Source organism: Dromiciops gliroides, chromosome 5, assembly GCF_019393635.1.
Source record: "Dromiciops gliroides isolate mDroGli1 chromosome 5, mDroGli1.pri, whole genome shotgun sequence".
Classification (NCBI taxonomy): Eukaryota; Metazoa; Chordata; class Mammalia; order Microbiotheria; family Microbiotheriidae; genus Dromiciops; species Dromiciops gliroides.
In genome coordinates, this window is record NC_057865.1 from 29,966,144 (window position 1) to 30,109,522 (window position 143,379).

Sequence of the window (143,379 nt, forward strand, 5' to 3'; positions counted from 1 at the left end):
CAGATTTGAACTCAGGTATTCCTGAATCCAGGGCTGGTGCTTTATCCACTGCGCCATCTAGCTGCCCCTCCTAGATTGACTCTTGACATGACTTCTTCACTCAGAAACCCTGCTCCTCTCTGTATAGCCACATGAGAATTGCTTCACAGACTCATATGCACACATACTGCATGCCATTGGGTATGTGCCATTCGTTCAGTATAACTCCTGGATTATATTAAAGCAGTCAAGAAACTAGATATTATATCTGTGGTATGTGTGTAAGGTGACCACATAGGAAATGGGAGGCACTGACCCTATAAAGCTTCGATATAATTTGCAGCCTAATAATTTGGACAACTGGTCTGAATAAAATCCATCTAGACTTGGTCTACTCATATTCCCCAAAGCCTCCCATCCTTTTTTGACTTGTCCCCCCCCCCCCCCCGCCTTTTTGTCAATTAGTGCATCATGAGACAGTGGTGCCTACATAGTAGCACTCAGTGACAGTGTTCATCCTTGTGTTGCCAGTAAAAATCTTATGCCATATGTTGGTAAGACATCCTTGTTGCAAGCATTATTTCATTAATTCATTCAATATTGAGCTTTTTCTGGTAGCAAGATATTGTTCCTGCAAAGGTGACAGGACACAGCCTCTGCACTCCAGGAGCCTTTCATTCTTCTCCAGGATTGTTGCCAGCCTGTATTTTTGAATCAGCCCTGCAGAGTGGTTCTCAATTAGTCATATTTTGCTTGGCATGTGCATTCAAGTGCAGTCACCCATCTTATCAGTTCCTGGATGACTCTCCCTAGGACATTGATTACGTTCCTAGGCTATTCAATTAGAATTTCCTAGAGAACCCCATTTTAATAACAAGCATCAGCATACTTAATTTTGGCCTCCTAGAACAGGTTGAATAATACTTCTGTTTCAATCCTACTTGATTACATCAATTCAACTCAACAAGCATTGATGATGGAAATGAGTCACAAAGAGCACCCATCGTCCACTGGAACTAGACTGTGATGGAGTAACCTTTGGATATTGATCTTCTCAGGGCCATCCAAACTGGCTTAGGGACATTTTTCTCTCTTCCTTCTCTGGTCAGCATTTCACTGAGAAAGAAAAGAGCGAGAACAGAGGGGGAGGGGAGGTTGTTGAGGGGAAAGCAATGCTGGAGATAAATATCAAGAAAAGGAGAATTACCACCCTGCATAAAGTCCCATTTCCTTCTTCTGCCCGTTTGTTGTTCGTGGTGTCCCCATTTGGGATTTTCTGTGATTTGCCATTTTCCTTTCAGCTCATTTTACAAATGAGGAAACTGAGGCAAACAGGGTTAAGTGCCTTGCCCAAGATCTCATAGCTAGTTGCATCTAAGGCTGGATTTGAACTTAGGAAGATGAGCTTTCCTGACTTCAAGGCCCAACACTATGCACTTCACCACTCAGCTACCCCACTCTATGCAATAGGCAAAAAGATGGTGTTCTCACTGAGCTACCTTCTTAAGGTTTTGCTTTGTTCAATCTGTCACCCTCTTGGGAATTACTTCCTGCTCCAGTCCCAACAGAGGAAGGGAATTTTGTCTTTTACGTCTCACCACCCACTCAAAGATAAATCTTTGAGGGGAAAATGTTAAGTTATATCTAATGAGTATAACCTATATAACATTAAAAGAAACCAAAGACAATCCATAACAAAAACCATCTGGACAAGATGGCCTATTAAGTAGAGTGAAAAAATCTGAGATTCCATCTGGGGGCCCAAGTTGAATTCTTAAACTTGCATGGTTTTAACTACATCGACTGAAAGAAAGCATAAAAAGAGAAAGAAGTGATGACTCAAGCATGCATAGATAGCAATGCTTTGAGAACTACCCAATTGTATCCAATACTCTGATATTTTTTCTAACAAGCTTCACAATTCGAGTAATAACTTCCTAGAAGCAAATCATCATTAAAACATCAAAAAAGATTACACACCATCTTACCAAAAAAACACCAGAAAAAAAATTAATTTCCAGTGAAATTTTTTTAAGTGCTATAATTTGATATGACTTGCAGTCTATGGACTAATTTAATTTTGAAATTCACTTTTTTTTTTTTGATGAGGCAATTGGGGTTAAGTGACCTGCCCAGGGTCACACAGCTAGTAAGTGTTAAGTGTCTGAGGTTGGATTTGAACTCAGGTCCTCCTGACTCCAAGGTCAGTGCTCTATCCACTGTACTACCTCGCTGCCCCTGGAGTAATTTAATTTTAACTGGTCAACTCTGATTTTCTGTTTTGGGCTTCAGATATTAATGTATCAGCTTTGTGACTATTCTAATAAAGGCCAAAGGAAAATTATTTCCTTAAATGCTGAGCAACAACTAGATTTCTTTAACATTACTATCTTTAGGTATGTTAGGTAAAGAAATGTCAGCAAGGGGCAGCTAGGTGACGCAGTGGATAGAGCACCGACCCTGGAGTCAGGAGGACCTGAGTTCAAATCACAGCCTCAGACGCTCAACACTTACTAGCTGTGTGGCCCTGGGCAAGTCACTTAACCCCACTTGCCTTACTAAAAAAAAGAAAGAAAGAAAGAAAAGAAATGTCAGCAGGGTTCAAGATTTTGTGAATGTTTTATGGACTGCTTTCTCTCCAAGTATGCAGAATATTGTTTTTTCTTCTTCAAAGTTAATTTTAAATTAATGTAAAATTAATTTTTATGTAAAAAAGCCAAATGTTTATCAGTTACCTTGCCATAATACAAAGTATTTAATATTCAAAGTACTGCACCCACAAAACCAATAAGAGTTTAGGGAATGGGAGAAGGGAATAGAGTCAGCATAAGAGAGCCTGCAGACATCCTGGTACAATTAGCTGAGAAACTGGTTTTCAGAATCCTTCAGTTCTTTCCACCGACCCTACCACTTAGCTCTTTTTCTTTGTTAGAAGGCAGGGTTCAATTCCAGAGTGGGATTATTATTGTTGTTAACAATAATAATAATAGTTAATGATTATGTAATGCTTTAATGTTTGCTAAATGCTTTACAAATATCTCGTTTGATCCTCCTATTTGAGAAATAAGCATCATTTTACAAATGAGGAAACCAAGACAGAGGTTAAGTGATTTGCCCAGAGTCACACAGCTAGTAAGTGTCTCAGACTGAATTGGAACTCAGGTCTCCCTGGCTCCAGAGCCAGTACTTTATCTATTGTGCCACCCAGCTGTGACAGAAAAACAAAAACATCAATAAAACTTTAAAAAACAAAAATGAATGTGTGAATGTCCCTCTCGGTATGTCCAAGGCTGCCATTAGAGACAGCGAAACTCATCTTCATAAAATTGATCTTGGGTTACATAAAATGAGAGGTATAAAATCACCTTAGAACTATAAAAGAGAAGGATTTGAACTAAATACAAAGTTAAAGAATAAAGTTTTAACCTCAATTTGGCAACTTGTGTTTTGGCAGAGACAATGGAAGGCTCATTTCTCCCTTGAATTTTTGTTCTTTTTTTTCTGGATATTGCCAACCCAAGTGTGATAGATACCGTGAGATTCACCCAGACTCAATGGGATAGTAAGATGGAAATGGCCTTGGAAGATGAGAAGAACCATGAGTTCCTGATCACTGGGGAGGCTTCCAAGAAGCCAGAGGTCAGCTAGAGCTTTTTTTTGGAGGGGGCTCAGTCCAAGCTTAACACAGGGAGGACAAATGTCTCAAGTGACAGGACCTTGAAAATGTGACCCTCGTCTGGTGCGTGTCACTCAAATAAAAGACTCCTATGACAAAAAGGGCCCGGGTAGACTTGAGGGGATTTCTTCCTTCTCTGGCTTTTTGCCCTCATGTCAACAATCTGGAAACCTCTAACCCTCCTTGGGAGCACACAGTTTACAAAACAGAAGGGATGAAAAGGTGTATTTCCTTCCCTAGATGCTCCATTGTTTCTGTGGGATCTCACGTGTGACTCTCACCCATTTCTCCTGTAAATTCTACATTGGGACATTTATAAGGATTTTGTTTTCTTTCCTTGGGGTGGGGAGAGAAGGTGGCTTTTCAGTCATTGAAAAAAGTGAATAAAAAAGCACATGTCAAAAACATAACAAAATTTACCAGCAACTGTAGAAACAAAATGAATTGTCCACGGGCGGTCCACCCAACATGCTAGGGACCTTCTAGTTCTTTTTGAAGCATGTGAGCTGGCAAAGTTGTTTTGGTCCCCTTCCTCTTGTTATATAACCAACCCACCATTTCCCAGCCATCTTATCTCTGATGAAATCCTTCATGCTATTTTCTTCACAATTCTTTTTGAACTGTCAAAAGAAATATGATTCTACTTCTCCAGTGATCTCTCCCCTTCATTGACTGATCTACAAGGAACTTGAATTTAGAATGCCAGCAGCTTAGTTAATGTCTACAGGTGATTTAAATCTTCAGTGATCCTTCAATCTTCTGCCTCTTTTCCCACCGCGGCCATTTCCCCTGTAGAAACAGGAAGGATATACACAAGGTTGTGGTCCATTTTGTATTCTTTGTTTCGTAGGTCGCCATGTCTAAAGCGAGGAATCATCACCAAGCCTCCATCCCACTAGTTGTGTGTTTCTCTGTACTTAACTACACTGGTCCTCAGAAAATGAATATACTATTGTCTGCTTCCAGGACTCTACTCAAAGCCTTTACAGAATTTTTTTTTTATAAAAGGTGAATTAACTTACCCAAGTTCAAGTGAACAAGAAGTAGCAGAGCTGGGCTTTGAACCCAGGCTTCCTGAATCCAAAACCAACACATTTTCCAAGCTACCATACAAAATAACAATGCTGATCTATGAGCAACCTTCCCTCAATGGCCCATATAGTTTCAGTCACTTAAAATCTTGCTCTGGATGGGGCTCCCAGCAGAGGCATTGCCCCTAGGGAGGGTGATTAGTATAGCTTCAGCAGGGAGAACTCATGGGCAAGTCTCATATGGCTTTCCAGTTGTGGTTCCTCCCATAGCCAACCCATTACCATTCTCCCATCCTCTTCTATAGCTCTTGGGGGCAACGAGGTGGTGCAGTGAATAGAGCACTGGCCCTGAAGTTGGGAGGACCTGAATTCAAATCTCCCTTCAGATACTTACTAGCTATGTGACCCTGGGCGAGCCACTTAACCCCAATTGCTTTAAAACATCGAGGGCCAGGGCAGCTAGATGGTGCAGTGGATAGAGCACCGGCTCTGGATTCAGGAGGACATGAGTTCAAATCTGGCCTCAGACACTTAACACTTACTAGCTGTGTGACCCTGGGCAAGTCACTTAACCCCAATTGCCTCACCAAAAACAAAACAAACAAAAGTAAAGGGGAAAAAATCTGTAGTATTTAAGAAGAGGAGTTGGAACAATTTTTTTTAATTGATGTTAAAATTTGTTTTTACATATATTTTGGAAAATAAAATTCTATTAAAAAAACAAAACAAAACAAAAAACATCGAGGGCCATCTCCAGTTGTCCTGATATATATCTTGCCACTGGGCCCAGATGTCTCTGGAGGAGGGAGTGAGATTGGTGACCTTGCACAGCCCTCCCTCCCTTAAATCCAATTCAGTGCAAGTCATGACATCACCCCAAAGTCATGGTCCTCTTTGAGAACAAAGGACAAACAACAACCAGTCATTTCCCAGTAAATAAACCTCCCTCAGAAGTCCAACCCAAAGGTATGGAGGGGATTCTTCAGAGCTTGACCAGAGATACCTAACTTCCCTGTATCCCTGTATCCCACTCTTATCAGAGTGACAAGCAAGGGCCCCCACTCTGAGTTTCTCCTGTGTGCTCCAGTCTCTGCCAACCTCCAGCTTCACAAGTTGCCCAATGATAATAAAAAAAAAAAACCCACACCATTCTTCTCATTTTCCAAACTATTCTCCATTCCCAAGTCAAATTGGGGTAGAGTAAATTACACAATCAGTTATCCTCTCTACTTCCTGTCTACCTCAGCATGTCCCCCCTTATAGGTCTGGAGGCTCAAAAGAGCCCCCGTATGCCCCTAATACTAGCTTTTGAGCTCCACTAAGCTCCTCTCTACTATATAAGGATGACACAGGGGGAGCCAAGAAGGATAAATTTTTACAGCCCCTGCTACATGTATTAGCCATAGTGAACAAGAAACCCTATTCAATCATGTCATTCTTTTGGATTTAAAACCATTTATAATGCCCCTCTCTTAAGCATCCCGTTAGAGACCGTAAATAAAATACTGCAGGGTAATGAGTCTCTTGAGATTCCTGAGACATTTTTAATGCTTCACAGAGCATGAAGGAAGGAAACTAGATGCCTATAGGTCCCCTCCATTTTTAAAACACTGAAGGATTTGTTTTATTCCCCACCCCACCCGAAGAACACAGGCAAGCTGTGAATAATCATCATTGTAGTTATCCTTAATTCTTGCACAGTTGGTCCTTGTAGGTCAACCAGCTCTCTTTCTTATAGTTTATAAATTACACTGAAATAGTTCCTGCTGACCTGCTCTTGCTGGCAGTTTTCCCAGAAGTGCCACCCCTGAAGGCATTGTTGAAATGAGCAAATCCAGAAAGTTGATCTCAGCATAAATAAAATTTCAAGCTGAGATTTAAATTTTTAACACATTTGCAGCACTAAAACAAAATAGCCAGAGGAGCTTCAGCAGAATGACATCATTCAAATAACTGAATAATCATTTAAAGAGCTTAATATCAGAAAAGACATGTAATTGTAGCATAATGTTACTTGCAATTTCCCTCAAAATTGCTTTAAGTAAGGTCACTATGTACTTCATAGATATGCCTTGGATAAAACATATGGATCCAATCAATGGAATGCTTCTTCATCTTTTTTTTTTTTAATGAGTTTTTCCATATGTGGAAATAAAGAGAGGAGGTGATTGAAAACTCCTGGATTTTTTCTTGACTGGTCAAACGTATACAAAGAATATCAAGCTCATTAATTTAATACCATTTTGCATATTTAAAAACTATACACCACAGTAAAAAGCATCTTTAAAATTTTAAATGTGGCGCAGTGGATAGAGCACGGGCCCTGGATTCAGGAGTACCTGAGTTCATATCCAGCCTCAGACACTTAACACTTACTAGCTGTGTGACCCTGGGCAAGTCACTTAACCCCAATTGCCTCACTAAAAAAGAAAATGTGGAACACAAGTGAAGAAGTAAAAAAAAACAAAAAACCACTTCATATAAATATATCAAGGCAGAATGAACTTGTAGATATCACTCCGGTGAGCATGTTCCCCTCTAAACAACTAGGGAGTATAAACAAAGATGACTCACTGATCAGACCTTTGGGATGATGAATTTCCTGGCTATTACCAACCATGGGGTAGTCTAGCAATGAAAGGACTTTTTAGTGCTTAAGAATTATGTGATAGGGGCAGCTAGGTGGCGCAGTGGATAGAGTACCGGCCCTGGAGTCAGGAGGGCCTGAGTTCAAATCTGGCCTCAGACACTTAACAGTTACTAGCTGTGTGACCCTGGGCAAGTCACTTAACCCCAACTGCCTCACTAAAAAAAAAAAAAGAATGATGTGATAAACCCTGAATAGTCCCTTAATCACTGACCACAACCCCATAACAGAAGATGTGGGGTGCTACTCTGGATAAAAGAGGCTCCTGGCTGGTGGGTCTCTCCTTCCCAGACAACAAGATGTAATGCCATTGAGAGATGGATAGAGACATGCCTATTCCAAGGTCATGGAGGTCTCACCAACCTGCTAACATCTAGAACTGAGGGAGGGGCTGAGCCTTTTGCCTTCCTTCTTTTAGTTGGTTTTTTTTTTTCCCCTCTCTCTCTTTTAGCAGGTCTGCAATGGCAGTGGGAACAAGGTAGTACCCAGGACAGAAGCTTCCAAATCAATTGTGATTGCAGTAACAGTGGGAATAGATTGGGTGGAAGGAAAGAGTCAGCATCAGAGAGAGAAAGACCATCAGAAAGAAAAGCTTGATTGGTACTTGACTGGACCCTGCTCAGTAGAGGTAAAATATAAACTGACTCATTAGCAGCCTTGCACAAACTATTTTTGTCCCAGTGAAACCTGAATACTAACCTCCCAACTGATTATACTAGGAGTGACAAATTACTGCTGGACTTTGTTCTAATCATTCTGTAATACTCACCATTGATACTTTATGGTTAACATTCCCTTTTCTGAATGGTAATAAACATGTTTCATATCTAACTCCTATTTGTACACTGAGTGCCTTTTTGTACACACTCAGCCTTTGAGAAAACCCTAGACTAGGGCCAAAGATAACCTTACCATAATTAACAACCTTCCTCAGAAAGCTGAGCTGAAGATGATAACCCAATGAAAGTTAGAACCAAGGGTCTCACTTTCCCTATCAAGAAGTCTTTCCCAGGTATATGGGTAAAGAACAGTATGTACCCTGAGCCCCTTTGAGTCCCAATGCCATGAAAGCCAGCCATCTGTACCTGTGGCTGGTTCACTGTTAGCACCCCCCAAGCACAGAAGGAAAGCAGTGGTCACTAGAAACCAGCATGAGTTCACTGAAAATAAATCATGTCATCAAGTGCAGTCACTGTATGAGACATTTTTGCTTAACAATTTTCAGAAGCTAAACTCAGATTAAATGTAATAAATAATCTTGGTACCAAAGAAAAGGCAAGCCCCCTTTTCCTCCTCTTAGCAGAGAGGAGAAAGACTAGAGATTAAGAATGTTGTATATGGGGGGCAGCTAGATGGCGCAGTGGTTAAGCACCGGCCCTGGATTCAGGAGTACCTGAGTTCAAATCCGGCCTCAGACACTTGACACTTACTAGCTGTGTGACCGTGGGCAAGTCACTTTACCCCCGTTGCCTGCAAAAAAAAAAAAAAAAATTATAAAAAAAAGAATGTTGTATATGCTGGGAGATGAGGTAATTGTTAGCCAGTTTTGCTTAATGGTTGTGTCATGGTTGGGGTTTTGTTTTGTTTTGTTTTTTTGGTGGGGCAATGAGGGTTAAGTGACTTCCCCAGGGTCACACAGCTAGTAAGTGTTGAATGTCTGAGGTCGGACTTGAACTCAGGTCCTCCTGAATCCAGGGCCAGAGCTTTATCCATTGTGCCACCTAGCTGCTCCCATTGTTGTTTTTTAATGCAAATGGCGTGGGGTATAGTAAGATTTAACAGTGTTGTACAAAACAAAAGATATCAACAAAATTTCTAAATAGATAATTTATGTGTATCATTTTCATGTTATTAATCAGCAAGCATTTATTAAGTGCCCATTGTGTGCTAGGCATTATGACCATCATGAGGTTTATAAAGACAGAAAGAAGAAACCTCTTTCCCTCAAGGAGTTTACATTTTAACAAGGGAAACCACATGTGCATGTTCAAAGTATTGACCTCAGTCATTTCATGGATCTGTGATATGGGCATTCCCAGCAAAAGTGCACATAGCAACTCATTCATGCTGGTGCCATGGAATGAACATTTGGTTTAGGTTTGAGGTTCTGCTGCCAGACTACCTGCCTTGCCTTAGGAAAGTCACAAAGGGCCTCTCTGGGCCTCAATTTCCCCGTGTATAAAATGAGGGGTTTGGGCTAGATGACTTCTTCATGCAGAGTAACTCTTGTCCATGTTCTTTCATAAATAATCCTCCACAGGGGGTATACTTAATATGCTAACATGCTACCATAGGGGGAGCGTCTTCCATTCTACCTTTAATGTTATGTAGGTACTGATACAATGTAGAGACTTCCTGTTATCTTTCATTCTTGCTAGATAATAGTATAACATTAATATAGCACTGTGCTAAGCACCTTATAATCATTATCTCATTTGGTCCTTGCAACACCTCAGGGAGGTAGGTGCTATTATTATCCCCATTTCACAGATGAAGAAACTGAGGCAGATGGACGTTAAGTGACTTGCCCAGGGTCACACAGCTAGTAAGTGTCTGAGACTGGATTTGAACTCCAGTCTTCCTCCCTCCCTGCCCAGCACTCTATCCACTGCATCACCAAGGTGCCCTTGCTGCTAGATGAATGGCTTACCCCCCTTTTCCATTGTACGTCTCAGTGATGATACTTTAAATGTTTTCTCTTGTTTCAAAGTTGCTACTGGCAACATTTATAGCACATAGGCATCTTTCTCCATTGTCTTCTAATGGACTTACAATTTTTATTATTCAGAAATTGTTATATTCTATGATTTAAGGTCATTTTGTATGACTAAAAAATTAGTCATGTTAAAAAGTTTGGGGTTTGTTTCAGGGAGAAAGGGGTTATTGAAAGTGTTGGCAAGTTTGTAAGATACAAGCTGGTCTCATTGAAAACCCTGAGCCTCATTGGTGATCTGTGTTCAGAGCTCATTAGCTATAGTACATGATTTAAGCTTTTTGAAGAAGCAGATGGGTGGCACAATAGAGAAGTCACGGTGCCTGGAGTCAGGAAGACCTGAGTTTTGTGAGATTGAAATTGGATATTAGATCATAAATCTCCCCTACTTAACCTTTCCCTTAATTTATCTCCCAGACTAGTAAATGGAAGAAGCTTCTGGTTTTCTAGATAGAACCTTTATTGTATGGTAGTCACAAGGTGATATTGATTAGAAGGATAGGAAAGTAGAAATACAATACAAATTGTCTTAAGTCTAGGCTTAGTCTATATTCTGTATAAAACTCACCAAAACCCAAGGCCACTTTTGGGGAGAGAGACCAAGTCAAGCACGTGCTGTTAACCGAGAACCAGGCCGAGTCAAACTCCAGTCCATGTCTGTCTGTGCAGCGCAGCCAGGAGACCAGTGGAGCAGGAAAAAGCTCCCACTTCCATTCTCTCCTTGCCTTTTAAGCTCACACCCGGGAAGTCAGAAGTCGAGTGCTCAGCAGGCAATGCTGTTGGTCTCCTCCCCAAAAGGGTGGTCCTAAAAAAACCCAAAAACTGGCGTCTCTCCATTATCTAACTGACTGTTAAAACTTTTTACCACAGTTTCAAATTCAGCCAGAGAAACTTGCTAGCTATGTGACTCTGGACAAGTCATTTAACCTCCCTTGTAGCAAGGAGAAACAATTATGCAAAAAAAAAAAATCTACTATGGATACCTTGTCTGACAATGTAGACAGTATTCTGTCCTAGTTGTCCCCAACCTCTATACTATATGGGAGACAGACCAGGGAATTTTATTGAACTACAAGCTTGATATGGCTATCAAAAAAACTAATGTAGTGTTATAGGAATTTTTCATTTTCCTTTTATTCGATTTTTATTATGCTGTTCCTCCGGGAACATATGGCTAATTGAAGCCTGTTTCCTGTTAATATTAACTTTGGCTGGCTAAAACATGACTTTTGAAATAACAGTATTGGGGCATGTGAGAAATGGGTAGTTCTCTCCTCTCAATGTGGATATAACAGTCAGTCACACTCCCCCTGACCTGTTTGTAGGACAAAGGTCTCAGATCCCCTCCTCCTCCCCCTCAGGCTAAAGTCACATGATTCAAAGAGCCCTGTTCTCAACAAGGTCCTCCCAAGTTGTATCCATATAAAGAAAATAAGGTCCATTCCTGAGTCATGCCTATATAAGGAAGAGGGATGGGAATACTGCATTCTGATTAGCTAGTTTTTGCGTGTAGATTGTAACCCTTGAGTAATCGGACCAATGATGAAAAAGGGGAGGGCCCATTTGCGCTAGGGTCTAGGGTATAAAACAGGGCCCGCGAGCCCCTTTTCTTTGCACCCACTAGCTGCATACTAGGGTGCCTCCTTCTCATGAGAATGAAATAAAGAACCTTTGTCACCTTACTGCTGAGTTCCTGAGAATTATTGAGAAGAGGATGGATTTTTCCCTCACAGGGCAGCTAGATGGCGCAGTGGATAGAGCACCGGCCCTGTATTCAGGAGTACCTGAGTTCAACCTCAGACACTTAACACTAGCTGTGTGACGCTGAGCAAATCACTTAACCCCAATTGCTCTCAAAAAAAAAAAAAAGAAAAAAAGAAATAACAGTACTGGTGAAGATTTTTGGCATTCCTGAGATTAGAAACTAAAGGAGAGGAAGAAGGGAATTTAGAATATCCCTGCTCCCAAACCTTTGGTTATTTTTGTGACATACATACATATGTGTATATATGTGTATATGTGTATGCGTATATATGTGTGCATACACACACATATCTTTCCCTCAATTAGCCCATTGTGACTTCTTTAAAATGTAGCTTTGGAGTTTCCTAAGTATAGAATTTTGAAAATTCAGGCTTTAATTCTGTAACTTAGTCTATTTACTAAATGGTACTAACTTAGTTTGTTACTCTTTAATTCAAGGAAGCATAAGATAAGGAATCTGTTTGACTAGGCCTGTATGATTTTTATAACTTGAGGCCATAAAGACAGTTAAATGTTTAAAAATATTATTTCTCTGTGACTGACATAATTTTCTCTAAAAAGCCTTTGTTAGAAACTCCAGTCTTGGTTCAGGGCTATTTTATACTTTTTAAACATGTGTTTAAGCATAATAAAACCTAGGTTTTTACCTCTATAATTTCTATACTGTGATAGAGTTATTCTGCAGCAGAAACCTACTTATCACTTGAAGTCGAAGAGGAGATATTTCCCCATAATATCAGTATTGGGCTGGCTTAAGAGAAGCATAGTTTCCTGTAATCATAATGAGCTCGTCAGTCCCACTGTATCCTGCCCTTGTCAGATCAAATCTGGAGTGGTGTGTTCAGTATCAGGAGCCAGTCACCTTGACCTGTGTCTTGCCACTGGAATCCGATGATTTTGGAGGAGAGAGTGAGGCTGATGACTTGCTTGGCCCTGCCTCACTTAAATCTAATTGACTTGCAAACCAAGAAGTCGCCCTCCTGATGTCATTGCTCCTCTTTGAGAAGGAAGGGCAATCTGTGAGGAGGAGTAGCTGCCCCTTCCCCTCCCCCACCAACTGACCAGGTTCCAGTTAGACAATGCTGCTATTCCTCTTTCCTCCTCCCCCCTTCTCCCCCTCCCCTTCTTCCTCTGCTTACTCTTCTCCATCTGTCCAAGTGGGGAGTCATACCCTTACATGGACACTCTGTCCAAAGTATATAAATTTTTGACTAAATTTTTGTACTTTGCAAGGTATTTTGAGGCTTGGGAGCTAGATTGTTTTTCTTTCTTCCTTATTTATTTATTTTAATCATTATTAAAAAAAAACAAAACAAAATGGGAGGGGGCAGCTAGGTGGTGCAGTGGATAGAGCACCGGCCCTGGAGTCAGGAGTACCTGAGTTCAAATCCGACTTCAGTTACTTAACACTTACTAGCTGTGTGACCCTGGGCAAGTCACTTAACCCCAATTGCCTCACTAAAAAAAAAAACACAAAAAAGAGATAATTAACTCTTTTTCTAATGTAGTTTTCTTCTTCTTTCTTCTGCTTCTTCTTTTGCAGGGCAATGAGGGTTAAGTGACTTGTTCAGGGTCATACAGCTAAGTAAGTGTCATGTGTCTGAGGTCATATTTGAACTCAGGTCCTCCTGAATCCAGGGCAGGTGCTTTATCCACCGCATCACTTAGCTGCCCCTCTCAAGTAATTTTTATTTATGATCTCTAGAAATATAATTCTGAAAAACCAGACTTTGATAAAGCCCATTGTGATTCAAATGGAGCTACTTGACTATGCCTTTAAACCCAAATCACTCTGACTGTCACTGATTGGCCTATTACATGTCCCACCCCAAGCCTTAGTTGCTCATTGTTTGGGTTTTGATGGCTCAGAGTGAGTGGATTTAGTAATTGTTTCTGTGCTGGCCAGAAACTCTGAGGATCTTCCCCTCCCAGACTGACTCTTTGTGAAGGCAAATTAGGCCATTTTATTTAGCATTTAATTATTGAATGGGACCTGGGAAAGACCTTAGCTTAAAAAGGCCATGGTCTCCTACTGCGTCTGAGGCCATCAAAAGTCATCCTGACCTATGTCTTGCTATGGGACTCTGATGACTCTGGAGGAGGGAGGAGGACTGATGACGGCACAGCTCTGCCCCACTTAAATCCAATTGACTTGCAAACTAAGACATCACCCTCTTGATATCATTGGTCTTCTCTGAGAACCAAGGATGAACAACAAGCATCAGTTAAAAATAATAATGGCATTTCTATAGCTCTTTAAAGTTTGTAAAGCCTTATGTTTGTAAAGTATATGTGTTATCTCATTTAATCCTCACAACAACCCTGGGAGGAAGGGACTATTATTATTCCCATTTTGCAGATGAGCAAACTGAGGCTGCTCAGGGTCACATAGCTATTAAGTTTGTGAGGGCAGATTTGAACTCAAGTCTACATGACTCCAAGCCACTCTTATCCAATGAGTCCCTTTGGTGCCCATTCCAGGTTTAGGGAATGTTTAACCTAGAGAAGAATGGGGGGTGGGGGTGGGACACAATGACTGTCTTTAAGGATCTGAAGGGCTGGCCTCTGACATGTCCTTAAAAGGCAGAATTGGGAGCAATAATAGAATCTCTAAGGAGAACAATGTCAGTAAATAGCTCTTAACCCTAAGAGTGCTTCCAAACTGAAATGGGTTCCCTGTGCTATGGGGATTCTTTTTCATGTATGGACTGGGCTAGATAGGGGATGAGGTCCCTTTCAACTCTGAAATTCTTAGATTCCAAAAGAGAGTATGTGCACGATAACCACAGATTGGACTTTCAATGTGCTGGCCAACAACGGCACTAACACTAACTATGGAGTACCAGACACCAGACTGAGCAGCTGTTCATATAAATAGCCTCCATTTTCAGTTTCTTTTCCCCCTATTAAAAACATGTTGTGATGGAGTCTTTGAAATAAAAGACTTTTAGTAACACAGGGCATTTCAACTTAAATATCCAATCTGTTTTAAAGTGTATTGATGTGAATAGAAAACAAATTACAAGAATGTAATCCTAGCACCACAAACTCAACATGTCCAAACTCTATCTGTCCCACTTTCCAAATTCTCTATTTCTATTGAGGATGTGAAAATTACTACAGTTACTTTGACTTAAAAGCTTAACATCATCTTGGACTCTTCCCTCTCTGTCAGTTGCTATATCTTAATGTTTTACACACACACACACACACACACACACACACACACACACACACACACACATTCCTGCGCCTGTGTGTGTGTGTGTGTGTGTATGAGATATATGATATATCCACACCCCTGCATCCCATTCCTTCATTCCACTAACACTGCCACTCCCCAACTTCTGGCTGTCATCTTTTCTTGCCTATACTATTTTAATAATCTAATTGGGTTTCCTCTGCTTCCAGTCATGGTCCTCTTCAATCTATTTTTCAGATCTCTGCCTCAAGAATCTTTTTCTCCTATTTTTAAAATTATTTTTTTATTTCATTAAATGTTTTACAATTACATGTAAAAAATTTTTTTTAAATGTTGAGTTTCAAATTCTCTCCCTCCCTCTTATCCCTGCCCTCTTCTTGAGAAGGCAAGAAATTTGATTTCAATCATATATCTGAAGTCATGCAAAACTTATTTCCATATTAATCATGTTGCAAAATAAAACAATAAAGATGAAGAAAATTTTAAAGTGTGCTTCAATCTGCAGTCAGAGTTCATCAGTACTCTATCTGGAGCAGATAGCTTGCATCTTTGGGTTTATCAAACACTAGATTGCTATGGTCATTTACTACTGTGTATTGTGATATATAATTGTTTATATTTGTCTTAATTTGTGTGAAAAGTGTTTTGTAAATGTGTTCCTATAGTCCCTAAGTTTGTTTCGTCAGGTAAACATCCAAATATTTTATACTGTCTGTAGTTATTTTAAATGGAATTTCTCTTTCTGTTCCTTCCTGCTGGGTTTTATTGGTAGTATATAGAAAGGTTAATGATTCATGTGGGTTTATTTCATATTTTGCAACTTTGCTGAAATTGTTACTAATATGCAACTAGTTTTTTAGTTGATTCTCTAGGATTTTCTAAGCATACTGTGGTAAAATTAGAATTTGGCTGATTCATTTGGGAGGGGCCGCACCTGGCCCACTGAACATATGCTACTGTGGTCAGAAGTAGAAGCCTCTCTCCATAGGCAGTTTTTGAAGGACCTCCCCTTTTGGGGGAGGAAAATTAGACACTAGCTGAGGGGAGTCTGAGTCTCTTCTGGAGCTCTCTCTCTTTTTCTCTTCTTCTCTCTTCCTTCCTGGCAGTGGTGCGAGCAGAAGCAGGAGTCATTCAAGCCTGGTTGTAAGTAGTGCTTTCCATAGAAGCTACAAGCTCCAGGTGGGAAGGTACTCTGCTCTTTTGAATAGACTTAGGTTAGAGCTAGGAGGATTATCTGTATTTCTTTTCCCCTATTTCCTTGTCTTTGATTTTATTAATTTCACCTTTGCTGTTTACTTTATTCTCCCTAATAAAACATCTGTGGAACAGAAGCTGTAAAGCTCCTTTCTTATTGGCCTGGGAGAAATATCTAAAAAGGCAGTTTCTGAGGGGAGGGAGCTTTAAACCTAGAGGTCCCTCATTACCTCTGGGATCACAATATTTAGGCGAGCCACCCAATTAACTCTTCATATATTAAATTTGGCCCCCACAATACCTTTATATCAACCAAAGACAGTTTTGTTTCTTCATTGCCTGTTTTTATTCCTTCGATGTCTTTCACTTGTCTTATTGCTATTGCTAACATTTCTAGAATAATTCTGAATGATAGCAGTGATAATGGACATCCTTGATTCACTCCTGATCTTATTGAGAAGGCTTCAAGTTCATTTCATTACAGATACTGCTTGGGGCGGCTAGGTGGCACAGTGGATAGAGTACAGGCCCTAGAGTCAGGAGTACCTGAGTTCAAATCTGGCCTCAGACACTTAACACTTACTAGCTGTGTCACCCTAGGCAAGTCACTTAACCCCAATTGCTTCACCAAAAAAGAAAATAAGAAGAAAGGCCCCATTCATTTTTATGTTTTCTAGTGTTTTTAATAGGAATTGATATAGTATTTTGTCAATGACTGTTTCTGCATCTATTGATAGGGGTTACATTATTATTGATGTGGTCAGTTATGTCAAGAATTTTCCTAATATTAAACCAGTTCTGCATTCCTGGCATAAATTCCTGGTTGCAGTATATGATCTTTGTGACTTACCGTTATAATCTACTTATTAGTATTTTATTTAATATTTTTATATTAATATTCATTAATGAAATTGGACTAAAGATTTCTTTAGTCCAATTTTTCTCTTCCTGGTTTAGATATCAAAATTATATTTTTGTCATAAAAGGATTGGATAGGATTCCTTGTTTAGTTATTTATTCAAATAGTTATTATGGCATCAAGATTAATTGTTCCTTAAATATGTTAGAATTCACTTGTGAATCCATCTGATCTTGGAGATTTCTTCTTATGGAGCTCACTGATTGCTTGTTCAATTTTTTATTCCAAAATTGGATTATTTAAGTATTCTATTTTCTGGGTGGTATATATTTTTGTTAATATTCATCCATTTCACTCAGATTATCAGTTTTACTTCCATATAATTGGGTAACACAACTCCTTAAAATTGCTTTAATTTTCTCTTCATTGGTGGTGCATTTATCCTTGAAAATTTTTTATACTAGTAATTTGGTTTTCTTCTTTCCTTTAATTAAATTGACTAATGATCTATCTATTGTATTGCTTTTTTCATAAAACCAGTTCCTAATTTTATTTATTTCATTTTAAAAAAGTTTTCAATTTTATTAATCTTTCCTTTAATTTTTAGGATTTTCATTTTAGTGTTTAATTGGGGATTTTTAATTTGTTCTTTTAAAAGTTTTTTTTTTTTACTTGCATGCCCAATTCATTGATCTGCTCTTTCTCTCTTTTACTTATGTATGTATTGAGAGATATAAATTTTCTCCCAAGTACTGCTTTGGCTGAATTCCACAAATTTTGGAACGTTGTCTCATTGTTGTCATTGTCTTTAATGAAATTATTGATGGTTTCTCTGATTTACTTTTTGATCCACTCATTCTTTAGTAGATTATTTGGTTTCCAATTAACTTTTAATCTCTGCTTTCATGGACCTTTATTAAATGTAATTTTTATTGAATTACAGTCAGAAAAGGATGAACTTAACATTTCTGCTTTTCTGCATTTGATTGTGAGGTTTTATGTATTAATACATGATCAGTTTTTGTGAAGGTGCCATGTACAGCTGAAAAAAGGTACACTCCTTTCTATTTCCCTTCATTTTTCTCCAGAGGTCTACTATATCAAACTTTTCTATGATTTTGTTATTCTCTTTGAATTCTTTCTTACTTATGTTATAGATTTATTTAGCTCTGAGAGGGTAAAGTTGAGGCTCCCCCACTGGTATAATTTTACTATTTCCTCCTTAATTCATTTAACTTTTCCTTTAAGAACCTGGATGCTATGCCATTTGGTGCATACATATTTAGTATTGATATTACTTCACAGATTATGGTTCCTTTTTTGAGGCATTTGGGATTAAGTGACTTGCCCAGGGTCACACAGCTAGTCAAGTGTCTGAGGCTGGATTTTGAACTCAGGTCCTCCTGAATCCAGGGCCACTGCTCTATCCACTGCGCCACCCAGCTACCCCTCTGCTTATCTCTTTTACTTAGGATTATTTTTGCTTTTACTTTGTTTGAGATCATGATTGTTACCTGGGATCTTTTTTTTTTTTTTTACTTCAGTTGAAGGAAAATAGATTCTGCTCCAGCCCCCTTTAAAAACTCTGTGTATCTCTCTGTTTCTAGGGTGTTTATTTTAAATAACATTGTTGGATTTGGCTTCTAATTCATTCTGCTAATAATTTCTGTTTTGTAGATGAGTTCATCCCATTCCCATTCCCAGTTATGATGACTAACTGTGCAATTTCCTTCATCCTATTGTCTTGTTTATCCTTTTCTCTTTTTATTCTGTTCCTCTTCTAAAGTCTGTTTTGCTTCTGACCATTGCCTTCTTTTATCTGCTTTACCTTTTATCACTCCCTCCTTCTCCCCTTTCTCTTATCCCCTTCCCCTCCTACTTCACTGCTGGGTAAGATAGATTTCAATTACCAATTGAATATGCATCCCAACATAACTATACTCATTCCTGCACCCTTTTTCTATGTAAACTCTTTCCAACTGTCCTAATAATGATAAAGTTTTTAGAAGATACATGTATCATCTTCCTGTGTAGAAAGGTATACAGTTTAACCTTACTGAGTTCCTTATGATTTCTCTTTCCTGTTTACCTTTTTATGTTTCTCTTGAGTCTGGTATTTGAAAGTGAGATTTTCTATTCAGCTCCAGTCTTTTCATCAGGGATGCATGAAAGCCCTCTATGTCATTAATTATTCAATTTTTCCCTTGAAGGATTAATTTTACTGGGTAGGTTATTCTTGGTAGTAATCTCAATTCTTTTGCCTTACAGAATATAATATTCTAAGCCCTCTACTCCTGTAAGGTGGTAGCTGCTAGATCTTGAATGATGATCCTGATTGTTACTCCATAATATTTGAATGGCTGCTTTCAGGTTACTTGAAACATTTTCTCTTTTATCTGCAAGCTCTGGAATTTGGTTATAATATTCGTGGGAGTTTTCATTTTGGCCTCTCTTTTAGATGGTGGTGCGTGGATTCTTTCAATTTCTATTTTACCCTCTGTTTTTAGGATATTGGGGCAGTTTTCCTTGATGATTTCTTGAAATATGATGTCTAGGCTCTTTCTTTGATCATGGCTTTCAAATAATCTAGTAATTCTTAAATTATCTCTCCTTGATCTATTTTCCAGGTCAATTGTTTTTTCCAATGAATTATTTAAAATTTGAAAATTTTTCTTCACTTTGTTTTATTGTTTCTTGATGTCTCATGGAGTCATTAGCTTCTACTTGTCCAATTCTAATTTCTAAGGAATTATTTTCTTCAGTGAGCTTTGTACCTCTTTTCTCATTTGTCCAATTCTGCTTTTTAAGGAGTTATTTTCATCAGTGAATAATTGTACCTCTTTTTCCATTTGGCCAATTTTGTTTTTTAAGGTGTTCTTTTTTCCAGTATTTTGTGTGCCTCATTCACCAAGTTGTTAATTTTCTTTTTATAATTTTCTTTCTTTGTTTTAATTTTTTACCTAATTTTTCCTCTACCACTCTTTTTTTAAATTTTGAAAACAATTTTTAAACTCTTCCAGGAATTCTCTTTGGGCTTGTATCCAATTCACATTTTTTCCCCCCCCGAAGCCTTCCTTGTAGCTGTTTTGACTTCATTGTCTTCTGATTTTGTGTCTTGATCTTCCTTATCAGCATACTAACTTTTTATGGTCGTTCCTCTTTTTTTTTCGGTTGCTGTTTGCTCATTTTCCCATCCTATTTCTCGATTTAGAACTTTATGTCAATGTTGGCCTCTGTTCTCAGAATGGGGGAAGGAAGGTACACTGTCTCAAACTTCAGTCTTTTGAACACAGTTGTTTTCAGAGCTAGTTCTGGAGGTTTGGCAGTTTTCAATTTTTTCAAGGTGGTGTGATTTGGGGAGAAGTGTGGTCACTTCTTTCCTGGTGTGCAATCTGGTCCTTACCAAGGAAGAGCCCCTGATCCCTTGGAATTGCAATCAATACAGCTCCTCAGGGCCCCTCCTCCCTTGGAACTGAAAATGATACTGTTCCTTAGGGTCCCTGATCCCTTGGAGCAGGAAGTGATATTGCCCCTTAGGACTCAACTCCTACTAACCAAAAGTGTTCTCTCTGCCTTGAACTGAGAAGTGGGCATAGGCAGTGGAGCTGCCAAACAGTGACTGGTCCTGTATACATTGCTAGCACAGAGTCCCCTGTAATTTCTGACTGGTTCCCAAGTCCCCTGACTATCTCTGGCTTGTGAGCTCCCAAAGCTCTGGCTGCTTCTGTCACCACCACCTATTCCCGCCACTAGTGTTTCATCCATGTGAGCTCCGGCTCACTCCTCCAGTGTCGTCATCTTTTTCTGACCTCCTATACTGTCTTGAACTGGAAGAATGTGTCACTCTGACATTTTGTTGGTGTTGCTACTCCAGAATTGGATTTAAGGTGCCATTTTAAAGTTATTTGTAAGGGACTGTTGGGAGAGCTCAACTTTGTCTACTCTGCCACCTCAACTCCCCCCTCCCCCCCCCCAGGAATCCCTAGAGAATATTTTTTTGTTTGTTTGTTTGTATTTGGGTTTTTTTTGTGGGGCAACGGGGGTTAAGTGACTTGCCCAGGGTCACACAGCTAGTAAGTGTCAAGTGTCTGAGGCTGGATTTGAACTCAGGTCCTCCTGAATCCAGGGCTGGTGCTTTATCCACTGCACCATCTAGCTACCCCCTGAGAATATTTTTAATGCACAGGATTAAACATATCATGAATATAGGGTGTCCCTAAGTCTTAGTACAGGTAATAGTTACCAAGTTATCAAAGCTTACTAGTGTCCTAGCACTTGGAGACACCCTGTACTAATGAGTACATGTGGCACCCAGAACATTTACTAGTCCATATATGGCAGGGGCTTACTTAATAAATGATAATGGAAGCTTTCAGACAAAGACATCAAAGCTATCTATAATCATATAATCATTCTTCAAAGAAATGAAAATTAAAACAATTCTGAGGTATCACCTCATACCTATCAGAGTGACAAATGCAACAAAAAAAGGAAAATAGTGGATGTTGGAGGGGATGTGGGAAATCTTGGACGTTAATATGCTGTTGGTGGAGTTGTGAACAGATCCACCCATTCTGGAGAGCAATTTGGAACTATGCCCAAAGGGCTATAGAACTGTGTATACTCTTTGATCCAGCAATACTATTGCTAGGTTTATATCCCAAAGACATCCCCAAAAAGAGAAAAAGACCTATTTGTACAAAAATATTTATAGCAGCTCTTTTTGTAGTGGCTAAAAGTTGGAAATCAAAGCAATGCCCATCAATTGAGGAATGGCTAAACAAGCTGTGGTATATGGTGGTGATGCTATAAGAAATGACAAGCAGAAAAAAAAATAAATTATTCACTTCACAATGTTAAAAAGAAAGGAAGAAAGAAAGAAAGAAAGAAAGAAAGAAAGAAAGAAAGAAAGAAAGAAAGAAAGAAAGAAAGAAAGAAAGAAAGAAAGAAAGAAAGAAAGAAAGAAGTGACAAGCAGGATGATTTCAGAAAGGCCTAGAAAGACTTGTATGAGTTGATGTATAGTGTAGTGAGCAGAACCAAGAGAACATTGTGCACAGAGACAGCAATATTATTTGATGAAGAACTGTGAATAACTTTTCTCAGCAATACAATGATCCAAGACAATCCCAAAGGACTAATGATGAAGTATACTATCCACCTCCAAAGAAAGAACTGATATTGATGGAACACAGACTGAAGCATGCGATTTTTCACTTTTATTTTTTCTTTTATTCAAGTTTTCTTATACAAAATGACTAATATGGTAATGTTTTACATAATTGCACATGTATAACCCATATCTGATTGCTTACCACCTCAGGGAGGGGAAAGGGGAAGGAGGGATAAAATTTGGAACTCAAAACTTTAAATGTTTAATATTTTAAAAAAATGCTAATGGATTGAATGAATGCCATTTCCTTGCTCCAAAAACCTTCAGGGGCTCTTATTGCCTTGAGAATAAAATGCAAACTCCTTAGCCTGGCCATAAAGGACTTCCAGAATTAACTTCTGCCTTAGTTTTATAGTCTGATTTGCCATTTGTTAACCTTCCTAGACTCTGCTCCAGATGAAAAGTGTCAAACATTGTAGCCCACAACACTCCTGAGTTTGTTCAGGGCTAGATTAAAATGCAATTGGCCTTTGCTTGTGTGAGGCCCCAGGTTCCATCCCTGGCATCTCCACCAAAAAAAACAAAAAAAAACAAAAACAAACAAACAAAATGCAACTGGCAAAATGAATGAATGAATGAATGAACAAATAAATAGAGACAAATAGATAACAAAATTTAAAAAATAAAATGTAATTGGCAAATATTATAATAAAATAAATGAAAATACAATAAAACATAGGTAATATTACATTTTAAAACTGCCAATATATATATAGCCAGCAGAGAACCTTGTGGCCAATTTTGTGGTCCCCTATTTCAATTTGAGTTTGATACCACTGTGCTAGAAGGTATCAACCTTTTTGGTCTTGGGACCCTTTTACACTTTTAAAAATCATTAAGAACCCCCTTCTCCAAAGTTCTTCTATTTACCAATATTTACACATTAGAAATGAAAACATCTTAGTATTATTATGAAAATAATTTTTATCTCACAGTTCCCTAGAGAGAGTGTTGGGGACCACACTTTTTTTTTTTGTGGTTTTTTTTTTGCAGGACAATGAGGGTTAAGTGATTTGCACAGGGTCAAGTCTCTTAAATTAAATTTGAACTCAGGTCCTCCTGAATCCAGGGCCGGTGCTTTATCCACTGCGCCACCTAGCTGCCCCCAACCACACTTTTCAAACCATTGTGCTAGGCACAATGAATGGATGACACTATTAGCTGAATTCGAGGTGTTCCTCCTTGCCTGGAATGCATGAACTTCCTGGACTCAGCATTGGAGAGAGTTCCCATCTCTCTTCAATATCCAGTTCATAATTAGAAAAATAGTTGTCACGCATATAAGACACTTAAAGGTCTGCAAAACACTGTTTACATCAGCTTGTTTGGTCCTCATGAGCCTGTGAAGTGGACACTACTGTAGGCATTTTCATTCCCACTTTAGGGAGGAGGAAATGGAAGCTCAGGGAAGTTGTGTTTTCCTTTGCTATGATTTCACAGCCAGTGAGAGCTGGAGCCACAATTTCTTCCTCACTCCAAATCTGGGGTTCTCCTGGTTCCATTTCATGGCCTCTCCACCGGATACTTTTCCTGATTGACAATTTTAGGTATTCTTGAATTTTCTTTTTAAATTTTTTTTCTTTTTAAATTTTTATTCTCAAATTTTCTTAGGACATTTTGTCTGTCTCATTCTGCCATATATATATATATATATATATATATATATATATATATATTTTGTCTGTCTCATTCTGCCATATATATATATATATATATATATATTAAAAGCTGCTAAATATAGAGCACTGAGTTTGGAGTTAGAAGCCTGGGTTCAAATTCAGCCTCAGATGCTTACTAGCTATGTGAGCCCTTTCCCTCATGACTAATAGCATCTGCTTCACAGGGCTGGTGTGAGGATGAGCTAAATATACATAAAGTAAGTCCTTGTGCCAGTCAAGAGCAGAAGCTGTCATTGTCTATCTTTGTATTATTCCCAGAACCTAGCTATACTGCACACATATTAGGTACTTAATGGTTTTTTGCATGGATTTGAAGGTCCATTTGTTTCTTTAATTGCTTTTTCATTTGTCTCCTTTATTGAGTCATTTAAATATAAAATTAAGATCAGAGGACCCATTAAGAAAAGAGTCTGGGGTGGTAGAGCAGGAGATGCTTATCAAATTTAATTTGTAAACTGGTAAATGAGATATTTGCTAAAACTAATTGACCCATTGCTTAATTACAAAGAATCTCAAGTTGAGGGAAGTAGCTAGTCACAAAAATGAAAACGGACCCATTTGGCATATCCTTGTTGGTGTCAGCTGACTTCTGGCAAATCCTTTTTTTTAGTTTCAGTCAAGAGGTGTTTGTGGACTCTAGAGGACACCTTGTGAATAGATTATGAACAGGGCTGGCTGTATCAGAATTCTGAAATCTGCCATCTCTGCACCCCTTAAGGCATCGGCCAAGTGCGGCTAATCAATACCCAAGCAGTAAAGGATGCCAGCCCAAAGGCCTGCAGCAGCGTGAAGGTCACCCTGTCATTAACAAGCTCAGGGACTGCAGCATGAACAACCCCACAAGATCCTTGGAAAAGCCAATTGCTACACAAATTTAATGTTTGTATATGTTCTAAGAACGATGTGATTGTTAGCACATTTTCCTTCTGTCATAGCCAGAAGGGTTAGGTGGAAATAGGGCACACGGGATGGGTAGTTTTGTATTTTGTCTTTTTCATGACCAGCTCAGATACCTGTTCCCGTTCCTCATGCCTGGACAAAACAACTAACAATCTGATGGCTAAGTGACACATTTGCTTGGGCAAGTCCTTAGCCTGTTAAGAGCTCGTACTTGAAACCTTTCTGACTTGGTTCTTTACCTTAGTTCTGCTGGATAGGATCCTCTCTATGACATACTGGAATGGGCCTTTCATAGAGCCCTCAAAGACCCTTAAAAGGAATAATCTAAATGTCTTCTCAACAAATATCTATGGCTTCCCATTGTTAGGTGGAATTTAATTTTTGCTCCTGGCTAATTTGTCAAGGGCTTTCTTTAATAGCTTAAAAAATATCAGTGAAGCAACTACATTTTGGAGTAGGTTGAACCCCTGAACCAATCAATTGACCAAAAAGACAAACCTTGGACAGAATGTGGGAAAAGAGGTACATTACTCTTCTGTTGGTGTGAATGTGTCCAGCTAGTCAAGAAAATGGAACTATGTCCAGTCACTAAATTGTGCAGACTCCTGTACAAAGATATTTCTGTAAATTTTGTGGTAGCAAAGTAGAAAATAGGGTATCCACAAACTGGGGAATTGTGAACAAATTCTATGTGTAAGTAAATAGAATACTACTGTGCCACAGGATGGGGAGGATGGTTTAAATGAAACCTAGAGGAAGAGGCATATGATCTGATGCCAAGTTTAGTGAGCAGGACTGAAATAACTATTATGAAAATGAACTCAGAAAACTGAACACCGATCAACTGAGGGACCAACTACCATTCCAAAGTACTGAGAATGAAGAATGCTATGCCCTTCTGAGGTAATGCTCAAAAGGCAGAATGACAAGCAATGCAGGAATGTTTTACTCGATTATGCATGTTACAGGCCCATTCTTCTCATTTTTCAGTGGACAATGTGGCAGTGAAAATAAAAGCTTAATTTTAGAAACATTTCAGCATTATGAACCTTAAATTTTTTCATCTTGTCTCTTCAGGTTTCACCATTATCAAATAACCAAGGTATTAAGGCCTTTGGCTTATCCTTTCAACCATCTAGGACAATAATTTATAGGCAGAAAACGAATTTTCAGGGACCTATTCCCAACAAACTAAACTCAAATACATAAAGCATTGCATATTCAGTACCTATCATCTTTTTTTTTTTCTTTTAAGCGGGACAATGGGGGTTAAGTGACTTGCCCAGGGTCACACTGCTAGTGTCAAGTGTCTGAGGCTGGATTTGAACTCAGGTACTCCTGAATCCAGGGCTGGTGCTCTATCCACTGTGCCACCTAGCCGCCCCCCAGTACCTATTATTTCTAAGCAATTGATGAATTCCAGAAGTTATCAATCCCTTCATTCTTTGCAGCTCCCATTCCTCAAGATATATAAGAAAATGCTGTAAGGGTTTTGTAAACTGTTTACCCAAGAAGCTTTTCTATGGAAGCCCCAAAGTATGTTCTCATTCCAGAGCACTTTGCAATACTAGGGAACATCTGAGGAACTACCATTTAGCAAATGCACATTTCACACAGAATACCCTTGAATGCAGCTATTTAAAATAAACCACTGGGGGCAGCTAGGTGGTACAGTGGATAAAGCACTGGCCCTGGAGTCAGGAGTACCTGAGTTCAAATCCGGCCTCGGACACTTGACACTTACTAAGCTGTGTGACCCTGGGCAAGGCACTTAACCCCCATTGCCTCGCAAAAAACAACAAAAAAACCTATAATAAATTACTACAGGGCAGATAGGTGGTGCAATGGATAAAGCACTGGCCTTGGATCCAGAAGGATCTGAGTTCAAAGCCAGCCTCAGACACTTGACACTTACTAGCTGTGTGACCCTGGGCAAGTCACTTAACCCCCATTGCCCTGACAAAATTACTAGAAGCTACAAATTTAGACATCACTGTAACAACTTGATCCTAAGTATCTTAGTTACATTTAATCATGTGATTTCAATGTAAGCTTCTCCCAGTGAGGAGCTCTTACCATTGCTGATCATCACCTGCTCTGCAGCTTCTCTAAGACTTGATTGAACCCAGGTCTTTAATTCCAAAGGCCAACTCTCTACACTCTTCTATAATTGCAAAAATGTAACTTCTGGTGCCAATTCTGGGAAAACTTTCTGCTGGGAAAAAACCCCATTCAAATAAAGTCGATGGGAATCCATTTTATCATTATTATTCCCTCCAATATCACACTTGTGATGTTTCTCTTTTACCCTCTGCTGGGATCCCATGTTACAAACTCCTTTTCAAGTCAGGGTTATAAATTAAATCAGCACAGCAATGTTGCCATAATTAGTTTGCACATGTACCAATGACAAATCCATATAAAGAGGACCATCAGTGTTCTTCAAAGGTTTCTTTGGCCCCAAGGTTTTAAGCTATCCAAGCACTGCACTGTTAACTCTTTACAATACCTACATTTTAGACACACTGCAGACAACAAGGTCCCAAATTCCATTTATTAAACATTAAGTTTACAAATGAATGGACACCAATTAGCGGTATCGATGAAGTTGGAGAGTATTGCGCCTTCTCCAAGCTGCACGACGAGACCCTCCAATGGTATGGTGGAACTTGTGACCCTTTCCAAGACCCCGGCTCTTCCGGCCAGCTGAGGTAAGCCCCCGCATCTCTCTGTGTTTGTGCACTGGCCTGGTGATCCATTGGGTGTCGGGGTTTCGTCTGATGGCTTTATGGAACGGATCGATGAGAATAACCTCAAAGAATTTGTAGGTTGAGTCTTCACCCACCCAGTAGGAGTTCAAGACTCTCAGGGCCCCACAGTGGCGGCCAGCACGCTCCTAGAATGGAAGAGAAGTGGGTGTTAAAATCGAATCCCTGTGTGTTTACTGGATATGTTTACAAACAAGGCACAGTGCATTCTAATGCCTGTAAAAATAACCAACCAACCAACCAACCAACCAGAACAAATTCTTCAGGGTCCATTTGCATACTAAGGAGGCATAACCAGTAAAACAGAAGGTCCTCGAGAAGAGCCGCTGTTTGTTCTATCACAGTACTTGTGGGCAACAACTGCTTAACCAGCATCTACTGAAGTCACTTAGAACAGTTAGAATTGTGCTCAGGGAGGCAGAACATATAAAAGTACTATACTGTTTCTGCAAGCTTTCTTCCATATATGTGCTGCTTCTTGGAACAGGGATATAAGTGGAGAGATGAAAAAGATCTGAAAGAACTTTTTATTCCTATTATTATATCAGAAAAAAAAAAAAAGGTGTCAGAGGATCCTAGCTAGAGTGGGAAATAGCTTCAGGGAGCAGTCTAATCCAAATCCTGGGAAACTGCAGCTGCTCCAAGAGCCACCCATCTCCCTGCTCTCCTTGTCTCCTAAGTGCAAACCCAAACTTCTACAGGGACCTTTCCCAGAGTGCCCTCTGAAACCATTTCCCACCGCACATCTAAGTCACATTCATGCTGTCTCCTCAATTAGGTGAGGTCATCCCAGAGAAGGGACCTCTGCACCATGATTACCAGCCCCCACCCCCCCCCACCAGCATACAGCACTCAAATACTAGTTGCTGGCTTAACCCCAGGCTCGTGCTCTTCTTCCACTTAAACATGATGCTTCTGCACTACACAAAGCACCAAGGGAGAACAGGAGAATTGATCACTGTGCCTACTGTTTACACCAAAGCTTCTCTGATCTTTACAGTAACCTTGGGAAGTGGGTGCAATTAGGATTCCCATTTACAGCTGAGGAAACGCTAAATGACTTGCCCAGGGTCAGACATAGGAAGTGTCTGAGGCCAGACTTCCCGGACTCTGGGCCCAGAGCTCCACCCCCCAGCTGTTTCTAGGTCCCTAGAAGGCAAGAAAATCTGGCTTCATGTAACAAAATGCCTGAGATTTTAGAGTGTCAATGAAATTGCCCAAAGAAGCCTCAGTTGGCCTAGTGCTGCGCTCACTTTATTGATAACCTGGTTCCAACTTGGCTCCCACTGCTAGGCGTGTGACCCTGGTCACCCACATCTGATCTTCTGGTGAGGAAAATTAAATCAACCCTACCAACACTTGGGGAAAGGGTGTGTTATTTGACTCCCATCACAATCCAATCCCCACAAAACTCATTTTGACTGAGCTCCTTGAAGGCAGGGTCGAATTATCCCCAGGGCTTAGCATAAAGGGCTTAGCTGCTCATGCCTTAGGGGTTTGCTGAGTGGAGTTCAGACAGACAAAACCAGATCCTACAGGAAAATGCGAAGCTTAAGCGTGTTCAGAGATGGTAGGTTTTATAGTGACCACAGAACATGACCAATGGCCTTCCACCTTTACACAACCTAAGTAAAACAAAACTAATATAGACCTAAAACAAATGCCTGCTGTTAATACACCCAACTCTTTGCTATCTAAAACAAGAATTTGCTTTTAAGTCTAAGCAGTCGATCAACATTTACTAAGTGCCCACAAGGTGGAAGGCACTGTGCTAAGTGGTAGGGATGTGAAGAAAGCCAGTACCTGCCCTCAAGGAGTGACCATCTAATGGCATGGTCATAAGAATTAAGTTCTCTTGGCCACTACAGCTTTTCAAAGTACTATCAAAATGATTTCCAAATTATATTAGGAGATTTCTGCAGTTGGATTAGTTATTTTTGCCAAGTTCTGTTCAAATCTCAAATTCAGAGCACATTATATTGAATGAGTTCCATCACTCCTGGGCTTATAAATCAGAGAGGTGCTTTTAACTCTCCAATCTGCCCCATCATGCATTAGCAATCTTTCCATAGCAACATTTATGCCGATTAGACTTTTATACGAATACTTCATCTCTTCTCAACAGTCAACAAGCACTATTCAGCATCTCCTAACTTGCTAGCCAAGCAAAGCAAGGCAAAAAAAGGGGCCCTGCTCTCAAGCTATGGAGGACACACCATGCTGCACAAGATAGAGAGGATAACCTGATAGCCAAAGGAAGACACCAGGCACACACTTTTTACTTGGCATTGTGGCGAAGCCAATGGATCCCTTCTCAGAATGTTTTCTTGCCCATATTTCTATTTAAGCCAGGGGTTTAATTTTCCTCCTCACGCACGTTTATCGGCCCAAAGTTAAGCACCCTTGGCCTAACCAGAGACACCCACATACTATCCTTCCAGCACCCAAAGTCCGTGGCTTTAATGGAAACTTTAGTTTTGCGCTTATTGAAAATGCCTGTAAAAAGCAAGTCACAACTCGGAGCTGAAGCAGCCCGGAAGGCCGGTTAGTGGCCCAGCTGACCCCGGTCACTGCATGCCACCACGCCTCGAGCCCCCCGATCTTACTTCGGCCACGGACTGCAGGCTGCGGGCAAACTTCAGCTGGTTGACGCCGTGATGCACGGGCTTTCCGTAGGTCGCTCCCTTGGGCACCGGGCGCTTGCGGCCGCCGCGGCGGACGCGAATGCGGTAGATGACGTAACCTGAAGCGAACAAGTTTGCCGGTGTACAAACAAAAGGGACCACGTCCAACCGCCTGTGACCCCCCCCAGTCACTGACGTCAGACGCCCCCAAGCCCTCCTCTGGGGGCGCGGACCCCTTAGCCGGAGCGAGGCTGAGCGCGTGTCCAGAGACCAGACGACGCCGGCGCCCATTGTGACCCGGCAGGGGTTCCGGTGGCTCCAGCGCCGGGCGCCCCAACAGCAGACGCCCGGAGTTGTCATGAGCCGAGGCCCGCCTCCCCAAAGCCCCGCATGGACTCGCTGGGCTCCAGGCTCAAAAGCTCCATGCTCCCGGCCTACGCGCTCTCCACCTTCGTGCAAAGGCAGGGCCAGGTGAAGCCCCCCCCGCCGCCGGCCGCCCCTCTCCCTCTCTCCCCCGCCCGGGGCCCTCACCTTGCTTGGCCTTGTAGCCCAGCCGGCGGGCCTTGTCCGGCCGGGTGGGCCGGGGCGCCCGGTGCAGGGCGGACAGCTGGCGGTACTGCCAGCAGCGCACGCGCAGCAGGAACCGCATGACGTCCGACTGCTTCTTCCTCCATAGCTCCTGGATGTACTTGTAGGCCCCCATGCTGGAGCGCGCTTACCCTGCAAGAAAGCACGCCCGCTCGAGGTCCGCGTTCTCGTTAGGCCGGAGGGCCGGGTCCGCCCGGCCGGCGGCGGCGGCGGCTTTGGACGAGGGCTGGGACCCCCGGAGCCCGGCGGTGGCACCTCCCCTGCCCCGGCCCGGCCTCCCCCTTCCCGCTCCCGGGGCTTCCTCTCCCCGCTCCCGCTGTCCCGGGCCCAGCTAAGGTCCCCGTCGCACGGCGCCCAGGCCGAGGCTCTTAGACGCGTGGGGCCCGGGCTCGGATGGCCAAAGCAAAGGGCCGATTACGGGCGGATGGTCTGAATGAGACAGACGCTGCCTACCTGCCAGATGGCTGCCTCAAACCGGAAAGGAAGAGTCCGCCTTCCCACAATCCTTTATGGGCTTTTCCTCTCCACAAAACCTCTTTCCGGCTCAGGCGCTCGGCGGCAGCACAGCCTCATGGGAATTGTAGTCCTTTCGACCGGTATCCCTGCGGCCAAGGAGGGGGCGGGACGGAGGTGCGGCCTCCACGAAGAGGAGGAGCCGGGGATAGCCGTGCGGCTCAGGGACCCTTCTCTTCCAGTCCCCGTACCGCCCATGTTCTCCTGTTTCCCCTCTGGTCGAAGGAGGCTCGGCATCGCTCCCGCGGGGCAGCCGGGAGCCTAAACTACGGATCCCGCCGGGGCAAGGGAGGGGCCGTAGGGCACGGACTGCGCTCGCGAGAGGGCGCGTGCGCGGCTTCCCCGGCAGCTCGGCCCCTCTCTCGGCAGGTAACGCAGGGAGCTGCGTGGCGCCGAGCCTCCTCCCCTTGAGCTGTTGACCGGGAGGGAAGAGGAAGCTTCTCCCTTGTCGGGGCCGGCGGCGAGCCCCGCTTCCTCCGCTCCCTCCCGTAGTTAGGCGCCCCCCCCCCCCACTTTCCCCCCTCGGGAGGACGGAGTGGGGGCGGGGAAGAGGGCTGACCTTGCCGGGCCACCGTCTCGTATCTTCCCGGCCCCTGGGCCGAGGTTGTGCATGCGGAGTCCGAATGCCCCCACCCCCGGAGGGGCCCTCCTCGCTGGGAAACCCGACCCCTTTATGGACCGGATAGGCAGGTCGGGGGGTTCCCCGGGCAACCCCCTTCCCCCGCCGAGGAGCCCGAACAGCGCGGGCCCGGGTTCAAGTCTTAGCTTTGCCTATGACCTTAGGAGAGTGGAGTCCTTTGGACCTCGTCCTCTCTCTCCCCCTCCACAGGGTGGCTCAGTGGCTAGAGCAGCAAAACCCGAGGTCCGGTCCGGCCTCGGACACTGAGCGGGGCGACCCTAGGCGGGTTGCTTCATTCCCGTCTGCCTCAATGTCCCCATCGGTGAAATGGGGCTAATAAGAGCCCCTACCTCTCCGGGGTGTTGTGAGGATCACGTGGGATAAGAACTCTAAAGACGACTGTAAATTGTAATTGACAAGGGGTCCGGGACCTCGTGGCCGCTGCCAAAAGGCGGCTGCTGTTATTATTACTGTTGTTGTTAATGATCAGCCTGGGCCCCCGACTCCCGTGAACGGGACCCCAGAGGGTGCGACCTTGGGCCGCACTGCAGGTGGTCAGTCCGCCGCGAGTTAGCAGCCCTGAGGCTCTGCCTTCGGACATGAGGCTCATTAACGCGGGCTGCCTTGGAGAAGGCGAGCTGGTTAACGCGGACGCAGGCTAGGTGACCAGGGGCCTGTCACTTGTTGTAGAGAGGGAGTGGGGAGGTGCAAAAGGGTTACAACTTCTTTTCAAAGGATTTGTACACGTACACACCATAAAATTTCCCCCCTAAAATAACGGTTTTTAGTTCGTGGTTGGTTCGTTTTTTCATCCCTAATTCATTTTACTTTTGAGTCGTTAGTAGTTTCAGGGGAGGGCTCTATGCCGCATGGAAACAAGAACATTGGTATGAAAATAGAGGTTTCTGCTGGAGAGCTGATAAATGATTACTTACTTAGCAATTTTGTCATTTAATGGAAAGCAAAATGTGCTTTATAATATATCTGCCCATTACGTTGTTTGTATTTGTCTGCCCCAGATCGTGTTGCTGGCCATCAGTTCTTGAAGCACTGCAGCAATTCCTTGTTCGTGGTACTATAAATTAGTGTCACCTTGTCCCCTACCATCAGAGCCAATTTTTACTGGCATAAGATGGGAAGAACCAGTGGAAAGTACTGCCTGTGCTACTAGGTGTCATAACCCCAGGCAATTCGATCTTCCCCTTGGGCTCTCATATTCCTCATCTCTAAAATAACTGGGTTGTCTTATGATTCTATGAATACAATGTCCATTCCATGCATTTTAGAGTTAAAAGATTTTTCAAGATTTAGTGTTAGATGAGTATTTTAAATGGTGCCTAAGTCTGTAAGAATGATGCTAACTTTGGTCTTGCACAGTGAGCTCTGGTTCCTTAACCAGCCTTTATGGAGGAAATTTATTAAGCTCCAGCTTCACATGTAAATTTGTTTGTTCTCAGGAACATTGTCCAGTCATTCATCAACAATTTTCAGGCTTTTTTCCCTTTCTTTTTCTTAAACTATGAAAAAAATTCATGTAGGGAAATGTGTACCATTTTAAAACCCAGAAAATGGGAATATTAACATGCTATGGTTTAGATTTCAGGATAAAAATAATACCCTTAAAATGGAATAGAAGAAAGAATGCAGTAAATATTTTTGAGACAGTTTTATGAGGAAAGTAATTGCTTTTTTTGTATATTTCTTCTCAAACCTCTAAATTGCCTAAGTAAGACTCTGTATTGATTTAATAAATGCAATTTTATGTGCTAAAAAGATGATCACTGTTCAGGAATTTGGAGTTGAATGAAGCCACCACCACTTTATGCACTAATTTTGTTGGTTGGTTGGTTTGCAGGGCAATGAGGGTTAAGTGACTTGCCCAGGGTCACACAGCTAGTAAGTGTTAAGTGTCTGAGGCTGGATTTGAACTCAGGTACTCCTGACTCCAGGGCCGGTGCTTTATCCACTGCGCCACATAGCTGCCCCCCCCCCTTTTTTTAAAGGAGATGTGTTATTTTATTTTATTATTTTGGTGAGGCAATTGGGGTTAAGTGACTTGCCCAGGGTCACACAGCTAGTTTTAAGTGTCTGAGGCTGGATTTGAACTCAGGTACTCCTGACTCCAGGGCTGGTGCTCTATCCACTGTGCCACCTAGCTGCCCCCCTATGCACTAATTTTTATGAGATTGAGTTAAACTTTTTCAAGCTAATGTGTTAAAAGTGACATTTTAGAGGGTAATCTTCATATTGTTTGGGAAAACTATATCAACAAATAAATATTGAGTCCTAGGACTCATGGCTTCCTGTAATCAGAGTATTGAAGTCATTAGACATAATTATTTTACATGAGTATTTTGTAACCCACAGTAGCAGGATTTAGTTCCTTAGCTCAGACTGGACTTTGGCTTTTTTCAGATCTATTTTTATGTGGCAGATTGTAGTCATTGTGTAGTAATGCAGTACTTTAAACTGTTTATTATCCAAGAAACATGAATATTCCTATATGCAACAAATAGAGACTTGTATATGAAACAGGGCCTCTCACATATCACTTCTTTCTAAAGTCTGTATTAAATTTAACCTGCCATCCTTGTCTGAATTCCCTTCTGAATGTGCTTGTTTTAAAAATATTTCATTGACACTTTGTTTCTGCATTCCAAGCACGATCCCCGTATTTCCCCCCAACAACCCTCTCCCAGGATGCTTTACTTTTACGGAGCCCTGGTTCGATGTACTTAATCATTCCTCCCAGATGTTATAGTGGGAGATAAATAGATTTGAAGCCAGTGGCCCTGGGATCCAGGCCTGGCTGTACCACTTCGGAGAGAGGATGAGATTTAAAGTTGGGAGAGATCTTTAAGATCTTCTCATTGTGGGGCAGTTAGGTGGTGCAGTGGATAGAGCACCAGCCCTGGAGTCAGGAGGACCTGAGTTCAGATTTGGCCTCAAACATTTAACACCTACTAGCTGTGTGACCCTGGGCAAGTCACTTAACCCTATTGCCTCACTAAAAAAAAAGAAAAAGATCTTCTCATTGTACAGATGAGGAAACTGAGGCCCGACAAGGGAGGGATGTGTGACTTAGCCAAAGTTGGGAAATAAGTAGCAGGGCCAGAAATTCCCAGATCTTCTTCCTGCCCAGCCAGGAAGTTACTAAATTAAGTATGTAAAGCTCTCTGCAAACCTTAAAGCATAGGAATGTTAACTACAGTAGTGGTAGGATTGGAGGTGAGAGGGTGGGCATGGAGGGAGCAGAGAATGGGATCCTGCAATCAAACGAAAAAACAGATCCCTGTAGGCTGTATATTGACTTAGAAAATGTCAAATTAACATTAGGGTATATTGCATTTTTATACATAGTTTATTAAAAACATTTCCCAGTGACTTTTTAATCCAGTTCACCTAAGTCTGACACCTCTGTAGGGAACCCCTGATGAGGAAATTGCCTTTGCTGCTTTTTAAAATTTAATTTTTCAATTAATAAGCATTTATTTTCTCTCCTTCACACCTCTAATTAAAAAGAAAAAAAAAGAGAGCCATTGCTATATCCATATCTATATCTTTTCACAGTGAGGCAAACCCTTCCATAGTTCATATCCAAAAATGTGCATCTCATTTTGCACCTTGAATCCATAACCACTTCTGTCAGGAGGTGATCTGATGGAATCGTGGCATGAACTTTGCATGAATCAGTGTTCTTAAGTCTTTGAAAGTTGACTTTGCAGTGTTGTCACTATATCCTTGTTCCCTTGGGTTTGCTTACTTTGCTCTTTTTTGCTTACTTTTCTCATTTACATTTCTTATGTCATAGTATCCCCTAGACATTCATATATCTTAATTTTATGATATAAAATTTTAAAGTATTTGCATATATAAACCCAGTATAGATACAATTAAAACTGGGGAAAGATCTATGCTGGTAATTTCCCTAAGGATCTCAATTCTAAGATATATAAGGAATTGAGGGAAATGTATAATAGAGTCATCCCCCCACCCCCCAGTGGTCAAATAATATGAAAAGGAAGTCAACAGCTATAGGAAAAAGTATTATAAATCACTAATATTTCGAGAAGTGCAAATTAAAGCAACTCTGAGGTTCTACCTTATACCCATTGTATTGACACAAAGATGACACAAAAGGAAAATGACACAGAGGGGATGTTGTTGTCTATCCTTCATTCTCAAAGAGGACCATGACATCAGGGTGATGTTATGACTTGCACTGAATTGGATTTAAATAAGGGAGGGCTGTGCAAGGTCATCGACCTCCCTCTCTCCTCCAGAGCCATCTGGGTCCAGTGGCAAGGTATACATCAGGACGATTGGAGATGGCCCCGGATGAGGTCAAATTTGAACTCAGGTCCTCCCAAATTCAGGGCCAGCACTCTATCCAATGAGTCATATAACTAACTGCTCCAGAGGGGATGTAGAAAAATAGGCATATTGGTGCTGTTATTAGCACTTTGAATTGGTACAGCCAGTCTTGGAAGCAATTTGTCATTATGCCCCAAAGTTAGTAAACTTTATTATACTTTGACCTAGCCACAGTCCACTAGGCATATGGTCCAAAACCATCCAGGAAAGAGAAAAGGACCCATATACACAAAAGTATTTCTAAGAACCAATTTTGGGGGGCGGGTGCCTTCAATTGGGGTGAAATTTTCACTGCAGATCTATATCCATTCTGCAATTAAAGTCTTGGAGACTAAATAAAGGCGCTGCAGGTGGAACCTAAGGCCTTGCTAACTTCAAAAGCAGCTGTAACTGCTAGGCTAAGTTGCCTCTTATCTATAGTCATTAACAATCGTAGCATCACCTTTCCTTTTGAGCAACTCAATCGATTTCAAATACCCAAATTTAAAACAACTGAAATACATTTGGATGGAAATTGGGTTTTTATAGGCTTTGTAGTTTTCATACTTTGTAAGTTCTCATTTCTTGCCTCTGTCCTGGTTCTTACAGTCATACTCTCCTTTGTTGTCTTTAATGTGCTGTGGTCTGGGAATCCAGATAACCCAACTAATTGGAATTGGATATGAAGTGAGAATCAATAAATCCTGGGTATCTCTGCTATGAAGTAAGAGTACATGGGGAGGGGCAGCTAGGTGGTGTAGTGCAAACACCGGCCCTGGAGTCAGGAAGACCTGAGTTAAAACCTGGCCTCAGACACTTAACACTTACTAGGTGTTTGACCTTGGACAAGTCACTTAACCCCAATTGCCTCACCAAAAAAAGCACATGGAGTTTATGATATGGCTTTGGCATTTTGTTTCTAAATTCAAACTCAATTCTAGATAATTGAGATTGCCTAATTGGATGTGTCTTTCAAACAAATGAGGTGTTACTCCAAAAAAAATGTAAACTTGTGTCCTCTAGGTCATATTTAGTATTTTTAAAGCCTTCCTTTTACAGAGGAAATCAAGGAGGGTATTCTTTTAATAGTAAGCTAACTATATTTTAAATTATTCCATTGACAAAAATCTTAATTTCTAAAATAACTTCAGAACTCAAAAGAATTTCTAGATGAATGTTAAAAATTGTCTTTATGTGTAACTGGGGAAAAATAAAGTATTATTTTAAAAAGAGAGGGAACTCAAATTACCAATATCAAAAATAAAAAGGGTGAATTCACCAAATAAAATGGAATCAATGGGGGGCAGCTAGGTGGTGCAGTAGATAAAGCACCGGCCCTAGATTCAGGAGGACCAGAGTTCAAATCCGGTCTCAGACACTTGACTTACTAGCTGTGTGACCCTGGGCAAGTCACTTAACCCTCATTGCCCTGCAAAAAAAAAAAATCATTGGCTAATAAAATTTTTCTTTAAATCTTTTGTGGAAAGTAAGATTCATTAACTGCTTCCCCCTCCCCCATCCTCCTCTTTGATCATATTATATCTGGATCATTTTAGCTAGGGGAGGTGTGGGTGGGATCAGTAGTTGTGATTTTTTTATTAGCATTAATAATTTTCAGTGGATTTTAATTCTAGCAGTGATAATAGCCTTTGGGCCTTTTCTCATTTTTTTTTTTGTCACTGGCAAGCTTATTAAAGCTGTTTAGAAATGGGAATGTTTAAAACTTTGGTCCTGTGTACAAAAAGCATTTTCTACAAACTGAATATTTTCCTTGTTAAGAATTGAACTGTTTAAACTGACCTTGTTTTGGTTTCATGGAGAAACAACCTTCTATATATATTTCCGACTGGTCATTTCCCAACTTCTAAGAGACTGTAGTGTTTGGCAATCAGGCATTATTTTTTTTTTCAATTCTAAGTATTTTGAGAAAGAAGGGTTAGTACTTATAGATGCTTCTTGGGATGAAACTGTCAGAGGATGTACAAACTAAAGAGAGAGAGGTAAAATAGCAATAGGGAGTTAATTTTAGATTGTAAAATCTAATAAATATAGGACTACTCTGTCTTTTTGGTGGCAACATTCTTCCTTTCCCTTTGAGTTTCTTTTTTTGTTTTGTGAGGCAATTGGGGGTAAGTGACTTGCCTAGGGTCACACAGCTAGTAAGTGTTAAGTGTCTGAGGGCGGATTTGAACTCAGATCCTCCTGAATCCAGGACCAGTGCTCTATCCACCGCACCACCTAACTGCCCCAATGCTGGGCACTTTAGAGAGCCGGCTTTTTTAGGTGTACGTATAGATAGAAACAAGCAGAGATGGCCCGAGCTTTCCCCTTCCTTGCAATATTGATTTGGACAGCTGTGCCCTTCTGATGTTTTTATTAGCAATGGAGTTGTCTTTGGTTTAGCCAGGAGTCAGTGAAGCATCTCCTAGGTGTCAGGCCCTGTGCTAAGTGCTGGGGATGCAAAGACAGGCCAAAGACCATCCCATGGGGGAGATGAACAGCAAACAAGTGAACAAAGAATGTATACAGATAAAGTGTTGATGATGGACAGAGTTGTGGCACTCGCTTTAAAGGGGATCAGGAAAGGCTTCCTGCAGAAGGTGGGATTTTAGCTGAGCTAAGGAAGGGGCAGTAGGCATTGGCTTTGTTCTCCATCGCCTCCCACACGTCCCTAAGTAAGAGAATTTTGAGTGGGCAGTGGCAGAAATGTGGAGACCTGCTCCACTTCCCCATTCTTGTATGAAGAAATCTTATGCCTCCACCCCACCCCCCCTTGGCTGTGTAACCAGTGAGAAGCAGAACTTCTTGTAGAGAAGGAACTCCCCCTCCCCATTCCCGCCCCTTCCCCTTCCTGAGGTAGCTGCTGAGAAGATAGAGTTGGAGGTAAGCTTAACAACCCCCTCCACTTACTTCCCTTGTAGTTCAATCCACCCTAGCAGTTTTCTGGGCCCACGTTTTGTGGCCCAGCTGAACCAATAGGAGGGTTAACTAGTACCAGTTAGTTAACTGAGTCTTTGCTAGAATGCTCTCCAAGTTTTTCACTGTAATTTTTATTCTCTTTGGAAAATTTTCCCAAGCATTTGTGGTGAGTTGGCACGTTGTCTTTTCTGTTTTCAGCTTGATCTGTGGGTGTCATGGGACTTCTTCGATTAAGTGTGGTGATTGTTCTTATATCCTTTTTTCCCCGTATAAATATTTGATTTGTTCTTATATACTCTTAAGTAAAACTATGACATTTAGCTTCCACAAAGTAACATGTTAACTAACTTGATGTTCTCTCTTCACTCATCTCTGCTGTTCTTTAATCAAAGCAAATGTATTTTTGTCAAAGCAGAATTTGTCAGACAAGATGGGAAAAGGCTGCAAGGTTGTCGTTTGTGGAGCCATATCTGTGGGGAAAACTGCGATTTTGGAGCAGCTTCTTTATGGGAATCATGTTATTGGTAAGGTGGGACCTGGAAACCCCTTGCAGTAGTCGGGAGTCCTTCAGGAAACCTGATGTTTGGGATAAAAAATAGAAGTTGTGTCCACAGAGGCTCGAGGCCTGGATCATACCCGAAGTCATCGTAGGGCCTCATGGACGTCTTATTTGGGCACTCTGGTTCTGGTAATCACTGTAGACGGGTGGCAGACGTTTTGTCTAAGGCACATAATTTTTGAGGGAAGGAAAGCTGGTCACTGCCTTGAGATCAACGAAGAAGGCTCCTTAGTAAGAGAATTTAAGCCTGAGTTTGGAGAGACATCCCAGAACAGTACATTTATAAGGACTTATAAGGAAGACCTTGAAAGGGGCACAATGGCAGGGACAACTTCGGTTAGGGACATACTGAGTTTGATCGGAAGAGAGACATCTGTGTAGCAATGGCGAGGAAGCCCTGGAGTGCTGATGAGGCTGCTCAGTGAAGGGGGAGAGAAGAGGACCCAGAGGAGTCGGATGGGCACAGGAAGGCTGGGAGGGGGGATGGGGGGAGGCTGGGGGCTCCTGGCCATCTGAGAGAAAGGCTCAGTGAGGGGTTCTTTAGCCTCCGTCCACTTCTGTTTTCTGTGGCTATGACGACCTTCCTTGTAACTGTAAGTACTTAGTTTTCCTCCAGTTTAGCCCTTTGTATTGTCACCATGAATGATGAAATGAATTCTGCGTGGCTCATAGCGACCCTGATGGGAAGTGCCAGGCTGTATGTCTCTTCTCTCAGCACTGGACTGGGGGCCTTTAGAAGGGATGCTCTGTGCTTGTCAGCATCAGGAAGATTGCCGAGTTCAGCAGTGGGGATGCAGACTCTCCCTTGGCTCGAACAGCAATTTTCCACATCACGGGAGTGGGTTTCAGCAATCACTGTTGTCAAAACATTCATGACCTTGTAGCTCCATTCAAGGGAGCCTGAGACCATTGTCCTTTGGCTGGTGCACACTGAAGGCTTTGCAGCTTGGTGGGATTCACAATCATAGCTTTGAAGCCCTGCCACCCCCCAGCAGGAGTAGGAAATTTTACAAGCAATTATTTGTGAAAACAAAGGAGAAATGGAACGATTTCCAGCTTGTTTTCTGTCAAACAACAGGAAAGGAAGGCAGGGAGACAGTGGAAGATGTGTACGTGGCATCGGTGGAAACTGACCGAGGGGTGAAGGAGCAGCTCCGCCTTTATGACACGCGGGGTCTGCAAGAGGGCGTCGAGCTGCCCAAACACTACTTCTCCTTTGCTGATGGCTTTGTGCTGGTCTACTGTGTGAATGACATGGAATCCTTTCGAAGGGTGGAGACGGTCAAGAGGGACATAGATCGGTTCAGAGACAAAAAAGAGGTGAGCAGCGGCTTTGTCAGAATGAGGAGTGGCTTCAGTCCAGCTGGTAGGTGGGATTTGTAAAACATAATTGTATTAGTGATCTTGTCATCAAAATAAAAATCTGTTTAGACTGTAAACCCCGACACAGGCCCCGGCCTCAGCCCTCACCAGCTGGCTGGATATTTGGTCAAGGGCATCAGAACCTTTACTTTTTTTCTTTTGTCCCATGCAGAAGATAAACAGGAATGACGTGGCATGATAAGCTACTCTGAACTCCTTTGAAGATGTCAGAAGGGCTGGAGCAACTACTTGTATTAGAAAAAATAGGGTTGGGGCGGCTAGGTGGCGCAGTGGATAAAGCACCGGCCCTGGATTCAGGAGTACCTGAGTTCAAATCCAGCCTCAGACACTTGACACTTACTAGCTGTGTGACTCTGGGCAAGTCACTTAACCCCCACTGCCCTGCCAAAAAAAAGGAGAAGAAATAGGGCTTGTCTCAGAGGCTGTCTAGGTCCAGCCCCTCCATGAAAGAATCCCTCCTCTGGTATACCCAGCAAATGGATTGTGCCCATCCAGCTATACCAAGACACGCATGCTGGCTGACTGGAAGCCTGACGTGTTGTTGTCCTTTTAGAACTGTGTTTGGCTGGGCTTGGGCGACAGAGGAGAGAACACAGTCAGAATGGTCTCCCTCCGTTCCTCAGAGAGCAGCAATAGAGGGGAAAAGATCAGTGTTTGGAAGAGAAATGGCCCTTACACACGTCTGGAAAGAGAACTGCAGGCTTCCTGCCCCATCTTTTCTGGAGTTATGTAGATTCTTTGGCAGGTTTTGCCTTTTCTGAAGCAGACTCCAACTCCTGACAGTAACCAAGAGTTTTCAGCCCCTTTTCCTGGTTTGTTTCCACATCGCCTTCAGTTCTTTAAATAATCATGCTGATCAGACTGCACGCTTGTCTTCCTTTTCTTCCAATTTAAAGTATATGAAGTGTTTTAACCCCTTTAGTCAAATATTGCTTAGAGAAGAGGTTTGAAGTTGTGGCCTAAAATGAATGATGTTTGGGGAATGGCAATGAACCCAATTTGAAGGTGCAAGTAACAGCAGCAAATTGTGCTCTCATCTTTTTTTAGTGACTTCACCCCTTTCTCCACTTAAAACTCTTTTCATATGGTCTTCTCTGTTGAGTTTTCTCAGTATTGCTACCTGGATGCCAGGGAAAAGAGAAGGGGCACCCTGGGAGCAGGGGCAGGGGATGTCTCGATGGCCTACTGAGCCGGAGCTTCTCTCTTGTGTTTATTAATTGCCCAAACTTTAGGCATATCTGTCCATACTAAAATGTGCTGTATTTCAGTCAGATTATTCATATTTTGATTCTCTGCATGACAACTCCAACCCCTTAACAGGGATAATCGCTAGTTGACTTTATTCTTCTGGTCTTCCATTGGTACCTATAATTAAGGTACCTCCAGAAGCTAATGGGTCCTGGACAGTGGAAAGCTGGAAGTATGCAGAGCAATGACTAGGGGGCCTCTTCCAGCCTACCTCTGACCCGCCCCCCCCCCTTTGCCTGAAGGCACGCCCATCAGAAAACAGGCATCACTGCAGGTGAGAGCCGTCTTTTTGCATTTCAGGATGAGGGAGTAGGTTTTTGACCCCAGGAAGCAGAAGGAGCCAGGGCCTGTGTCCTTGCTAGGGTCTGGCTTAATAAATGTACGTGGTTGGGGGCAGCTAGGTGGCACAGTGGATGGAGTACTGGCCCTGGAGTCAGGAGTACCTGAGTTCAAATCCAGCCTCAGACACTTAACTAGCTGTGTGACCCTGGGCAAGTCACTTAACCCCAATTGCCTCGCTTAAAAAAAAAAAATGCACGTGGTTCTTCGCCTGACCAGACTCTTCAGTTTTGCACCGGGAGAGGTTGTGGTACAAATAGCAATTATCTTCAACTTTTTTTTCCTTCTTCTTTCAGGTAGTAATTGTGGTCTTGGGAAACAAATCTGATTTATCTGAGCAAAGGCAAGTGGATGCTGACATGGCGCAGCTGTGGGCAAGGAATGAGCGAGTGAGACTGTGGGAAGTGACCGTGACTGACCGCAAGACGCTGATTGAGCCCTTCATCCTCTTAGCCAGTAAGCTCACCCAGCCCCAGAGCAAATCAACGTTCCCCCTGCCTGGAAGGAAGAACAAAGGCAGTGCCACAAATGACAATTAGGTGGTATCACAGTAAAATGGCGTCTGGGCAAACAATGGCCTCGTTCTGGACTCTGGGGAAGTGTGAACAGATCTAAAATCTTAAGCTGTGGCCTAGAGTGTGCGCCTTTCCCCTTGGGAAACAGGGCCAACCAGCTCTCCGAAAGCACTTTATATCCTTAATGTTATAATTTATAAAGCTGGGTGGGAGGGAGGGGAGAGGTCAAATGGGGAAGGAGGAGAGATTGCCTGTCTAATGTGAAATCTTCATGCTGTAAATAGAGTTTATGTATTCATTTCAGAGCAGTTTTTAAAAAATGGTATTGCCCTTGTGTTAGAGACCAAAAATAAAACGTGGGTGGCATAAACACAGCCGTGTAAACTTTGGATTTTCTCCTTTCACCCTCAACCAAGGAGCCTTCAGGGGACGGATATGTCTGTCTGCTTCTCACTGAAGACACTTCATAATACATCATTAACTTGAGGACTACAGGTGGAGCATCTATCATCTAGTGCCTTCATGCCCTCTTCCTTCAGGAAACCTCCCCTTCCCACGCTCCTAATCTTACCCTGGTGTGGTATAAGGAAGGCCGTGCTGGGTCGGGAGGATGGCTCCGCCCCAGGGGAGCTTCATGACCTTCTCAGGGTCTGTTTGGTCACATCTGCCCTCACAGCCAGCTCTTGATCTTGCCATCAGCAACAGGGGGCGTATAGTCACTGTCACAATGGCGGCTTGGGGACCAGGCAGAGCTGAGCTAAGGCACCTCGGTGTGCACACACATGGTCTGGAGATTGTTCCTTTTGGATTACTGTCCATTTGGGGGCCCCCAAGGGCCAGTGTTCTAGTATTAGAGTAATGTGGCCCCCAGAGCCTGGGGGGGCTACCTAACTAGCCATGTTACCGATCTAGGTCCTCATCATGGTTTTAACCTCAGAGGAAGCAACAGTAATTCTCCCTCCCCAGCCATGTGGCCGATAAGCCACAGTACCAGAGAATGGGCAACTTATTTTCTTCTTCTGTCTTCTGAAGATGGCTCATTCCATTTCAACTGTATTGAGAAGTAGAAATAACATATTACAATTTGATATAGCTCTTGAGGGCTACCATTACATGCTATTAGAGAACCAAAGGTTGCTTTTCTCCTGGGGCCACTACCTTCTTGCCCTCTGTTCATCTATGAGCTGCCTCTGAGTCACCTCGCTCATGAAGATGGGTGGTGGGAGACAGTAACTTCTGAAGAAATTAATAATAACTGGGCTGGAAGGGGAGAGAAGGTTCAGTTCTGTGGGTGAGGTAGATTTCATGAGGAAAGAGTAAAATCAAGATTTTTTGGGGGGGCAATGGGGAGTTAAATGACTTTACCAGGGTCACACAGCTAGTAAGTGTCAAGTGTCTGAGGCCAGATTTGAACTCAGGTGCTTCCCGAATTCAGGGCCAGTGCTTTATCCACTGCGCCACCTAGCTGCCCCTAAAATGAAGATTGAAAGAGTATTTTCAACTTTTTCAGCCAACTGTACTTTGGACTTAAATGATGGGGTAGGATGGGGGATCACCAGCAACAAAGAATCCTTTAGGGTCTGAAGGCTGGATTGGCAGGCTCAGAATATTTCTACCTAAGAGTTGTTACCTCCGCAGTTTAGAAGAGCTGACCCAGATGGCTCACTTTCACTGATGAAGCTTCGATTTCAAACCCTGTCCCACCTGCAGTTCAATTGATAGAGTTAACATACCTTCTTTTGGCAACAGAGCTCAGAACATCTGATGTCCCCTTAAATCCTCCACCAAGAAACACAGAGAGTTCCTCAGCACGAGGGCTGCAGCCTTGTTTTTTAATAGCTTTTTATTAGCACAGTAACAAATGCAGACCAAAGTAGCCCACAACATATCACCAATCCACTGAGTGACTCCTATTCCACGCCGTACAGTTAAACAGCTTAAGGTATTTCACTACAGGTTCCTGTAAGTCCTGATTAAAACCTCTAATCTTTTCACACTAAAGTGGATTGGCATATAACATAAAACACATTAACTGCTCATTTCCTATAATGGTGCCGTATATCCACTTGGCCATATTATATATCATGAGATGACAATCTCTAAAAAGCAATTGTTAAATATCAATGTTCGCTCTCATGGGGGGGGAGGGGGAGAAACCAACATCTTTTTACAAAAAAAAAAGAAGAAAAGAAAAAAAACCCGGTAGTCTTGGAAGGACTTTACATAAATGCCATATGTATCTGTACAAAATGAAGCTGTTTTTAAATCTTTTACATATTGCAAGCAACAGAACCCAAATGTCTAACGTGTACATTCTGCTCATATTGCAGAACTAAGGACAGTCTTAAGAGATGCTATTACCAATTCTAACTGTCTACTGTAGCAAGATACCTTAAGTTACAACAACAAAAATCTTAGGAAATAAAAGACTGAATAAAATCTGTTATAGAAATACCCTACTCTTTTATCAGCTCCCCCCTCCCCCCTCCCCGTCAAAATCATAAGCAGCTCTTTCCATCACAGACAATTAATGTGAATTTGGTGAAAACCCAATTTATGTCGCGTATCTCTTGGTCCACTGCCTGGCCATTCTGTCGTGTTCTGCTCTGTTGGTCATGTACTGCGTGGCGATACTTCCCACTAAGGGGTCAGCTAGAAAGGAAGAACAGGAAATGATTACTCATGAAGACCGGGAGAAGGAGCAAATCAAAAGTTAAAATCTCAGCTCCATGAGCAGAAACCTGCATCCAGAGCTCATTATGCTGGCTTTATCGCCTGTTTGCTATGGGGCTTTAAAGCCTAATGACAGTCAGTAACATAGGGCCAGATACTGTGCCATGCACTGAGAATACAAGGAAAGGGCAAAGACAGCTGGGCTCCGGGGGAGTTCTGAGAAAGCTGACCAGACCCGACGGACGAGGGAAGCAGCTGGCACAGCAGGGAGGGAGAGGACTTCAAAAGGCTTCTTGTCCCAAGGTGGGGCTTTGGCTGGGATCTGCAGGAATCGGGGAGGTAGAAGAGAACCGCATCTGAGTTACTGGCCAATCCACCCCACCCTGGAAGTCTCTCTAGGCTACTGCATCTAGATGCCTTCTGGTAGATGAGGTTTCACGAGGTATACACTTTATATTACACAACTGGTAACGTAACATCTGGGAGTAGGCACCACCAGGAACTAAAAGTATTCCATGGAAATGGATTTTCCAAATAACTGAAATGTATTCTGGGGCAGCTAGTTAGCACTGAGCATGGGACTTCAGTTCAGATGCTTACTGGCTGTGTGACCTTGGGCAAGTCACTTAAGCTCTGCCTGCCTCAGTTTCCTCAACTGTAAAATGGGGGTAATAATAGCACCTGCCTCCCTGGGTGGTTGTAGGAACTAAATGACATCAGATTTGTAAAGTGCCCCAAACAAGTGATTAACAAATGCTTGTTCCCTTCTACCTCTACCTTACTCTAATGGCAAAAAAGTTTTATATTAATAATTGACAGAAATTTTTTAATGTATTCTATCCTTCCTTGCCTTTTTTTTGGGGGGGGAAGAGCAATGAAGATTAAGTGACTTGCCCAAGGTCACACAGCTAGTGTCGAGTGTCTGAGGCCGGATTTGAACTCAGGTCCTTCTACATCCAGGGCCAGTGCTTTATCCACTGCACCCTCCTCCCCCTTTCTTTTTTTTTCTTCTTTTTTTTTAGTAAGGCAATTGGGGTTAAGTGACTTGCCCAGGGTCACACAGCTAGTAAGTGTTAAGTGTCTGAGGCCGGATTTGAACTCAGGTCCTTCTATATCCAGGGCCAGTGCTTTATCCACTGCACCCTCCTCCCCCTTTCTTTTTTTTTTCTTCTTTTTTTTTAGTAAGGCAATTGGGGTTAAGTGACTTGCCCAGGGTCACACAGCTAGTAAGTGTTAAGTGTCTGAGGCCGGATTTGAACTCAGGAACTCCTGAATCCAGGGCCAGTACTTTATCCACTGTGCCACCTAGCTGCCCCCGCCCCCGCCCCCTGCTTTCTTAAAACAGTATTCTAAGCAAGGCCTGTAATCCCTGCTATTGGAGGGGACTACGTCTGGTGGAGGTCTGGCACCACTATGGGAGGGGTGGGTAGAGGGTCGATAAGAACAGGCTACTACTGAAGAAGGGGTGAACTGGCCCAGTTTGAAACTCTTCTGCCATTAAGTTGTGACCTGGGCAAACTAGGAAGAACCCAGTCTCAAAGCAAGCAAGCAAGCAAGCAAAAAAAAAAAAAAATGTACCAAGCCATTGGAACAATTGTGAGATAGTCGTAAAATTAAAAAAACTGACTCAGTCATCATTAAAAACATTAATTATACTGTCGTGTAATTTTTAGGCTACCAGTTGTATTCAATGTCTCCAAGGTACCGTTTCTACTGTTAGATATTTATCTTGTCCCCTCTGTTAGGATCCTCTTCTCATATTTGCTCTAGGGGAAAACCAGGTAATTTATGGACATTGTATTAAGTTTGGTTGAATCAGAAGACTATTAAGAAGTGTAGAAGTGGGGCAGCTAGATGACGCAGTGGATAGAGCACCGGCCCTGCAGTCAGGAGGACCTGAGTTCAAAATCCAGCCTCAGACACTTGACACTTACTAGCTGTGTGACCCTGGGCAAGTCACTTAACCCCAAATGCCTCACCAAAAACAACAACAAAAAACAAACAAAAAAAAGAGGTGTAGAGGTTTTGTTTTTCACCCAGCAAAGTGGCAAAGATTTAAAAAAAGGGGGGGGATAGACAATGTGGAAGACAGGCAAAACTAATACACAGTTGGGGGATCTGTGAACCCATTTCACCATTCAGGAACCCAATTTGAAATTAAGTTAAGAAAATGACTTAGAATGTTTATACCCTCTGATTCAGAGATCTGATGAGTTTAGTGCCTCTCTCCACCCCAACTTGTGCCCTCCTATCAGGAGACTTCAATATACATATTGATACTTGCTCAGGCCCGGTTCTGGGCCTTTTCCTAAAATGGTCTCCCTCCTTTCCTCTGGCTCCCCTGCATTCCTACAGGATTCACCTCAAATTTCATCTTCTGCAAAAAGTCTTTCCTTATCCTCACCCCCACGCCTTACCACTGTGTCCATGCACATTCTTGAGCACACCTACCCACCCACACACCCATCATCCATCTCTCTCTATCTCTGCTGTGCACACAGTCTGCACGCTGCCTCCTCCAAAAGCAGGGATGATGCTTTTGCCTTTCTTGTATCCCCGGTGCTTAGCACAATGCGTAACACAGAAAGCCCTTTTTGAGGCAACAAAGAACCAGAACAAAGGAAGTGTCCACAAGTCAGGGGACAGCTCCACAAACCGTGATGGATAAATGCATTGGAACATTACTGGGGGATAAGAAACAATGAATCCGAGAATCCCCAGAAGCACAGTACGTACAATTCATGAACTGACTGATGCAGAACCAGGCCAACACTGGAGACAATAACAGTGCAAGCACAAAGAATTAACTGAACGCTCTCTAACTATGACCATGGGAGAAAGCTGAGGAAAAGACGGTTCCCTCTTCCTCCACAGAGGTGTCACATCCTGCATGTCCACCTGACTGGGCAAAAACAAGTGAGTGAGAGGAACCCGGGAGCCTGGAGTCATCAGAGATGGCTCTCCTAACAACGAGTCCGTTTGCTCTGAGGAATGGCTTACTTCCACCCACTTATACAATCACATTTTACCTCACTCAGGTTGCCAGGAGAGGGATCTCCCTATAAGGGAAGGATTCCTATAGAATTCCAAGTTTATAGAAATGTGAAGCAATGGACCTTGCACACAGTAGGCATTTTGTAAATGCATCCAACTTTTCAGTGGCTGGATTACAATTCAAGCCTGGAGCCCAAACACTTTCAGCTCCATTTCATTACTTCCATTGTGTCGGCTATTTAAAACAGCAGAAAGCCGTGTTACAGCAGTTCTGTAACTCTGCATCTCTCTGGCAAAGACACACTGCGTACACGGGCAATCGGCACCATAGCAAATGTGGCAGTCTTAGGTGACAACTGGGGAAGACCAAGCTGCCAATACAAAGCAGAAGACAATGCTGAGGTTTGTCAGATTAGCAGCTTCTGTATGACTTGCTGGTGACACGGGCCACGAGGGAGAAGGACGCAGATGACCTGATCCTTAACTAACAGCAAAGAAAGGCAGCCAGAGCACCCCAAGCCCCGGCCCAGGCAGTCAGCCGAACCCCCCAGCTCAAGAAGGTCTCAGTTCATCTGACAGAACAGACTTCCATAGACTTATCCTGATTTTCTTGGTCCACGCATTCTTTGGTAAACAGCTATATTTTTTAAAAGTTAACTGGTAAAGTAAAACAAGCATCATATTTAAAAAGAAGAAATCTTGGTTAATGTGTTTAACACATAAGACGTGTTTTGGGCGGTTGGAGGACAGGGCCATTTCACAAGGTCAGCCAAGGCAGCCTCCACCTTACCAGGGTTGCAGTCAGTGAGCAAGGAACAGATGGAAAGAAGCACTTTAGAAATGGTGAGGGCCGGGCTCCAGTTGTCTTTCAGAATATCCAAACAGATCACCCCTTGGCTATTGATGTTACAGTGATAAATTCTTGTCCGGAACGTAACCTAGGGAGAAAAGAGACCAAGAGACCCTGTGACAACAGTCAAGGTGCCATGACATCTTATTACACTGTATTTTTTCCTTTCTGGGGAGGGAAGGAAAGTCCACTTCTTGCTAAGTTGATCCCTCTGCCTTGATCTCAATGTTGGACCCTGTTCCCTTTTATGCCAGCTAACATATGGTAAGCTCTCTCAACAATCCTCTCTCTCCCTTATTAGCTCAGCCAGCTGCTGCCATCCCGTCTCTCCTTCCTCCCATTCAGGGCCAAACCTTTATAAGTGTTTCTACTTCACACCTCTGTTTCCTCACAAACACCATGGTCTATCTGGCTCCCGTGCCCATCCACAAACTGCTCCCCAATGTCGAGAAGAAGCCGTGCTGCCAAATCCAACGGTCCTTTCTAAATTCTCCCATTTCTTTTCATATCCAATCACACCGATTAAATCCGTGTGGTTCTACCTATGTAACTATTTTCTGTTAAGTCCTCTCTTACTCCCATTATTACCTGCCTGATGCAGGCAAGACTCTCATTGCCAGCCCGATCCCCTGACATGCTTCCTGACTCCACTTCCCCATCTTCAATCATCAGGTCATGTCCCTCATCTCTTCAAAAACTTTTTAATAACCTTTAGTGCCTCCACTGCCCACTAAGGCAAGCCCCAGCTAAGCCCACCTCTCCCTGCAACTCTGCCACCACCCCACCTTTCTAGCCTTTTCTTATCTATCACTCCCCTTCATGCAGTACATGCACCCATCAAACCATGCTATTTTTATCCCCTGAATGTACCTGATATGTGCTCTCGTTTTTTGTTTTGTTTTGTTTTTTTCTGCTGAATTCCTAGTTGGCCTTGAAAGCTAGTCTCAAATGACAACTTCCCTGATGTCTTGAATCAACAAAGACTTTCTCTTCTCAGCATAATTTCCACAGCACTGTGTTTTCTACCTCTCTAATGCAATAATTATGTAAGCGACCAATATCTGTTTTCTACTACTAGACTGTAAACTTCCTGAGGGCAGGAATGGTATCATTTTTAAGTGTTGTATTTCCCACAGCACTTGGCTCAGTGATTTGTGTACAGTAGACTTAACATGGTTTTGCTTAATGGGTCTCAATTTTTTCATCTGTGAAATAAGAAATTTGGGCTAGATGATCTGCCAGGTTCTTCTCTCAGACACAGATCTCATGCAAAGTAATTCCCAATATAATAGTGTAGCTACGAGAGCTGTAAGTCCCTCCCTCACAGGCACAGGGACTTCTCATCTCTGAATCTCTCCCAAAGCCCAGCACAGGGCTCAGCCCAGAGCAGAGGCTAATAAAGGTAGAATGCCAACAAATACTTGGTGAGAAGTGGGTGTGAGATCATCCCTGCCATTATTAATTTGCAAGGTTGGCTGGAGTAAATTCCAAGATAAGCAAATGTTAAGTATGATAATGTTAAGGTCAGCAAAAAGTAGAATTATCTTTAAGACGCACCATGTTTTATATCTAAACCACCTTAAAGGATAAAATGATATTTTCCACACTAAATTTTAGGATGGCTGGTTATCTGCTGACCTCTTGTGTTAGCTGGTAATATTACATTACTTCAAAGTTTAATATAAAGATCATTCATTCCAAATGGGTCACTTAGTACACAAAATAATGAGGCACTTTGCAAAATGCTTAATAAAAAGACAAAATGATAACCAAAGAACATTGAATGCATATAGAAAAATCTGTTAACTGGCCCACAGACAAGTCTTTCTCTAAGGACCCTTTTAGCTCTGACATCCCATATCAAAGACTATTCTAACCACATCTCTCATTACCTGGCTCTTCTTTTCTTAGCTGAAGAGCTAATTCATGAAGCAAACAGAGCTAGGACTACCAAGTGAAATGGAGGAAAACTGAAGGGGTTCATGACCTTATGAGTTTTAGGGAAAAGATATTTCATTTAAATAGTGAATATTTTCACTTTAAGAGACTGAATCCCCAAATGACCATTTTCCATAAAGCTAATGGAATTTATCAGGTTGTTTCTGAACTTATAAACACAAATTAATTCAAATGTTTCTTTACAAAGCACCTACTATGTGCTAAGTACTTAGAAGTTGGGCAGCGGTGAGAATAGAGTGTGCCACAGATGAGAAAAGAGCTATGGAAAGTTGTGATGAAGGAAGTGGGCTTAAGGTCAGAAAAGTCTTCGTGGAGGAGCAGGCAACTAGAAATAGGGGTCTGGAACTCTGGGAGACAGATGTCACCCCTAAAGCCCAAGAGGAGGACTATAGAGAGGGCCAGAGGGAGCCAAGGGAGAAGTTGGCCCAGAAGGAGAAAAGGTGAGAAGGCGGCAGTCACTGAAGCTTCAGTCAGGGAGTGGAGGGAGAGAGGGAGGGAGAGGGGAGGGAGGGGGAGAGGGAGAGAGAGAGAGAGAGAGAGAGAGAGAGAGAGAGAGAGAGAGAGAGAGAGAGAGAGAGAGAGAGAGAGAGGGGAGGCAGAAAGGACTGGGCAGTTTCAAGTTTGGATGCCTGACTAGTGGTACCACTAAAACAGGGCAGGCGAGAGGCCTGGGGAAGGGGAAGACGTGCTCTCTTGACCAGGGGCTTCAGTGGACTTTCTGGCCAGCTACCATAAGAAAAAGTATTCTGTTTTGTTCACTGATGCATAAATAATATAAGAACTACAGTTCTCACGTATCCAGAACGGAAAGATAAAAATAGGGCAGAATCTACAAATAATTTATATTTGGTTTCAGAGTAATTTATAATTTATTTTGTTTCGAGTAACACTAAAATTAGTTCATATTCCCTGAGCACCCGTTATTCTGATGTTGGGGAAATAGCACAGATGTGTGTGAGGAGGCAGTGAAAAGACTCTTGTGAGCATTTTACTTGGAAAAACAGAAGTGACATTAATGTGTTTGGGAAGTCCTGCATGACTGATTTTTGTTTGCCATATTAATTAAAAACACAGCTACAATACCCTTTGACCCAGCAATAGCACTACTAGGTCTGTATATATAGAGATCATAAAAAAGGGAAAAGGGCCCACATGCACAAAAATATTTCTATCCGCTTTCTTTGTGGTGGCAAAGAATTGGATATTGAGGGGATGGCCATCAACTGGAGAATGGCTGAACAAGTTGTGGTATGTGAATGTATTGGAATTCTATTGTGCTGTAAGAAATCATGTGCAGACAGATTTCAGAAAAACCTGGAAAGTCTTAAGTGGACTGATGCTGACTGAAGTGAGCAGAATCAGAACATTGTGACATAGTAATAGCAACATTGTATGATGATCAACTGTGATAGACTTGGCTCTTCTCAGCAGTGCAATGATCCAAGACAATTCCAAAGGACTCATGATGGAAAATGTTCTCCACATCCAGAAAAAAGAACTGTGGATTCTGAATGCATATTGAACCATACTGTTTCTACTTTGTCGTTTGTTTTTCTTTTTTGAGGTATTTCCCCTTTGTTCTGATTCTTCTTTCACATAATTAATGTGGAAATGTTTAATGTGATTGTACATATATAACCTATACCAGATTGCTTTCTGTCTTGAGGAGAGGGGAGGAAGGGAGGGAGGGAGAAAAATATGGAACTCAAAATGTTATAAAAACAAATGTTGAAAACTATCTTTACATGTAACTAGAAAAAATAAAGTACCATTAAGACGTTAAAAAAAAGAGAGTAAACTCCTTTGGGAAGGCAAAAAACAACAAAAAAACATAGCTACAGCTCGTCAAAATAACTGGGGAAATCCTAAAAATCAGCCTGGTCAGCAAATCGGTGTTTCTATAGTTTGAGAAGGAGGGGGAGAGGAAATGATGAGACATCGGACTCAGTGTTGTCAAAGCACAGGCTGTGTCATCGGCCCAGCGCGAGGCCTGGAGCCTTCTCCATCAGGATGCTCTGGGAGCCATACAACACGGGTGTTAGGCCATTATGAACAATGAGAGAGGAGCCAGGAGCAAAAGACATGGCCTGTTGTTATGCTGGTGAAAAGACCAGAACAAAATCCACAGCATCTTAAGCCTGAATTAAGTATCGGAATTTTATGCTTCCAGCCCAGGGAGACGAGGTTCACACACTTGGCTCTGCAAACCCAGAAGGAGGGGGTCAGCCAGCAAGAGGAAGAAAGAAACCACCAAGGGCCAGGCTCTGGGGGCGCCGAGGAGGCAGGCGAGCTCCTAGGACCACAGAAGCAGAATACTGACTGGCTGCCCATAAAACACATTTGAGGGCGAAGCATTTGTTTTGTCACCATTTGGCCCCACAAAGTTCTGATTCACTGTGAATAGGAGTGCTACAGATCATGAACAAGACAAAGCCTCTGACTCTCTCAACCAACATTCAGGACAAGCCATATTCTGTGCCCGGCACAAAGAAAGGCAGGAGCTCCTGGCCTAAGGGGAGTCAAGGTGAAAACACCTGACTATAAGGGATGCAGACTGGATAAGCTGGCGACAGACCAGAGGAGGCAAGAGCATGGAGAGGAATCGAGTGGGACTTTAGTGGATGTGGCAAAGGGCTTGGAACACCAAGGAGAGAAGTATCCATTTGGCTCAGGAAGATCCCTCCGGGCTGAGCGAAGGCTATGTTGGAGCAGGCAGGCCCGCCAGGCAGGCATGAAGGGATGAAGGCTTGCACCAGTGGGTGGCAGCGTCAGAGGAGAGAAGAGATAATGCAAAGGTACCATGGATGAGTCTTGGCGAGAGCCTGGCTATGGACGATGAGAAGACGACGCCTAGGATGAAGGCCTGGGAAGGGGACATGTTTGGATATATGTACAGGACCCCCGTCTGAGAAGTCCAGAGGAGCCTGGAGGTCAACAAAGAGGACCATCAGCACAGAGATAAAAGATCCTCGGAGTGCGTGAGATCACCGAGCGAAGGAGAAAAGTAGGAAGAAGAGGGTCCGAGACAGAGCCCTTTGGGACACCCCACGGTCAGCAGTGGAACCTGGACAGGAGGAGGAGAGTCAGGATGGAGCACAGTCACGAAAACCGGGAGGGAGGGAGGGAGGAAAGGCATATTTGTCAAGCACCTACTGTGCGCCACGAGTTTTACACATATTATCTCATTCAATTCTCACAAAAATCCTGGGAGGAAGGTGCTGATAAGATCCCCATTTTACAGAAGAGGGAACTGAGGCAAATGGAAGTTAAGTGATTTGTCCATTCTGTCTGAGACTGGGTTTGAATTCAGGCCTTCCTGACTCTAGGCCCAGCATATTATTTTTTCAGTAAAATAGTGGCTCTGTTCCCTGTCCTTAGCTGTCTGAGGGGTCCAGCTCCACAAGGAAGGAGGAGGATGCACCTCCTTGATGAGCCCTCACGCTCTCCTGCCCCCACCATGATCTGTACAGAACACTGCCTCCATTCCTGGAGCATACCAAGGGCAGCTGAAGTGTCCTGCATCTCTCTAAGTGTCTACCCCATCATAACAGTTCTACCAGGTGGTCGGTCCATTGGTCCGTCCTTTCTTTTTTTTTGGTGGGGCAATGAGGGTTAAGTGACTTGCCCAGGGTCACAGAGCTAGTAAGTGTCAAATGTCTGAGGCTGGATTTGAACTCAGGTCCTCCTGAATCCAGGGCCAGTGCTCTATCCACTGCGCCCCCTAGCTGTCCCCTCCTTCCTTTCTTTTTGGCCAAAGTGTGCTTGCTGCAGGAGCTATGGGGGTGTCCTGGGTTCAATTCCCCAACACCGAGAAGTCCTAGGTGGCTGGGTGCTCTGAGTTTTGTGTATGATTTTTGTAGTTCTTCTCTTCCCCTCTTACTCATTAGAGGATGCTGTCACTTCCAACTGTTATCTCCACACTTGACTGGAACAGCCAAGCCCTCCAAACCACCGGCTTGTTCAAGAGCTCCAGGACATCCCTTATCAGGAAATACGTGAATCCCACTGCAAGGGCTTTCTGACATTTAGTCTAACCATTCAGGGCTGGTTTGCTTGGGGTTCTCAGGTCTTTCCCCAAACACCAGGAATGAGGTGAGTTTAAATGCAGTCACTATGAGGAGCACAAACAAGACCTGTCCTCCCTCCCAAACAAAAGCAGGACGTTAGCCTTTCACTCTGGGTGCTGGTCTCTATGAAAACTAACATGAAATCACATAGGCCTAATTTTCACATCCACTCTGGACAATGAGTCTGCCAGGGGACATTCATCAGATGATGAATCTTATGGAAACTAAGCCAGCCACTTAAGCATCGTATAGATGGAAAAGAAAAAGATACATGCTGACCAATATTTCAGCTACTTGTATACATTAAAAAATCTAAAATTATGCCAAGTTTTTAACATCTCTAATCGAGTAATAAACTTGTAAGTAGCCGAGAAAGATGATTATCTTCTTGTGCTTTCTAAAACCAGACTTCAAGGTCATTAATGTTATTTGAACAGAATATTAAAAATAACCACAATTTCCCACATTTTATTTGGCACTCTTAAGTTCACACAAATTATACAGCCTGGAACAATTTACTCTAAATCACTGTGGAAAATTGGATTTCCACAGGCTACTAGCCAGGAGGTGAGAGATCCTGATTCAGAAAAAGGGTCAGGAAAATGAACCAAGTTCAGCTCTGATATCTGAGAAGAGTGAGGCACGATGAAGCTACAGCTGACATTTATACACGCTGTCATAAAAAGGCCATTAAAAAAGACAGTTCAGCAGTCCAAACGCTATCAGCTGTCTTCTTTGGGACACTGGGGGTAGGGGAAGATGTGAGATCTCAAGGCATAAAACAGGGACCCCACATACAGGGGTGGGCACTTTTTCCTGACAACTCTGTCCACAAAGCCATTATAAGAACTCTCAGGTAGAACCAAAGGCCCAAGGACTTGGGTGTTGGTAAACTTTGCTGTGATGAGCGACCACAAGCTAGCTTAGACTAAATGGGCTTCAAGATTGTAACAAATGAGGCCAATCAAAACCTTTTGTCCCTTGGCATTCTTGGGGGAATGGATAAAATTCAGCATCAAATCAGGAAGCTTCTTACCTTTGGAGGCTTGAAGGGATATTCTGGTGTAAAGGTTATGTCAAGGAAGAAGACCCCCCCTTCATAGACTGATCCTGGAGGCCCCAGAATAGTTGATCTCCATTCATAGATGTTATCGCCTTTGGGACCAGCACTATGGGAAAAAACACACCAGTGGCAAAAAGTTACTACAAGGAAAGAGAAACAACTCTGAGCATGCAAGCGTATTTGCAGAGGGCTTAAGGGAAACCCCCAACAGGAGACAGACTCAGACAGCACAAAGAAATACACATTTCTGGATTTGGCCCCTGAGAATTGGTTTTTCTTCACCAATCATTTGTCACAAGGGATCCCCACCCAAAACAAAATCCATTGAGGAATGTTGGGGAAGAAAGGAGGGATCACCAATAAACAGAAGCCAATAAAGAGGGTCATTTGAACTTTTATTTTTAATGCAAAGATGAGAACAGAAGGAAGTACAATGGGGAAATTTTGAAAGTAATATGTAGCATTTTATCACATTTCTTGTATATGACTCTCAGCTATGAAGGCTTAAAATCAGAGATCCAGTTTTATTTACAACAGTCAGTCTCCACTTATCAATGCAAATATCTCTAAGATAAAGAGGAAAAAAGAGCCTTTTTGTTCTGTCACCCCAAACTCCCCTTCCAATAAAAATATGGATCCCCACCCCAAGCACAAAAACAAACCTCCATGATGGAAGGCCATTAAGTGGTGGATCATGTTAATTCAGAGAAAAAAGATTTCAGTTACACTGCAATAAGTATCCCACACCTGTAAAGTATTATGTTGGGTGATGTGGGCAGGGGTGGATAGAAAGACAGAAAACTTCAAAGTATCTACCCCCAAGAGGCTCACAAGCTAACGGGAAAATGGGAGGCAATGGTGAGGCAGAGCACTCCAGGGAAGACGAGGGTGTACCACAGAAGGTGGCGTTAGACTGAAGATACATGATAGGGAGTATGGTGTAAGAAGGCTGGAAAGGGACAGCTAGGTGGAGGTCACTGTGCTAAAGAATATGTAAGGATGCTACCTCTCAGCCTTGTTAAGTCACAAAATATGTTACTCAAAAAAGATGTCTCAGGCAGCTAGATGGCGCAGTGGATAAAGCACTGGCCTTGGATTCAGAAGGACCCGAGTTCAAATCTAGCCTCAGATACTTGACACTAGCTGTATGACCCTGGGCAAGTCACTTAACCCTCATTGCCCCACCCCAAAAACAAACAAACAAAAAGGCTGGAAAGAGAGGAGGGGACTAGGTGGACTATGAAGGGCTCTGAATGCTAAGGCTCCAGAGATTCTGTACTTGATCCTGGAGGATTGTGTTAGGGAACTGCTGGAGTGTAAGCAGCAGAGGCCTGGGCTTTAGGATAGAGCAGAGTGAGGAGAGACTGAGGTGGGCAGCTATTGCAAAGGTCCAGTTGTGAGGTGATGAGGTCCAGCAGCAGGGTGGGGGCTGGATCAGAGATCAGGGGGCGCATTTGAGAGATGATGCCTAGGTAGAAATGGCAGTCTTGGCCACAGCTTGGATGTGGGGGCTGAGAGAGAGTCCAGGGTGACTAAGGACTGGGTACACAAACAGGTACAGAAGGAGGGTTTTCAGGAGAAAGAGGAGCCATGGCTCTGTTCTGGAAGTGCTGGGATGCCACGCTCCACAAAGGCACAGCTGGGGGGGGGGGGGGGCTAACTCCAGGACAGAAACTGGACCTGGAACGTAGAGCTCTGCTGAGCCTGAAGACAGGAATTGTTCAACCCTTTCCACTTACAGTTGTCATTCAGCTGGTAATTTCCATATTGTTCTTGCAAACAGATTGTGAAGTGTGATCTTTTTTAGATGTTCAAAACCCAGTGAAACTCTTGAAAGATTTCTAGGAGCCAGAACAGTCTGTCTGCCAGTCTTTTAGGCTTGAAGAGATGAGAGGTGCTTCCTGCATCATGGTGGGTAGAGCCCCATCATCTCTCTCAAAACGACGAAGGCTCATGACTGATGGCAAGCAGAGGTCCAGACGTCACCAACAATCTCCCATGGCCAATGAATGTCAGGCTGAAGCTTTTAGGTCTGATGAGTTGTTGTTGGTTTTGCACCAATGATGGAGGAAAGCTTCTCTCAACAACTGGTTCCAGGGCTCCTGTTTTCTTGCTCTTTAATTATGCTTCTTAGTGGGGTTATTTTCTTGCAGTTTCTTCGCGGGGATTTTTCTCAGCTGCATCTCCATTTTGTGAGGCTTTAATTTGGGTAAAACTATGTAATGTAATCTGGAATCCACTTAGCTGGGCCTGTGCGCACTGTAACACGAATACATGGGGTACCATGCTGTGGGGCTCCCCCTCTTCTGGCACCCCAAAGGACACCTTGTGTGCCCCACAGGACATGGGACTGGCTGGTGTTTGGACCAATTACAGACGCCAGGGTTAATCTGTATGTTAAATATGAAAAAAGCTCAAGTCCTTTTTCCTTCGGCAGAAAAAAAGAGTTGTAGACATTTGCTTCATCCCAATGGGCCATCTCGCATGCGCCCCCATTTTGGAGACCATTGGTCTAGGAGACCAATGATGAGGGCAGAAAAGGAGGGAGCAGCAGAATCAATGGGGACTGGCAAACACTCCACGTGGTGGGTGAAGGGCCACGGACAGAAAGGAGGAAAAGAAGCAAGGTGGAAAGGGGGGCAGTTTGGGGCAGGCCGAGGTTGAGGGGGCAGCAAGCACTTGGAAAGGTGGGATCTAGACTAAGAAAAGACAGTAAGAGAGGGAAGTGGGAGATACCCACGGAGGGGAGAGAAGAATAAAGAAGTCCCCAAAGGAGAGAGTATCTCCAAGGACGAGGTGACGATGAAAAGGCTCCGACATGGCAGCCCAAAGGTCACTAACGACCCTTGAGGAGTAAGCAGGAGAACGGGAATCCAGCTCACAGGGAGCCAGGAGTCAGCAATGACTTCGGAGTGTTCACAGGGTGGGGAAGAGGAGAAACGACGGGTGGGGCAAGAGCCCAGAGAAAACTGTCTTTGAGATGAGGAATTGAGGGGCGTAAAGGACAGAAATACCCCCAAGTCTTCTCAGCAATCTCTAAAAATCACCATCACCTGGAGCAAATGAGCTTCCTTCTCAAAGTTCGACTTCAGAAGTCACACAAAAAGATAACTTGATTAAAGAAACACCTTTAGTTCAGAAGGTGAAACCGTTTTAAAAATATGCTCTGGGGCTAAACAAAACTAGCTTCACATGTAGCAGCAGCAAGGACCTCCCCCAGCCCGCTGCCCCTGGGTCGGGACCCCCGCACCTGGCCCGGCCCGGGAGCACAGGCTACAGGTGTGGCCTCAGGTCCTTGGCCACAGTTATTCAGACTTGGTTATGAGCAAGGCTTCACAAGCATCTGCTCCACCATCACTAGGGAGTTCTACTCTCCTTGATTCACATTTGTTAGAAACTACACTTCCAGCACTAACCAGGGCTATTCACAGGCCCAGGGGAAGCTTGGGTATTGTGGGGGGTTTATGTTCAATTTAAAATACATTTTTATAGCCAGAATGAGGAATCCCAAATGGCTCAGCTGGGCTGGAGAGGGCCCCCAGCGGCCCCCACACGCCCCCTACAACTCTCCCACAAAAGCATCATTCACCCCAGCCCTGTCCGGAGACCTCAAACAAGAGAATCACTCACTCACCGGATGGGCTCCGGCTTTTCTTTGTTTTGTTTTGTTTTGTTTTGTTTTGCAGGGCAATGGGGGTTAAGTGACTTGCCCAGGGTCACACAGCTAGTAAGTGTCAAGTGTTTGAGGCTGGATTTGAACTCAGGTACTCCTGAATCCAGGGCTGGTGCTTTATCCACTGTGCCATCTAGCTGCCCAACTCCGGCTTTTCCAATATGCACCGGAGCATCTCCATACAACCTCCGGCCCATATCACAGACCTCTTTTGTCTTCAGTCTACAAGAACCACAAAACCTCAGAGCTGGGGGGTCCTGAGGGGCCCCTTCCTGGCCCCTGGGAGGACAACCAAGGATGGTGGAGAAGGAAAGCAACAGAAGCCAGCCCCGCCCCGCCAGAGGAACCTGGTCACCGCCGGCATTCACCTCTCGGGGTCTATGGGGAGGGTCTGGTCCCTGGGATAGCAGACTGGGCAATGAGCAGGTACTCTGTCCATGGACGGTATTCAAACAAGGGGCCTGGGAGCTGAACAGGCAAATCTGAGGCTGACGAGAGGAACAAGGTGTCCCAAGGCCTTGGGCAGGGGCCACAGACCTGACCAGATGGCTCCTGAGGCTCAGCGTGTGCCCAAGGGTCGTCACCCACTCTGTGCTGTCCCCTCTGTGGGGGTCAAGGCGGGGCCAACGGGCCTGGGGTCTGGCTCTGGTCCTTCCTGTGCTGCTGGAGGGCTCCGTCACCTCTCTGGGCCTCACGCAGCAGGCCTAGAACCCAACGTAGTTTAACTGATACCTTTGGGACGGATGGTGTGGACAGGAGGAAGGGCGAGGCCTTGAAAGCCCTTTACTCACCAGCCCTCCACCCTTGGGGGTGGCCGATTCTGCCTCCCCGAGGGCTCTAATGGGGCCTCATTAGCTACACCCCATGTGCCTCTGCTCCAAGACCTCGAGAGGGGTTACTCCTGAGGCCCCCGGCCCCCAATCCCTCTCTTCCACAGGCGGGTCCTTCAACTAGCCAGACAGAACTATATCATGTCCTGCCGACTCCCCTTTGGGAACACGCCCTCCAGGCTGGCATCCTCTGGACGTCTCCTGCCTGTCAGTGTGGTCCTTCAGAGGAGGCGCCCCAGGTGTGTTCTGACCAGGGCACATGCACAGGGAGGCCGCAGGTCTTCTTCACCCCGGAGGCCGCCTCCAGGTCACAGGGCACAGGCTCCATGCCTCTCCCATCTTGGGCCGGCTGTATCGAAATCTTTCTGGATGCCGATGCTGTCATCGCGTGTGCTACCCACCCCTGCCGGCCGACTGTCATCTGCTTGTCTGATATGCCTTTGTCCACAGCACCCATTATGGTCTTACACCCTGCCCCCCATATCCCCTCCCGGCTGGCCATTACACCATTCCAGAGCCCGACGAAGCCTGGCCTGGTCTGAGGCACTTCACAAGGTCTTTCAGCAGATGCTCCTGTGGCAACCTGGGCCTCTTTGCTGCCCCAGTGACTTTCTCTGGCTCTCCAACCAAGTCTGATTATTGACCAGCAACAGTCTAACTGTGCCAACATCCTAAACTACTCTCCCGGGAGGCCCATGACCCCCCCCTTCAGGAACACAGCACTCCAGGTCACCCTCAGTCACAGGCTCATCTCCGTACAGGTCACCACGTCTTATGCCTCAAAACTGAGGACGTTCAGCTTGGGCTGTGACAAATCAAACACTGATCGATAAAGGATGATTTTTGTTTCAAATGCGTTCATCCTAACAGTTACAAACACAATTTTCTGAACTGTAAGGAATACAACACAAAATCTTTCATCGAAGGCATAAGACTAAGGATTTACCAATAATTGAAATTTTAAAACTACAAAAACAGCATGACAGAAATCTAATTTAATGTGCTTTTGAATTTAGATGTGCCAAAGTATGTAATTCTGTATCTAGTTAATTGATGCAATGACAAGGCTGTGACTTCTGAAAAACGCTGTTCCGGGGAAGCACAAACACACTACTTTCCAGTGACTCAATGGACTTTACATTCCTGCCCTTTCATTTCAAGAAACGATTGGAAACAGCTGTATAATTTCTATTGTCACAGAGCATTCATGATTACTTATAAAGAAATCCCCCAACAGGGAGTCAGCTGGAAATGAGGGTAATGTTCTTCATTTTATTGGAAGGAGAGGGAGGGCACTTCAATGTATCTCAAGAACATGCACACAATCTGGAGAGGCATACAAGATGAAAAAGGAAAGCAGTACCATATCTCCTAAGAAACTCCTAGAACCCTCTCCAAGTGGCGACAGGCTGTTGGGCGGACAACCAGAGCTCGCCCATCAACGTGGACCCTTGGACAGGGGAAGCTAAGATCAAACTTGGGAGCATCAGTGCCTCCAGCAGCCCTTAGAGGAAAGCCCACTGGGTTAGCACCAATATTCCCTGGGACTGGAACACTGAACAACATCTGAAGAATTAAAATGGAGCACCCCTCAGAGGGGTGTGGCTGTGGGCCACAGGACGCTACCAGCCATGCCCCAAAACAGAACCCAAAACCCCAGGGACTCCTTTACACCCGTCCCTATGGTCACTGACATGAAAACAAGAATGACCTCTATCATGCCAAAGGATCATGCCCTCCGAACAAAGAAATTCTGGGGTAACCTTTAGTTGACTTATTAATTGATCATCTGAAAGGCAATCGATGGGTCTGTTCAGCTTCTTGTAATTAGTCAACTACATATATGAGAATTAGCACCCAACAGGGAAATCCTATGGCAGAGAATCTGTGTCACAGCCAGAGTTTAAGGACAGGGTGAAGGAGGAGAGAGTGCCCTGGGTTGCTGGGGATGCAGAGGAGCCAGGCCGTGGTTTTAAGTACCAACCATTGTCCAGGTCTGTAAGAGCCCAAAGGACCACAGTGTTTGCCCCCCGCCCCAGATGCTCTGCACCACCGGGGGGCTTCTGGTTGACCTCACTCACAGGCAGGGCTGGGGTTTTGAGGGGGGTCCCCCATAGAGGTGGCATGTGCCTGTCTCTGGCAGCTGTGGGGTTAGAAGCCAGATCACCAAGGGTCCTAGAACTGGGGGAGGGGCCGCAGGGTGCAGACCACCTCCCTAGGTCTACATCGGGCTGTCTGGAGTGCCGGAAAGACTTCCTTCATCATGGCCTTAATCGCACATCATTTCCAAACAGAAGGGTTAGTGGAGGCCCCAAGCCCGTTTAAGAGAAAGCTGTCCAACCCCAATCTCAGGAGAAAACTCTGCCCTCCTCTGGGCGAGGGGCCAGACTCCTGACTTCTAACAGGAACATCCCTGGCTCCTTCTGTTCATGTTGTGTAAAGCTCTGGCCTCACCAGGCAATCCCAGCTCACGTATCCATCCATCCATTCATCATTTACTGAGCACCTACTCTGTGCCAGAGGGTGGGAAGAGGAGTCCAAAGACACAACAGTCTCTCTTCCCTTACATCCTAACGGAGGAGCCAAGTTCAACACACATGTACACACACAGAGCTCACACACGCACACACACACAGTGGAGAGAACAACTCATCGGGAAGCACCAGAAGCATGAGGCTGGGGCCGCAGACTGGGTGAGAGGGAACCCCAAAGGAGCAGAAGCCGATGAGGGGGCCAGCAGAGGAGAGCAAGGATTCTGTCAGCAATCAGTCAACAAACATTTGTCACACCCCTACTATGTGCCAGGCACTGAACTAAGTGCTGGAAAGGCCAGCTGGCAACACAGCTGCTGTCTGCAGTGTATAGCAGGGCACTGGCCCTGGAGTCAGGAAGACCCGGGTTCAAATCTGCCCTCAGACACCCGGCCGGTCTGTTTCCTCATCTGTAAGGTAGATAACAGCAGAGTTGTTATGGGGCTCATAGAAGACGACATCCCTCGTACAATGCTCGCTGCTCTCATTATCATTTAACTTGCATATTAAACTGTTGGCTATGGCTGTTGCTTGACTCCCTCCATAATCTGGTGCTTCTCTATCCTCCGACCTACCCCTTGCCCAGTGATCTGAGAGCACAATGAAGTTAGTGTTACTTGATTAGCCTCAGAAGGGCCAGATGAAGGAGAGCCCAGGTAAAACAGGGCAGAGGGTGTGTGGGGCTCTTTATAGCCCGAGGGGCTTTCTGCTGCCCCTACAAGCCTGGCCTGGTGACTGGGGCGGCCAGGAACAAGTCTGGGGGTGGGTGCTCCCTAAGGGCCCCATAGAGCAGGCAACAAACAGCTCAGGTTCAATCTCCGAGCCACCACGAGGGGAGGGGAGGAGACAGGGGGTTCTGGGAGGAGCCCACCCCTGGAGAGGAAGAAAGGGCTTTCCCTTGGCTCAGAGGGGCCTTAGACAAAATTTCCAAGGAGGTGCAAGTTTGTCTTTATCCTTCAGGGTGTGATAAGAGCCTGCACACCCCAATCTCCTGGGTCCTCACCTCTAGTGAGTCCTTCTCAAGATAAATTAAGCAGAATAAAATGCTAATGGAATCAGAATTGTGGGAAGTGTAGGGGTGGGAGCGGGGCAACTAAAATCTTTCCCTTCAGCAGGTGAAACCATTATAATTATATATAAAAGCATCTCTTTCCCCCCCTCCCCCCCCACTTCCTGAGGAAGAGGCTTTCACATATGAGTGAAGGAAGCTGTCACTGACCACAAGATCATTCATGGTCAGCTTGAGGGACAGCGGCCATCGCTGTCAGATCAGAAGCCCCAACTAACAGGAAAGTTCCCACAGGACACCAACGTGAAGGGGCTTTCTCTGGGCCCTTGGCAGGAACAGCCACAAGGGGGATGGGGCCCGAGAGAAGGTCTGACCCCTGGAGAGCCACAGTCAAGATGCAGTCCTCCCCAGCAGTCCCACAGGCCCAGCTTTCCCCTTCTCAACTGGCCGGCGACTCCCCTTTGGTCAAAACTGACTTGGGACAGAGCAGCAGGACCCAAGAGCCACGAAGAAGGCCCTTCACACAGTCAGCAGGGAGTTTAATGAAGGAGGCTGGAGGGAGACTGCGCCCCTCCCCAAGAGCACGCTTTGGGCCATTCCTGATTTACATGAGCCACCCCGACTTTACAGGCACTGGCCTGTTTCCTGGTGGAGGTGCATGGTTGAAGAAGATCTGAATGAAGGGCAAGGGGACTGACAGATGGGAGGAGGGGGCTGTCCCAGACCTAAAGACAGCACAGAACAAGGCAGGGCACTTGGAACAGAGGGGAAGGAACAAAGCAAGAGAGGGCTTCGCTTCCCCTGGAATAAGAAGGGAGATGTGATGCAGAGAGCCCAAGCTAAACTAACCATTTAAACAGTCTCAGAAAGTTAAGAAAAGTCAGGCGGTCGGCAGCCATTCTCTCTGGAGTCATTTGCTGCAATGATGGTGATGTGCCAGGCTCATTCTGAGCCCAGGATGCTTGGATGACCGCCCCTCTCTGGAAGCAGAAAAGAGCCCCAAATCCCTTCATCACGGTCCCCACAATCCAGATTATGACCAGGTGTGCTAGGAAAAGGAAGACCAGCCACACGACTGGAAAGGACGGCCAACTGCTGGAGAGACCACAATGGAAAGGCCGACAAGGCCGGCAAAATCGGCCCAGCTCTATGACCACACAGTAACCCCTGGTGGGGCAGCACCACCTCTTTGGGTCCCAAGGTTCAGCAACTCATCACACCTCACACACTGACACGCGATGAAAACAAGCATCACGCACGCTCTTGGTCGATCTGTGTCGGCTGGCGCCGCTCGTCTATCCCACGGAAGGTGCAGGTGGAGATGGGGGGAGATGGGGCAGGAAAGCAAAGCCTTCCACACTTCCAGATGGGGGAACTGCTGACCTAAATAAGGGCCCCCAAAGCACCGTCCAGATCATCTTGATCCCGTCTAACTGAAAAGCTTTTGTACACGATCAATGCTGTGAGCATCAGAAGGCCAACGGCCAGAAACAGACAGATCCTTGGGGCGAATTTCTGACGGAAGCCTGATAGGAAAGATGAAGGAAACCAGTACAAAACAAACCAATGACCAAGGACAAAAAGGGAAGAAATGCAAACCCTCAACAACCAGATGAACAGGCTCCGAATCGTTATGAATGAAAAAAATCCCAAGGTTCCCCCTCATGGAGGACAAAAGGGCACAACGATGATGGTCAGGGGATCGGGGAGGAGCGGGCACATGGATGGACAGCTGGCGAAACCCAACTGGTGCCACCATTTGGGAAAGCAGCCACCCTCAAATGGGCACCTGCCTCCCCGGAGTGCTGGGAGGACCAAAGGCAAGAGCTGTCAAGCGCTTCATGCAGTGCCTGGTACACAGTGGGTGCTAAATAAATGTCAGGGTGTGCTGGGGGTGGCGGGCCGAGAGAACATGAGGAGGGGGACAGAAAGCCTGCTCTGTGTCAGGCCGGTCGGCAGAACTAAGCATGATCAATGGCTTCTGACTGTGCCTGGACAAAACCGAGCTCAGCTCAGCTGCCTAATGATGAACGACGTCTTCCTCTGAGGTCCCCAGATTCCTGGAGCAGACCCGTGTGGGCAGAGCTCACTGCACTCCTGCCCAGCCTCTGACTCCACCCCTACTCTACCTGGGTCAGTGGGCATCTTCCCGCTGGCACCAGACACTCCCTCAGATGTAAAACGTCTGTGTCGTCAGTCTTATTTCACCACAGCTTTTCATTAGAATTTCAGAAACATCTTTGCAAACCATTGAGTCTAACATAGAGTCACATCCTGACACCATCAGGAGTAACAATCTGCCTCTGTAAAAACCTGCATTCCAATTCTCCCATGAAGCCCTGTGCAGAGAGCAGTGCAGTCATCTTCCTCCCTAGAAGCAGGATCACTGTGTGGACCACACAGCATCTTATTCATCCTGATGCCTGCCAAAGATCCTGGATGTGGCGTCGGAAGGGGGCTGGGGCCGGGGTCTCAGAGCCCCTCTACTTTCTGGGTGGCCCCGATGGGGAGTGGGTGGGAGGAAAGGAGAGAAAGCTGGCCAGGCATGCCCAGGGACAACAGGGCCCAGCCCTGCGACAGTAAAGACTGTCCCCTGGCCTTCTCACCCTGGAAGGCCCCTACCCTGCAGTCACAGGTAAGAGAAAGGGGAACAGTGGAAAAAGAAATGCTGCAAAACCCCCACAGGATAGAAAGGGAGGGCCCCTGCCTACACCTGTAAGCACAGTGCGCCCACCCTCTTTTTTTTTTCCAATTTTACAAGCTCCTTCACACCAAATGCGTCCAGCCCGGGTGGCCACACACCAGAGAAGCCTCCTCTGGCAAAGCGACCAGGGCCCTGCTCCTCCCTGGAGGACACACAGGCATGGCTCCTATTCCACATGGGTAAATACAGAGCATCCTCCTTAGTCTTCCCAACTTGCTAGTGCCTCCCCTCACAAAACAACCCAATGTCAAAGGTCACTGCAGACATGCTTATACGTGCGGCTTCTCAGCCAAGGGCAGAGACAACCCTCTGGCCTTCTATCCCCCATCCCTAACACATAACAACCTGGTCAAGCCAAAAGGCAGTTCCTGAAAGTCTCTGCTTCTCTCACACCTGTCCAGCTCCTGGTGATTTGGCCTTATCTGCCCACCCCCTCCCCCATTTGGCCTTGACCAATGCGGAAAATTCAGGGCGGCCAGCTGGAGCAGTGGATAGAGCACCTGCTCCTGGAGTCAGGAAGACTCATTTTCCTGAGTTCACACCCAGTCTCAGATACTCACTAGCTGTGTGAGCTTGGGCGAGTCACTTCACCTCTGGTGGCCTTAATCCACTGGAGGACATGGCAAACCACTCCAGTATCTTTGCCAAGAAAACCCCAAACGGGGTCATACAATGAAGAAAATGAGGCTGCCCCCAAAGCACACAAACCGGGTCTTGTGATGCTCAGGTGGAAGCTGGCAAATCTGCAAGCCTGGACCTGGCATGGCCAAGTGTCGTCACAAAGACGCACAATTGCCAAACTGAGTCCCAGAGGGCGGAGCCATTTCCAAAGCTTGCAGGGTGGCTCAAGGCACGGTCAATGTCCAGCCGAAGTGGCCGCTGGTGAGGAGCAGAGTGTGGCCTCCTTCCTCAAATAGCAGTTTCCTTCAAGGCCTCAAACAAGAGCCCGGCAGGTCTGGGGTTCTTTCCTGGCTGCCCAGGGCTCTTGTCCCAACACTGCGGGGCACAACAGAGAGCGTCCCGCAGTCCGCAGCTCTGTCTTTCTTCTGGCTGACGCCCATCTCGAGCAGACACATTAACTAGGGTTAATGGTGTGGCTCCCGGAAGGCCGACAGAACGGCGGCTGGGTCTGAACACTTCACCTGACAGTCGTACATGTGCACAGCGCAAATATGATTTCTAGCAATGGAGTCAGTCCGAGTCTCACCAAGATGCATTTAGACGTAAATGTCCCCCTAATGGGGCTTGACCTGTATTAGACTTAATAATATATACTCACGCAGACTTCCCAAGTCAACAAAAATACATTTAAAAATCAATACTTTGTTATGTAGATGTAACTGAAAGGACAGAGATGGAAATATTTAAAATTCAAATAGCTGAGTGAAGTTGACATAGACAAGCCTCCAAGCATCAGAAAGAATTTGAAAATAAAATTGGACTGCTAATCGTTTGTTTCAGACTGAAGATGAAAGAAGCCATTTAAAATTAGCTTAAATCTCTCTTTTTTTTTACCCTCTATTGCAATAATCCAACAATCTTCCAAGGTTTTTTATCGGTAAAATACATACTTTGAACATTCAAAATCACACAAAAGTATCAGCGAGCTAAGTGTACAAAACTGCAGAACCCTGTTCAATGACTCATTGTATTCTTTGTCAACTTGCTCATGACATATTTACTGGTCAAAAGATCTTTCCCTGCACTGATTTAAAGGTGTATCAATGTATGACAAACAATGTAGAGAAACGGCTATGGGTAAGAGGACAAGGAAATTCCCAGATATGATAAAATCTCAGATCAATGTCACAGTGTGGCTGGTTGCTCTTGGTACAGGAGCTCCCTTCACTCAGGTGGTAAAAGAACAATGTTCTAGTCAGCACGAGGGGAGAGAGGCCAGGGTCCAACAGCCTCTGACTGTCAGAGAAGGGACTGGCCTTGGGCCTTCCTGGCACCCTCCTCTGACAGAGGAGGCAGGTGAAGCCCAGGGAGAAGAGGACCAGTGTTCCGGGAGCATCCGCCCCCAGGCCCCAGATTCCAAAGCCCACGTTCTTCCACTGTTGGTTCTTACCGACCCCTGCTTCATTAGAGCCTGTTTTCTAACTGAAGTTCATTCTCCTCATGAGATCATTACATCTTTTCCCTTTCATTAAAAAAAAACCACAGTCAAGAGTTTTGAATTGGATACATTAAAAATGCTTATCTAAGGTTTAAAAAACAAACACATCACTTTACAGAGCACTTTAATAGGCAATAAGACAATACACGTTTATCAAATACCCGCTCTGTGTCAAGCACCGGCTGTCTCCAGGATAATGGGAAATGATGGACAGCGGGAAGGCGAGGGAATGAACAAGGGCTGGAAAAAGCTTCCTGGAGATGCTAGGACTTTAGCTGGGACTCAGAGCCAAGCAGGGAAGGCAAAGAGGGGAGCCTTCCAGGCAGGGTGCCCAGGTGGCCCAGGGTCCAGGCTCTCTGCTGCGGACAGCAAAGGTCATGAAGGGCTTGGAATGCCAAGCAGAGCATTCTGGGTTTGCTCCTGGAGGTGAGAAGGAACCACTGGAGTTACCTGAGTGTGTGTGTGTGGGGGTGTCACACGGAGAAGATGGCCTGGAGTGGGGAGAGACCAGAGGCAGACAGAGCCCCCAGCAGGTGACTGCAATGATGCGGGTGGGAGGTGGGAGGGTTGGCCAGTGGGGAGGGCAGGAGGACTCTGAGGCCAAGAGCCTGAGGCCCGGGAGGGTGGGAGTGCCAAGGCTTACTATTAGTAGCTCACAGTGTGACTGACCAATGGCTCTTTCAGACCCTGTATGTTTGATCTGTTCACCTCATATTCAAAATAAGCCCCACCAATGGGGGAAAGTGCACTGAGCGTCTGGGATGCGGGCGAGGCAGGCTGGCCAGCATCCTCAGGACCCTCCAGAAAGGGAAGGGGGGGCGTGTAGGGTGTCAGGGCAGCAACTCTCTTCACCAGCAGCTGCCTGAGAGACGGGCTGACAAGGAGAGCCCCTACAGCCGAAGAAGCCGGGCTGAAACAACGAATGACAAAAAAGACTGCGTCCTCAGCTCTTCCTGATGTCTAGCTTTTTAATATTTTATTTTTTTTTTATTTTTCTGGGCAATGAGGGTTAAGTGACTTGCCCAGGGTCACACAGCTAGTAAGTGTCAAGTGTCTGAGGCTGGATCTGAACTCAAGTCCTCTTGAATACAGGGCCAGTGCTTTATCCACTGTGCCACCTAGCTACCCCAATGTCTAGCTTTTTAAATGAGTTATGGCTGAAATGCTCTGTGACCTCCCTGAGGGCAGACACCAGAGTGATGCAGTCCCTCTGGTCACTCTGCGTAATAGTCCATGCTCTGTTCAGCGGTTACCCTCAGAACGTGCCCCTAAGGGGGCTCAGGCTGGACTGGGCCCCGGAGCAGGTGGCAAAGCGACCTCTCATTTCAAGGGGCATTTCTGTGGATCATCACCAGGCCAAGGCAAGACCACCTTCTGCATTCTCCTTTAGTTGAGTCTTCCAATGGATCCAGTGAGAGGTAGGCTCACTTTTAAAGTTTTCAGAAGGAAGCACGTTTCCAAACATAAAAGATTCACTAACCTTCATTCTCTGCTGACCCCACGTTTCAGTAAAGTATGTCCACAATAGAGTGTATCACATGTGTGTGCAGAAGTGTGTGGGGCCCATGGGTCGTGGTGGGCCTACTCTACAATACAAAGCCCGTCACAGTGGTCCTGTGCTCACCTGGGAGCCTGCCTGCTTAGCCACTCGGGGAACACTACAATGATCTCATCTGTTCTCCCACCAAGAGAGGGTCAGGAGACCTGGGTTCAAATCCTGTCTCTGCCACTTCCTGCCTGGGCGACCTCAGTGGTTGGCCCAGATGCCCCAAGACCCTTTCTCTATCAAACCACAGGCCAAGTCCTGCTGCTGCGTCCACAGTGGCTTGCCCATCTAAGCCCCTAATTGATGCCGCCTTCCCCTACAGCAGTGAAAGGCTCCTGGTCATCTCTCCTCCCTGAGCTGCCTGAGATGGTCCCAAGACCCAGGCTGACAGGCCCCTCAGCAGGGCCAGAAAGCCTCCCCACCTTTTCTAACCATTCCACATCCCTCTCAGGAATACGAAGGCCCTGCCCTCTAGGGGCTCCCATTCCAAAGGAGACCAGCTTGAAAGGAGAGGGGTGACCTCGGGAAGGGGAGCAGGGGAAGCCAGCCAGGAGCCACCCCCAGGGGCCAGTGCATGGAGAAGATCAAGCACAAGGAAGGGAGGGCCGGGGTCCCAGATCTGAACACCAACCAGGATTTCATATGTGATCCTGAAAGGAACAGGGAGGCCCTAGAGTTTACTGAGGAGGGGGTGGCATGACCCCATCTGAGCAAGGAGGGTGTGGGTGTCACAGTCTCTGGATGGTCCCACAACAACTAAAGGAAACAAAACATCTGCAATCTCTTCATCCCCAAGGTTCCAGCCCTGCTGGCCATGGACCCCTGGGTAGCAAAGTGACGTCTCTCCAAGTCTGTCCTCGTCACCCAATCTCTCGATTTCTGTCTTTCACATTAAATCAGACCTTGCTCTTGAAAATACAAGACTCCCTTGATAGATTTTAAGAAGGGGGGAGAGACGACTTTAGTCTGAATTAGAGGAGCTGTTCCTCTCTTTTTAAAAAGAAAATGGAGTTTCATGACTTTCAAAGCGTTACAATAACTGGATCGACTCCAAAAGTGATTCTGAGTAGGGATCTCGGCTGGCTTGTTTTAACAGAGATTTGGAATCAGCAGCAGCCAAACTGCTCCCAGCAATGGGAATTAGGTCATTCCAGATAACTGAAGCTCTGAACTCAGATGTACCTGACCCAGCTGTGCCTCTCTTCCAGTTCTTGTTTTTGTTGCTGATTTGCAAATCAACCCAGAGCAATTTTTTTTTTGGGGGGGGGGGCAATGAAGGTTAAGTGACTTGACTAGGGTCACACAGCTAGTAAGTGTCAAGTGTCTGAAGCTGGATTTGAACTCAGGCCCTCCTGAACCCAGAGTCAGTGCTTTATCCACTGCACCACCTAGCTGCCCCCAGACATCTTTTTAAAAAAGTCACGCCATCACCAAAAAAAAAAAAAAAAAGTGTTACATTGTATTGGTTGGATAGTTGATTCCAACCCAGTGTTCTGCTGGTTACAGACACAAGGGAATGGTGTCCAGTAGGTGAGTCCAGCTGCCCGGACACATCAGCCTCCAAAGATTAGAAGGAGGCCCCACCCAATAACCTCAGCTTTGGGGACAACATTTATAAACGGGATGCGGAGCTGAAGCTGCAAAGGGGCCTCATTTACAGCCAATGACACTGGGCTTCAGGCTTGGGTGGTCTGCCACAATTAGCGGCAGAGAGGACTGGAACCCATTTTTCAGACTCCTGGTACAGACTAAGATGCAGCTGGTGGCTCAGTGGGTAGGATGCTGGGTTACAGTTAGGAAAACCCCAGCTCCAGAGGGACCATAGCTATTTCCTAGCCATGTGACCCTGGGCAAGTCACTTAATGTCTCTCTGCCTCAGTTTCCTCAACTGTAAAATGGGATAACAGCATCTACTTCACACCCAAACAGATTCTGGTCCAGAAGAGCTTACGGAAGGGGTGCTCTAGTGACTATGGCAGGAGGCTCAGTTAGGGCTTCATTCTCACTGGTTGTTGCCACCTTGCTGAGCACGGGCAGCACAGGCGACTGGTCTTGTGCGGCCCCAGCGCTTCCCCTCCCTCACTGGCTTCTCAAACGATCTCCCCCGCATCGGATGTGATTCTGCAGGTCTCTATCAGTCCCCAGCTTTCCAAGAAGATGTGTAAGCAAACAAGGACAGCAAACTTTGGGACAGTCAGCAGTGAAGAGCCAGGACTCTAGAGACAGCAGAGACTGTGCTGGCAGCATCTGAGCAATGAAGGGCTCGGTGACCACTAAGGGTCCGGCTAGGTCTTTGGTGGTGGATCCCTGCACCTCTGACAGAGCAGCCTCCTCTCCTTCAGAAGCCTGGTTTTTAGCCACCAAGTCCTTTAAGAAACACCTGATGTCCTTGCTGAGGCTGAGGTCAGGTGCGGAGCTGATCAGTCGCCCCAAGTGCAAATGTTTCCAGTCCTTTACTCAGGGCTTCTTCAAAGGTTCTGTGGACCTATTTTATGTACCTACATACCCGGGGTCCTGAGTGGGAAAAGTTTAAGAAGCCGGGCTGGAGCTTATAATTCTTTAGGATGGAGCAGCTAGGTGGCAGCATAGTGCACAGAGCATGGGAACTACCATCGGGAAGGCCCGAGTTCAAACCCTGCTTCAGATGCTAGCTGGGTGACTCTGGGCAAGTCACTTCACCCGGTTTGCCTTGGTTCCCTCATCTGTGAAATGAGCTGGAGAAGGAAATGGCAAACCACTCCAGGATCTCTGCCCAAAAAAGCCCAAACAGGGTCACAAAGAATCAGACACAACCAGAGCAAATGAACCGAACAACAACAAATTCTTTAGACGGGAAAGAAAGGGATGACGGCAACGACTGCCTCCGATAAAATGATCTTCCCTGTCATTGGGTTAGGAGGCTGTCACTATCTCAAGTCAACTCCAGAACATTTATCACGTGCCTGATACATCTGGGGGGGGGGGGGCAAAGATCGTAGAGAAAACATATTGAGGTCTACTGCTCTTCAAATAAGCCTATGAGCCTTATGAGAAATGAACACAGCCTGGACCTTAAGTCTTGGAATAATGAGAGTAAATAGGACACCCACTGGAACCCAATGCTGCCCAAGTCCTATTTGCCTGGAGAATCCACAAATAACATAACTTTACTCTCTGACTGTTTTTAATGAGACGGTTTGGGGCCAGGGATTCTACACAAGAAATATCCGATTAAGCATCGACTGTGCCCAAAGAATCACACCAGGAGCCGGAGCAGAGACGACGACGATTAATTCTGAGGCGGCCTCAGTCCTCAAAGGCCTCACAGTCTATAGGGAGAACGTGACACAGATAGCGTTCTGTATATGGTTAAGCATGTGTGTCCAGGCCCCAGGTGGCGGGGTAGGGAATCCTTCCCCTCCCTTATTAACTCTGGCAGGATGGAGAGAAGTCAGAGGAAGCGTGGGAACACCAAGTCCTAAGATTTATAGACAGGTGGGACCTTGGAGGTCCCCAGTCCAACCCTCTCATTTTACAGATAATAAAAACTGAATCCCTAGAGAGGAAGTGACTTGCCCAAGGTCACACATGTAGTGAAGCTGGGATCTGAACCCAGACACAGTGCACAGAGTGCCAGGCCTGAAGTCAGGAAGACTCATCTTCATGAGTTCCAATCTGGTCTCAGACACTGACTGTTGACCCTGTGTGTGACCCTGGGCAAGTCACTTAACATCCATCTGCAAAATGAGGTGGAGAAGGAAATGGCAAACCACTGTGATATCTCTGCCAAGACAACCCAAATGGGGTCATGAAGAGCTGACCACAGCTGAAACAACATCTTCTAACTTCAAACCCAGTGCTTTTATGGAGAATGTGGGCTTTAAGGAGTAGAGAGAAAGCCTGAGAGGGCACACAAAGACAGAGGCAGGACCCTGGGGGGTGTGGTGAAGGGGTGGCAGTGGGGTGGCTTGAATGCCAAGTCAAGCCACTTGTACTTTCCCCTTTCTAGATCTGGCCTTAGGACACTGACCGAGGCTATTTGGAAGAGTTTTATGCTCAGAATGGTCACTTAGGTTTGCTGCTATCCTTTGACTCTATTTAAAAATTTTTTCCCCAATTGCATGTAAAGATATTTTTCAACATTCATTTTTGTAAGATTTTGAGTTCCAAACTTTTCTCCTGCCCTTCCTTCCTCCCCTTCCTGAAGCCAGCAAGCAATCTGATATAGGTTATATATTACAATCATGTTAAACATATTTCTGTATTTAGTCATATTGGAAGAGAACAAAAGGAAAAAGAAACACAAGAAAGAATAAACAGCATCAACAAAAAAGCAACAACAAAAGCAAAACCAGTATGCTTCAATCTGCATTCAGATTCCAGAGTTCTTTTTCTGGATGTGGAGAGCATTTTCCATCATGAGTCTTTTGAAACTGTCTTGTACTGCTGAGAAGAGTTAAGTCTATCACAGCTGATCATCATAAAAGTCCATGGTTCTGCTCATTTCTCTCAGAATCAATTCATTTCTTTTTTTGTTTGTTTGTTTTTGTTTTGTTTTGGTGAGGCAATTGGGGTTAAGTGACTTGCCCAGGGTCACAGAGCCAGTAAGTGTCAAGTGTCTGAGGTCAGATGTGAACTTAGGTCCTCCTGGCTCCAGGGCCGGTGCTCTATCCACTGTACTACCTAGGTGTCCCCCGTTCCCCCCCCCCCCCCCCGCCATTTTAAAACATTTTTATTTAAAGTCTTGAGTTCCATATTCTGTCCCTTCCCTACTCCCCATCCCTCTTGAGATGGCAAGCAATCAGATATAGGTTATATATATGCAATTATGTAAAAAATTACCACAATGATCATTTTGTATAAGAAAACTTGAATAAAAGAGAAAAAAGTAAAAAGTAAAAATTAGCATGCTTCAGTCTGTGTTCAATCAATATCAGTTATTTCTGTAGATGGATAGTGTGCTTATCATGGGTCCTTTGGAACTGTCTTGGATCCTTGTATTGCTGAGAAAAGTTAAGTCATTTACAGATGATCCTTATACAGTATCAATACTGTGTACAATGTTCTCTTGGTTCTACTCACTTCACTATCCATCAGTTCATATAAGTCTTTCCAGGCCTTTCTGAAGTCATTCTGCTTGTCATTTCTTATAGCATAATAACATTCCATTACAATCATATACCAGAGCTTGTTAAGTCATTCCCCAATTGATGAGCTTTCCTTTGATTTCCAATTCTTAGCCACTACAAAAAGAGCTATTATAAATATTTTTGTAAAAATAGGTCTTTTACTCTTTTTTGGGGTATGTCTTTGGGATATAGACCTAGCAATGGTATTGCTGGATCAAAGGGTATGCATAGTTTGATAGCCCTTTGGGCACAGTTCCAAATTGCTCTAATGGTTGGATAAGTTAACAATTCCACCAAGAGTGTATTAGTATCAGTTTTCCCACATTCCCTCTAACATCCAACATTTTCCTTTTTTGTCATATTAGCCATTCTGATAAGTGTGATTTGGTACCTCAGAGTTGTTTTAATTAACAATGTCAAGTTCTAGAGAATGAAACTGCCGAAGAAGAAACAGTAGCCCTAATATTTAAATGTTCCCTTAGTTATCGACATAACTGAGTTTGGGAAATGACTGTCGATGAAAAACCAATCAGAAATAAAGCTTTTTTAAACCATTCAAATGATGATGTAAGCTAGTAGGAACATAGATTTCAACGCGAGCGCACACACACGAACAGAAGAGGGAAGGGCATAGCACTCATTAAGCACCTACTAGGTGACAGGGGCTGTTGTAAATCCTTGACAGAGGATTTGATCACAAATTAAAAGGTGCTATAAACATGCAGAATGATAAACAGAAATCTGAGGAGAAATTTCCAAGGGAAAAAAAAATCTTGGCTTGAAAATGAAATCTATTTTTCAGTTACTTTCCCCCACTACAGTCTTTTATTAAAGGAACAATAATCTTACAGAAGGTCTTGCTTTCAATCAATGTTGAATTAAGGGAGAAAAGAGAGATTTCTTTCTAAACGTGCTTTTTGCATGCCCACACTCACAGAACGGATACAGGAAAAGAGTCACAATCTTCTGCCTGGGTGGCAGGAGAGCACACTCACAGTCCCACTACTCTATCCAAAACACCGCCTGGACACCAAGGAGCCCAGCGAAGATGGGTGGGAAGTCGCCCAAACCACTGGTGTTCTTATCTGCTAATACAAAGAGCATGAAAACGGAATTTTAAAAAGAAACCCCACTGATAACTACAGGAACCGTTAAATGTTTGGGAACTAATGGTGTGGAGCCAGACAAAAGGGTCCCAAAGAGGGAAGGGATGAATCGAGGGAAATACTGCCCCTAGAGGAGGGGGAGGGCCAAGTCCCAGCACTGCCTCCCAGGAGTACCGGCCAGGCTGTCCAGCTAGGTCTCTCAGCGCCCCCTGCAGGCAGCGCGGCCAGTCTGCACCTCGGCAGGAGGACGGATCCCACAATGAGGAAATCCCAGGTTTGGACTCCAGGTCAATGCCCATCAATACCAAGGTGCTCCTGGATATAAGGAGACAGAAACCCTGAGGACACTGAATATCAAAGGGCCGTCAGCTAAACATGGGTGAGACTCGGGGCTTACGCCCCACGCTCGAAACACAGTGGAGAGCAGCTCCATGTGCCCACCACCCACCCTGGATAAAACGGACAGACGGAGCCCATAGGATCAAATGGACATCCCTTCAATCCAACCCAGACACCAGAAACCTTCTGACAGTCCTTTGTGAAGCTTAAAAAACAACTGGGGAAAGGATTCCTGATTCAAAACCAGCGGGCATTTTGGCAAGAAAAGGGATCTGGATGAGAGTCTTCCCATGTACCCCCATGAATTCTAGTAAGATGAGAGACTTCAACATTAGGGAAAAGGGACATGAGAGAAGATGGAGTGATGTGTCGTGGGCTATTTGCAAGGAAGATACATTTGGGGCATTCCAGCGAGACAAAGACAGGCTGGGGACAAGGAACATGAGGAAAAAAGGCAAAGAACAGGCTGTGGAAGCGCCCCTGGGTCAGATCAGAGCCGGACCTGCAGAGCTGGAGCTGCTGCTGCTGGGGCTCAGGACAGGCATGTGTGGTCCCCCCACCTCACAGCAAAGGGGCCTGTCCTCTGTGTGCACTTGCAAATTCCTATCTCTCTATATGCACCGGGATCTCATTTCCTCAGGCCTCTGGGACACAGAGCACCTGGCCTGGAGTCAGGAAGATGTGAGTTCCAATCTGGCCTCAAGACACTTCCTAGCTGTGTGACCCTGGGCAGGTCACTTCACCCTGTTTTCCTGTTTCCTCATCTGTAATATGAGCTGGAGAAGGAAATGGCCGGCCACTCCAGCATCTCTGCCAAGAAAACCCCAAATCGGGTCATGAGGAGTAGGACACCACCAAAAAGGACCCGAGGACAACAACAACAAAGGAAGCCACCAATACTGAAGCAAGCAGCTCTTGCTCCCTAGAGCCCCAGCACTTTTCTGTGGGGAACACTTGGGAATAACCCACGGGGTCCTCCCAGACAGATGCTGAGCTGATGGTCAGACAGGGATCTGCCGGCCACTTCTCTAGGGAAGGTCAGGAGGTCAGCCGAGCCAGGCCAGGGGAGGCCTGATCACCGGGAAGGGTCTGGTGCCCATGTGTGAGGGACAGTGAAGTCCTTCTGATGGGGGGGGAGGCACTGGGCAACACACTGACATCGTGTGACCCCCGCAAAGCCAGCCCTGTACCTGTGGGAAATGAGGTGGCCATGCTGTGGAGGGTGGTGAGTAGAGTCCCTTAAGGGAGACCACCGGAAAGGCCAGTGCTGAGGATCTGGGCCGAGGGAGCACCGGTCGGAGGGCACCACGGAGATGGGGAAGACGCCTGGTGACTGGAAGCACAGCGACCCTCTCGACAGAAACAGGGAAAGGGCCCAAGTGCGGACCTGGGCGCGGTGAGCCTGGGCACACTCTCTGGGAGGTCTCGGAGGCAGCTGGGGATGCAGGACCAGCAGGAGAGAGGCCGGGAGCACCAGCCACAGAGATCTAGGAGCCATCAGCACAGAGGTGGCCATGAAAACCCCAGGAGAAAGAGGAGGTGAGGGTCCGGACCAAGCCCCAGATGTGCCCAGTCAGGGAGCCCAGACCAGGCCGGGTGGAGACGCAGGAGGGGGGAGCAGAGAACCGAGGAAGGAGGCTCCTCAGGAAAGAGGCGTCCAGCAGTGTCAGAAACCCAAGGGGGCTGGGAGCCTGAGGACGGACTGATGGCCCCCAGGGCTGGCAAACACAACTTCTGCAGTAACTGGAAAGAGCCACGTCTCGGCTACATTAGGGACGAGGAGCCGAATGTGTGATCTCTGGATGACCTTCTCTCTTATATCATCAATAACATGGCTTCTCCATTAGCACAAATAATTAAGGGTTGACAATGAAATTCCCTATTCACGAGCTTTCAAAATAGCTACAATCAGCTAGTAAAGAATTCCTGATATTAAGTGGTGATTTAAAAAAATTACTAAGATTATAATACAGCTGTAAATGATCTATGACAATTTTAGAATGTTTATATGAAAACACATCGTAATTACGGTTCCATTTATAGGCCATATCTTCATACAATCAGATCTTGACTTTATCCTGGCATCTTAAACTGTGGGTGGCAACCCTATGTGTGGTCGTGTACCTGAATGTGGGGGTCACGAAAGATTTGGCTACAGTAAAAGGCCACGTCTACCTATTTTATATGCCTGTATCCCTGGGGTTGTGATGACACCAAGAAGGGGCAGAGTCCTTAGCTGGGTATCTCAAGATCTCATTTAGTGCCAACCGGCTCCCCAGAGTTCCCTTCTAGCATCTTCCGCTACAACAGCTGAGTGGAGCTTGGTCATGTCCTGATGTGTGTACACAGATGCCTGCCTCTCCCTGGCTCACCGCTTTCCCTCCAGGACCCCGACCCCAGGAGTCTCCTTGGAGGCTGTGAGCACCACAAAGGCAAGACTGGCACTTTGCCCCGGGGTCTCCGAGGCTTATTAGCATGATGCCAGGTTCAGCTTGCTGGGGGCAATCGTCCTCCTCCTCCTCCCTCGACTTTTCTAATCTCAAAGGCTGGTTTTCTAGGGCTAATTTCTATCAACAGAGAAATAGGTGATGCAGAGTGACAAGGCAAAGCTCTTAACACTTTGGAATTGCAAAATGTCCTCAAAGAAAAGACATTTTGGCTCCTGAATTTGAACAGGTCTAATTTCTTTTACTCGTTGTGCTTTTCACTCATAATGATCAGTCAGTCAAAAAGCCCTGACTAAGTGCTTACGCTATGCCAGTCATCGTGCTAAGCACTGAATAGACTAAAAATGTTCATACATATATACATATATATACACGTATATACGTATATATATGTATACGTATGTCTGTATATGCATAGCAGCTACATGGCTCAGTGGTTAGAGCACTGGGCCTAGAGTCAGGAAGACCTGAGTTCAAGTTTGACCTCAGGCATTTCTTAGCAGCATGCCCCATGGCAAGTTACTTCACCTGTTTGCCTCAATCCACTGGAGAAGGCAATGGCAAACCACTCCAGTATCTTTCCTAAGAAAAACCCATGGACAGTATGGTCCATGGGGTCATGAAGAGCCAGACAGGCCTGAACAACACCAATAAATACAGACAAGTGCATATGTGTATGTGCACACGAGCGTGAGCGCACACACATGTATCTACAAATGAAAACTGCGTAACCGCTCCCACAAAATGTAAGCAGACACAGACCCGTGGAATGCCAACATGACCAGGCAGTCTCAGACGACCGACAGACTCCGTGTAATTCAGGCATCGTGTGGACGGCTGCCCACAGAAGCCAGCTGGACCCAAAGCTTCCCAAAGAAGCCCCTTCATCCCGCTCGGGTTTGACTGGGTGTGTGACACCTGGCCTCGCCCTCCCTCCCACCGCTTGGCTTGGCTGATGCTGGGCTCACAGTCAATGCCTCCTTCCTATTTGGGAACCAAGTTCATCACCCACTTCTGACTCCTTATGGGGAGAAAAGAAGACTTTCTGTCTCACACAAATCAAGGTTCTCTTCTCAATTTCCTCCCCCACAAGAAAAAGGCTCTGTTCCTGAGGTTACTGTAAACTGGGAGCCTGTAAAATCAATCCTGCTTTCACTGGAAATCCCATTAGAGGCTCAAACAAGGGCAGGAGGGACGAAGGCAAAGTTGCGGCAGATGGGGCGGGCCCTTCCCTCCAGTAAGAAGTGCGGAGGTAGGATTCGATCTCTGGTCTTCTGCCACCCTGCACTTCAGGTTTCTCCTCACAGAAGGATGGGCAGGATTTCAGGAGGCAGGGGAGGGTCAGGGCCTGTTTTCCGGGCCTGGCTCTTTCTCCTCCCAATTTTTGCTCCCTAAAATCTAAGCCTCCTCCAATGCCTGGGAAGCTCTTCTTCCCCAAATGCTGTTCCCGTCGTCCCATTTCTGCCTATGTATTTACAGTGTTTCGCAGCATTGAATTCTCACGCGGTCGTCTGCCAAAATGGCCTCCGTGTAGCGCGGGAAGCTCTCCAGAATTCTTTTAGGAACATCGCTTCAGGTTATTTACAATAAATTAATTTCCTGCTGTAACAGTTCTCCAAGTTAGACATTTTCTATGCCAAATTTAATAAGAAACGTATAGTATTTCTCTTCTAAAAACTCACATGTATATAGGAGAGGCCTGAGAGAAGCTCGTCTCGGTGGCTTAAGAATCCGGAGCCCATTTTCCACCACCAGGTTAATTCAATCTCAGCAAGTCGCTGTCTTGGCCAAACCGCCCAAATGGGCGTCCACACTGTTGGCAATACGCGGACGTCAGACCAGACCAGCCCGGTGCATGGGACACAGCTGGAGCAACTCAACAACTGCCCCCTGGGCTTCCTGCTCCCCTCCATCCTGGCCAGGGACCTCTGTCAAACCTTTCATCTGCAGCTACTAAGTCTGGACTCCTCGAGCCTCACTCACCTGCCCAACTAGCACAGACACACACAGATGGACACACCCAGCGGGCCGAGATAAGCTCAGGACAAAGCGGCTTCGGCATCACCAAGTCTCCCTCGGCCGGCAGAGGGTGCCACGGCATGCGGACCAAGTTGGGAAACAGGGCACAGCCCCGGTGACTCAGGAGTCATGGGACGGAGAGAACTTCCCAACAGGAAGCAATGTCTTTTCCTGGGGATGACCCCGCTGGGTGTGAAAGGCCATCAACACCTCTGGGCACACCAGCCGCTCCCCAGAGAGAGGCCACTCACGGCCCACCCGCCCAGCCTTCTGTGTTCCCCACAAAGGAGAAGGAGCATGAGACTCGCAACTCTGGCTAAATGACTTAGTGTCACCGACCCTTCACCTCCTCATGGGTGAACGTGAGAGGGCTGTGTGCACACTGACTCCCAAGGGTTTCCCATCAAACCCGAGGCGCCACATGAACGCTAGTGATTCCAAGCACGCGGCAAGGTGCAGACACACCAGGAGACCCCAACGTTTGCTGGATGGATGCTTCAGACAACTTGTAAAGATCAGGCACGGCACCGTAGCGGGCAGGTGTCTCAAAGCCGTAAGGAAAGCTGGGAGAGACCACCACTCTGCATGCCTTGGATTTGGGCCAGGGTATGGTCCCCAGGAGCTGGGGTTCCCACAGATGCTGACCTAACGCAAGTGTCCTCGGCTAAGATAGTCCTCTGGAAGCGAACCTGTGGTGGCTGTTTCCTTCTCCTCCCTCCTCGAGGCTCGTGCCCAGTGGGACAGAAGCTCCACAAAGCGGCGCCCCATTGTGCCCGCCTTCAGTCCCCTGAGGACACTTTTACCAAGCCAGGAGCCAGCGACTGACGGGGGATGGGGAATAGGTCACAGGGGTCAGCAACAACACAAGGAACCCCCCGGGCCAACTCTAAGATCGGGGACCTTCTCCCACCTCCCCGCTTAGCTCCGCAGTCCAAGGACCACAGACAGAAGTCCTTCTTGCTGCCTCTCCCTGCCCTTCCTTTGGTCTGTGGTTGGAGTCCTGCCCCAAAGCAGGACAAAGTGGTTGTGGTTTGGGGCTCCTGCCCCAAAGTGCCAGACCAGCAGCCAACACAGGAAGATTCTTCCAGCAGATAAGAGGGCCCTGCCCAGATCTGGCCTTAGTTTTCACTCTTCTCTCTGGCACCCAGGACAAGCTCCGGGAAGGCCAGCCAGGCTGAACTGAATGGAGGAGGGCGTTACGGTGGCATCTTCTACCTTTTATTCCAACTTGTTCCTCTCTGACTACAAAGGTAACATCCAAAACTGGCCCCAATGTGGCACTATCCCCTCTCAGCTGAGGTTCTAAACCTTCTAGGTTCTTATTCTCAAAAACAGAAGTTGGATTAAGGAAACAGCCCAAGTACTGCAGCAATCTCTGAAGAATTCTCTCCCTTCCAAAATCCAGTGGAGTGTCCATTTCTCAGTGCGCTGCTGCTGCTAAAACAAACTCCTCAAATCAGTAACAAAAGGGCTGAATCTGGCGGTGAGGTGCGGCCAGTCCTGCTGTCTCTCCAGATACACATTCTACTCCTCAAAACCTGGCTTCTTTCCCCACCGGAGGGTATAACAGGGATACCACTCATGTTCAGGCCAAGGAAAGCTCCAGGCCTTTAACCACCCAGAGTTTACCTTGCCTTTCCTCTGGGAATCCTTTCCATCCAGCAAGTCGTGGCTCTCCTTATTGACACCCTAGCTTTTTTCTGACTGTACAGATGATGTGATGGGCAGACAGAGTCCCAGCTCAATCAGGGCTGCTGGGATGGGGCAGCTCATGGCCCTCAGGTTTATTCCAGAAGCCCAGCGGGGAGAAGCAGTCAGGGAGCCAATGTGCTCCTGTGGCCTGGGCTTGGAGAATGAGCTCTAGCTCGCTACAGGCTGGAGCTCTGCTCCCCCAGAAAGCTTGTGGTTGCACAGTCCAGTCTGGGGTGTCTTGAAACAAGACGACGATTCAGGCGGTAATTGTACACATAGCTGGCTTTGCAGTGTGAACCTTTCTAAGTCGGAACAGCTCCTTTGAGATAAGCGACGCCTGTCTGAATGCTTCTATCTGTTCTCTTACTGTACACATCTGTGCAGGGTCACCCACAGCCGAGCTGTTTGCCTAGAGCACGACGTGACAGCTCAGAAACGCGTCTCTCCTCTTTTCATTTTTACTGTGCGAGCCACTCTCAATCGTGCCTTCCTCGGAGATCTTCACGGATGGCAGGTCCAAAGAATAAGGTTTCCCTCCTGGCCTAGAAACCCCAAGTCATCTGCCCCAAGCACTCAGTCCCTTCTGGGAGCCCCTCAGGTGTTCAGGGCTTACCTGACCACCCTGGGTTTTCTCTTCTGAATGAGCCTGCTTGCCTTGTCGTGGGTGAACTTCAAATTCCATTGGCATCACAATTGCAATAGCAGGGATCCAATGGGGCAATTTTGGGTGACGGGAGCTCAGAGGAAATGCGCCTGGATCTCCATGGCGGGTGCAAGAACCCCTGGAGAAATACGGGTATGCCCTGTGGGAAGGCCATGTGGGGCTTCTGCCCGGACCCCCTGCACCTAAGGAGGGGGTGACTTCCAGCACCTCCGGGCCCTTGGCCCCCAAGGAGTAGCTCCCTTGTTCCAGAAAGCTCTGGAGAGCTCAGGCTCACCTGCTGAGACAGGAAGCTGCATTTTGTTGGCCTTTTCTCTTCTTTACTGCTTCTGGGTTAGGAAGAAAAGCACTGAGAAAGGACGCCTTGTGAGACCTGAGCAGCTCTCCTGGGTCTGGAGACAAGTGTGACTTTGCCGGCACTGAGAGCACCAGGCCCAGGCCACTTGCACTTTGTGGAGACTCTTGAGGACGAAGCACAGGAAGAGACTGCAGAAGGGATGATGATCCAGCCTCCCTGGGGAGCCAGACTCTTTTTGGGAGAATATGGAGGATGAGCTCCAAGCTCGCCCCCTCCTATCTGCTGAGCCGAGCCGAGTTGAACAGCACGATCAATAGGTCCTTCTGCATGGGCTCTACAGAGCACGGCCGCACAGTCCCTGCTTGGTTCTAATCTATCGCGCTGGACACTTGGGGAGCCCACTTTGGGCCCCAGAAGGGCCAGCTACTGCAGGGGGTGGAGTCTTTGGGCTGGCTGGGAGCCAGAAGGAATTCGCTTCGAGGGAATGGGCTGGAGTTGGGGGTGTGCACCCTCTCTGAGTCCTTGCTTTCTCCTCCCTCCTGGTGGCAGGGCAGAACTCTTGGGAGCTGCTGGGTGGGAGGCACGGAGGCCAAGTGCTTGCTCGCTCGCTCCCTCCCTCTCTCTCTGTCCCTCCCCAGCTGGTCACCACATGCTCCCTCCTCTGCTCTTCTTGGTGTTTCTTCTTTCCTGATCTTCGGTAGGGGAGTGTTCTCAGAGCAGAGGACTCAGCAAACTGGGACGGTCGTAAGGGGTCTGACCAGCACCAGGATGGAAGAGGGCTACCCCCGAGGAAGGGGCTGCAGCTGGAGTTGAGAAGACCCTGCCCCTGGGCCCAGAGGCAGCGTCAGGGTCCACAAGTCCCTCGGGACACAGAGAAGTGCTGGCGATGGACTCTGGAAAGGCCCTTGAGGATGACGTCACCAAAGGGAAGAAAGGCCCCCAGGGGGTGAAGTTTGAGCCTGCTCTCCCCAGGGACCATGTCTGGGGGCTAGGGGCTGTTTGTGACCACTCTTCTTGCTCTCCTTTTTAAGTAAATCTTTTTTATAAATGTCAACAGAGTCCCACCGATCCTGACTGACAAAGGGGAACACGATGGATGGGGGCTGGGTTACATCACAAGAAATCCCAGCGACTCTGACCCCCCAGCCAAGGCTCTACTCTATGAACCCAACCTGCCAATGAGTGTGGGCGTTCGGAGAGTAAGCCCATCCTCCTTTCCCAGGGTGTGTATGCTTCCCTAACATTCAAATCTTCAAGGCGTCCCACCAACGAAATACACAAAGAAAGATTCCTCTCAGGGCTAACAGAGGACAAAATGGCCAAAAGCAAGCAGATGACGACTAGCAGACATGCGACACACAATGAATAACCCATCCCTGCCAAGGGTGTGAAAAGCTAGATGCCAGACGTGCCCAGGACTTGACTTAGCAAGGCATGGGGGGAGCCTGATCAGCACGCCCTGGCCACTCACCGCACACCATCATCAGTCTATTTCCTACCTGCAGTAAAGCCCAACAGGACACCCGATTTACTTGAGTACAATTCTGCTACGCGCTGGGACTTCCTTTTGAGTCCTAACGACTTGATCACATCCCAAACACCTCCACGAGATTGGTAATAAATGTTTAACATCTTCAGAGCTTCCTCCCAGGCTGATGCCCAAGTTAACACTATAATAAATAATGTACTTCTGATGAATGCCGGTGACCCTTCCATATTACAATGCCCTCACTGTACTAGGAAGTATATTACTTCAGTTATAAATCCCTAAGACAGATGTACACACAGGTAGGGAGAGCCCAGGGGAAGCCCAGGGCTACGGGTGAGTCCTTGGGCAAGTCCATGAAGCTCTTTGGGTCTCAAGTTATTCAAATACAAAGTGAGGGGTTGGCTTCAGTGAGCCTGGGGTGGGGGGGTCGTCTCTTCTGGCTCTAAATCTGTCAGTCTGAGGTTATGAAACCGTGACAAGCAAAATCCCCAACTAGTCTTAGTTTTCTGTAACTAGTCTTTTAGTTTTCTGTAACTAGTCTTAGTTTTCTGTAACTAGTCTTTTAGTTTTCTGTAACTAGTCTTAGTTTTCTGTAACTAGTCTTTCATCATCGGGGGTTATTTGTCTTACATTTGGGACGTCTGACAAAAGCAAAGTGAGAGCACATTTAATAAGCACCTGAAAGTTCTTTTCCATTCAATGACACCGAATGAACTTGAGCTCTTGGACAACTGAGATGCTTTCATGGGAGACCTTGTGTCAGCAGCAGCTCCCTCGCTAATGCCTGTGTCTGACCTACCTGGCAAAGCTAAGCTGGATTGGCCCACCTGGCTGGGGTGGCTGCGTCTTTTCAGCTTCATGGCGAGGAGACCTTCGGTGAACAGAAGACACAGTGCCCAAGGCAGGCTCAGCCCCTGGGGCTCTGGTGAGCAAGGCCACCGCAGAAAGAGCTTGGAAAGGTGGGAGGCGGCAGGAGGGAGCAAGAGGGGCACAATGAACAGCAATGAGGGGCTAAGACCAGGTGACCTCTCACATCCCCTCCAAGTCTCAATCCAGGAATCCAGGAAAAGCTGGAATGTGAAGCAAGGCCACTGAACCCGGCTGCCTCCAACCACGGAACCTTGGAATCATCAATTCCCAGGACGGCATTTTACCGACAGGAAAACAGACTGAAGATGAGGTCACTGACAGAAATGGCAGCTGGGGCCACAATCCCTATCTTCCTGATTCCTCATTCAGGAACGGACCCTCATCCCAAACCCGACCTGAAGCTATCTTTTAAACCCGTGCTGAGGCGATTTCCCCACTCAGAGGAATGCCTGTGGCTTCCTTTGGGCATCGATTTACTGTTCTTTCTCCAATCCCAAGTCAGGAAGCATTCGCACCGGACACAGCTCCAGTCTGAGAGAACCAGAGAGGACGGGCAATGACATCACGCACTTCAGAGACAAAGACACCCAAGGGTCTGGGGGAAATCTTAGGATGCCCCCCCTCTGAAGCTGGAGGGAGCCCAGAGATCATTGTGCCCCACAGCCACTGGATCTGAGAGAAGGGAAGCAAAGGCTGGCTTGAGGCCACCATCCAGACTCCGCTAAGGGTTTCGGACACCAACACAGGAGACTTCATTGTCCGGGCACAGCTCTGCCATCTACTCACTCTGTGGCCAGCCTTCCCTCTGATGATGAAGGGGTCCTATCAGCACCATCCGGGGGCCCACTCCAACTCCCTCCAGGGTGGCATCTCCACCACTCTCAGGGAACCCAGGCCTGCCTCCTTCCCTGTGGAGCGAGAATGGAGGAAGGGAACAGACCCCCGAGAACCACCCCTCCTACAGAACGCTGAAGGGGCAGGCAAGGTATGTACCTGGTTTGCTCAGTGGAACAGAAACATACCCAATAAAGCACCTCTGCATTTAAGAGGACCCAGCATCTATACGGAAGTTTATAGGACCAACATCTATACAGAACTTTAAAGTCTGCCAAGAGCTGTGTACCATCTCTTGTGTAAGCCTCCCAACAACACACTGAGGGGGCAGCTAGGTGGGTGGCGCAGTGGATAGAGCACTCGCCCTGGATTCAGGAGGACCTGAGTTCAAATCTGGCCTCAAATGCTTGACACTTACTAGCTGTGTGATCCTGGGCAAGTCACTTAACCCTCATTGCCCCGCAAAAACAAACAACAACAACAAAAAAAGAAAGGCAAAAGTATGATCCCTGCCTTCAAGGGTCACACCATCTAATGAGGGCACACAATATGGAAGCTGAGTAAATGGGTCAGGAGACAGGAGGGAGAGAGAAGGCTGGGGAGAGTGGGGGGAAGAACATGGGGCTCAAACTGAGTCTTGAAGGAAGCAGGGAGGAGGCGGTATGGGTAAGAGCCAGGCAGGGCTAGGGGCAAGGAGGTGAGGAGACAGGATGGGCCTGAACCTGACCACTGGGCCACACTGCCTATGGACCTGAAAAATTCTACTGAGTCAGTGGAACCTGAGTTATGAATGACAGCGTAAGTCAGCTGGGACATGGACTCTGGAGACTGGCCCTATTTTCACGGTAGAAGTGTGCTTGGAGCATCTCTTATCCTTGTATGATCCTGACTAACTTGTTAAAAGACACCCAACCCTCGGTGGGAAGGAATGCACGCTAGTGAAACACCCAATCTCGGAGCTGGCACCGTACTTTTCTTCTCAATACAAGAACAGAGGGATTCAGGAAATCTAATGGATGAATTCAGGTTTCACCAAGTCAAGATTAAAAGTAGTGAGTGAATGACAACATTCAGAAAAAAGACTTCAACCTTTTCATTAACCACATCTTATTTAATCCCCTTTTAATGCCCGTGCAATATGAAGAATTAAATACTTTGGACTTCTTTTCTCTAAGGATAGCTCTGGTAATTGTATGTTGACATTCTGCATACACCACCAAAGCCCAGGACTGAGAATCAATGAACAAGCTGCCAGCCCCTTCCCAAGGACCCACAAAGGCCATGAGCTGCACAGAGAACGCGGGAGAAATAAAACAGGTTTTCACACTAACACTGTCAAAAGCAAAATGTTTACAAATAAAAGACATGGCTGAGAAGATCAGTCCGACAATGAGCTAACAGGACAGCCACTAAAACCCAGCTAACACCTGGCCTCCAAATGAACTCTTCGTCTCCCTCTCTAAGGGACCCCAAGAGGCTGGGCCATGTTTACCTTAAGACTACCCCCAAGGTGTGAAGCAGCACCAACAACACTATCACAGAGCACCCAAATCATTCACTCATTTCTCTCAAAACAAAACAAAAACCACATCTGCTCAACTTAAGTTGGAAAAAAAAAAATGTCCGCATCTTCTGCAGAGAAAGCATTGCCCTCACAATTTAAATAAACATTCTGAAGAGCCACCACATCACGCTCCCTTTGACCACGAGGGACATTCCCAGGGTCACCTCCCAGGGAGGTGACACAAAAGGCCTGATGTGGGGCCCACAGTGCAGACCCAGCAGCAGAAGGCAGCAGCCCACTCAGTCCTGGGAGCAAGTTCACAAGTGCTTGTGGAGAGTGTTAAAAGGGGGACGGGGGCCTGGGGGGAGGTGCAGGAGACTCTCAAGCCCTGTCCCTTTTTACAACGCTGGGTGGCCACGGTTATGGCGTTTAACTCTCTGCTAGGAAATCAGCAGGACCTGCCCCAGGCCAAGAAAACTCACGGCATTCGGGTGACACTTTTAGGACCCACTGGTCACCAAGCTTTTCCTCCAGAGCTGCTCCCTCTCTCCTGGCCTGATGGGTAAGGGTCCTCCACAAAAATGATAATGCCAATGCCAATGCCGTGTCCTGACTGGTTCAGGACACAAGTTTTAGGTTACAAACAACTCATCAGTGTAACAGAGGAAAATTTTAAACTAAAGTAATAACCTCATCCCCCAAGGGCAAACGGGGCAGATTTACCCCCATATCTCATGGTGTAAATTGAATCCAATCAGAAAAGTGAGTGTCTTTGATTGTTAAAAAGCGAATCCATTGTTTTAATGGCATTAAGTGCCTCCTCCCATCTTCATTCACCCAAAAGGGGCACAGGTGCCACCTTCATGCCAATACCACCCTTGGCTCCCACCCTCCCTGGCCCTTATTACAGGCACCCCAAGCCCTGTCTAAACAGGGGGAGCGCTCTGGAGTTGCCCTCCACCACCGGTTCTTCTGAAGCTACTTCGGATCAGGGCAAGTTAAGGAGTGCTCCTCCTTGGGACTTAAGAAATCAATCAAACCTCAGGAGCCGGTCCCAAAGTGCTCCCAGAACTGAGGCAGCCAGGGAACCACCCTTGGTGAATCTTTTAAAGCAATCTGAAGACAGGTACTTCCTTAGGTCAGATTGTTTAAACACACACACACACACACACACACACACACACACACACACACACACACACACACACACACTCTATCAGTGATATTAGCAATTCAGAATATTTCTGTCACCTACCAATCTAGAACAGCAATTTTCCCTCACTGACAAAAGTAAAATAGAGATTTGAACTAGTGTACACAAACCCTTTAACTTTAACTGGAAAAAGTAGATAGAAATGCATTTTCCCCCTCTTTGCCAGGGGTCCTCTGACACATCAGCTGCCAGAGCTATTAGTTGCTTCATGCCCCACCAAGACAAGCATTAACCAAGCACATACAAAAACAAAAGCATGCAATCAAAAGAAGAAACAAGGGCAGCTCTTTCCTCTCTGGGAGGGGGAGGGGGGGGACAGAGAAGAGAGGGGTAGGTTTGAGTTTAAAAGGGAAGGAAACTAACCTGCAGTTGGGAGGTGGGTCTAATGTGATGTCGGCCAGTTCCTTCTGAATCCTAAGCCCAGGAAAGTGAGAAAAAAAGAGAAATAAAATGGTTAAGTCTTTGGCAAACACTTCCAACAACACACTTTAGGACAGGCATTATGACGAGGCGGGAAAGCAAAAGGGTCAGACAGGCCGCTCCCCAGGAGCCAGCAAGCCTTTGCTGTGTACCACCTGCCAACAGGCCTCGGCTCACCCTCTCATTCGATGCTGGGGACTTCAAGCTTTTCTCTGGCCTCGTTACTAGAAAGAGCCCACTCTGGAGGAGGGTGAGGCAGCCCCTGGCTCAGCCTCTTCTTACAATTCTGCTGTTTTCCACCTAAGTCTGGACAGAGCTCATCCCCTCCCCTCTTGGGGCCTGCTGGAAAGGACATGATGCCTTCCTGGACACCTGGACACCCATGCCAGAAACAATAAGGACAATGGGCATTTACAGAGCACTTTCCAGTTTACCAAGTGCTCAACAGACCTCCTGAGTAGTCAAAACCCCAAACCAAACCAAACCCCTGTGCCAAGTACTGTTAGCATCAGCCCATCTTACAGCTCAGAGAGGTCAGAGCTAATGAGGGTCCCAAGCAGGATCTGAATCCCAATTTCTCAAACCAAGTCCACTGCTCTTCCTACCATACTAAGCTAGGTTCTTCTTCATCCCACCACGCTGAGCCATAGGAAATAAGCCTCTTCTTCCCTTCCCCATAGTTCACAATTATTACTTCCTAGCAGATGGGGAAGGTATATATTGGACACAGCCTAGCCCCAGCAAGACCAAGTCCCCACCTTCCCAAAAGCAAATAAAAACCTTTACAAAGACTCCACCTCAACACAGACCCCCCCCAATCCCCCAAACTGATTCTAACTTTCTGTCCTTAAAAACAATCTTGACCTCTGGACTCAACAGAACATATCTGCCTCCCCCTAATACAGGTATGGTTCTCCTTGAAAAAGCACACGATGGGGCAGCTAGGTGGCGCAGTGGAGAGAGCACCGGCCCTGGAGTCAGGAGGACCTGAGTTCAAATCCGGCTTCAGACACTTAACACTTACTAGCTATGTGACCCTGGGCAAATCACTTAATCCCAACTGCCTCACTTAAAAAAAAAAAAGGAAAAAGCCCACAAACCCCAAGCTTAAACTTCCCAACGGCCCGATCCCTAAACCCAAACATCCCTCCCAATGGGTCTTTGTTGTACCTGTACAAGGGGGATGGGAAAAGAATGATATTTAAAGTCTCTTCTAGCTCTGAATTCTATAGTCCTTGGATTTTTAACCTCTGACCTCTGATCAAGTCCCACCTAATCCACTTCCACTGCAAGCATCCTAACACTCACTGCCTAATGACCTTATCCCCAACTCACCAGACAAACCACCACCTTCCCCTTCCCTCCTCCCCACCATAACCAGGCCATTCACAATGTTTCCCCCACCCCCAACCCTCCTCTGAACTTTCCTTCATAGCCAGGAACCTAACCCCCCCAACCCACCAAAACAAAACTAAACAAAAGAAGGACAGGACGCCTGGAACACTTCCAAAAGGACACTGCCCTCCACCACCTCTCACCTGTGCCCGGCACCGTGGTGGACCCTCGGGAAGCCAAGCAAGGAATGAGATGCCATTCTGTGGGGCGAGGGGTGGGAAAGAACGTGAGTAAGAGTGAGTAAGGCAGGGCACGAGGAGCTTTGTCATGACAGACAGCAGGAGGGGGGAGAGGCCGGCAGGCCCGGGGCACCTTCAGGACAAGAGCCTGAGATGGGCGTAGGCTACTCAGGGAAGGCGAGGGTGGGCCTTGATCCCAGCAGACACACTTCGGGAGCCTTCCCTCAGGGTCCCCTCCCCGCCGGAGGCAGCACAGTTCTGAGCAGATCCAACCCCTGCCTCCTTGAACTCCATCTCTAAGTCCTGTCATCCTCTCAGCTGTCACCTCCCCACCTCAAGCAGGCCTCTCTCTCCAACAACAGACCCAGAGACTTACCAGAAAACCCCCCACCATCTCCCTCCCTCACACCCGGTCCCAGGTGGGAGACAGTCTCTCTATAGTCACATCCCAAGTCTCCATCTGCAAAATGAGGGGCTTGGACTAACGGGGAAGGTCCTTTCTGGTTCTAAACACTTTGATACTGTCCCCGGTGGCTCTTCTCCAGCCTTATCCACTGCTTGTGCTGCCCAAGTCAGGAGGATCACAGCTGAAAGGCAACTTCAGACACCTACTAGCTGAGTGACCCTGGGTAAGTCATTTCACTGCTTCTGCCTCACTTTCCTCAACGGTAACAATGAGGAAACCTACAGTGTTGTGAGGATCCAATGAGAATCGTTTAGGACAGACCAGCCGTACAGGCAGTGCTATCAAAATGCCTTCTCCCTTCCCCTATTTTAACCTCCCCAAGACCACCCCCTGAGAAGCCATTCCTCGACTCTTCCCCACTCCTCTGACCTGCAGAATCAGCTACCCCCAGTCCAACACACAAGATGCCAACATCCAGGCTGAGCCCCCTCCCCAGGAAAGGTGGGCCACACCCCTCTCCTGACCTTCCCCCTATCCCTAGCAAGAGTCCTCAGCAAAAGGAAAAGTCAGCCAAGCCTCCACTCCAAGAGAACCAATCCCCTGTTTCTTCATCAAAGGTGGAAGTGGCACCTGCTTTTCTCTCCCACCTCTAGATCCTAGAGGTTCTCATCTTAGACAGGCATTCACCGAGACCCTCGTCAGCCTCCGGGCCACCGCCTCTCCTCATCACACCCAAGCTCTCCTTCCCTCTGCTCTGAACCACCAGACACACCAGGTTTCAGGCTTGGCATTGGACAGGATACCCCCACCCTTCCCAACAGGGCCAGCCTCCATGGCCCCAAACACAAAAGGCCATTCTCGCCTCTCTAGTCTAACAGACAAACCCCTCAAAGCCAAAGCACTCCCCTCCTCTGTCCCCTCATCTGTTACAGGAATCACTTTTTAAAGACCAAAGTCCACAGATGCTACAAGTTATCAACTCAGCCTCTCCCCCTTGGGCAGCCCCACATCCCAACCCTCCTCCCTCACCCCACAATGACAAGCCCAATAAACCCACTGCTCCCCAGGGCCAGTTCCTTTGGATGGGTTTCTGTGCTCTCCCTGATCTCCTAGAACCTCCTAACCAGTGGGAGGTAGAGGGGAGGGAGAGGAGAAGGAAGAGGTGGAGGGGGGAGGGAGTAAAAAGGGAGGGGGAAGGGGGGAAAGAGAGATCTCACTGTCCCCCAAAGCTTCCCTTCAGAAGTACTGATAGGCTAATAAAAATGCTCCTCCAACTCAGAGAACCCTATGGTGCCTTTCGACACCGAATTCTATAAGCCACCTTCTGTCTCCACTGCATTTTGGTCTCTAAGTTACTATCCTCCCTCCCAGACATAAACACAGGCACATACACACAGAGCAGCTAGGGGTCACAGCCGATAGAGAGCAGGGAGGACCTGAGTTCAGATTTGGCCTCAGATGATTACTGTGTGACCCTGAGCAAGTCACTTAACCCTGCTTGCCTCAGTTTCCTCATCTGTCAAATGAGCTGGAGAAGGAATTAGCAAACCACTCCACTCCAGTATCTTTAAGAAACCCTAAATGAGGTCATGAAGAGTTTGGCACAGCTCAACAAGGAGCTCCTGAGCGTGTACACACACACACACACACACACACACACACAGAGTCACCCCCACACACTAATACACATAGACAAGCTCACCCCTAGGCTCACATGCCAATTTTTAAGGCACTGAGGTACAAAGCAGCCAGTCTTGGACTGGGAATCAGAGGATGTGGGTTCTAATCCAGGCTCCATCACTCACCAATGCCTCTGGCCCTCAGTTTATTAGGGAACTGAAGGGGGCTTCCTCCCTGAGCAGCCTCTTTTCCTAGCCCCGCTGGGCAGCCGCCCCACTTGTCTCCCCTCACAGCTGACCTGCCCTGCTCCTTCTGCCTGACATACACAACCCTGCACACAGCCAAGACCAGACACAGGCACAACCACCAATGTGACTGTCACTGGCGCACAAAGACACTGATACACACCCAGACCCGTGGGATCACCCACATAGGGACACAGAAACACGGTACCAGGCACACTGGCCTTCGCCGACTATTATCAACCCGGAGCCACAGAAGCGCTGTCACACCCAGACACACTCATGCGGTCAGTCACACTGAAGACGGTCCGGCAGAGCCACCTACAATTCCTGAGACCCAGTTACACTGACTCACCGACCCACCGTCACGAACCGACCGGTGCAGCCCCGGCCATGGACTCCCCCCCCCCCCCCCGCCGGCTGATATTGGCACTCACTGACACTGACGGGGGTGGGGTGGGAGGAGGGGCCCTCCTCTCGGCCGGGGAGAGGGAGGGGGAGGGGGGGCCCCGCCGCTGAGCCGAGGTGGGGGAGGGGGCCCGCCGCTGGGCCTGGGAAAGGGAGGGGGAGGGGGGCTCCCGCCGCTCGGCCGGGGAGAGGGGCCCCCGCCGCTCAGCCTGGGAAAGGGAGGGGGAGGGGGGCCCCCCGCCGCTCGGCCTGGGAGAGGGAGGGGGCCCCGCCGCTCGGCCGAGGAGAGAGAAGGGACCGAGGGGGGTCCCGGGGCCGGACGCCATCATGGCGGCGGCTAGGCCGGGCGGAGGGGGGGAGGGGGCCGGCACAGACTGACCTGCCGGCCATGGCGCGGGCGGGCCGCGGCGGGGGGGACCCCCGACGTGGAGGCGGAGGGGGGGGCGTGGGCGGCCGCGGGCCCCGGAGCCCCACAGCACCGGCAGGAGCGGCGGCAGCGCCGGCCTCATCCAGCGGCGGCGGCGGCGGCAGCGCCGGCCCGACCCCGACCCCGACCCGGCCCGCGGTCACAGGGCCGCGCGCCCCACCCCCACCCCGCCCCCGGCGCGCGCCCGAGCCCGCTCCCGCTCCGGGAGGAAGAGAAGTTGGGCGGGGGCGGGGGCGCGGCTGCCGGCGACCCGCCCCTCCCCCACACGCTGGGCTCCCCCTTCCCATCCAGAGGAGGGGTCCGCGCACACAGGTGCACCCGAGGGTCTCGGCTCCCAGGCCGCGGCTGGCGGTGGGGGTGGGGCGGAGAGATCCTCCCAGCGACTCAAGGGCGGCGGCGGCGGCGGCGGCGGCGGCTGCACCCTCCCCCCTCCTTCGGGGACCTCGTGGTCTCTCCTTGGAGCCGCCGAGGACCTCGGAGGGCTGGGGGCTGGAAGGCACCTCCGGGGGCTTCCGGTCTCATGGACTCTTTGGAGCTGGCAGGGCCTTCAAGAAGGCCGGAATACAGCCTTCCTCTGCGGATGAGGAAAGCGAGGGCCAGAGACCCTCCCCAAGCTCACATCATAAGGCTGGAAGCGCCCTCAGGGGAAACGGGGGCTCTGCGAGGTTAAGAGATTTGCCCAAGGACACAACGACGGCCGAGGTGACATTTGAATCCAGATCCGCTGAGTCCTTGGGCCTTTCTCCAAGCACCCGGCGCCCCCCCCACGCACAGCCCCATCACATTAAGCCACACCCCCTTGCGCTTGAGACAAGCTGACTCCCGACGCCCCTCCCCTCCGAGCCGGAACCTGCTGGTTCACCCCAAGTCCCCGGTACGGGCTCGTAGGGTGGGTAACTCGGCAACGATCTTGGAAATCATCGCAGTAATAGCAGGTCCCATTTCTTTGGGGCTTTCAAGTCCACAGACACAGCACATACATGACCTCATTCGCTGCCGGGAAAAAGCTACGGAGGCAAGTGTGGCACTCATCCCCATTTGGGAGAAGAGGAAACCAAGGGGTCTGGTTCAGTGACTTCCCCAGGATCACACAGCCAGGAAGTTGGGCCAAAGGGGGTGGGAGTCCACTGTTCTCTCCATGTCGGACCTCTCTAGTCCTACCCCAGCCCACTTCTGAGTCCCAGAGATCTATTTTTAAATGCCTTCCACAAACACAGCCAGTAAATCGATGAGCATATATTCTGATTCCAAGTACAGAGATCTTTTATCTGCTGCTGCTACGCTTCCTTTGTCGTCTGGTTAACTAGATTATATAAGCAACTGGTAAGGGACAGTCTGGTTTGTGATCTTATTTATTGTAAACTGTTATCACTGGTTGGCCTCCAGAGCCCCTACTTTAAAAGGCCTCCTATTTCACCCCCTTCTCATGAATAATAATAACGATCTGCATTTATATAGTGCTTTACAATCACAAAGTGCTTTCCTCCCCAACAGCCCTCTGAGATGCGGTAATCCAGGTCATGTCATCCCACTTTACAGATGGGGAAACTGAGTCCAGAGAGGCTAAGTGCCCAAAGTCACATAGCTCCAAACTGGCCAACAGGGATTTAAATCAGAACTCTCACTGAAAGGATAGGACTGGACCGGACTGAACATTTCACAGGTATGGGGAACTCCCCACACCAATACAAGTCAGCCCCACTCTGCAGCTCTGTCTTAGAAAATTACTTCAAACACTGAGAATTTAAGTGATTTGCCCTGAGTCACAGTATGGGTCAGAAGTGGAAAACTGAACTCAGGACTTTCTGGTTTGTAGGGTAGCTTTTGATCCATTATACTAACTTCCTCACAGCAACCTATCTCCCAGATAACGCTTCAATAATAGGAACCCACCCAAAAAGCCCACTAAAGGTAATGGATACCCTTCACTTTCTCTTTCTAGAAAGATTTTTGGACCTGGCCCATCCTGACTCTCTCTCCACTTCCCAAGCCCCCACCCTAGGGCTAGTTATGAAAATATAAATGAAAACTTGAGGTTGGAATTTGAACCCCCAATTTCAATGCCTCAGAGGTCATTTCCATCATCCTCAAAAAAATAATGTTTTCAATCTTTGATAACCTGTCTTTTCTGTGCTTCTCCATCAGTAATACTGGACTTGAGTTCTGAATGTACTGAGCAAGTAAGAAACCAAGACTTCTGAATTCCTCTCTATTTACATTTAATGTACTATTTTCTGTCTATATACAGAAATGCCTTTCTCCCTAGTCCAACACACTAGGAAATACTTATTAGCTTTTTCCCTGCAAGCCCAATTTTAGCTAACATCCCAGACTAGACAGTTGTTGCTTTTAAGAATAAAAGGCAGTCAACTGTTTATCCTCTGCATCTCAGAGACATCCATTCACATCACCTACCTCCTACTAGGGAAAGTGTTTGCCAAAGTCACTTTCACACATGTCTGTTTGACATCAAACCTCTTATCCACGACCACTTGCAATCTGGGCTTTTAGGAAGAAGCCACCACCGTCCAACAACATGAAGTTATTAGTCTTTGTTCTGCTCATCAAGGCTCTTTCTTTCTCTCTCCCAGCCCTAAGGCTTCTCCTGCCTCTTTCCATACTATAGACAACTCCACCTTTCCGAAATGCTTCCCAGTTAGGAAAGCCAGGTTTCCAGTTTGGCTTCTGATATGTAAAGGCTGAATGACTACGGAGAAGCTATTTAACCTCCCAACACCCCGGAGTGACCCTCCTCAACACTCTGAGCTGCTGTAGAGTTGCTATCTATCTGCATGCCCTTGGCAGGAGTTCCATACACCAAAGAAATCACAAATCCGGGACTCCCCCATCTTCCTCCTCCCCCCACAAATGCCAGACACATTACTGGACAGACCACCTCCTTTTCCCTTGCCTATCATTCCCAAGTAAAAGAGCTGGCCCAAGTGTCTTCCCTCAAAGGAACCAATCCTGTCTCCTAAGACAACAACCATCGCCTATATGCTCTGTAATTCACTGACCCCAAACGGAGCCTAGCTTGCATTTGTCACACTTGCCTCGGCCTGCTTTTTATCCTTGTATAATAGGGATGCTCACCCAAGTACGAAATGAGGACACAAATATGCAGAGACAAGGCCCAACCCACCCCCAAAGGTCCACTTCTGCCTTAGTCAAAGAAATGCAAGTGGCCCCACACCATTCCCTGGAGATCAGAAGAGCGACAAGGCTGTCTTTGAGGTCCAGGACACTTAATCCTATGGGTTCTCTGGGTCTGGAGCCTAGGATTCAGAACCACTTGAAGCACAATTGACCACAACCACCACCAACTCCTTATATTGCCTATATCTTCACATGCACCAAATCTCTGGATTCTCACAATCAGCCCTTATGGGAAGAAGGGCAGAAATCATTATGCCCATTGTACTGAGGCCCAAAGAAGTAAAAGCCAGTGTCCAAGGGGTCACCTGGCTTACAGGAAGCCAGCTGAGGACTCTGGTCTTTTGATATGGGCCAGTCTTCTACCACACCATGAGCTTTGTCTCAACTGCCTATTGTTTGGGTCACTATAACTTCCTAGATCCCAATTATTCCAGATTCCAGCCAGTGAAGAACACAAGAATAATGAATTCTCAAAGAAAATACCCCCTTACCAGAGAAATAAAAAATCCAACAGCCTGCCTTATTTTGAATTTTCTCTATTGAAGTCACCCTAGTCCAACCAAGACACTTATCTCCCTATGTCCGCCTTATGGTCACTTCAGTATCTAATAAACTGTCTACCTTAGAATCTATCTTATAACCGAATTTGATCAGAAGCATTTCCCAAAGCAAGGGAAATCTGAGGGCTCTTGTTGATTGGCTAAAGATCAATAGCACATGGAAAATTAAAAGATCATATTATGGGATGATGGGGAGGAGAAGCAGCTGCTGACAGGGCCACACCAAGGGGAAAAAATGTAAGAACTGTACAGAGAGGAAATGATTTACACTCACGGTAAACCATGAAAGGAAAGAAACAGGATTTTAAAGCTTCAGAGAAGGAAAGATAGGAGTGGGGGGGAGGGAAGAGTGAAAAGATTTCCTTGAAATTGAGTGAGTTCTTGACAAAAAGAGGGGGAGGGCGAAATACTCATTTAGATGGAGTTTCTTTCTTGTCATTCTTGACAACTCATCAAAACCCCTTTTTTCATTTCAACAGAAGGTACCTTATTTGCTTTCTTGACCCTCTTTGTACTTTTTAAGTTCTGTGCCCCCGTGGTAAAAGGAGATGATTTCATCTTCCTGCATACGGGCACAAAGCAATATTCAGAAATTCTTCCATGCAACAGGTGAAAAGGAAGGAAGACCTAGAGGTTTTCTGTCTGGATATGGCGCTTTTAGGAAATATACCCAGATGACTGGGGTGGTGGCAATGTGAGGGGGTCGGAGAGAAGCTATAAATAAGACGGGTAATTAGAAATCTGATTGACGAGGTCGGTGTTCCCAGCTTAGAGGGCTGCTGGAAACCTGAGCTGGGAGGAGAAAGTTAGGCACCCCGGAGAATTCAAGGTGAGATGGGGCGGGGTGGGGGGCCACAACAGCTACACAGGGCCTCTCCCCGTTTTCGGAGACGAGCCGGGAGGGGCGGCCGGGCGGCGGCGCGGGGCGGGCGCGGGGGTCCCTGGGGGGTGGGCACCCACCTCTTGGCGCTGGTGGAGAGGAGCTTGGAGTTCTTGCTCATGCTGACTTTGCTCTCCTTCTTCTTGGGGGTGGTGTTGCCTTCTTTCTCAGTCTGTTGGTTGGAACACGAGGATGAGGAGGAACTGGTGCTGGCTCTGGAATCGTCATCCGACATAGCGAACCCCCCACCCCACCCCCACCCCACCAACAATCCCTGCGGGAGACAGAGAAAAGACAAACCATCCGGTGAGTAGCCGTCGCCGCGGGGGCGCCCGGGGCAGTTTGGGGTGGGGGCTGAGCCGGCCTCTGCCGCCCGCACCCGCCCAGACCCACAGACCCGGCTCGCTGATTTAGGGGTCCCTCGGCCGAAGACTGCCTCGGGAGAAGTTCATCTCCCTCACTAGGCCCCCGGCCCCCAACAATCACGTCCGGGAAAGAAGGGGGCTTTAAATGCCTCGCCTGGCAGGCGGGCGGGCACCCGGGGAGACGAGGAGGAGGAGGAGGAAGATGAAGGAAGGGGAAGGGGGTCGCCGAATACGGAAACAGCAGCATGGGGCCGGGGGTCAGGAGGGGGAGAGAAGACTTTGGAGGGACGGGGACAACCAGGGGTAAGAGAGGAAGCCGGGGCTGGGTGGGGGGGCGGCGAGAGTGCCTAGTGTGGGGGAGGGGGAGGGGGGGGGAGGAGAAGCCGGGGCTGGCTCGGGACCAGGCTCGAAGCCTCTCCTTGGAACCCCACAAACTACGCCCCCGCCCCCAGGACCACCCCTCTCTCTACAGTCGAGCCGGGTCTGGGATCCGGGGCAATGCCGGCGTCCCTTCCCGCCCGCCCCCCCACACCCTTTCGGGGTGTAAGGCTGGGGGGGGGGGGAAGAATCCCGACCCCGCTGAGGAGCAATAACAATAAGCCCGCGGCACCGGAGGATTGAACGCCCGGCCCAGCGCCGGGGGACGCGGGCAGCCGGGCACGACAATGCCCCGCGCCCCCTCCCCAGCCTGGGCAGCCGGGCCGGGCCGCGGCGTGGGGGCCGGGCGGCGCGGGAGGGGGGTCTCCCCGGTACCGTACCTCGCTGGCTCTTTGTGTCTGGCTCCTCCGGGCCGGGGCCGCCGCCTGGGCCGCTGCTGCTGCTGCCGCCGCCGCCGCTGCTCCTCCTCCTGCTGCTGCCGCTGCTGCTAATGCCGCCGCCTGCGCCGCCGCCGCCGCCGCCACTGCTGCTGCTGCTGCTGCTGCTGCTGCTGCTGCCCCTCCTGCTGCTGCCGCTGCCGCTGCCGCTGCTGCTGCCGCTGCCCCTCCTGCTGCTGCTGCCGCTGCTCCTCCTCCCGCTGCCGCTGCTCGGGCCGCCGGGGCTGCGGCGGCGGCGGCTGGGCCTGGCCACTCGTGTCTCTCGCTCGCTCGCTGGGAGAGAAGCGGAAGTGCTGCAACAGCAACTATTAAACAGGCAATGGCTTCCCTCGGCCACACTCGCGCACACTCACACTCACGCGCGCGCAGCCCCGCGCGGCCCTCCTCCGGCCGAGCCCCCCCTGGCCCGCCCGGGGCGGCCGCGGCGCACGTGGGAGTGCCGCCCCAAGGGTCAGCCCGGGCATCCCTCCCCGCCGCCGGCCGGAGCGGCCCCGGGGGCGCCCGTGGTCGGAGGGGAGCCGGTGTCGTGCGGGACACACAGGTGGGAGCCCTGCCCCGCAGACTGGGACCCGGCCGTCGATCGATGGATGGGCCGCAGAAGAAAAGCCAGATGTGGACACACACATCCGTACACATGTAAACGTGTGTGTGTGTGTGTGTGTGTGTGTGTGTGTGTGTGTGTAGAGACACACACAATAGGGATCCAGCTGTCTATACATCCATAGATAGCGATCTGTCTATATAGCCCTGGGGTAGAAAAGGCAAGCCCCGAGGTCAACTGGCTGCTCAGCCCTCCCCTAGGAGCCCCTGGACAGGCTGCCAGTGGAGTGCCCAAGGAGAAAGGGCAGGTTGGGGTCGGCTTTGAAATTATTTGGACCGAAACTTCCCTCAGTTTGGCCGCAACCTAAGCGCTATCGAAAGAAATTGTCACCCACATCCTTTTATTAGAGCAATTAACTCATAACCCTTCGGATCGGTCCTGGGTCACGCCGGGCGTTTGGGGGGGAAATTACACTTCCTTTTCCATGCTAAGCCATCGCAGGGCATCTTTTAATCTCGCCGGTCTGTATGGGTCCCCTCGTAAAGGCACCAGCTCCGAGGACAAAGGTGCACACTGCGAGTCGGCCGCATTTCCGGGGGCCACGATCGCCATCATTTCCCATGGCAACAGTGGCTCCAGTTACTGCCGGACATCGAACATGGAACATCGTCGGGGAGATGCTGCTTGGGCCAACTCAGGAACCAGGAACTGCTTTGTCATCACTGCGGTGACCAGTCTCAACCCGAAACTCCAACTCCGTCTTTCAAAACTCGATCCCTCTCTTGCTCAGCCCTTAGCAGGAAAGGTGCCTGAGATCTAGAGGCCATTCTGGACCTCCCCGGGCCTGCTCCAAGAGGCCTGGCGGGCCCACAAGAGTGTATCCTGACATTCCCTGGTGACACATGGTTTGGGAAGGTCTCTTTGAAAGAATCCTTGTAGAGCTTTTAGACAGCAGCAAAAAAAAAAATACACCCCAAAAAACCCCCCAAAACCCCAACCCCAAACAAACAAACAACAGTAACCAAAAAACCCCCAATAATGTTCCCTGGAAGAAGAAGAAGAAAGAAAGAAAGACTTGGATGTGACAAAATCACATGCTTTGTCATTAAAATAATAGATAGCTGGATAGAGGTTTGGAGACCTGAAATCAGATGCCACCTCTCATACACACTGGCTAAGTGACCCTTGGCACGTCATTTAACCTGGAAGTGTGCTAGGTAAGAGTGTCAGAGATGTGGGGAGAGGCCAAACCAGATTAAAATGTAATTGCAAAATATTTAATAAAACAGATAATCAACATGTGGTTTTCTAAGTCAATATGAGACCCACAGGGATCCTTCCCCATGGTTTAGGGGCCCCTGTTTCTAAGTGAGTTGGCCACCACTGCTCTAATCGACTCTCTATGACTATTAGGTTTCAGAAAAGGGGCTGGCCTGCTTGTGGGGAGTGTTTTCTCAAGCACGAATCCCATGGTCATTTGTGTGGGCATGCTTGCAGTGACAATCAAGCACTTGCCATTGTCGGTTTCTGTGTTACACTGACCTACAGAGCAAAGCGAAGTTATCCTGAGGCCTTTCTACAGTTTGAAGTCTCCTGCTTTGGGGTGCAGACCTTCTCTCTGACAAGGTCTAACTGAGCCATTGGATTGCAGTGGCCTCGAGGTTATCCCTGAACTCCCATTGCTAAATTCAGGGAAAGATCTTCCTTCCTCCTCATCTTTCTTGCTTTCTGGACAGCACCTGACAAGTGTTAATGCCTCCCTCTCCTCCCTGGGTTCTGTGGAGTTTTTCCTCCTCAAGACTCTTTTGTGTGTTCCCAAGGCCTGGAAGTACCCCCAAGGCTGTGTCCTGGGTCCTCTCCTCTTTCCTCTAATTGCCTGTTACTATCTAGATGACTCCCATATGTACATTTCCAGCCCTCATTCTTCTCTGAGTTCCTCTCCAACTGTTTGCTGGATATGACCACCTGGTTAAGGGCACAACCCTCGTCCTCCAGGTTGTCTAGCCTCCCCAGCCTCTCTGTCAGATCGGTGCCTGTCTTGTCCAGCCTTGTTGTCCAGTGCATCTCTTCCTCTCTCTATTCACATCCCGGCCCCCTCTCCCCTAGACTCCTGCCATAGCTGCTGCTTCTTCTTCTTCTTCTTCTTCTTCTTCTTCTTCTTCTTCTTCTTCTTCTTCTTCTTCTTCTTCTTCTTCTTCGGCAATTGGGGTTAAGTGACTTGCCGAGGGTCACACAGCTAGTGTTAAGTATCTGAGGTCAGATTTGAACTCAGGTCCTCCTGACTCCAGGGCCAGTGCTCTATCCACTGTGCCACCTAGCTACCCCCATTGCCATAGCTTCTTAATTAGTCTCCCAGCACTCCTCCTCCCCTCCCATTATGGGTCCAGCCTCTCTCTCCAAACTCATCACCAATCACTCCCTCTGGTCTAGGCAAACTGGCCTACTTACAGTTGCAAACACAAAGCATCCAACTATCCCCAAGCCTCAGCAAGGCTACGAACTCCTCCATCCTCCATCCCTGGAAAGCCCTCTCTCTCCTCACTTTTGCCTCCTGATGTTCCTGGCTCCCGTCAAGGCTCAATCCAGCTCTATCAGGACGATTTCAGGTGTTAGGGACCCTCCTCCCAAAATTCTTTTGTCCAGATCTATGTAGTTATCATACATGTAATAGGAACATCTCACTTTTATTTCTGTACACATTATATACTGCAGCAGAATGTAAACTCCTTGAGGACAGGGGCTCTCATGTTTGTCTTTGTATCTCTAGCGTCTGGCACATAGTAGGTGATTAATCAATGCTTGTTCCACTCTCTACTCCCTACCATACAAAGATCGCTGCCTTTTCTCTTGTGTGTCCCTTCTTGTTAAGCTAACCCTGGTTGATCATTATGGTTTCTGCATGGCCTGTTGGATTTGATAAAGATTAAATTACTGAGGAAACCCCAAATTCAGGAAATCTGGGGAAAGAATCCATTCTCAAAGTACAGCTCATTTGTGAGCTGTGTTATCTGAAGCAAACAGTTATCTTCGGTAGGAAGAATAAAAAACATGCTCCAGGGGCAGCTAGGTGGCACAGTGGATAAAGCACCAGCCCTCGAGGCAGGAGGACTTGAGTTCAACTCCTGCCTCAAACACTTGACACTTACTAGCTGTATGACCCTGGGCAAGTCACTTAACCCCAATTGCCTCAAAAAAAAAAAACAAAAAAGGAAAAAAAAACATGCTCCATAAGATTCTCCATTCCAGCACTATAGCGAGCTTCATCCCTGCCTTCCCTTCAGCCAGACAGGAATTTGTCCCAAGGACAATGATAGTGTTTGTATAGCTTTAGCAAGGCACATCCCCTCCAATCCACACCCCCAATTTAGCACCTAGTGAGCAAGAAAAAATGTATTAAAATAGGAAGTTACCGGATGATCCATTTTCTACCCACCTACCTACCTGGACTCCAAACGATCTTTTCCCATCACGATTTCTCCCTCCACGCTTGCCTCTTCACCACTGATTTATGCATTCATTGTCCCAGTGAGTTCCAGGATATCCATCCCTTACCACCCCTCCCTCCAGGGCAACATGTCTCATATAGCCCCACTTCGGGCCTGTTTTCTTTTTTTGCGGGGCAATGAGGGTTAAGTGACTTGCCCAGGGTCACACAGCTAGTAAGTGTCAAGTGTCTGAGGCCAGATTTGAACTCAGGTCCTCCTGAGTTCTTTATCCACTGCGCCACCTAGTTGCCCCCTCGGGCCTTGTCTCTTAAGGTCCAAGGTATCTCCCTCTCTTCCCTTCCCTGCCTTGCATTCAACTGAAGTTGTTTTTAGGCTTTCTTTCTTCTCCTTACCCCTCTGCCCCTCCTATGACCTGAGAATATGGCATTCTGTCTTGAGATGGAAAAAGCCCTCCTTGACTTACCAATTATCATCTATGTAGTAAGAGTAGAAAGGATTCTGGAAAAGTTGTGGTGGAAGTGAAATTATGGGAGTCCTTGAGGATTGGAGCAGGGCCAACAGACATGCTTAGGGTTTGAAGGGGCCTCAGAGGTCATGTAGTCCTATCCCCCATTTTACAGATGAAAAAACTGAGGCCTTATGGGGTAAGATGATTTGCCCAAGGTCAAATGGAAGAAATGTCACAAGGCAGGATTTACACCTTGTGAATTCAGTATTAGTATATTTTTTCTGCTTTACGTGTAGTATAAAGTGATTAATTCATTGAATATTTTGCTAGTGACATTTAGTGGGTTCAAATTCAGACCCAGAAGTCTGTGAAATGTATTTGTTGAAAATTCTAAAGCATAGCTATTATGTCAGACTAAAAAGGCCTTGAGCAAATGAACAAAATATTTTTTAGAAGTCAGATTCCTGGGATTGATTAATTGAATTATTCATTTGTTTATTTATTTGATCATTTGATTATTTATTAGCGTATACATTCATTCATTCGCCTAGCTATTTATTTAACTATTATGTACCCTGCTTTTCAGAAATATAGGACTCATTTTTAAGTCACCTTTACAATAACCAAGTGTTTGGAGGAGAGGGATTGGGTTTAAGCTTCATGGGTTCGAATCCTTCTGACACTAGTTGTGAAATCATGAGCAAATTCTTCTCTGGGTCTCAATTTCCTCATTTATAAAATGGGAGTAATGATATCTAGCCCACTCAGGGCTGTTTTGAAGAATATGATTTGTAAACCTTAAAGGGAAATAGAAGAGCCCATCGCTATGTCAAAAAGATTCCCCTGAATGTGGTGCCTGGGGAGTAACAGATGGGAATTTCTAGCCTTTGAAAAGAACACTTTGCTGGATCTGGGAGCTGATCCATATGGGAACTCTTCCTGGTGATAGAGATAGCAATTCACCTGTGCCCTCTTGACCCACGTCACTTATCGACATTTGTCCTTCCAGAGGCATTCCCCAAAAGGTTTGGGGAGAAATCAGAGGCCCATAGATATGGAACTGACAGAAGCCATCTAGCCAGGCCTGTTCTTTTAACAGATGAAGAAACTGAGGCCCCTCGAGGCTAAGGGGCTCAGCTCACACATTGTTAAGTGGGAGTCGGATGTAACTGGAGCACTGCTGCCCACAGTCAGAAAGAAATGTGAGGAGGGGGTTGCCCCCTGGGATGTGGTACATGCAGGAAATAGAAGCGGATTTTATTCAGGGTTTTATCAAGTTTCTGAATGACAGAGACCTAGATGGGGTCTTAGAGTCCATAGATTCAGAGCTGGAAGGCTCTAAGAGCCAACCAGCTCCAGTGGGACGGGCAGGGACTTCCTGGAGGTCACAAAGCTAGTGGCAGAGGGACGACCCCACCTGGCTTCTCTGACTCCGCATTCAGCAGTCTGAGCTGATGAACCTCATCATCCCAGATTCATCCGACATTTTGCAAGCCCGGAGCCGGTTCTGGCAGGAAGCCCATATTCTCCCCGGCTTCTTGTTGTCCTGGTCATTTTCACACCATCGAGTCACTCTATTAATAAACATACCCATCAGGCAGACACCCTCTGTCTCAGAAGGCAGACGGACCATTTGGGGCTGATCAGCCTCTCCCCACACGGAGGCCATTTTCATCAGGCCTGATGACTTCTGGGGCTTTTATCTTAGGCACTGACCATTCTCCACAGAAGGGCCCCCAGCCATCAGCCCCACGGGCCAGAATGTTGCTGTCACAGGGAGCGAAGGACAGAATTGAAAGACTTTTTCTGCCACGTGCAGGCCTAGAACAACCATGGGATTTTTTGGAAATGGACCAAGACTTGATATGGGAGGCTGGGGCACAAGGGCTTGTTGGAGAGCCACAAATGGATAGTGGTTGGCAGGAAAGCCCTAGCCTCCATTTCTCATTCAGCATGTGGGGGGAGCCATCCTTTGGGAGCCTTCTCATCAAGAGGAGGGGTATCAGCTCCCACTGGCAGCAGGAGCCAAGCCTTTTGGCTCATTTGTCTTGGTTTGTAACAATATAGCTCTAGAACTGGAAGAGACCCGAGGGGTCATAGAATAACAGTTAACATTTATTTTATTTTTTTGTTTGTTTCTTTTTTTTTTGTGGGGCAATGGGGGTTAAGTGACTTGCCCAGGGTCACACAGCTAGTAAGTATCAAGTGTCTGAGGCTGGATTTGAACTCGGGTACTCCTGAATACAGGGCCGGTGCTTTATCCACTGCGCCCCCTAGCTGCCCCCCCCAACAGTTAGCATTTATACAGCCCTTTCAGGTGTGCAAAACATTTTGCCAATATTATCTCATTTGATCCTCACAGCAACCCATCATCGCCTCCATTGTACAGATGAGGAAAGTAAGGCAGACAGAGGTTAAGTGACTTGCCCAGGGCAACACAGCTAGTACATGTCAGAGGCAGGATTTGAACTCAGGTCTCTTGACGCCAGTATCTGAGCTCTGCGCACTCACTGTGCTCCCTTAGCTGCCTCGATAAAGAAAGTGAGGCCTAGAGATGTTATGATTTATTCAGGGTTCTAGAGGCACAAAATTGAACAGAGAATCCAGGTCAGGCCATCTGCCTCCCAATTTAGAACCCTATCCAGAAGTCATTTCTTAGACACAGCGCTTCCTTCTAGGTGAGCCTGAGGAGAGCTAGAACAGATAACCTCGGCCGGTAGACCATCCTTTTTTGTCTCCATTATGCCAATGACCGAAGTGATGTCCGTTTCCAAATGGTCACAATTCCTTGACTTAGCAGATCTGTCATCCCAGGCCCTCTTTGTGGCAGAGCCCATCTGAGGGAGCCACAGTCAGAGAGAGACCTTTGAAAAAGGGATAGGAAGGTGGTGCTTTCTCCCAAATTTGCCAAAATGTTTCCAAGTCTCAAAGACAACTGGGGGCATTTCAGAGGGATCTGGCATGCTTGGGCCTGACGTGCCACACCTGCTCCTGCAGAAGTCAGAGAGTCATGTGCAGGGGAAATAAATCCACAGCAACTGTTGGAGTAATTTACAGTGGGTAAACCACCTGATACACATGATTTCACTGGAGATTCACAACAACCCTCTCATATAACTGCGGCGATACTTAGGCTCTCTTTTACCAAAGAAGGAAACTGAGGCACAAAGCCTATCTCTAAGGCAGGAGTTGCAGACTGGGCTAAGAAGACTTAATGGAACCTGAGGGATTTGAACCAGATCTTAGGGTTTTGAATGCTACAGAAGAGGGGAGCTGGCAGCCTAAGTGGAAAAGAATCATCAAAAGTCTGGAAATGGGAAAGCTCAAAAAACCTTTGGGGAAAAGATAGTTTCCCCACTGGGCTCAGGAAGGCAGTGAGCTGGGTCTGGGTAAAAAGAAACTTAGCAAAGTAGGTGGGGAGTAGATGTCAGCAGACCCTGAACACCAGGCCAGCAGGGAGTTTGGACTTGATTACCAGATCAGGGGATAGAAATCATCCCTTTTTAGTGCCAGAAGGACCCAGGAAAGGCATTTAGTCCAACTTCAGCATTCTAGAGATAAGGGACCCAAGAGACCAAGTGAATTCTTTATGGTCATAAAGCTGGTAAGGGGCGGTGCTGAGGCTGGAACCTGGAGTGGGGCGAGGGGGCTCCCTCCTGGGTCTATTCTCATCTCCTAGGTTCCCCATTTACAGCTCCTTTCACTAGGCCAAGCTGCCTCTTTGATATGGATAAAGACATAGACATGAACATAGAGATAAATATAGATGTGTGTAGATATGTATTTTATATATGCATATGTGTGAGTGTATATGTGTGTATGTATATATGTATATAACTTACATACTGTGTCCTTTTGTCCTCACAATAATCCTGGGAGGTAGATACTCTTTTGGGGGAGGGAGTGGCAAGTGAGAAAACTAAGGCAGACCAGAGTTAAAGGGACCTGTAGAGAATCACAAAGCTCCCAAAAGTCAGAGGCCAGATTATATAACTCATCTATCTATCTAGCGATCTAGATATAGATGTGTGTGTATATGTGTAGACTTGTAGATTTATATATGTGTACATGTAGATTTATGTATACACACATACATACACATACATCTATACCTATATATCAGTGCCTTTAGGAAGATGGCTGTACTCGGAAGTCAATGTCTGACTTCTGGGTCAGAAGGGTAAAAGGGAAGGCATGAAGACCAATTTGGACGCCTTGGCAGCAGTCCAGCTTAGAGTCAACCCTGAAGTGAAACCTTTTTATTCTCTGTTTACCTTGATAAACCATTATCCAAAAAGCATGATTACGTACCAATTTATGTCTGGAACTCGGCATTAGCCATTTCTCTGCACTTTAAGTGAGGCAATTGGGGTTAAGTGACTTGCCCAGGGTCACACAGCTAGTAAGTGTTAAGTGTCTGAGACTAGATTTGAACTCAGGTCCTCCTGACTCCAGGACTGATGCTCTATCCACTGCGCCACCTAGCTGCCCCCCATTTCCCTGCACTTTAAGAGTTAATGTTTTCCTGGAGGGTCTTGCGTGGGCTGATGATGAGTGAGATGAGCAGAACTAGAAGAATATTGTACACAGTAACATCAACATTGAGTGTTAATCTACTGTGATGGACTGTATTCTTCTCACCAATGCAATGGCACAGAAGAGTTCCAGGGAACTCATGATGGAAGAGGATCTCCAAATCCAGAAAAAAAAAAAAAAGAACTGCAGAGTATAGATGCTAAATGAACCATACTATTTCTTTTGTTTTTGATGCTGTTGTTTCTTTTCTATTTTGAGGTTTTCCATCATTGCTCTGTTTTTTTTCTCTTATAACATGACCAATGCAGAAATAGGATTAATGTTATTATGTGTATATATATATGTATGTGTATGTGTGTATATATATATATATATATATAAAACCTATATCAGATTACCTGCTGTCTAGGGGAGGGGGGAGGGAGGGGAGGGAGGGAGAAAAATCTGAAATTGTAAAGCTTGTATAAACAAAGGTTGCGAACTATCTTTACATGTAACGGAAAAAAATAAAATACTTCATTAATTAAAAAAAAAAGAGTTAATGTTTTCCATTTGAGAGGCACTCTGTTTAGTTCAATTACATCCAACAACCCTTTGTAAGCTCTTACTTCATGTATACCCGGTGTCCCAAAAGTCTTGTTGCAGTTGTCAGTAGTCTTCCAGACAGGAAGAGGAAAAAGAGGCAGAAAGAGTGGTTAGGGGGCAGCTAGGTGGCGCAGTGGATAGAGCACCAGTCCTGGAGTCAGGAGGACCTGAGTTCAAATCCAGCCTCAGACACTTAACACTTACTAGCTGTGTGACCCTGGGCAAGTCACTTAACCCCAATTGCCTTGCTTAAAAAAAAAAAAAGAGTGGTTAGGCATCTGTTTCTTTAAGAAACAAAACAAAACTGTATTGATATCTTTTGGTTTTGCATTGACTAAATTTGTGCCAGTCCTCCAACCTTCCCCCCTCCCAGAGAGCTGGAGCTCTTATTTCAATAGTCCAGGAGAGTGGCAGTGGGATTCACATGGGTGGGAAGATGACAAGACTGGACAGCTAATTGGATGTGATGGAAAAGATAGCACTAAGGATTACAATATGAGAGACTGGCTTAATTAGCAGTGAGGTCCTTGAAGTTGGGAGGATGAATAGGTTCGGGGGAAAGGATTGTAAATTCTGTTTAAGACAAGAGAGGTCCAGGTGCCATAGGCGTCCAGACATCGTGTAGGAAGTTGGAGGTTTGGTCTGGAGCACAGGAGAGAAGGCTGAAACTCAGGGAGACCTCTGCCTAGAAATGAGAGCTGTAGCTATGGGAAGGGGCTAGAGCTGACAAAAGAAAGGATGAGGAGGGCCAGGGACATCGAGTCAGGCACTCGATGAACACTGAGTCAGAATATCGAAAGGATACCCATCTACACCTTTGACAACCACAGCACCTGGCTCACCTTGGAGGAACTTAAAATATTTGTTGATTGATCCATTGATTCAAAGGTTAGCATAGTTGGAGCCCCTGGCGAAACAGAGATGAACTAGTTTGATGACAACTAGCTGGATTTTGTGCAGAGAGGTTCAGTTTCCTCTGCAAAAGAGAGTTTGAATGGCAGAAATACATATTGCCTTTTATTTATTTTTTGGGGGGTGAGGTAATTGGGGTTAAGTGACTTGCCCAGGGTCACACAGCTAGTAAGTGTCAAGTGTCTGAGGCTGGATTTGAACTCAGGTCCTCCTGACTCCAGGGCCGGAGCTCTATCCACTATGCCACCTAGCTGCCCCCATATAGCTTCTTAAACTGTTTGGGAAACAGTCTTATTGAAGGTCAGTTTCAGAGGATTTATAGCACCTGTTAAGAATTTCTTTTCTATTTAGATTCAGAAAGTAGCCCAGAGAGTCAAAATGCTAGCCGAGAATGTCTAAGCCATTTGAGATTCCAACAAAAGTGTAAAGCATACTTTGCTCACCTCCTGTGGCCCCTAACATCTTCAAGCTATTGATTCTTACTCCCACTCCATTATTTCACTGTGATGATATTGGGATGAAGATGGACTGAACATTTTCAGGCTGGGAACTTTTTTAGCAGGCACTTTTGAAATTCTCTTTTCTAAGGTTGATATAGTGAATTTCTGGAGGTGAAGGGAAAAAACTGTTCTTTTTAAAAATATTTCTTTGAAACATCATAATTTGACATTTTAATAGCATTTTAGCCCTTTATATACATTGTCTCACTTGATGCTCATGCCAACTCTGTGAGTTAGATGTTAGTCTTATTCCAATTTTACTTAGGAGGAAACTGAGGGTCAGAGAGGTTAATTAATTTGTCATTTAGCTAATAAATAACAGAGATAAAATTTGAACTCAGATCTTTCTCTATATACAGTATAGACTCCACCAGGCCACAATGCCTCTCACTGTATTTCCCATTCTTCATTGCTAACTTTAGGGGAAAAGTTTAGAATCCAATTTTTGGAGGCATATATGCCTAGAGTTATGAGTTTTTCCTCAGTTCAGGTCTCTTTGGGTTTTCATCTCCTCTCTCCACCCCACTCCACCCCCATAAGAAAACAGAGGGTGTTTTTTTCCCTTGAAGGATTTATATTAGGAAACCCTAGAGAAGCAAAACCTCAACTGTTCAACAATTCTTACAACTCTTAGTCACCTTGTGGTACCCACCATGGATCCTTGTGCTCTAAAGGGCCATGGATTAGAAAGATTCTTTCTAAAGATGAGATTTAGGTTTCAATTTTTAGAGTTTATTTAGTTCCAGTTGTATCTCAGCTTAAAATAAATCCTTAGGGTAGTGGATTGGTCTAAGAGGTATATATTTAAGATGTTATTTTTGGAAACCTTCAGAGAACGAAATGAAAACTTGTGATTTTCCTGGAACTTGTCTTGAAAGGAAAATAAGGATTTTATGAACTCCAAGGTGAATGAATTTGCTCTCAAACCCTCTCACTTGTGAATGAGTGGTTAGCACAGGGCATCCAGTCTCAGGAATCTGAACTCTTACAGGCTCTTCCCTACAGACTCATGACCAAGCCAACAAGCCTTTCTCTTACAATGGTCCATTTTTGTTTGTTTCACAAACTGCATAATACTAATTTTACGTGGGTTTTACAAAGCAGAGTTAAATAGCTGTTGGAAAGAAAGTACTTGAAATTCCTTTGATAGCAACTGTACAAACACAACCTGAGTAAAAATCTGGCCTGACATTTAACAGCTTTGTGATTCTGGGCAAGTCCCTTCAATTTTGGTCGGCCTCGGTTTCTTCACTGCAAAAGGAGGCTACTAAGAGTATCTACCTTGTGAGGAGAAAAGGACAGAGTATATAAAATATTTGGTAACCTTTAAAGTGCTCTATAGATGTGATTATTATTATTATTATCAATCGTCATAAAAGAGTTTAGTTATTATTGGTTTGCCAACTAAATATTGCATAATCACGAACTAAGTCAGTTTTGGGACTTTATAGTGGGGGCTGATTATTGGTATAAAATGGATGGAGAGATGACTCTCTAGAAGATGGATGTATGTCTGGCATACAACAGGTACTTAATAAATGCTTGCCAATTGGCCACTATTTTATTTTAAACAATTTAAAAGGATATTTTGGTTTTTTCCCCAATTACACGTTTAACTAGTTTTTTTACATTTAGGGGTTTCTTAAGAAGTTTGAGTTCCAAATTCTATTCTTCTCTTCCTTCCCTCCTCTCCCCACCCCCATGGTAAGCAATAAGATATAGGCTTTACATGTGCAATCATGTTAAACATTTCCATGCTAGTCATTTTGTACAAGAAGACTCAAATAAGAGAAAAAGAATGAAAGAAAAAAAAAGTAGCATGTTTCAGTCTGTATTCAAACAATATCAGTTCTCTCTCAGGAGGCGGATAGTATGTTTCATTATTAGTCCTTTGGGATCATCTTGGATCATTGTATTGTTGAGAAAAGCCTTAAAAGTCATTCACAGGTTTTCATCGAACAATATTACTGTTATTGTTTACAACATTTTCTTGGTTCTGCTCACTTCTCTTTGTATCAGTTTATGTAAGTCTTTCCATGTTTTTCTGAAATCATCCTGCTTGTCATTTCAGATTGACCAATATTTTAGAAAATCACTTTTTCCTTTTCTAATCTGCTTTTTATCCAGAATCTAGCAGAGTGCCTAACACATAACAGGCTTTTTTGGGGGTGGGGCAATGAGGGTTAAGTGATTTGTCCAGGGTCACACAGCTAGTAAGTGTCAAGTGTCTGAGGCCAGATTGGAACTCAGGTCCTCCTGAATCCAGGGTTGGTGCTTTATCCACTGCACCACCTCACTGCCTCTTAATGCATGCTTGTTGATTTATTGTTTTTTAAAAAGAAAACCTGCTTTTCCTCTGATAATTTACTTTTATCCAAAGCCTGGCATATAGAAGGTACTTGATAAATGCTTGTTGAATGAGTGGGTGGATGGATGGATGGATGGATGGATGGATGGATGGATGGATGGATGGATGGATGGATGGATGGATGAATCAATGAATGGTCCCCTCATGTTAGGTAATAGTTATTTTTTCAAGGAGAAAGATGGATAAATCTTTATTCAACACTAAGCTTAATTATTTGGGTAGTTTCCATATATGCAACTATCTTCTATTTGTGTGCAATGTGCATTATAATATGAACACTTTAAGAACTGAGTCCTGTGTTGAACCTTTGTCATCAGATGTCTATTTTAACATGGTGCTGTGATAGGTCTTGAAGAATTTGGTCAACAGTGTCTGCCTTTCAGAAACTTACAATCTAAACTATGTAACGCTGACGGAAAATAGGCTACCACACACACACTTGTAGGCAAGACATTTAACCTCTCTACACCTCAGTTTCCTTATCTACAAAACAGGGATGATAATATTGATAACACCCACCTCACAGAGTTGTCAGGAAGCTCAAAGGAGATGCATATAAGAGACTTTGCAAACCTTAAAGTGAGCTGTCACTGTCATTGTCACTATCCATGACGCTCCTTTAGTGTCTATTGTAGTAAAGCAGAAAACAGGATAAAAATAGCAAACTTAAATTTTGGATTAAAGGGAGATAAATGCTAAGTTAGTTTGATGAATCTGTGATCTTATTATCAGGGTGGGTAGTCCCCCCAATGGTGCTGATTGCAACCCATCCAGAATCCTCAGCTAAGTTCCCCACAGGACCTTCTTTTAGATTGCTTGAAGTTACATGGCTATGGATACAGTGTTGTCCATTTTCGATCTGCCCCTCCCTCTTGGCACATGACCGCCCCACCGCCTTTCTCATTTCGACAAATCTTCTATGATAGTGGTGTTAGTAATCTGCTAACGCCATTTGTCTTTACAGTCTTTTCCATGTCTCGCCATTTTAATTTCCTCAGAGATCTTGATATTCCATGATTTACAGTCACATAGCTTCCCAGAATGGACACTGGTATTTTTAGAAAATGGGTCTTTATTTCATAGAGAAACTTGGGGCCATCAAAAGAGCTACAGGAGAGGTAGAGGTTCACAAGTGGGGAACAGCACATATAGGCTCACATTTTTTTTTCCCCATGTGTTGATTGGTTTTGCTGAATTTTTTTCTCTTTCGGTTAAAAAATTGACTTGTTATAAAGGATGACTCTTAGGAAGGCAGAGGGGAGGAATGCAGAGGGGAGGAATGCAGAGGGATGTGTAGGTGATGGAAAAACAAAAGATATTTTTAAAATCTCCTTTTAAAAGGGCTGCAGGATTTTCCCAAAGCAACCCTCTTCTTCCTCTCCCATTCTTGGTCCGGTTCCTTATGTATCTGCAGCTTCTGTCCAAGCCTGATAGACCAACTCAATGGGCTCACTTGCACTCTGCAGACTGGATGAGTATCCTGTGTGAGGTCCTTTGAGAGAGAGAGGATGGGGGGCAGCTAGGTGGTGGAGTGGATAAAGCACCAGCCCTGGAGACAGGAGGACCTGAGTTCAAATCTGACCTCAGACACTTGACACTTACTAGCTGTGTGACCCTGGGCAAGTCACTTAACCCTCACTGCCCTGCCAAACAAAAACAAAAACAAACAAAAAAAAAAAGAGAGAGAGAGAGGGGAAGGGCAAAGCTTTCCAAAATGCTTTCTGAATGATTTTTGTTTGGCCCCCAAACAGTTCAGACAAGTGTAATAGACCTGGTGCTCTGTGGCAGAATACTGCTCTCTGTGTCTCAGTTTCCTCATCTGTAAAATGAGGATGTTGGAGTAGATGGGCCCTAAGGCCCTTCCCCTGGTAGATCTTATGATTCTTTTCTCTGCTTTTTTTCTGGGAATCTTGCAGAGAAGGAGTTGTTTGACTGTGGCCACATTTATTGACCATCCTTTAAGAAACAAAAGAAACAGCTGATAAAATCATTCAAAGAAACACTGTGGTCAGTGGTGCCTTTGTTCAACCTTTCAGATGAGTGAGTGTCTGTAACCTCCAAGGCAGAGCACAGAAGACAGAGTATGTCAGTGTGAGTCATCCCACAGCGCTCTGTCGCCAATATATACAAATATACAATATACGAAACCTATCAACGATCCAAAAAAGGTCTTTGCCATTCAGCTGCGGACTTTTTGATTACTGGGAATTTCTCTTCCATTCCTCATCCCCCTCCCATTTTTTCCAGTTGTGTTGAATATCAGCAATATCCAGTGTTTAATTTTGTATCTTCAATGGTACAAAATTCTGAAGATATGAATTTCAGTTTCATAGAAAGACCAGTGACATCTTGGAAATAGGAAAGAAAATCACACAGGAAGAAGTGCATAGGAGAGGGAGAAACTGTCCCAGCTGCTGAAAAGTAATAACTGTAAAATATCCCTTTGAGGGGGCAGCTAGGTGGCACAGTGGATAAAGCACCGGCCCTGGATTCAGGAGGACCCGAGTTCAAATCCAGCCTCAGACACTTGACAATTACTAGCTGTGTGACTCTGGGCAAGTTACTTAACCCCCATTGCCCCGCAAAAAAAAAAATATATATATATATATATACGTATATATATATATATATCCCTTTGATTGTTCATGATTATGTGTTTATACTGAGACAGAGTGAATTTCATGCAGATTCCAAAGAACCCTACATTAAACTAAGCTATCATAGTTTTTGAGAATCAAACAGAAGAGAGAAGAAATACTGGGAATGGTTTGAAACAGCTACTATAGGAAGAAATGAGAATGCACCTCCCTGGCTTAGGGGATAGGGGATTATGGGTATGACATATTGCATATAACTTTGGACTTGATTAATGCATTGGTTAGTTAATAACAGGAGTTCTTTTGATGGTCAATATGGTGAAGTCTGTGGACCCCTTAGAATATTTTTTTAATAATTGGGGAAAATGCCAAATTTTACTTAAAAGTTAATGGAGGGTGTAGCTAGGTAACGCAGTGGATAAAGCACTGGCCCTGGATTCAGCAGGACCTGAGTTCAAAGCCAGCCTCAGACACTTGACACTTACTAGCTGTGTGACCCTGGGCAAGTCACTTAACCCTCATTGCCCCACCAAAAAGCAAAGCAAACAAACAAACAAAAAGTTAATGGAAAATAAAGATGTGACTATTTTCAAGGATCTTTGAAATCCATCCACAAGGGCTCCGGGTTAAGAACCCTAAATTGATAGGATTATGGAATTATAGATTTAGAAGAAAACTTTAAGATTGTCAAATCCAACCCCCCTTATGTTACAGATATGGAGGGGCAGCTAGGTTGCTGTAGTGGATAGAGCACTGGCCCTGAAGTTGGGAGGATCTGAGTTCAAATCTCACTTCATTCACTTACTTGCTCTGTGACCCTGGGCGAGTCATTTAACCCCAACTGCCTTAAACATCCAGAGTCATCTCCTTTTGTCCTGATATGTATTTTGTCACTGGACTCAGATGTCTCTGGAGGAGAGAGTGAGGCTGGTGACTGCACAGCACTGCATCACTTAAATCCACTTCACTGCAAGTCATGACATCACAACCCCAGTGCCCTGATCCTCCTTGAAAGAGAAGGACAAACAACAACAACAGATAAGGAGACTAAGGGGAGGAACATATTGGGAAGCTGATGGAAAAACCAAAGAGACTGAAGCAGCCAGCTCAGGACATTGGAAGAATCAACGAAGGATTATGGAGCTGCCTTGAGGGCCTCACAGAGGTTAGACTGTTCACAGGGGCACAGATGTTACCACAATCAATGGGTTCCTGTAAACTGTTAACAGGTTTGCTCCTCGCATACTGGTGTGGCAATAGAGAGGTGTTTTACTATAGTAGAGAGAGCCCCTACTCAGAGCAGTTCTGAAGAAAGCTAAGGAAATCACAGGTCTGGAAATGGCCTCCCATCCCCATAGTAAAAGGATCTAAAATTTGGACAATTATATACTTTTTGTCTTTGTATTCCCAGCACTGAGCTGGTACTTTCCTGGTGCTTTCCTGGTACCTGGCAGACATTTAATAAAGCCTCATTGAATTATCTAGCACTTGTGAATGCCAAGTAAATTTTCAGTAATAACAATGAACTCCCTCCCTTCGGGTCCTCTTTGTTTCAACAGGGTGACCTTGGGTTCTCAAGGGATTGGCAGGTACCACCAGGCTGGAAAGGCTTCAAGGACCAGCCTGGTGACAGATGTAGTCTGAGAAAGAGCCTCTCCGAACTGGGGGAGTGAATTACCGGTCAATGCACAAACATTCATTAAGCAGGGCTTTGTGATCAGCACTGGGAGAGGAACTAGTAAGTGGTACAGAGAGAAAAGGGAAACAGCGGCTGCCTTCAAGGGGCTTGGGTTATACACATATCAATACATCTACGAGGCAATGGGTTGGGGGGAGGGCAGGATATCGCACAGAAAGCTGGGAGGGGGGCCTAGAACTGATGAAAAGACTGGGCAACTAATTGGATGTGGGGCTGAGTGAGAGTGAAAGAGAGGAGAATGACCCAAAGTTGTGAACCTGAATGCTGGGAAAGATGCCAGTGACCTCAACAGAAAGTGGGGCTTGGGGTGTGTTGGGGGGAATATTGGTGTGGAGGCATTGTGCTAAGTGCTGGGCATGCAAAGAAAGGCAAAAATGGGGTCACTCTCAAGAAGCTCACATTCTGACATATGTACAAGGTATTTGCTGGGCAAACTGGAGGGAATCTCAGAGGGAAGGATTTTTCCCCCCCAGCTCCTCTCTTGAGCCAGGGAATGGGAACTAGAACCCAGAAGACCTGAGTTCAAATCCAGCCTCAGAAACTTACTAGCTGTGTGACACTGGGCAAGTCACTTAACCTCTATTAGCCTCAGTTTTCCCAACTGTAAAATGGGAAAAATTAACAGCGCCTACCTCTCTGGGTTGTTGTGGGAATTAAGTAAGATAATATTTGTAAAGCGCTTGGCACTATGTCTGGTACACAGTAAGGGCTGTATAAATGTTAGCTCTTATTAGGTGGCACTGTGGAAGGATAGAGAACCAGGCCTAGAGTCTACTAAAATCCCATCTCAGACACTAGTCATGAGACCCTAAACAAGTCACTTTGCATCTGTTTGTCTGATCATTATTTAGGTGCCAGTTTCTTGTAAAATCAGGGAATTGAATTAGGTTCCTTCGGTTCCCTATCCTGTGTGTGTGGCTCTTCCTTTTCCTATTCTAAAAATATGTAGACGTTCTACTTGGCTGTGGCCAGAAGCCTTCTCCCTCCTCTTCCCAATCACTTCTCAATAGTTCCCCAGCTGATCACCTTACTTCTAGCCTCTCCCACCCTTTGTCCCCCTGCCAGATTAATCTTCCTAAAATTCGACTCTAATCCCCTCAACCCTCCCCCACCCTTCCTTAATCTTTAATGGGCCTCCTCTGTTTACTGAATAAGTGCCAGCTCACCCAAGTCTGGTTCCATTTTATTATCTCAGAGGTCTTCTCTCCTGCTGCCTATATAGGGGCCTGCCTCGAAGGATCACTTTCTGTGGCCTTTACAGGCTCGATCCCTTGGTTTGGCTCAGCCTAGAAAGCTACATCCAGCCCCCCCCATCCTCCTCATCCTCCTCAGCCTTTAAGAGCCATTTCAAATGTCACTCCTCCCATGAAATTCTCCTGGGTCTCTCCAGCTGCATAGGATTGCTCTCTCCTCCTCCATTCCAGGTGGTGTTGGGTTTGTCCCTTTCTCATAACCTCCATCTGGCCTCCCTTAGTTCTGTGCGTGAATTAGTGAGCTCCTGTAGAAAGGGAGGTGCTGGTTTTGGAGGCAGAAGCCCTGGTTTTAAATCCCAGCTCGGCCTCTTACTACCTACATGACCTTGGGAAAGTCATTTCTCTTTTTCAAAGCTCACTTTCTTCATCCACAAAATAAGAAAGTGGCCTCTGCGGGTCTTTTTCAGCTCCAAATCTCCAATCCTGATCAATAGCAGAGAGAACTACGTAGTCAGTCTATAAACATTCGTTAAACTCAGTGTCAGGCATTGTTCTAAGCCCCAGGGACACAGAGAAAGGTAAAATAAAACAAAACAAAAACAAAAACAAAAACCATTCGCTGCATCTAAAGGAGCTCACGTGGTCATGGAAAAAGCCAGATATACACAGGGTGGATGGAGGTAATCTCAGAATGAAAGGGGGGGGGGGGGAGGCTTCTTGCAGCAGGTGGGGTTGGAGTTGACTCTGGAAGAAAGCCCAGGAAGTCAGGAGACAGAGGTGAGGAGGGATGGCATTCCAGGCAAGGAGGAGAGACTGAGATAAGGAGGAGCAGAGTCATGTTCAGTGTCTCTGGGTGGTAGAGTCTGTGGAGGAGAAAGTGCAGGCTCAACTCGGATTTCAGTTTTAATTCTCCACCTTCCTTCTCACTCACTTAGGAGCTCTGTAGGAGCCGAAACCAGTCACTTCTCTCTGATCTTTGATTTCCTTGTAAGAAAGGGAGGAAAGAAGGGAGGAAGGAAGGGAAGGAGGGAGGGAGGAAGAAAGAGAGGGAGAAAGGGAGGGAAGGAGGAAGGGAAGGGAGGAAGGGAGGGAGGGAAGGGAGGAAAGAAAGGAAGGAAGGAATGGAGGGATGAAGGGAGGGAGGAATGGAGAGAAAAAGAGAGACCAGGTAAAGACCTGCCCTAGTAACTACCTCCCCAGGGTTTTGTGGGAAACCACTTTGTAAATTCTAAAGCACTATACAAATGTAAAGTAGTGTTATTTGTGAATTTGGTTGAGTCTTAGCTTTTAGATGGTTGTCTCCTTAAGGACAAGCAGACATTTTATACTCCTTTACTCCTGCCTTAGGACCTTCTGAAGTGCCTGCAAGGTAGGCACCTGAGACATTCTTTTGGATAACAAAGGGGAAGTTAACTCCCTCGAGGCTTCAGTGTATATTGGGAAATGAAAACATTTCTTTGGTGTCATTAATTTTCATTGTTTTTTGAAAGAACAAAAAAAATGCATGTGTTTTGTGTCATTCAGAGCAGAACAACAGCTGAAAACTTGATGATTAATCAATACATGACTATTAATTTTGATTTAGCATGAAACTAGCCTTGATTTTTCCTTCTCATTTTCAAAGAGGTTTATGTTCCTTTGTTTTGGTGGGGTTTAGAAGAGAGGCCAAAATGGACAAGAAATATCTGGAATTTAAAAGTCAGAAGGGGCGGCTAGGTGGCGCAGTGGATAAAGCACCGGCCCTGGATTCAGGAGTTCTGAGTTCAAATCCGGCCTTGGACACTTGACACTTACTAGCTGTGTGACCTTGGGCAAGTCACTTAACCCCCATTGCCCCCCCCCCCAAAGTCAGTATACTCAGAGTTAGCCTGTACATTCCATTTTAATCAAAGTGCTTCTTGTTTGAAATTTAGGACAACTCTGCAAGGTAAGCAGGTACTGCATGTTATTGTCCCCATTCTACAGATGAGAAAAAAGAATCTCAGAGAGGTTAAGTATTTATTATATTTAAGTGATTTGCTGGCATTCACACAGCTGGTAAGTATCTGTGGGCTCTTCCTGGTTTCAGGTCCAGCATTCTAGCTTTGACTCCATGCTGGCTCTTGAGAAATAGACTAGGCTATTTATCATACTTGGCAAACATCAATAAAAAAAGACCTTGGAAACTGGCAAATATACATGTCGCTTAGTTGTTTCTGTTTTTCAAATTGAAAAAAAATTTTTTTTTAAAGCTTTTCTTCCTCTCTTAATATGGTGAGCTATGTTTTTATGAGACAGAAAAAAAAAAAACAAAATATCAATTTAAAGATTAATCAAGGGGCAACTAGGTGGTGCAGTGGATAAAGCACCAGCCCTGGATTCAGGAGGACCTGAGTTCAAATCCCGCCTCAGACAGTTGACACTTACTAGCTGTGTGACCCTGGGCATACAACTTTGTGATATCATCGATATCGATATCGCAAAACAAGATGCTAGGAATACCCAAATATGGGGCCTGAGGACAGGGTTTAATATGGGGTAACAGAACTGGGGGAGCTATGAGACTGCCCTTGGGAAAAGTAAGTTTCTCACCGATAGAAACTATTTAATGTAAATGAGCCTTTTTGCATACTAACCTAAACTCCAGAAAGTAAGCTTGGGAATCTTTGGGAGGGGATAGTTTGTTTAGGGGAGATCCATAAAACAATCTAGAGTCTGGGGTTGACGAAGATTGGTTAGCCCCAGGCAATTCATTGGCCTGGGAATGGGGAATAGGTGGGGATCAGTCAGTTCTCAGGAAATTGTATTTATGATATTTAAAACATTTCTAGTAACACTTCTTGTGTTTGAAAAGAGCTGGAAAGAAAGTGAGGTTTCATCTTTTGGGTGGAATGGCTGAGCAAGTGATGGTATATAAATGCTAAATGATGTCATTGAGCCTAAAGAAATGATGGATATTGGAAAGGAGGCTTGAGTTTGAAGACAGACACAAACTCACGTAGAAATGCATCTCTGCCAGTTGGATATTGACTTAGAAAATGACAGATGAACATCATCTCTGTTGTATTTTTATTCATTTTGTTAAACACGTCCCAATTCCATTTTCATCTGGTTCAGACTCCATGCTTGATATCACTGATATATGGTGAATAGAGAACTGGTCTCTGAGCCTGAAAGAGCTGGCTTAAAGGCCTGCCTAGGCCAGGCACTACCTGTGAATCTCTGGGCGGGTCCTTTAAGCTCTGGGGGCATCCTAAAATTCTAAGTTGCTGAGCAGCTGCTAACCTGCCTCGTAGAAGGGCTTTCTCCATCTGGGAGAGAGCTCTATCAGTGAAATCATGAGCCTAATCCCTTTCCCTAGAAGTAAGGAAATAGAGGCTCTAAGAAATGGCCGGCTCAGGAGTCTCCTGGGACCTATCTTCATTTCTCCCCCTCCCCTCCCTACCCCCACTCCCCACGCTTGCTACGACTACGATTTGGGGCAAGATTTTTAACCTCGTTTAGCTCTCGGTCTCCTCAACCATAAGAGGAGATGAACCTCTGAGGTTCTTTGATCCCAGGAAATCCAGTGGGATTCCCACTGCAACACAGCCTCATCATTACCAAGCAGTTCCAGAGAATCTATAAAGAAGTGTGTATGAAGCGCCCTCCCCCCCCCTTGGAAAATGTGGGAAGGCAGGACTGAGAGAAAGGAATGATGTAAAGAGGAAGGGCTCTGTGGGAAGGAGCCAAGGACACGAAAACTCAGGGGTCCTCACCCGGCAACATGAACACAATGGAAAAGCACAGACACCAGCCCCGAGGACGAGCAGCTCCCCCGAGGGCCGCGACTGGCTCGACTACACGTAGGGTATTCAGAGCCACCAGGGAGGGCTTGTCAAAGGTGGGCACGGAGCCCTCCCCAGCAGCCACGGTGCTCTGTCTAGACAGAGAGCAAACGAGCGGATTGTGTAATCAAGTGGCATCCCTGAGACGCCCCTGACCACGAAAAATGTGTTACTTGAGTAGCAGCACCTGATGGGGAGGGTATTTGCTGTCAGGAGAACCCAAGTAAGGGGCAGAGCCAGCCATTGGGTGACTGAGGAGAGAAGCCTGGCCCTGCCTCCTCCACCACGCAGCACCGATGGTATGAACAGACTCCTCCTCTTCCCTCCCGAGTGCCCCACCCCCTCCCCCACCCCCACTCCCAGCCCCTCCGGGAGAACACAGCCGCCAGGGTGACTTCCCCTTCATTAGAGAGGGCCCTACCAGCCAAGTTATAACCATAAGAGCTGCCTTTCTGTAGAGCCTGGGGATTGGCAAAGCATTTAGGATGCTTGCACCGACCTGGGGAGGTCAGTGCTCTTTTTATTGCCCCCTTTTCCAGATGCACCCAGGGCATGCCCTGACGTGGTCAGCAGATCTACAAAGGGCTCCCCGTGCGAGCCTTGGACCCAGGCCCCCCACCCTACGTGAAGGCTGGAGAACATCTCTCACCTCTCTGATCTACAAAAACGTAGGCCTTTTTCTCCCTGGACCCAGTGACTCCCTCATAGACCTGTTTGTGTTTCATATTTAAATGTTTCCCTTGCTTTCTGTTGGCAAGGGAGGCACCCAGAGGTACAGGCTTGCCCAGGTCAGCAGGGACTTGTGGAGGCTGGATTTGCTCTCAGGACATCTCGATTCCCAGATGCTTATTGTCTAACCTGTTTCCTGCCTCCGAGTAGATTTGTTTTTTAAATTGCATCTGTCATTTCATGGGCATAGGCTTTGGCAGTCAGGAATTTCCTGCGTCTAGGCTGACTAGCACCGGTCCAGAAACTTCTTATGGTAGAGAGTTGTGGGGAGGACTCCCCCAGAGTCATCAGCCAGGGTTTGGCAGGGGAAGGGCTTGAACCCAGGTCTTTCTCGAGTCAAGTCATCATCAATAAAGAGTCAAAAAGGTGCCAGACACTGCTAAGCGTTGGGGTTGCAAAGAGAGACAAAACTGGATCCCTGCTCTCCAGCAGCCCACAGTCCGGTGGGGGAGAAAACATGCCCACAACAGTGTACAGAAAAGGTGTAGGCAGGATAAACTGGGGGTGGTCTCAGGGGGACAGCACTCGAATTAAGGGGAGCAGGAAAAGCTTCTTGCAGAAGCTGGGGCCCAAAGAAAGCCTGGGAAGTTAGGAGGCCGAGGGAGAGGGAGATAAGTTAGGAAAAGAGGAGTCTCAGGGAGGTAAAATAATGAGTTCAGCTTTAGACGTGCTGCGTTTCAGTTGTCCGTGAGACACCCAATGGAACTATCTAAAAGGCAGTTGGAGGTGCCAGCCCGAGGTCAAGAGAGAGGTTAGGGCTAGATGTCAGAATCATTTGCATAGATTACCTACTGTCTAGGGGAGGGGGGCAGGAACGGGAGGGAGGGAGAAAAAATTCGAAATTGGAAATCTTATCTAAACAAAGGTTGAAAACTTAAATAAATAATAACTAAATAAATAAAAAAGAGTCATCTGCATAGAGATGGCCGCGGAGTCCCAAATTAAAGGTCCAGTTGCTTATCTGTACTTAACCAATCAGAAAAACAAATACATTTCTTCTGAGCAACCAAGCTGTAGCTGAAAGAAGTTGGGTGGCTGGCCAGGAAGCACCTGAATAAAGTCAGTATTTATTAAGGACTATATGTCAGGTACTGTGCCAAGCCTTGGGGGAGGGATACAAAGTAAGACAAAAGGGGCCCTGCCTTCAAGAAGTTTACATCCTAATGAAATGCAAATGTAGCACCTGCAGAGCCTGGAGTTCCTCTCCTAAGCCCCCTTCACACCGAAGGGAAGCTCTCTCCTACCGACCCCTGGGCTTCCTCTCATCCACCTTCTACAGGAAGCTGTCCCCAAACCCTCTTAATTCCAGTTGCCTCCCCTTCGTTAACTCTTTCTTATTTTAGCCTCAATCTAGCTCTCTCTGTGTATATTTGTTCTCTTGTTGTAATGTAAACAAATTAGATAGCCAGCCCATGGAGCTCAGGGACCGTCTCTTGCCACTTTTTGTATTCCTGGTACTTAGCACCTTGCTTGGCATCAGGTAAGTGCTTAATCCGTGTTGATGGATTGATTGATCATTGGCAAGTCAGGTACCCAGAGCTGGCTGCTCCTTGTCCCCTCAGAGTCTGGGGATAGGCCTGAAGTGTTTTTGTGTGTGTGTGATTCCAATGCTTACAGGTCCCTAGCAATGTGCACCATCATGGGTCAACTACCAACTAACCAACCAGACTTTTTAAAAGGAGTCTTTTACTTCGGCAGTATAGTTAATTGTGAGGGAAAAATCCATCCTCTTTTCAATAATTCTCAGGAACTCAGCATCAAAGTGACAAAGGCTTTATTTTCTTCTCATGAGAAGGAGGCACCCTAGTGTGCAGCTAGTGGGTGCCCAGAAAGGGGGCTCGAAGGCCCTGTTTTATATCCTAGTCCCTAACTCGAATGGACCCTCCCCTATTTCATCACTGGTGGGGTTACAATCTACACAAAAACTAGCTAATCGGAATGCAGTATTCCCACCCCTCTTGCTTGTATGGGCATAACTCAGGAGTAGACCTTATACTTTCTTATATGGACACAACTCTGGAGCGGACCTTATTGAGACCAGGGCTCCTTGAACCATATGACCTTGCTAACCTGAGGGAGAGGAGGGGATCTGAGACCTTTGTCCTACAGACAGGTCAAAGGGAATATGGCTGACTATTACATCCGCATTGAGAGGAGACAACTACCCATTTCTCACATTAATAACAAAGCATTCTCCTTAAAAATCTGTGACTCGTTCTCCCACAAGTACCCAGGAGAACATGGGATCCAACTACAGACAGCCTGAACCACAAAGAAGTAACAGATCTCTTGGTTGCTAGAACCCTTTGTGTGTGGGGGGGGCAAGGGGGGTAAAGAAGTCCCCCTTAAGTGGGGGATAGCTTCTTGCTGAGGTCCTTGTGGAGTTATCCTGAATCTGCTTTCCAGAATGGAATCCAGTCCATTCTTTTTTTTTTTTTTAGTGAGGCAATTGGGGTTAAGTGACTTGCCCAGGGTCACACAGCTAGTAAGTGTTAAGTGTCTGAGGCTGGATTTGAACTCAGGTCCTCCTGACTCCAGGGCCAGTGTTTTATCCACTGCGCCACCTAGCTGCCTCCAATCCAGTCCATTCTTGACTCCAGGTGCAGATGTTGTCGCTGTCCCAGGAGATGATTCTAGGATGCCAATTGGAAGGTAAGAGGAGGTTGAAAATTCTCCAGACCTTTTAAAGCATGCAAGGTCTTTCCCTGGCCAACGGCAACGTGTAGGGAGGGGCAAAGAGCTGAGGCCCTCTACTCCCTTCCCTCCTCGGGACTTGTGCTGGGACATACTTACCCATCGGCTCCTGTCTCTCTTCTGTCAGATGCTCTAATAACAGGTTCTGAACCAGTCTTTTATGTTATAGTTGACCCACAAAGCACGATCAGGTTTCCTCAGCTATTCCTGACCACTTCCTGTCAAGGTCACTCCAGTTCATCTATGGACACTGAAGCAATACTCTTTGCACCCTTAATCTAGCCTCCCTCCAGGCTCTGCACCTGACTCTTCAGTCTTTAGTACCACCCCCAATCCTCCTTGCCACCTCATCCCCCAGCTTTTCAGCTCCCTTAATATTATTGTCTTCCTCCATTAAAATTAAGCTCCTGGAGGGTAGGAACTATCATTCTAAATAAATGTTTACTGACCGACTGATTGACGCATAGTAAGTGCTTAATACATGCTTGTTAACTTTGTCTACATTGGATTTCTTCAATAGCATTTGACAGGGAGAGAGGGAGAGTTAACCTGGGAGTCTGTGAACTTTAGATAGATGATAGATGATAGCTAGCTAGCTGGATTAGATAGATAGATGATATAGATAGAGAAATAACTGCTGCCATAAATTGTTTTCCTTTGTAATCCGCTGTTTGATTTTTATGCATTGACAAGTATGCTGAGAACGCTTCCATCAGATTGCCACAAGAAAAGTTGAGAACCTGGTTGATAGAATCTTATATTTAGAGGATTTTAGATTTGGAGGAAACTAAGGGGTTAAGAATGGAAAGGACTTGGGGCAGCTAGGTAGCACAGTGGATAGAGCACCGGCCCTGGAGTCAGGAGTACCTGAGTTCAAATCAGACCTCAGACACTTAACACTTACTAGCTGTGTGACCTTAGGCAAGTCACTTGACCCCAATTGCCTCACTAAAAAAAAAAAAGAATGGAAAGGACTTTCCCAAGGTCACAGAGTTGCTAAATGGAGGAGGTGGGATTAAGGCCAGGTTCTTTGATTCTCACTATTGCGCTATTCCATCGCCACCCTTAGATCACTTTTAGGGTTACTACGCGGTAGTCTCTGCAGAGTTAGGGAAGTTCCTCACCAGGCTTCTGCCCAGAGGGTGTTCTCTCACTCTCGCTTTCCCTGGGAGAGAATTGGGAGATCTAGTCCCAGTTTGGCCAGGAGATCCATCCCGATTGCTTGGCACCCATCCGGGACCATGTCAACTTTGTCCTCATAATTCTTGCTGCTGCTGCTACTCCTTTTCTAAGAAAAAAAAAACCCATAGCTCCACCCACCTTCTCATAATACTTTACATGCTCTTACTTAGAGGGAAGCGATAAGGGATTATTTGTCCAACTTGATCAGAATCCTGGGTTGGGAAGAAAACCTGTAATAGGGTTATTCTGGTGATGCTGTCAATTTGTGAAAATGATGCAATCATATTAGTAGTCCACGGGACCTGACTTCAAGGTAAAGAGAATAAAACAACACATTGCAAAGGCTCTAAAATGCTTCTTCTAGTATTCGGGTCCTTTGACAATTCAATCAGATGATCATTATTATTACTATTATTTTTTGCGGGGCAATGAGGGTTAAGTGACTTGCCCGGGGTCACACAGCAAGTACGTGTCAAGTGTCTGAGGCTGGATTTGAACTCAGGTACTCCTGAATCCAGGGCCGGTGCTTTACCACTGCACCACCTAGCTGCCCCTCGATCAAATTCTTTTTTAAAAATTTAATTAATTCAGATTTATTTTAACGCTTTGGGGTCCGTATTCTCTCCTTCCCTCCAGCCCCTCCCCCGCCCATTGAAAAGGTAGGCAATATGATATCCATTACACATGTGAAGTCACGCAAAACATCTTTCCAGATTAACTGTGTTGCAATTCAATTCGAAGAGATTTTTATTAAATGCCCCTAGCAGGAATTTAATAAATGTTGGCCGAGTGACTACACCAGGCACTGTGTAAGGAGCCGAGACACAAAGGACTCCCGCGCCCCCCCCCCCAAAGTCTCCCCTCAAGGATCTTCCATTCTTCTGGGGAAGACACAGGCTTTCTGCCTGAGATGGGGCGGAGCGGCCCATGACTACGAGTCCCGGTGAGCATGGCCGGTGTGCGCTGCTGCCGGGGGCTTGCGAGCAGGATCAGGGGTTCTTTGCAGTCCGTTCAATCCGGTGAAGCAGAGGAGCCTTGTCATTGGCCGCTGAGCAGAACCAGAATGCCCACCACAGGCACAGAGCGTCCTCCCTTCCTGCCTGCCCAGCCCCGGGGCCCTCCCCCGCCGGGAGCTGGCTCCGAGCCAGGAGCTCGGGGCCCTGCAGCAGCTGAGCCTCCTGCAGTAGCCTCCTGCCTGGCTCTTTGTCTGCTTGCGTCGGTTCCTTCCTGCATTTAAGTGACGACACGCCAGACGAGGCTGTGACCTTGAAGGGATGAGCGAAGCAAGCGGCCGATGAATCAATCAGCCTTTTTAAAGAGCCGACTACGGGCCAGGCACTGTGTTAAGCGCCGGATGAAGCCTTTATTAAACACCTACTATGTGCAGGCATTGTGCTAAGTCCTAGTGACTGCTAGGAGGCTGGGAGGCTGGGGTCCAAGCCGGCTTTTGTCATAGGCTGGGCACGGACGAGATGGCGGCTGATGCCCTGATGAACTCCTACAGCATCTGGGCCGCATTTGGAAAGAGCCTGGTGCGGCAGATGCTTTGGGACAGCACCATTCACGGGCTCCTTACTAACGCCTGATGAAATGAAGACTCTTTAGCTTGGCATTCAAGGCCTATCACAGCCCAGCTCCAACCTCATTTCACCTTATTTCGCCTCTTGACTTAAAATTTTTTTTTTTACAACTGTTCTTTCCCCCTATGTTCCAACAATGTGGTTTCCAATGAGCTCACATTCCTGACACACGCCCACCTCCAAGGCTTGGATGGACTCCTCTAGCATCTCTGCCTATTAAAATCCTTCTCCAGTTTTCCTTCTTCCTCTCCTTCCTTCCCCATTAGTCAAGCTGTTGCCAAGTCTTATCAATTTGATTCTACTTCCTTGACACCTCCCACTTACATCCCCTTTTCTCCACCCAATTTGAGACCCTTCTCACTCCTTGCTTGGGTCATTATAATTCTATATCCTATCATAAGCCTCCTTACTGCTGTTTCCAAGTCTCTTCCCTCCCCAATCCATCCTCCACACAGCTGTCAAATTGACATTCCTGAAACCCAGATATGATTATTCCAGTTCCTTATGTAATAATCTCCAGTGGTTCCCTACCACCTCTAGGATAAAATACCAACCCTCAGCCCCACATTTAAAGCCCTTTACAATCGGATCCCTAAGAACCTTTCTTTCTTTCTTTCTTTCTTTCTTTCTTTCTTTCTTTCTTTCTTTCTTCCTTCCTTCCTTCCTTCCTTCCTTCCAGGCAATGGGAATTAGGTGACTTGCCCAGGGTCACACAGCTAGTAAGTGTCAACTGTCTGATGCTGGATTTGAACTCAGGTTCTCCTGAATCCAAGGCTGGTGCTTTATCCACTGCACCACCTAGCTGCCTCGAACCTTTCTAGTTATGTTACATTTTGGTCCCTTTCACACACTCTTCCTGTCAAAATGGCCTGCCAGCAGTTCCCTACATAGGACTTCCCCTCTCCCATTTGCATCAGCAGTTCCCTGTGTCTGGAATTCAATTTAATTCAACAACCATTTATTAAGCTCCTACTATGTGCAATGTTCTGTGTCAGGTGTTGGAGATACAAAGAAAAAAACCCACAAAACTTCCTGCCCTCAAGGAACATATGTAAGGAGAAGTGAAAAGAGTAGGACCCAGTTCCCCTGGTCACCTACTCAGACCAGTGGGTGGACAGGCCAACTTTTGGGCTGTTCTGGTAAAGTCCTCAACTCTCCCTTCTCTAATAAAGCCAGGACCCAGTGTCCAGGTGGGAACCATCCCTAATTTTATTCAGGAAGGGGGCTGAAAGGTGAATAAATTGCATACAGACCCCAACTAAACATTTTTTGAGGTAGGGAGGGGGCTACTTTCTCTAACTTTTCCCAATTAGAAATCCCCAAACTCTTCATTTCACAGTATTTAATCATATTCCAAATTGTGCCATTACTGGTGTATAATGAAGTTACATTTCTCTTTTGACTGTATAGTAAGCTCCTTGGGTACTGAGACCATGTAATCATTTTTCCTTTTCTTGTCTGCACCACACTGCACCTTGTTTATTGAACTGATCTGAATAGGAAGGAGAGGTGGGAGTAAGATGGGAAACTCACTTCTTGCCCCTCAGAACTTTGGGTGGTTACTAATTGGATTACAGACTCCCTGAAGAAAAGGAGGTCTCACCAATAACCAAACTTGTATCAATGCTGCAGTGAAGGTCACCTGGGCTTGCCCTACCCACAATTGTTGGCATGGGAACTGGGTGAACGAGGTAAGCTTTGAGCTAGGCAGGCTACCTGAGATTGCAGTGGTTTAGGGCAACTTAAAGTGCACTTATGGAAAGAAATAAAGAGGATGGCCAGAGAGAAGATGCAACGTGGGGTTGACAGAGGATGTTTGTAACAATAGGAAGAGTGTGGTCATATTTGAGCTAGTGGCAAATGTATTTACTATAGTAAGTTTTCAGAGTGTAAACTATATTTCTAATGATACCTCTAAGGTTATTTGAAAATATTTGTGATTTCTGTTGGTGACACAGGTGTTATTAATATTACTGTGGTTTGTTGTCCATCTTCACAACTGAAGGAAATGCCAAATTTTAGTTAGAGCTTATTGAAAATAAAGATGCAATTTGCCCCCTACAAGTTCGAAGACCCTACGAAATCTGTCAAGGGGTCCTTGCATCCCAGGTTAAGAACTACTGGTATACAAGGTAAAGAGAAGAGGGTCCAGGATGTTGGGGTATGGAGTGTTGGGCTATACCCACAGTTAATATGCATCACCTGCATGAAGATCCATCAAAGGAGACAGAAGGAATGGTCAGAGAGGTAGGAGGAGAGATCACTGTCATGAAAACCTAGAGAATGGAGAGTGTCCAGGAGAAGGTAATTGAGAGTGTTTACAGGCTGCAGAGAGGTTAAGAAATACAAGAACAGGGGCAGCTAGGTGGCACAGTGGATAGAGCACCGGCCTTGGAGTCAGGAGTACCTGAGTTCAAATCCGGCCTCAGACACATAACACTTACTAGCTGTGTGACCCTGGGCAAGTCACTTAACCCCAATTGCCTCACTAAAAAAAAAACCAAAAAAAAAAAAAAAAAAAAAAAAAGAAATACAAGAACTGAGAAAAGGACATTCAGTTTGGCCATTAGGAGATTACTGGTAATTTTGGAGAGGGTCGGTATTGGCTGTGCTCCCAAAGAGATATCATTTTGTTGTTGTTGTTGTTTTTTGGGTTTTTTTGTGAGGCAATTGGGGTTAAGTGACTTGCCCAGGGTCACACAGCTAGTAAGTGTTAAGTGTCTGAGGCCAGATTTGAACTCAGGTCCTCCTGAATCCAGGGGGAGATATCATTTTAAAAGAAACTGGAAACTGCCTCTCCTCACTCCTTACAGCCTCTCACAGAGCAGGAGGTGCTTCTTGGCTCAGCTGATAATCCTCTGGCACAGCCTCTAGTCAGGAGGACATGAAAAACAGCTAGGATCCACTGGCTTGGTATGTCCTTTAGCAAGTGGCCTGAGCATGTGCTTTCCCCATAGAGCCAAAGAGCACATGCCCAGACTCCATGGGGAGACCTCCAGGCGTCAGGCAGGGAGCTCCTGTTGCATACATTTCCAGGCCTTCTAGACACTTATCTAGCACATAGGCTAGAGGCCACTGCTCATCTGAATCCATCCGTGGGGCCTGGTGACCTTCACCAGTCAATGGCCTTTACCTGGCCTTGGCAGTCTATCTTTGTTTAGTTCTGGGAAGCCTGACTTCTCAGTAAAGGAAGGAGATTTTCCCTTAACCCTAACCCTAACCCTAACCCTTCCTCCCACCCCTAAACCTATATCACCATCCTGGAGAAAGTTGCTAATTATTCAGTAGGAATAGATACAACTTGAAGTCTAAGGGATTTACCAGAAAGAGGGAAATTAAAAAGGTAGCCAGTGTATACACACGAATCAGGTATGAAACTGGTTATTTATTCACACACAGAAAAGGGAATGCTGAGCACAAAAGAATCCTAGTATGCATTACAGAATGATTAGAATAGAATTTAGTAATTTATTGATAATTATTATTATAGTTGGCTTGAAGCTATTTAGATAAGCCTAATCAAAGCATAACATGCCAATCTGCCATTTCATATTTCAAATAGGCACTGGCTATTGTCCAATCACATGAGCACTTTTTTTTCTTTCTTTCTTTTTTTTTTTTGCAGGGCAATGGGGGTTAAGTGACTTGCCCTGGGTCACACAGCTAGTAAGTGTCAAGTGTCTGAAGCCGGATTTGAACTCAGGTACTCCTGAATCCAGGGCCGGTGCTTTATCCACTGTGCCATCTAGCCGCCCCACATGAGTACTTTTTATCATTATTATTGTTTTTATTTTGAACTTAAACATCAAATAAAATTGGTTATTTTCTTTTATATTATAGAACAGAAAAAGAGAATTGAACTATAGATCTTTATTTTGTGCAGCTTCTTTTTTTCTTTTAAACTATATACTAAGTTCAACCTGTATCTCTCAAAGCTATCCTGTTTGTCTGTGCTTCTTTCTGGTCTTTCTTCCATTCTCTCTATTTAAAAAAAATTACTCGATGCCGCATTTCCTTTTTCTTTTGCTATCCAATTCTTACCACTCCCATTCCACTCCCCTCTTTGAAAAAAAAAAGAAAAACAAATCTTTTGTAATAAATATACATAGTCAAGAAAAACAAATCCCCACATTGGCTTACAGAGTCAATTTTGATTTTCTTTCTGATGGTCTCTCTCCTAGAGGTAGTCTGCTGCCTAAAGCAGGTTCTTTTCCCCCTGCTCTCTCCACCCCCATATTGACCTTGCCAGAGGGAGATTTGGACAGGGCAACTTTCCTGGACTTTTTGATGTTGACAAGTTCACTGGTGAAAGAAGGAAACCTGTAAGACAGGCAAAGGCAGCCAGGGGTCCCAGTACAAGCCCAGCTGGTTGAGTCTCTTGTTTCACATGGGGAGCAGCAGCAAACATTACTATTCTGAATATGTACAACACTTACAATAATAATTTGAGTCACATTTTCAATTTCAATTCGGTTTTGTTCTTTACCCAAAACCTGCTGCCATCCAAGAGAGAGCATAGTAGAGTGAATAAAGGCTGGACTTAGCATTAAAAAGGCCTGTGCTCCTCTTTTACCTCTGACATCTAACTGTATGATTATGGCCAAATCCTCAGTTTTATCATAAAAAATGGAGGGAGTTGGGCAGCTAGATGGAGCAGTGGTAAAGCACGGCCCTGGATTCAGGAGGACCTGAGTTCAAATCCGACTTCAGACACTTGACACCTACTAGCTGTGTGACCCTGGGAAAGTCACTTAACTCTCGTTGCCCTGCAAAAAAACAAAAACAAAAACCAAAAAACACACCCCAAACAAATAAACAAAAAAGCTAAAAAGCAAAAAAAAAAAAAAATGGAGGGAGTTGGATTAGATGGCCTCTGAGATTCTTTCTATCTCCAAGTCTTTGGTCCTATAAAGTCATATAGCCTCAGTTTTCACATTCATACAAGGGGGATAATAATAATAATACTATTTCTAGAACCTTCAGCTTCTCACAGGGTTGCTGTGAGGTTCAAAATTGGTTAATATTGGAAAGGTGCTTGCTAAGCTTTAAAGCGCTATGTAAAGTAGGCAGTTATTATTACTTCAGAACCATGGGAACATTCACATTGACATGACTATTGAAATGTAAATGCTTCTTTCTTTTTCAGTTTTGGAATATACATTTTAGAAAATAACTATGTTGAATCTCATCAGAGTATGTGCTAAAATGATAGATTAATAATGACACTTCCTTTAGAAATTCGAGAATGTCTTGTATTACCCAATCAATTATAATGGCTCCTCTGGACCCATTACCAGCTCCTTAGTGCTCCTTTCTGTTATTAGAACAGTGATTGGGAAGATGGGCATAACCACTCCTGTCACAGGAAATTATTTACCACACCTATATGGACAGAAGAACAGTCACTGATCTTACAAGATACAGGACATCACAGGCAGGGACCAGAGTAGAGCAGCCAATCCATGGTCTCTGCATTCTCTTTGGAGGCTATTTTAAAAATAGGGGCAGTGCAGAGTCATGCAATGGATACTGGCTGTGGAGTCAGGAGAGCTAAGTTCTAGCCTCAGCAAGTTCCATATGAATTAATAGGACAGTTAAAAGTCCCTAGGTGGTATGAAGACCTAGGGTCTGGAGTGAAGGAGGTGATCATTCCCTAACACTCTGCCCTGGTCAGACCATAGCTTGAGTACTGTGGTCAGTTCTAGGTAACATCACATTTTGGGAAGGATGTTGACAAATTGGAGAACAACCAGAGGAAAATGGTCAGTAGGGCTAATGCAATACCTAGCACATAGTATGCCCTTTATAAATGCTTGCTGATTGGTTAGTTGAGGAAACAAGGGATGCTCAACCAAAATAATAAAAGACTTGGGGGGGGGAACATTATATTTGTCTTTAAGAATTTGAAGGGAAGTGTCTGGAAGAGGGCAGAATTTAAGCAAGGGATAGATGTTGAAAAAAGCTAGATTTAAGCTTGATAACAGGAAGAACACTAGCTGTGATTCCCGGGGACATAGAGTGGGTGGGTATGACCTCACTGGAGATCTTCAAATGAAGATTGGATAACTGCTTGTTGGGATTGTTGTTGGAGGAATTCCCTTTACAACATTCTCTGGTTTGAAGAGCTCTGATGTGGGTTGGACAGTTCCTGAAGTCTCTTTCTTCTCTGAGATGCTGGGATTCTCTTACACATAAGTTCTAGGGGTCTCAGCTTCCTTGTGTATAAAATGAGTACCAGATGATTAGTGAGGTCCCTTCTAGCTTTAACACTCCATGAACTATGATGTTCTTATTACAACTGATGATTTGAGTATTACCTTTCATCTAAGGATACCAAAGTATTTAATTCACTTCAAGTTTATACCTGTAATATATGGAGGAGGCAGATACTATATTATGTTTTCATATAGTTCAGTAACTATGAAGAAGTGGATTATGTTAAGTTTTGAAACAATGTTTAACCTCCCAAATAAGATCCACAATCACTCCCCCTCAGTAGAAAGATATCCCTTCCTCCACATACTGACTTAGAAAACTACAAATTAACATTATCTATGTTGTTATATTTTTTTGATTATACATCTCTCAATTACTTTTTTTTTGTGGGGCAATGAGGTTTAAGTGACTTGCCCAGGGTCACATAGCTAGTGTCAAGTGTCTAAGGCTGGATTTGAACCCAGGTCCTCCTGAATCCAGGGTCAGTGCTTTATCCACTGTGCCACATAGCTGCCCCCTCAATTACTTTTTATCTGACTTCACTTGGGAATTTTGCCGTGGTATGCAGCTTGGGAGCTGTGAATTTGACACCTCAAGTGTAGAGTAGGATATATGGGTAGATGGGTTATTCATTGAGCTGGTACATAAGAGTATAACTTTTGGGGGGGTGGGGCAATGAGGATTAAGTGACTTGCCCAGGGTCACACAGCTAGTGTCAAATGTCTGAGGGCAGATTTGAACTCAGGTCCTCCTGAATCCAGGGTCAGTGTTTTATCCACTGTGCCATCTAGCTGCCCCCAAGGAGTATAATTTTTAAAATTACATTTTATTTTATTTTCACAAAGATCCACTTTCTCCCACCCCCCAAAACACTGAGAAAGCAAGAAAAACAAAACTGTTGTAAAAAATACACATAGTCAAGCAAAACAAATTCCACACTGGCCATGTCCAAAAAAAAGTCTCAATCTGGATTTCAAAGCCATTAGCAGTCATTCTACAGGTGGATAGCATATTTCATTTTGAGTCCTTTGGAACTGTGCTCATTGTGTTGATCAGAGTTCCTAAGTCTTTCAGAGTTGTTTGTCTTAACAATATAATTGTTAATATGGAAATTGTTCTCCTGGTTCTGTTCACTTCACTCTGTATCTGTTCGTAAAGTCTTTCCAGGTTTCTCTGAAACCATCACTTCATCATTTCTTACAGCACACTAATACTTTATCACATTCATATGCCATACCTTCTTCAGCCATTCTTTAATGGGTAGTCACCCCTCCCTTCTTTACCACTACAAAAAAGAGGTGCTATAAATATTTCTGTACCTAAGGGTCCTCTTTTTCTTTGATCTTTTTGAGGATATAGACCAAGTAGTGGCATCACCAAATCAATCAATCAATCTCTCTCTCTCTCTCTCTCTCTCTCTCTCTCTCTTTTCTTTTTTTTTAAGTGACTTGCCCAGGGTCACACAGCTAGTAAGTGTTAAGTGTCTGAGGCTGCATTTGAACTCAGGTACTCCTGACTCTAGGGCCGGTGTTCTATCCACTGCACCATCTAGCTGTCCCCCCCCCCCATCTGCATAGTTTAATAGCTTTCGGAAATAGTTCCCGATTCCTTTCTAGAATAGATAGACCAGTTTATAGCTCCACTCCAGCAATGTATCAATGTTTTCCCACAGCCTCTTCAGCATGCCATTTTCCGTTTTTGTCAACTTTGTCAGTGTGATCCTTATGAAATAGAACATCAGAGTTGTTTTAATTTGCATTTCTTTAATTATTAATGTTTAAAGTGTGTGTTTTTAATATGGCTATTGATAGCTTACATTTCTTTCTCTGAAAACTACCTGTTCTTATCCTTTCGCAATTTATCAATTGGGGAGTGGCTCTTATTCTTATAAATTTGAATCAGTTCACAAGGGATATATTTGGATGAATGAATGAATAAAAAATCATAGCAGATACTATTATGCATTGGGCCACAAATGGAACTGAAGAAGGAAAGTGGGTTAAATTACCTTTGGACAAGTGTGTAATGCTTTCATTGAACCCAAGATTACCTTTAAACCTTTGGAGGAAATATTCACAGCATCTTTCTGTGAAATCACAGATTTACCAAGGCTTCAAAGAATCATTCAGGAAACCAAACTCTGTATTAGAAAATTCAAAATCAATGGAATGGTAATAAATCCCAGGTTTGAGGATATCTTCCCTGGACAAGAAGTCAAGTAGCTATTTCTAGTTCATCTCATTGTTCTTTCTTGTATTTTTGAGCACTGCGATTGTATTTCCTAGTTTCAAAATAGGGAACTTTAGAGTTATTTGGATTCGGGTTTCTTATGTTTTACATATGGTCATATAGGAGTAATCTGGTTTTTTGGTCAGTGTTGAAGCTCTGTCCATGAACACAAATCACAACTGGTCTATAACTGGTCTATAACTACATCCTAGGGAGGTATCTGAGGCCCATCTGCTAGGTGTTGCAGTGAACAGATCTTTGAGCCTGGAGTCAGGAAGACTTGAGTTCAAATCTGACCTCAGACTTTTACTGTGTGACACTGAACAAGTACTTCAGTTTCCTCATCTGTAAAATAGAGATAAGAATATAACCTACCTCCTAGGGCTATTATGAGGATCAATGAAATATTTGTAAAAAGTCCTCAGCCCAGTGCCTGGCACATAGTTGGTTCTATAATAATGTTAGATATTAACCATTATTATTATTACCCATCCAGCTTCATATGACTAATGAGTGTCAGAGTGGGGTTAAAATCCAGATATCCAGTATAAGTCCAACATTCTACACATTACTAGACCCACGGAATTTTAGAATTTTGAAGGGGCCTCCATTGATATCTAGTCTAACTTACACCCCAAATTCCTCAATTCCCGCTGCCGCAAACCTGATGAGTGGTCACTTGGTGTGACCTTCAGTGACAACTCATGATAATTTTGGACAGATCTAATTGGGCTAATCTTTCACAGCCACCCAACCCATCTGCCTCTTTTATAAATTCTACTCATTTCTTTAGTGTTTGCCTTCTGCTGCCAAACAGAACAAGCCTGATCCCTCTTCTGCAGACCAGTTCTTAGAGTCTTTAAAATGAGCTATCATTGTCCTCCCTGCTCTTCTTCTCTAGGTTAAACAACCTAGTACTTTTTTTTCCTTTTTTTGCTGAGCAATGAGGGTTAAGTGACTTGCCCAGGGTTGCACAGTTAGTAAGTGTCAAGTGTCTGAGGCCAGATTTGAACTCAGGTCTTCCTGAACTCAGGGCCGGTGCTTTAACCAACTTTAGCTGCCCCAACAACCTAGTACTTTCTTTCTTTTTTGTGTGTGGGGCAATGAGGGTTAAGTGACTTGCCCAGGGTCGCACAGCTAGTACATGTCAAGTAGCTGAGGCCAGATTTGAACTGAGGTACTCCTGAATCCAGGGACAGTGTTTTATCCACTGTGCCACCTAGCTGCCCCCAACCTAGTACTTTCAATTGACCTCTGTTTGGCATGGATCCAAGGACCTTTGCCACCCTGGCTACTCTCTTCTGGAAGCTCACCCAACATATCAAGGTGCCCAGAACTCAACACAATATTGCAGACAGAGTCTGCTGGGGACAGAGGACAGTGAGACAGTCACTTCCTAATCCTGAGAACCTACAAGTCTTTCTTCTTGTTGTTTGTCCTTCATTCTTGAAGAGGAGCATGACATGGAAGGTGATGTCATGATTTGCACTGAATTGGATTTAAGTGAGGCAGGGCTATGCAAGGTCACCAGCCTCACTCTCTCCTCCAGAGCCATCTGGGTCCAGTGGCAAGATATTTATCAGGATGACTGGAAATGTCCCTGGATATTTAAGGCAATTGGGGTTAATTGACTTGCCCAAGGTCACACAGCTAGTAAGTGTCTCTTAATGCAGACATAGACCACATTTGGTTTTTGGCAGCTAGGCCCCACTGCTGATTCACATGGAGCTAGCCAGCAGGGCACTAACCCACTGACATCTTTTCCAGATGAGCTGCTCTGAAGACAGACTTTTCCATACTGCCGCTCACTGACATACCAGAGCTGATTCCCCTCATCTTCTGTGATAGCATCTATTTTTGTCAATAGTGGCACATTTTCAGCAGCTTTTAAAATCTTTCCCAACACTTGAAAGAAATACCCAATCACAGAACTCAAAATAAGTAAGATGGGAACAGAGATTCATTGCTCACTGAATTTCACTTTCTTCCAATTTTCCCAAAAACCATAACAAGGAAACACTTTGAGTCTGTATATTTATAGATAAGTAAAATCACATAGAAGCGTGTGTTTTTTTTCCTAAATGATAAAAAGAATTCCTGAATTCAGAAGCTGCTCAAATGATCTTCCACATTTTCTTAGTTGCTAATTCTTGGCAGTTTAGAAAAAGGCTGCAAGGTGGAAAAATCCCAACTGGAAAACTGGCCAGTTTAGAGGAATGCATTGGTAAGAATTCCCTGAGGCCTAATGGATGTAGGATCAGTAGCTGTTAGATATTTCTGGGGTTTCCACTTGCTCCAAAAGATCTCAGATGTCTGACGTTTTTTGCCACAATATGATGAGGCGCACTCATTTGGCTTATGATGTAGTGTCTAGAAAGTCCATGGTAGAATCATGAAGTGATTTTAGACTTTCAGAGCTGGAAGGGGTCACAGCGGTCATATAGTGAGTTTTCATTTGACTCTTCTGCAGAATTTGATTGCTTTGTATCATATGAATAAAGATATTTGGAGAAAATCTTAATGCCCAGATCTTTATTCTGTGTGTATATAAATACTAATTATGTATAACACTGATTATGCTCGGCAGCTGGGTGGTAAAGTGGTTAGAGCACCGGGCTTAGAACCTGTCTTTCCTGAGTTCAAATCAGGCCTTGGATACTTAATAGCGGTGTGACCTTGGGCAAGTCACTTAACCCTGTTGGCCTCAGTTTCCTCATTTGTAAAATGAGCCGGAGAAGGAAATGGCAAACCCCTCCAGTGTCTCTGCAAAGAAAAGACCAAATGGGGTCATAAAGAGTCAGACACAACTGAAACGACTGAACAACAAAAGTAGCAATCTTTGGTATGAAAGTGGACACAGTTTCCTCAATTTTATTTTACTACTTCTCTACTTGCCTCTTCATCCCTTTATGATTCTATAAACCCAGGCCATTTGCGCCAGCATTTATGGTTTTTTTCATCATCGTATTTTAAGTTTCAAAGTGTTCCATATGCAAATTAGCTTGGGAAACGGATCTATTCTAAAGCTCTCATTTTACAGATTAGGAAATTGAGGCTTAGAGAGGTTAAGGGATTTGCCTGCCTAAAGTCACTTGGTTCATGCAGAGCTGAGTGTAGAAATCAAGTGTTTTACTTTCTGGGTTCTTTCTACTATATGGTGCCTCCAATTGATATGTAGAACGGCCTATTTGAAAGACAGAGTACAAGAGTGTCCAAGTCAAATGGAAAGGGAGGATACTAAACTATGTGTAAAGGATCCCAGAAGGCCATGTGTTATCTGAAAAAAAAAACACCACACATGTGGGCACATATTTCTTTTTTATGAGTACATCAACACATTAAAATCAGACCAGAGCTTGTTGAGGGGCTCCAATTGACGACATAGAATGCTTCTGACCTGGAATCAGGAGACACCTGGGTTCATGGCCTGTCTCCAGCACTTATTAGCGGTTTCTCCGTGGGCAAGTCTCTTCACCTCTGGGAGCCTCTGATTTCCCATCTCATCTATAAAGTGGAATAATGTTAGCTACTCTATAACTCTGGTTATTTTTATTTCCATACTAAGATGTATTAAATTAGTTTATCAGATTAATCAGCAGTTTTCCTGAGGAAATGGAACGAAGATTTGGAGGTAGAGGGAGGTCAGGAAAGGTTTGACAGATGGAGTCCTGTCCAGGGAAGAAAGGAATGGGTGGGGCTATTTCACTGAGGGCCCTTGGGCAGTGGAATGAAAGTTTCTTGGGGACAGAGACGGTCTCATTTTTGTTTCTGTTTTTCTCAGTGACTAGCACAGTGCCTAGAGAATGTGGAAGGTGATTAATAAACCTTTATTCAAGGAATGAATGAAGGGCAGCTTGGACCCACTGGGTGTATGGGTAAGGGGAGAGGTAGTGAAGGTTTTTGTGGGTCAGGGGAGGGTGCCAAAGGCAGCCCTGCCACCTGCGCATTTTTTCTTGGAGCTAGCCTTGTGAGCAGGCTCCCCATTTTCCCAAGGCCACAATGTCAGTGCCAGTCCTTTCCCACCTGTTCCCTTATCCATGATGGGAATCTCTTCTAATTAATGAGAAAATTCCTGTGGTGAGACTGTGGGTAGGTGGAGTAGAGTCGAAAACTGGCTGGAATGGAAGTCCAAGCCAGAGTGGGTCTGCTTCCTTGTCAGTTGGCCCAGAATCCCCGAGGGAGGTGAGAGCAGGGGACCTGCAGGCATGACTCATCTCCCTGACAGTAGATGGCAGGACAGATTATAGTCAAGCCAAACTGGAAGGCATTAAAAAAAAAAAAAAAGAAAAAAAAAGATCCCTTTAACTTCCTAAACCGGAAGACCGCCTAACCCTGGAATGACATCGCAGTTTCTGGAGAGCAGGACACCTCCCTTTTGAGGCAGGTCTCCCCATCTGACATCT

At 45.9% G+C, this 143,379-nt stretch overlaps 3 protein-coding genes across 19 annotated transcripts; 1 reads left to right on the forward strand and 2 right to left on the reverse strand.

Annotated features, from left to right (window-relative positions):
- Positions 1-27,356: 27,356 nt before the first annotated feature.
- On the reverse strand, positions 27,357-31,372 carry RPL15 (ribosomal protein L15). Its single transcript, XM_043966902.1, has 4 exons — positions 31,250-31,372; positions 30,740-30,928; positions 30,191-30,327; positions 27,357-27,712 (listed from the first exon to the last, which is right to left on the reverse strand). The coding sequence occupies exons 2-4, from the start codon at positions 30,909-30,911 to the stop codon at positions 27,407-27,409; spliced, it is 615 nt and encodes a 204-aa protein (XP_043822837.1). The 5' UTR covers positions 30,912-30,928; positions 31,250-31,372; the 3' UTR covers positions 27,357-27,406.
- On the forward strand, positions 31,348-43,467 carry NKIRAS1 (NFKB inhibitor interacting Ras like 1). Of its 5 annotated transcripts, none has more exons than XM_043966901.1 (4): positions 31,348-31,678; positions 39,613-39,724; positions 40,838-41,079; positions 43,026-43,467. In XM_043966901.1, exons 2-4 carry the CDS (start codon positions 39,631-39,633, stop codon positions 43,266-43,268), a joined length of 579 nt encoding a protein of 192 aa, XP_043822836.1. In that variant the 5' UTR covers positions 31,348-31,678; positions 39,613-39,630; the 3' UTR covers positions 43,269-43,467. The 5 variants fall into 5 exon arrangements, with proteins under 5 accessions (XP_043822836.1, XP_043822833.1, XP_043822834.1 ...); XM_043966898.1 differs by having other exon boundaries at positions 31,546-31,678; positions 39,616-39,724; positions 43,026-43,466; XM_043966899.1 differs by lacking the exon at positions 31,348-31,678 and adding an exon at positions 31,976-31,999 and having other exon boundaries at positions 39,616-39,724.
- A 1,602-nt stretch (positions 43,468-45,069) lies between these two features.
- Positions 45,070-101,811, reverse strand: UBE2E1 (ubiquitin conjugating enzyme E2 E1). Of its 13 annotated transcripts, XM_043966702.1 has the most exons (7): positions 101,659-101,811; positions 100,616-100,707; positions 92,801-92,857; positions 91,206-91,256; positions 56,824-56,956; positions 49,702-49,849; positions 45,070-45,896 (listed from the first exon to the last, which is right to left on the reverse strand). In XM_043966702.1, the coding sequence occupies exons 2-7, from the start codon at positions 100,654-100,656 to the stop codon at positions 45,799-45,801; spliced, it is 528 nt and encodes a 175-aa protein (XP_043822637.1). In that variant the 5' UTR covers positions 100,657-100,707; positions 101,659-101,811; the 3' UTR covers positions 45,070-45,798. The 13 variants fall into 13 exon arrangements, with proteins under 13 accessions (XP_043822637.1, XP_043822642.1, XP_043822632.1 ...); XM_043966707.1 differs by lacking the exon at positions 92,801-92,857; XM_043966697.1 differs by lacking the exon at positions 101,659-101,811 and having other exon boundaries at positions 100,616-100,785.
- Between the last annotated feature and the right edge of the window lie 41,568 nt (positions 101,812-143,379).

Excerpts from the sequence above, each read along its gene's own strand:
- NKIRAS1 (XM_043966897.1), top strand. The coding sequence starts at position 39,304 with ATGCTCTCCAAGTTTTTCACTGTAATTTTTATTCTCTTTGGAAAATTT. Across the intron at positions 39,725-40,837 it reads TTATGGGAATCATGTTATTG|GAAAGGAAGGCAGGGAGACA; the intron begins GTAAGGTGGGAC and ends GTCAAACAACAG. Across the intron at positions 41,080-43,025 it reads GGTTCAGAGACAAAAAAGAG|GTAGTAATTGTGGTCTTGGG; the intron begins GTGAGCAGCGGC and ends TTCTTCTTTCAG.
- UBE2E1 (XM_043966697.1), bottom strand. The coding sequence starts at position 100,770 with ATGTCGGATGACGATTCCAGAGCCAGCACCAGTTCCTCCTCATCCTCG. Across the intron at positions 91,257-92,800 it reads CACCACGGTGCCGGGCACAG|GATTCAGAAGGAACTGGCCG; the intron begins GTGAGAGGTGGT and ends TCCTGGGCTTAG. Across the intron at positions 56,957-91,205 it reads GACCCACCTCCCAACTGCAG|TGCTGGTCCCAAAGGCGATA; the intron begins GTTAGTTTCCTT and ends TTTTTCCCATAG.
- RPL15 (XM_043966902.1), bottom strand. The coding sequence starts at position 30,911 with ATGGGGGCCTACAAGTACATCCAGGAGCTATGGAGGAAGAAGCAGTCG. Across the intron at positions 30,328-30,739 it reads GGGCTACAAGGCCAAGCAAG|GTTACGTCATCTACCGCATT; the intron begins GTGAGGGCCCCG and ends TGTTCGCTTCAG. Across the intron at positions 27,713-30,190 it reads GCCTGCAGTCCGTGGCCGAA|GAGCGTGCTGGCCGCCACTG; the intron begins GTAAGATCGGGG and ends CTTCCATTCTAG.